Raw genomic sequence first — 142,592 nt, forward strand, 5'->3', positions numbered from 1 at the left:
AGAATCAACAAGACCAAAAGTTGGTTCTTTGAAAAGATCAACAAAAGTGACAAACCATTGGCCATAATGACAAGAAAAAACAGGAGAGGAAGGAAATAACCCAAGTAAGAAATGAGATGGATGTTACAACAGACCCAAATGAAATTAAAAGGATCATAATAGAATACTATGAAAAATTGTTGTACTCCATATAATTTGAGAACCTAGAAGAAATGAACTAATTTCTAGAAACACACTACCTATCTAAACTAACACAAGCTGAGATAGAAAATCTGAACAGACAGATAACAAGAGAAGAAATTGAAGAGGTAATTTAAAAAATTCCCAATAACAACAAAAAGCCCTGGCCTGGATGGCTTCAATGGAGAATTCAACCAAACATTCAGAGAAGAGCTCACACCAGCACTATTCAAACTATTTCAGAGGATAGAAAAGGAAGGAATACTCCCGAATTCATTCCATGAAGCCAGCAGACCCTGATACCAAAGACAGGCAAAGTAACCACAAAAAAGAAAATTACATACGAATATCTCTGATGAACAGATGAAAAATCCTCAACAAAATCTGGCCAACAGAATTCAGCAGCATTTAAAAAAAATAATATACCACGGCCAAGTGGGGTTCATACCAGGTATGCAATGAGAGTTCAATATTAGAAAATCTATCAACATAATCCATCACATAAATAGAACAAAAGAAACGAATTACACAATCATTTCAATCAACACAGAAAATGCATTTGATAAAGTCCAACACCCATTCCTGATAAAAACTCTCAATAAAATAGGAATAGAAGGGAACATAATAAAGGGCATCTATACAACATTAGTAAAGGGCATCTATACGAAACCAACAGCCAACATCATTCTCAATGGAGAGAAGGTGAAAGCATTCCCCCTGAAAACAGGAACAAGGCAAGGATGCCCATTCTCATCACTCCGATTTAACACTTTGCCACAAGTCCTAGCTAGAGCAATAAGGCAAGAAAAAGAAATAAAGGGCATCCAAATTAGAAAAGAGGAAGTAAAACTATCCCTATTCGCAGATGATATGATACTATACATACAGAACCCCTTAAATTTCACAAGAAAACTACTGGAACTAATAGATTCAGCAGAGTAGCAGGATATAAGATCAACATAAGAAAATCAGTTGGGTTCCTACATAAAAACAAAGAGAACTTTGAAAAGGAAAGCAGGAAAATACCATTTATAATAGCCCCTGAAAAGACAGAATACTTAGGAATAAATCCAACCAGAGGTAATAACGGACCTATACAAAGAAAACTAAAATACACTATTGAAAGAAACCAAAAGAGACCTGCGTAAATGGAAAAACATACCACGCTCATGGATAGTAAGAATTAACACTGTGAAAATGTCAATCCTACCCAAAGTGATCTACAGATATGATACAATCCCAATCCAAATAACAGCATTCTTTAGTGAGATGGAAAAACTAATCACCAACTTTATATGGAAAGGAAGGAGGCCCAGGATAAGTGAAGCATTACTGATGAAAAAGAACAAAGTAAGAGGCCTCACACTACCTGATCTCAGAACCTACTATACAGCCATGGTAGTCAAAACCCCGCATGTCTGTCAGTGTGTCATACTGTGGGGGGCTTGAGTGTTTCTGTGATGCTGGAAGCTATGCCACCAGCATCAGGTAACAGCAGGGTCACCCGTGGAGGACAGGTTTCAGCTGAGCTTCCAGACTAAGACAGACTAGGAAGAAGGACCTGGCAGTCTACTTCTGAAAAACATTAGCCAGTGAAAACCTTATGAATAGCAGCAGAACATTGTCTGATATAGTGCTGGAAGATGAGCCCCCCAGGTTGGAAGGCACTCAAAAGATGAATGGGGAAGAGCTGCCTCCTCAAAGTAGAGTCAACCTTAGTGACATGAATGGAGTAAAGCTTTCGGGGCCTTTATTTGCTGATGTGGCACGACTCAAAATGAGAAGAAACAGCTGCAAACATCCATTAATAATCGGAACCTGGAATGTCCGAAGTATGAATCTAGGAAAATTAGTAATCGTCAAAAATAAAATGGAACTAATAAACATCGATATCCTAGGCATTAGTGAACTGAAATGGACTGGTATTAGCCCATTTGAATCAGACAATCATAGTCTACTATGCTGGGAATGACAACTTGAAGAGGAATGGTGTTGCATTCATCATTAAAAAGAACGTTTCAAGATCTATCCTGAAGTACAATGCTGTCGGTGATAGGATGATATCCACATGCCTACAAGGAAGACCAGTTAATACGACTATTATTCAAATATACGCACCAACCACGAGGGCCAAAGATGAAGAAATAGAAGACTTTTACCAGCTGCTGCAGTCTGAAATTGATCGAACGTGCAATCTAGATGCATTGATAATTACTGGTGATTTTAATGCAAAAGTTGGAAACAAAGAAGAAGGATCAGTAGTTGGAAAATATGGCCTTAGTGATAGAAACAATGCTGGAGATCGAATGATAGAATTTTGCAAGACCAACGACTTCTTCATTGCAAATACCTTCTTTCACCAACATAAACAGCAACTATACACATGGACCTTGCCAGATGGAACAAACAGAAATCAAATTGACTACATCTGTTGAAAGAGACGATGGAAAAGCTCAATATCATCAGTCAGAACAAGGCTAGGGGCCGACTGTGGAACAGACCATCAATTGCTCATATGCTAGTTCAAGCTGAAACTGAAGAAAATGAGAGCAAGTCCACGAGAGCCAAAATACGACCTTGAGTATATCCCACCTGAATTTAGAGACCATCTGAAGAACAGATTTGACGCATTGGATACTGGCGACCGAAGACTTGACAAGTTGTGGAATGACATCAAGGACATCATCCATAAGAAAGCAAGAGGTCCGTGAAAAGACAGGAAAGAAAAGACCAAGATGGATGTCGGAGAAGACTCTGAAACTTGCTCTCGAACATCGAGCAGCTAAAGGAAAAGGAAAAACTGACGAAGTAAAAGAACTGAACAGAAGATTTCAAAGGGCCTCTTGAGGAAACAAAGTAAAGCATTATAATGACATGTGCAAAGAGCTGGAGATGGAAAACCAAAAGGGAAGAACATGCTCAGTGTTTCTCAAGCTGAAAGAAGTGAAGAAAAAATTCAAGCCTCGAGTTGCAATAGTGAAACATTCTATGGGGAAAATATTAATGATGCAGGAAGCATCAAAAGAAAATGGAAGGAATACACAGAGTCATTATACCAAAAAGAACTAGTTGATGTTCAAGCATTTCAAGAGGTGGCATATGATCAGGAACCGATGGTACTGAAGGAAGAAGTCCAAGCTGCTCTGAAGAAACTGGCGAAAAACAAGGCTCCAGGAATTGATGGAATATCAACTGATGTGTTTCAGCAAACAGATGCAGTGCTGGAGGTGCTCACTCATCTATGCCAAGAGATATGGAAGACAGCTTCCTGGCCAACTGACTGGAAGAGATCCATATTTATGCCTATTCCCAAGAAAGGTGATCCAACAGAATGTGGAAATTACAGAACAATATCATTAATATCACACGCAAGCAAAATTTTGCTGAAGATCATTCAAAAACAGCTGCAGCAGTATATCGACAGGGAACTGCCAGAAATTCAGGCCGGTTTCAGAAGAGAACGTGGAACCAGGGATATCATTGCTGGTGTCAGATGGATCCTGGCTGAAAGCAGAGAATGCCAGAAGGATGTTTACCTGTGCTTTATTGACTACGCAAAGGCATTCGACCGTGTGGATCATAACAAATTATGGATAACATTGCGAAGAATGGGAATTCCAGAACACTTAATTGTGCTCATGAGGAACCTTTACATAGATCAAGAGACAGTTGTTCGGACAGAACAAAGGGATACTGATTGCTTTAAAGTCAGGAAAGGTGTGCGCCAGGGTTGTATTCTTTCACCATACCTATTTGATCTGTATGCTCAGCAAGTAATACGAGAAGCTGAACTATATGAAGAAGAACGGGGCATCAGGATTGGAGGGAGACTCATTAACAACCTGCGTTATGCAGATGACACAACCTTGCTTGCTGAAAGTGAAGAGGACTTGAAGCACTTACTAATGAAGGTCAAAGACCACAGCCTTCTGTATGGATTGCACCTCAACATAAAGAAAACAAAAATCCTCACAACTGGACCAATGAGCAACATCATGGTAAACAGAGAAAAGACTGCAGTTGTCAAGGATTTCATTTTACTTGGATCCACAATCAACAGCCATGGAAGCAGCAGTCAAGAAATCAAATGATGCATTGCATTGGGTAAATGTGCTGCAAGGGACCTCTTTAAAGTATTGAAGAGCAAAGATGTCACCTTGAAGACTAAGGGGCGCCTGACCCAAGCCATGGTATTTTCAATCGCATCATACTCATGTGAAAGCTGGACAATGAATAAGGAAGACCAAAGAAGAATTGATGCCTTTGAATTGTGGTGTTGGCGAAGAATATTGAATATACCACGGACTGCCAGAAGAATGAATAAATCTGTCTTACAAGAAGTACAACCAGAATGCTCCTTAGAGGAAAGGATGGCAAGACTACATCTTACAGACTTTGGAAATGTTGTCAGAAGCGATCAGTCTCTGAAGGACATCATGCTTGGTAAAGTACAGGGTCAGCGGAAAAGAGAAGGACCCTCAACGAGGTGGACTGACACAGTGGTTGCAACAATGGCTTCAAGCATAACAATGATTGTAAGGATGGCGCAGGACCAGGCAGTGTTTCATTCTGTTGTGCATAGGGTTGCTATGAGTCGGAGCCTACTCGACAGCACCTAACAACAACAGTCAAAAGAGCCTGGTACTGGTATAACGACAGACACATAGACCAACGGAAAAGAATTGGGACCTCATATGTAAATCCATCCACCTATGGTCAGCTGATCTTTGATAAAGGACCAAAGTCTATTAAATGTGGAAAAGATGGTCTTTTTTTTTTTTTTTTTAACATAAACTCATTTAATCTTCATACAAATTCCATGAAGTATTTCCTATGTCATGGATTGAATTATGCCCCCCAAAAAATGTGTGTATCAAGTTGGTTAGGCCATGGTTCCCAGTATTCTGGAGTTGTCCTCTATTTTGTGATTGTAATTTTATGTTAAAGAGGATTAGGGTGGGATTGTAACACCCTTACCAGGTCACATCCCTGATCCAATGTAAAGGGAGTTTCCCTGGGGTGGGGCCTGTACCGCCTTTTATCTCTCAAGAGATAAAAGGGGAGCTATCACAGAGTAGGAACCTTATGCCACCAAGAAAGCAGTGCTGGCAGCAGAGCATGTCCTTTGGACATGAGGTTCCTGTGCTAAGAAGCTCCCAGACCATGGGAAGACTGATGACGAGGACCTTCCTCCAGAGCGGACAGAGAAAGAAAGGCTTCCACTGGAGCCGGCACATGAATGTGGACTTTTGGCCTACTTTACTGTGAGAGAATAAATTTCTCTTTGTTAAAGCCATCCACTTGTGCAATTTCTGTTATAGCAGCACTAGATGCCTAAGACGCTCTACTATTATCCCATTGTAACAAGGAGTACATTGGGGTACAGACAGGCTAAATAGCTTGCTCAAGGTTCTACCTGTAAGAAAGCTGAGCTGTGTGCAAACCCAGGCAGCCTAGTGTCTGTCAGTCTGTGATTTTACAACTGCACTATATTGCCTCTTGAGGAAGCTGGGATGTGTCTTAGTTATGTAGTACTGCTATAACAGAAATACCACAAGTGGATGGCTTTAAAAACAAATTAATTCTCTCAGAGTGTAGGCAGCTCTAAGTCTGAATTCAGGATGCGAGCTCTAGAGAAGACTTTCACTCCCTGCTGGCTCTGGGGGCCCAGCGTTCCCTGGAGATCTCTATGTGGGAAAAGATGGTCTTTTTAACAAACGGTGCTGGGAACACTGGATATTCATCTGTAAAAAATGAAACAGGACTGATACTTCATACCATACACAAAAACTAACTCAAAATGGATCAAAGGCATAAATATAAAACCTAAAACAATAAAGGTCATGGAAGAAAAAATAGGGACAATACCAGGGGCTCTAATACGTGGCACAAAGAGAATAGAAACCATAACAAACAACGCACAAACACCAGAAGATAAACTAGGTAACTGGGAGCTCCTAAAAATTAAACATTATGCTCATCAAAAGACTTCGCCAAAAAAGCAAAAGGAGAACCTACAGACTAGGAAAAGAATCTTGGCTATGACATATCTGAAAAGGGTCTAATCTATAAAATCTATAGAACAACAAAAAGACAAATAACCCAACTAAAAAATGGGCAAAGGATACAAACACACTTTTTTTTTCATCTCACCGTTTTTTACTATTATAAATAACCCTGCAACAAACATCCTTAGCTACATCTTTGTGCGTATTCTAAATTATTTATTTATTTTTTTTACAAATGCATACTTTACCAAAGAAGATACCGAGGTGGCTAACAGACACATGAGGAAATGCTTGCAATCATTAGCCATTAAAGAAATGCAAATCAAAACTACAGTGAGATACCATCTCACCCTAACATTACTGGCACTAATCAAAAAAACAGAAAATAACAAATGTTGGGGAGGTTGCAGGGAGACTGGAACTCTTATGCACTGCTGGTGGGAATGTAAAATGGTCCAACTACTATGGAGAATGATATGGTGTCTCCTTAAAAAGCCAGGAATAGAAACACCGTATGATCCAGCAATCCCACTCCTAGGAATATATCCTAGAGAAATGAGAGCCATCGCATGCATAGACACACGCGCAGCCATGCTCACTGCAGCACTGTTCACAATAGCAAAAAGATGGAAACAACCTAACTGTCCACCAATAGATGAATGGATAAACAAACGATGGTACGTACACATAATGGAATACTACGCAACAATAAAGAACAATGATAAATCCAAGAAACAGCTCACAACATCGATTAATGTGGAGGGCATTATGTTGACTGAAATAAGTCATTCACAAACAACAAATATTATATGAGACCACTGTTATAAAAACCCAAGAAAAGGTTTACACACAGAAAAAAACAATCTTTGATGGTTACAAGGGAGGAGAAGGGTAGGGAGGGGAAATCGCTAACTAGATAGTAGGACAAGTGTTAAGTCTGGTGAAGGGAAAGACAAACACAATATAGGGGAAGTCAGCACAACTTGACAAATAAGTCATAAAAGCTTTCTAAACACATCAAAACACCTTGAGTGACTAAGTTACTGAGGTTGAGGGCTGGCGACCATGTTCTCAGGGCAACATCTAGGTCAACTGTCATAAAACAGTTGATAATGAAAATGTCGTATCCTACTTTGATGAGCAGCGTCTGTGGTTTTAAAGCTTGCGAGATAAGTCTATCGGTCCCATCGCGTTCAGAGCAAAGGAAAATATTAGCCGAGAGGACTGATGGACCAGATGAACCACAACCTCCACCAGCCCGAGCCCAGAAGAACTAAATGGTGCCCAGCTAGCACCACCGACAGGTATCACAATAGAGAGTTTCGGACAGAGCAGAAGAAAAATGTAGAACAAAATTCAAATTCACAAAAAAAGACCAGACTGGTCTGACAGAGGCTGAAGGAACTCACAAGGCTATGGCCCCCTGACACCCTGCTAACTCTGAGCTGAAGACACTCCTGGAGTCCACCTTTCAGCCAAAGAGTAAAGCCCATAAAACAAACAGTAACACACACAAGGAACATGGTTCTTAGTTCAATCAAGTGTTAGAGACCAAATGGGCAACAACTGCCCAAAAACAAAGACAAGAAGGTAAGAAGACACAGGAAAACTGGATGAATGAACACGGAGAACCAAGGATGGAAAGGGAAAGGGGGAGAGGGCTAACACATTGCAGGGATTGCAACCAATGTCACAAAACAATTTGTGTATAAATTTTTGAATGAGAAACGAACTTGCACTGTAAACTTTCACCTGAAACAATAAAATTAAAAAAAGAAAAAAGCAGAAATTAATGAATTTGAAAACAGAAGGAAAGTGTAATGAACAAATTAATCCAAGAGCTGGTTTTTCAAAAATACTAGCAAATATAATCCATTAAAGTAATAATTCAACAGGGCTAAAATCAATCTTTAATAGAAATAGACGACTATTTTTTCACACGATAAAATATACACATTACAGAACAGCAATCAGCACCACGACTCTACAGAAAAATTCCCATTCAAGTGAGGACTAAGGGTCTCAATGAGTTCCACTATTATTAAATATGTTTCTGGAAGAAATAACCATTGCAATTAGACAAGAGGCAAGACACAAATTTCAGGATAAATATCTGGAAAGCAATGAAGAAAAATTGTCATTTGCAGATTATATATCCAGAAATCACAAGTGAATCAAATATACACAAGTCAGTAGGCTAACCCTGAGAGTATGGCCCCCAAGCACCCTTTTAGCTCAGTAATGAGGTCACTCCTGAGGTTCACCCTTCAGCCAGAGATTAGAGAGACCCATAAAACAAAACGAGACTAATGGGGCACACCAACGCAGGGACAAGGATGAGAAAACAGGAGAGTACAGGAAAGCTGGTAATAGGAAACCCAAGGTCGAGAAGGGGGAGTGTTGACATGTTGTGGTGTTGTTAACCAATGTCATAGACCAATGTGTAATAACTGTTTAATGAGAAGCTAGTTTGTTCTGTAAACCATCTAAAGTACAATAAAAAAAAGTCAACAGGCTAAATGCAAAATAAAACAAAACAGCCAGTTAGACCCATATAATTCATGTAAAGAGCCCATTCACAAAGCAAAAGATAGAAAACCATTTGCGAAAACGGGAATAGTCCGTAAGATCTGTCGCGTTGTACTTCTCACAAATGCCACTGCGAAAATGAAAAAGCTGTGAAGTCAAAACGAGACCTACCTTGTTCTTGGATGGGATGAAAAAAAAACAACAGTGTAAAGGTGTCTACAACTTCGATGCCCTTCCAAAGTAACGATGAAGTTCGTCTTGCAGAACAACCCTGTGATCATCTTCAAAACTCTGAAAACGAAGTCAGAAGAACCTTTACCACCGACAGTCACCCCCGTCCTGCAACCGCTCTTTCCTGGTCTGCGCCGCGGGGTGCAGCGCGCCGGCCGGCCGCTGGGGGGCAGTGACGGGCTGACGCAGGTTTTCCTGGTCGTCGCGGGTTGTGCCGGAGCGTCGGGGCTTGTCGGGCGGGGGCCGTCGTGGGTTGTCCCGCGGCGTCGCAGGTTGTCGGAGGCCGTCCCGAGTTTTCCGGGGCGCCCCGGGTTGTCCCGGAGCGTGTTCCCCGCCCGCCGCCCGCGCTCCCGGTTCGCTGAGGCCCCGCCCACACTCGAGGGCAGGCTGCGGCCTCTCCGCGGGCCCCGATGCCCATGGCAGCGGGGCGAGGACCACAAGAGCCGGCTTCAGGCCTTCGAAAGGCGGCCGGCCCCTTGGAGCACCGCGGACAACACCTGAAGGCCCCGCACCTGCCGCTGCTGGCCTTTCCGGCCCACCCCTGGCCCTCGCCGGCCCCGCCCACTCGCTGTGGTCCCGCCCACCCGCTGTGGCCTCTCCCCGCTGGCTGTGGCCCCGCCCCGCCGGCTGTGGCTCCGCCCACCCACGGTGCCTCCGCCCACTCGCTTTGGCCCCTCCCCGCTCGCTGTGGCTCCGCCCCACTCGCTATGGCCCCGCCCCTCCTCGAGGCATCACGGCCCCTCTGCGCCTGGCCCCAGGCACTACGCCTTCACCTCCGCGCCTTCTCTGGTATGCCCCCCAAAGCCATTCTTCGATTAAAAAAAAAAATACCTTCCCTTTATTGTCCCGCCCTTTCCGTGGCCTCGGCCCCGGCTCAGGTACGGCTGCTCAAGTCTCCCCTTGTTGCGTGGCTCCTCCATCCGGGACCTTCCGGCAGCACGAGCGCGGAGAGGGCACGGGATGGGGCAGGAGGCCCTGGTGCTGAGCGCGGCGGGCGGCTTCGGGCGGGCCCGGCGCCCGCTGGCCGCCGTCTCGTGGGGCTGGCGCTGAGCTCAGAGCCGCTGCTTACAGCGCGACCAGCGCAGCACTGCCGGCCGGACCCCGCGCTGCTGCCTCCAGCGCTGCGCTCCTAGGACCGGCCTGCGCTGCTCCGGACGAGTGTGCTGCGCGTCGGGCCCGCGCGCCCCTGGAGCCCCTGCCTGCTGCTGAGCTACCCGGAGCCCGGCGCCCTGAACCCAGGAGGGGCCCTCGCGCCCAACGGCACGCGGCCCAGCACGCGCGGCTGGGAGCACGCGCTGCCCATCGCAGGTCTGCTGCGCAGCCCAGTCACCCAGGTGCGCTTGCCGCCGCTGAGAGGAGCGGGGGTGGGAGGGCAATGGCGAGGACATAGGTCGGGCTCGGGGCGGGCGCCTCCTGCCGCCCTCACTCCTCTCTCTGCCTTTGCTCTAGTGGGGCTCTAACTTTTGGGGAGTCGCCCGTTCTAGGCGTCTTGGACCCTCTCGTTAACTTTAACATGTGCCCAAGTGTCCGGGGAAGGAGAAGGCTTTCCAGCCCTGTGAACCACAGTCCCGGACTCCCAGTTGGAACTCAGAGAGGCTCAAGAGTTTTGAGGCAGCGGCCTGGGTGACAGGCCTATGGCAGAGCCAAAATAAAGGGCTACTGCAGGGTAGGCCCGTTCTGGGAGCAGGTGGGCGCAGGTCAGGCAGCAGGGCCTGGAATTCGCTTGCACACCACAAACATCGTGAGCAGTGCCTGTGGCTTTGGGCTGCAAGTGTGGGTGTCTGGACTCCATTCCCAAGACATGAGACACTGAACCAAGGGAACTAGAGGTCAGTTCAAGGTAGACAAAGGTAGACCCTGCATCTTTCTTTGGGGGCTGGATGGGAGGCAGTGGAGCCATGGGGGGTAGTTCAGTTGTTCTGGAGAGAATTTTTGAGGGAGGGGGCAGCTGTGGCCCTCAGGCCCCTTTCCTTTCTTGCTTACCTGGTGGCTAAGACCTGCCCATCCTGCCTGATCACTTTGACAGCCCCCACCTCCACCCCAGGAGGATTGGTCCTTAGTGTGGAAACGGGAACAGGTTGCCACATATTGTGCAGGTGCCTGCCAGGAGCCCTGAAACCTGCCGGGTGTCTCCCCTGGCCCTGTCCCTCTTTGCCACCTTAACCCCATCTCCTGCCTGGTATATTGACTGACGGATGCCCCACCAGCTTTCAGAAATGATCTCAATTTAAAACAAAAACTCTGGCATGGTATGTCCAAATACAGTACATTACTTTGGTGAGAAGAGACAGAAACTCAAAAAAGGGGAGGTGGAAGGATTAAAAAGGTCAAGGGCCCTTGCCTGGGAAAAGCACTTGAGCACACCCTCAAGTCCATTCAGGGAGTTCCTCTTGAAACCGACAGAGCCAGGGCGGAGGAACTAAGGAAGTGTTGGGCAGGCAGGCAGGTGGTTGGAGGCCAGGGCTCATTTCTAATAACCTGTCTTGGCGCTGAATCCCCTGGGAGGTGGGGGCATGTGTGTCCTGTGTATAAAACCAGTGTGTCCCTGGGTTCCCTTACTCAGTAGGTGGGAGTTAAACAAGGTTGTAGACAAGGATCAGCCATGGGGTGGGGGGAGATGGCTAGAGGGAGGCTGAGATGAGACCCCTACCTAGAGACCCTACCCACACACCCCTGACTGCTCCTGGGACTGCATATGCATCTCCTGGGGACCCCAGGTCATGACCACCTGGGGACCTTAGACCACCAGAGTCAGGAGACCTCACTGAGTAACCTTGACCAAGTCTCTCCCCTGCCCCCTGACTGAGTTTCCCTTTGTCTCCAGGGAGGGGTTGGAGCAGGACACCTGGGACCCCTTCCAGCCTGACATTCTAGGCCTCCTTGCATCTTTCCATCCCCAGCACAGGGGGAGGGAAGAGTCCCAGTCCTCAGAAGGGCCTGGCTGGCTAGCAGGTGACAGGTGGCCTGTGTTCCCTTCAGTGGGACCTTGTGGGCGAGAATGGCTGGAAGGTGCCTCTAGAGCAGACAGGCCACCTGCAGGGCTGGCTGCTGGGCTCTATCCTCCTGGGCATGGGCTGTGACCAGTAAGCCACTGTCCCTCCCCTCAGGGTGGTAGCTGTTGGGGTCCAGCTCAACCCTGCACCAGAGGAAAGGCAGACCTCTGGGCTGCCCTGACCACATCCACCTGTGTCCCCACTGCCCCAGGTTTGGCCACCGGGCTGTGTTTGTAGGCTCACCGGTGCTGGCCACAGTCCTGGGTGCCAGCAAGGCCCTGGCCACCAGCTTCCCTGTCCTCCTAGCCCTGCGGCTGCTGCATGAAGGAGCCCTGGTGGGGGCCTTCCTGGCACTCTGTGTAGCCCGTAAGTATGGGAAGGGGCTCAGGGGGAAGGCCCTTCCCAAGGAGAAGGCCAGGCATGGGCATAGTGCCCTGTGGGCCTAACGCTTGCTGACCCAGGTTGCTAGTTGGCCCTTGGCCTGGCATGCGACTCCTGGAGGGAGGGGACAGCCTTCTAGAACCTCAGTCCTGTACAGAGCCCTCCCCAGGGGCTTGGTCTCAGCCATCGGTCTGCCCCAGGGCTGGAGCTATGTGACCCCCCACACCGCCTGGTATTCTCCGTGGGCGCTGGCCTCTTCTCAGTGGTAGGCACCCTGCTGCTGCCCAGCCTAGCTGTGCTAGCTCAGGACTGGCGCCTTCTGCAGGGGCTGAGCATCCTGGTGACCGGCATCTTGCTGCTCCTTTAGGGGTAAGTGTAGTAGGAGCCAGACCAGCGGCCAGTGCAGGAGCCAAGTGTCCATCCCTCTGCTCCTCCGTTCCACACTGGGTGTGTGGCCATGGGACAGGGTCACAGAAAGCCTCTGCTGAGGTCCCACACCTCTGGGCCCAGGAGGGGGCACTAGCCTCGGCCACCCCTATGGGAAGAAGTCAAGAGAAGGAGGAGGGAGCAGCTTGGGGACCATGGCCACTCCCTCCTCCCACTGCAGGTTCCCAGCCCTGTTCCGGAGTCTCCCTGCTGGCTGCTGGCTGCAGGGCAGCCTGCCCAAGCCAGGAAGATCCTTTGGCACTTTGCGGAGGTCAGTGGCGTGGCCCCTGAGGATAGCTCCCCAGAAGAGGACTCCCTGGCTACAGGTAAGGAACCTGCCAGAGGGAGGGAAGCCTGGTGCCTGAGGCTGTAGGAGAGGACTTGGCACCCCCAGGACAGGGCCCACCCTAATACCTGCCCCCTCCCTGTGTCCCACGGCACAGAGCTGGACCTGCTGTCTGCGGGGAGCTACCAGCCCCAGTACTACTCGGTCCTCGAGCTCCTGCACAACCAGGTCACCTGGAGAAACTGCCTCATCCTGGGCTTCAGTTCATGAGGAGGGGTCAGGGCAAGGGGTCGTGGAGATGTGGTCCCCAAAGCCGCTGGTGTCTGGCTGGGCCCATAGCTTCATCCTCCCCACCGGGCTGATAAGTGGGGGCATCTGTGCCAGCTTCCTCCATGGCCTGGTCCCCCAGGAGCCATCCTTCTACTTGTCCTACTTCCTGGCTGCTGGCATGGATGCGGCAGCTGTTGTTATCTTGCTCCTGACTGTAGATCGCTGGGGTTGCCACCCTGTCCTGTTGCTGGGCACCCTGGCCACCAGCCTGGCATCCCTCCTGCTCCTCTCTGGGGCCCAGTGTGAGTTCTGGGCTAGGCAGGAAGTGTGGGGTCCTCATGTTGGTGCACAGGCTGCCCTTGCTGGGTGGAGCTGAATGCCAGGATACACAGGGGCAGCTGCCCCCACCTGGGACACTAGGCAGGGACACCAGGTGGCAGGGGAGGCTGCACAGAGCAGACAGTGCAGGGTGATAGTGTCGGACAGGCAGCTGTTGTTCTTTCTGCCCCGTCCACCTCCTGCACATGGGCTCAGGAAAACTGAGCCCTAAACATGGGGGCCAAGAGGATCTTATTTGGGGGCCTAAATGCAGGGGCCCTATGTGGCACCTGTCTGCAGCACAAGGCACAGCAGGAACCTTGGCAGCAGGTGTGAGTGGTCAGGGCTCAGGTCGAGTGGTCATGACAAGTGAGCACTGCCGTGTCCCATTGCTGGGACTGGATTACAGGGTGTAGGGGGAGGGTCCTGTAGGACATGCCAGGCCAGCCCTGATCAATGGGTCTCCTGAGACACAGGTGGGGGCTAGGGAGCCTTGAGGGGTCCACAAGCTGTTGGAAATGGGGCCAGGAGGTTCAGTAATGTGTGGTGAGTCAACAGGAAGGGACAGACCTGAGGGTTAGGCTGGAGCACACCCAGCCCAGTGCACAAGGAAGCATAGCCCCGTGTTCAGAAACACTCAGTATTTTGGGATGGTGACACCAGAGCATTAGCCAAGTGTGGGCCCTCCCAGGTGCAGGGCCCTATGGGGGCCCAAGTCACACACTGTGAGGCCAGCACTGGGTGATACCAGCCCCAGGTGGACACTGCTGAGGTACAGCCTAAAGCTTGGAATCAGAAAAACTTCCTTAGAACCCAAGCCACAGTGGAGTCCCAGGCCGGGTCCCTCAAAGGGAGGAGATAGGCCTGGGAAGGCCATCGCAGGCAGTGTGGGAGCCCTCTGCTTCTCTCCAGACCTGCCCTGCTGGACCACGCTGTTGCTCTCTGTCCTGGGACTCCTGGCCTCCCAGGCTGTGTCCACTCTCAGCAACCTTTTTGCCACAGAGGTCTTCCCCACTGTCATCAGGTAAGCTCCAGGCCCACCCTGGCTACATGGCAGCCCGGCCCCTGACCACCCCTCCACACTACACCAGGACTCCTGTTGGCCTGCCTCCCAGTATCCCACCCTCTGCCTGAGAGTCTGCCATTCAAGTCCCAGTGCTGAGTTAAGCATTGCCCTCCTCCTGGGGCACAGGGACAGTGGTCAGAGTTGGAGCTGGACGAAGTAGCCTAGGAACTTGGAGGGGATGGGGGTCTGGATGGCAGAAATGCGAAAGCTGGAGGGAGGGTAGAATTTTGGGGATTATTTTCAACTTTTCTAACTTAATGAAAATTGTTCCAGGGTAGGGAAGAGCAGCTGTCTCCAAAAAGTAATTCTGCTGATTTTTTTCTGGAGCCGCCCAGCCTTTGGCTCTGCTAAGGGCTGGGCCCTCCCCAAGCCCTGGAACCCTCCTTGGAGCAGTCACCCACAGACGCTGGGAGTCACATGTGTCCATCTGTCCAGTGCGGGTATCAGCCTGTTGTGCACCCTCCCACCTAACTCTCTCCCACATGGTGGCTGGCCTGGGCCTGGTGCTGGGTGCTGGGTTCCTGGGCCAGGCAGCCGCACCTCTAGCCGATACGCACGCCCGGCACAGCTTCTTCCTCCAGCTCGTCGTCTTTGCCACCTTTTCGGTCCTTGCCCTGCTCTGCGTCCTGCTGCTGCCTGAGAGCCATGGCGGTAGGCTGCCCCAGACGCTGCAGGATGCAGAGGGCTTCCTCTGCAGCCCACTCTTCCAGGACTGCCACCCCTGCTGCCAGGACCACCTGCCTCTGCCACAGCCCTCCAGCCTGCACTAGGCTGACCGTGCCCCCCAGATGCCCTATTCCTGCCTGGTGGTCCCTTCGAGCCAGGAGGAGGGGGACAGCTGCCGGGGCCCTGGGCACAGCTGAGTGTCTGGATGCTGGTCTGGGAGGGTGAGCAGCTGGACAGATAGGTCCCACCTCTGAGCCCCATGTGTCTGTGCTGGAGGAACCAGAGGGACAGTGTGAAGGTATCCCTGCCAGGCCCCTCATTTTTGGGGACCCTACTTATTTTTTTACCCTGTGGGCCCTTAGTCTCCTCCCTGAGCCATACCCATCAGGTGTGCAGAATAAAGGTGACCTTGCAACTTGACGCCCTGGCCCTGGTTCTTCCCTCGGGCCCTGAGCTGGAGGAGCTTCGTCAGCTCTGAGCCCCAGAAGCACCTTCCCCCTGGCTCACTAACCTGGAGCCAGGGCCAAGGTCTCCCAACCCCCCAATTAGGGGCAGCCTGAGACAGCCTGCTGCTCCAGCCCTGGCTGCCTGCCAAAACGGAAAAGGGCCAACGCTCTGGACGGCCCTGTCTTCGGCCCTGGACTAGCCAGAACCCTATCCTGGGAGTGGGGCCACATCACCCCCTGGGAACCAGAGCAGCTCTGGTGCCAGGCCCACACTGGAGAGACTACCAAAAAAATCAAACCTGTTGCATCGAGTCGCTTCCGACTCAGCGACCCTATAGGACAGAGTAGGACTGTCCCATAGAGTTTCCAAGGAGCACCTGGTGGATTTGAACTGCTGACCTTTTGGTTAGCAGCCATAGCACTTAACCACTACACCACCAGTGTTTCCCTGGAGAGACTAATAAAACCCAGGGTTTCCCTGGAGAGACTAGCACCTTTTAATTCAGATCTGCTGTGGGGGCTGCTTTCACACAAAGACGAGAGCAGATGTGGGAATGGGGCTGTGCTGACCCCCAGTCACCGCTCTTCCCACACGGGGTGGGTGGACACTACCTTTGGCCACCGTCTCCTTGCTTCTGGTGTCCGGGGCGCCCCTGGGACAATGAAATGCAGGAGGAGGGGCCTGGGGCCCTCCAGCCACCTCCCACCTGGCAGGGATGGGGTGTCCCATCAGACGGCCCTCTGGGCACGGTGCCAGCAGGAGAAAGCACCTGAGGTGTCTGTGCTGCAGTACCGAGGCAACAAGACCCCACCCTGCTCCATCAGACACCCACATAGGGCTGCCTCACTGGTGCCCGTACATGTCTGCCAGCCGGGCGAAGCGGGGGCCCCAGTCCTGGAGGTAGTCATAGTCCTGGTCCTCGTCCCCCAGGCTGGACAGGATGGAGCTCAATGTCCCTGCCACGGAGCCGTCCCCCTCGTAGTCGTAGATGAGGGCTGTGTCATAGGGTGGCACGCTGGGGTCACCATCTGCAGCCTCCAAGCCCTGCAGAGGGGCCGTGGAGACTCAGGGCCCATGGATGGAGCCAATGGGTACCCCTCATTTCCCCAAGCTGGGAGAGATGGGGCCAGCAGACACCCCCATCTCCCCAAGCTGTGGCTACTCAGCCAACACCCAGGGCAAGGACATGGGACCCTTCTCGAGGCTGGCCCCTTTCCTGGCTGTCCTGGATGAAGAGAAGAGGAGGAGGGAGGGCAACAGAGGGCTGTAAATTTTGTTCAGTTTCCCTGAGTGCAGATGACAGCAAGATCACTGTTGTGAGCCTCTGCTCAGGATGTAGATTTGAAGGGAGGAGGATCCGTGTGGGGCTGAGACGCATTGCCCTACTCCTGTGGGCTCCTTCATGAGCTGGTCCCTTGGTCCTGCCCCCTCCCCCCACCCCCCAGATGGAAAGTGGCTGGCTATCCCCCATCAGCACCCTTGTCTTCTCAGCAAAGTGGAATCCTCTCTCCACTGAAGCCAGAAAACCAGAGGCATCTTCAACACTGCCATCAGCAAGACCCGCTGGTTCAGCCTTTTAAAGGTTTTGAAAACCCTTCTGACATCTCCACCTGCACCTGTCTCCCACACACACAACACCCTCTGTAGCCCTACACCCTCCTAACAGGGACATGGAAGACTGCCTTCCGAAGGGTGTTTCACGGAGCCAGGCCCTTCCCCGAGCCAGGCAGCCATCACCTGCGTGCACCCCTAGTGCCCTCCCCCTCCCCCGCCCCAAAAGTGATTCCTGTACTCTGGGCACTTCCCGGACAGATGATGAGAAGTCATTATCGCAGAGCCCAGAGCGGCCACGTGGTTCTGCAGACAGCGAAGACCTGGAAACTGCCTCGGGGAGGCTCGACGGCTTCCCCCTACCACCGTGGAGGACTTCGCCCCGGCGGTTTTGCGGAGAGTGGACGCGGCGGGCGGCCACTCTCGTCTAACCTGTCGAAGCTCTAAAGCAGCACTGGGTGCCGCTTCACTTCACAAGGACCGGCGGCAGCGGGGGTGGGGGGCACACGGGAGGTGCCTGCCACACCCCTATCCATGACACTGCGCGTTCGCGTTCAGGGGAGCCGTGCCATTCCACCTGGCGCCTCCCCTCCCCTCGCCGCTGACCCTGCTCAACCTGCCCTCCCTGCGTGCCCACCTCCGCCCCGCCCGACCGCAGGAAAGCTCAGGGACCGTGTGTGCCCTCCTCGCCCGCCCCAGGAGCACCTACGTTGCGGATGAAGCCAGCAATGTCGGCGGTGCTGGCAGGCAGCAGGCGGGGCAGCGGGCCAGGCAGGCGGCCGGAAGGGGCATCGCGGCGCAGCGGCGGCCGCCCCAGAGGCCCGCCCAGGGCCGCCAGCTCTGTGGGGTGGCGCAGCTGGCTGAGGTCGTAGGCGTCCTGTGCGGACCGAGAGAGTGCAGTTGAGCCCCGAACCGCAGAGGGCGTTTCCACCCGCAAATTCCTGGGAGAGCCTGGGATGGGGTGCCGGGGGAGTTGTTCCGAGACTCCTGGAAGCTTCCAGAGCCATCGGCTCCCTGGCCAACTTGAGTCCCTCCTATGGCAGCTGGGGTGCTTCCTGAGAGCCCTTCCCGAGACTCAGTGTTTCCCAAACCACCGCATTCCACATACCCCTCTCCACTTCCGGCCCTCACTTAGCCTCAGGACCTTACCTGGTCCTCCTCCCCGCCTCCCTGCTCGTCGTAGTTGAGAATGTTGTCACGGAGGTCGTCCTGGAGCCCGTGCAGCAGTCCCTTGTCCCGCGACCGCCGCCGGCATCGCGCCAGGAGGGCCACCAGCAGGATGAGCACTGGGAGCGCGGTGGGGAGATGCGGAACAGGTTGGGACCGGGGCCGCCAGGGCGGGAGGAGGACTTCCAAGGGGCGCCAGGGGCGAGGCTTCCGGGAGTCGGGGGCTATGGGGGGTCCGGGAGCATCTAGGGGCTGGCGTCTGGGGGCGGGGCGGTCTAGAAGGAGGGTCTCGGGGCTGGGGACCCGTCCCGGGAGCTGGAGTGGCCCGGGGACGTGGGGCGGGTCTGGAACAGGGGGAGAGGGACGGGTCCGGAGACGTCGGGGTTGCAGGAGCGCGGTGTGTGAGTTCCAGGGGACCGGGGAGAGTCTGGGGTCTCGGAGACCGCGGGTCAGGCGCGGTGGAGGAGGGAAGGGCGGGGAAGGGGGGTGGTCCCAGCACTCACAGAGCAGCAGGATGACGCTACCCAGCACGACGAGCAGCGCGCCCAGGCTGACACCCGCGCCCCCACCGCGCAGGGCTGCGGCCCCCGGCAGGCAAGCGCCGTCGGCGGCGCAGCGGCACACGCTCACGTTCAGCGGCTGCTCCCGTTGCTGCGGCGGCTGTCCGGAGTCGCGGAGCAGCAGGCTGAGGCGGTGCAGGCCCTCGGGCAGCCGGTGGCGCAACCGCAGACGCGCGTGGCTCACTGCGGAGGGGACAGCCGTCAGTCAGCCCCCAGGCCCTCCGGCCCGCCTCCTCCGCCCCCTCGGTCCGGACTGCACTGGCGTGGGCGGTGCCAAGAAGAGAGCCCGAGTGGAAGTCCAGGATTCTGAGCCTCAGTTTCCCCACCTATACGCTGGGGGGCGGGGGCATGCTCAGTAATCCCGCCCACCTATGCCGGGACACCGGCGGTGAGTGCCCTGCGACCCCACGGCCAGGCCTCACCGTTAACCTGGCTGATGCTCCAGTTCTGGGCCAGCTCCGGGGTTCGGGGGCTCAGCTGGAAGTGGAAGGGGGCGCCGTGCGGGGGCAGGTCCTCGTCTGTGGCCCCCAGGAGGAGGCCGGAGCCCCGTGCCGGCTCACTGCACACGCTGCCGGCCAGCGGAGCCAACACGGGCGCGTGGTCGTTCACCTCCAGGATCTCCACGGACAGGGTGCCTGTGGCCGTGCGCGGAGGCGAGGCTGCGGGGGCAGGGCTGGGTCGGCTCGGTGCCCCACCCGGCCCGCAACACGCAGGCCCGCGTGTTCAAGGCCAGGGCACAGCCCCCGCCCCGAACTAGGCAGGACTTCCCGCCAGGGTGAGAGCCAGAGCCCGGCCGGCGCTCACCGTCATCGCTGACCAGGATGATGGCTCGGTACCAGCCGTCCTTGAGGAAGGGGGAGGCGGGGCTGAGCACGCGCTGGGTCTGTATCCGGCCAGTGGCTGCGTCCACTTGAAGCCAGTCCTCAGGGTCATAGTCCTTGGAGTAGCTGTTGGCAAGGGAGGGGAGAATGTGGGAAAGGGCATGCCTGAGCCTGCACAGGGGAACCCCGGAATGTGGCCAAGCACCCCAACACACACACCAACCCAACACACACACCAACCCAACACACACACCAACTCAATACACACATTCACGCCAATACACACACTCACCCCAGACCCTCAGAACCACACAGCCCTCTGCACAGGGTGGCACCCACACACCCTCAGCACCTCTGGTGTTCCTGGCTTGGGGCACAGGGCATTGCTGGCCCCATAGCTCTGCTTCACCCAAGGGCCCCCCACCTGAGCCTCTGCAGCTGCTGGGTGTCGGGGTCTCGGGCAGAGAAGGTGGCCACAGGGGTCCCTGGGGCCGCCCCTTCGGCAAGGCTGGTTCGGAGTGGGTTCTCATGGAAGAGGGGTGCCTCATTGATATCCTGCACATGCACGTTGACCATGGCCTGGCCCCGTGTGGTCCTGGGGGCAGGTGCCTGCAGCGGGGCCTCATTTTGCACTGACACACGGAGCTGGTAGTGCTCGCGGCTCTCATGGTCCAGGGGCTGCAAGACCCAGCAGAGTTGACCTGGTACTCAGGACCGGGCACAGCCGCACAGGGGGGCTTAGGACAGGGCACCCACTGCACACAGGGGCCCAAAGTGGCCATGGACAAGGGGAGTAGCCACAGTGGCTCCTTTAGGAAGACCAGGGCTGCCACTCCCCAGTCTGCCCTCAGAGCCCCCTACTTTATTCCCTTCTTTAACTTTGAACAATAAAAACTATGCAGGAAAATAAAAAGCACAGAAAATCACATAAAGTAGTTAAGTATTGTTGGCATGCACTTATCACACTTATCACGTGTAGAAAGCACACTGTAACTCAGACACAGGCTTGTGCACCCCCACCCTGTCCTGTCAACTTGTGGTCACCCCCAATCCTGAGGCTGTGCCCCATTCCCTCCCTCTATTCTCACATAGAGTCTGAGTGGGGCCGGGGTGAGGGATGCACCTAAGTCCCTCCCTCCCTCAGTGTCTGCAACTGAGCTGGAGTGCTCACCTTTACCACAGACAGGACACCCTCGTTGGTCTTGGGGTCTGTACGGACGGTGAACTGCCCATCAGGGTCACCCTCCAGGATTGTGAACCTGGCCACCCAGTTGGGGGAGCCAGGCAGGTCCCTGTCCTGCACCTCCAGCCGACCCACATCCACGCCGCTGACTGCCTCCGTGGCCTCCAGGAAGAACTGGGGAAGGCCAGACCCCGTTACCAGCCAGGGCTGGTCTAACAGACAACTGTGGTTGGGGCTCCCTCAGGGCCCTGGGACTCAGGGCACCCTCCTAGACCTGGGCCTCTCCTGCCCACCCTCCTGTTTAAATGCTGCCCTTCCTGCAAGCCCCCCCAGGAGCCTCCCCTCTGATGTCCTCTTTAATTTGTCAGTATCGTGAGCTCCCTAGCGGCCCCAGTGAGCCCTCTATCTGTGCCCTTGGAGGGCAGGGCTGGCCACTCCCTCCCCCCAGTGAGGGCCTTGGGAGACCTGCCTCTCCCCGCCCCCAGTTTTCAAGGGCCCCAAAGGGTTCAGCAGTGCCTCCCATTAAGGGCCTAGCACCTTGCTTCCTGCAGCTGTATGTCCACACTGCCTCTGTGGGCCTCTAATGTAGATGTCATCCACCTGGACGCCCACCACACAGCCCTCCCCTGCCCCAGAGCGCCCCAGCCTGTGAGCCCTCCTTCCTCCCTGCCCAGAGCTGCAGAGAGATGGGCAGCCCTAAGCCAAGGCTGGGGGCATGGCAGCACCTGGTCCCTGGTGAACTCTGGTGCATTGTCATTGACGTCGTCCAGGGTGATGATGGCTGAGGCAGTGGCTGTGAGTCCATCTCCAGACATGTCTGCCACCTGCAGGCTCAGATTGTACACGGCAACCACCTGTAGGTGACAGTACCATGAGGAGACAAGAGCCCATGGGCCACAGATGATCAGGGCTGCTGGCCCCCTGGGATGGGGTTGGCCCCTTGCAGAGCCCTGCAGGGCCCGAGCATCACGCCCATGTGTGAGTCAGGCAGAACACTTGCTGCCAGGTGTGAGTGAAGGCGTCCGAAGGCCCTGTGGCCTTACAGGGACAAAGACATCTGGCCAACCACCGGCTCATGCCCATCTATGGGCGGGTGGGAGTAAGTGAGCTCAGCTGTATGCCAGGTAAGCATTTAAGGAACACCTAATGTGTACAGGGCAGCGGGGGCCAAGCTGCAACCATGTGGGCCCTTCCCTGGGAGCACAATTTAGTGGAAGAGAGAGAGACAAATGGACCACACGGCAGAGTGCCAGGAGGCCATTGGGAAACCAAGGAGGGCTTCCTAGAGGTGGTGACACACATGGAGGCACTGAGCCAGGTATCGGGGGCTGGAGAGGGTCTTGGCAGGAAGAGGTGCTTACAGAGGACAGACAGGTGGCAGGCTACCAAATAATTTGCTATTCCAGAGGGGACGGGCCAAGTGGGAGGGGTGTCACAAGGAGGCCCAAGAGGGGAAGCAGGCCTTCAGGAGAGTCCTCTGCTTCCTGCAAAGGGGTCTGTTTTGGGGTGACCAGTGGGCAGGGATGAAAAGACTCACTTGCCTGAGCCAGGTCCAGGTTGAGGGCTTTCACTCTCTTTTTCGATCTAACCTCGCACAACCCGTGAGGTCGGTACAGTCATTGTGCCTAGTCGCCAATGGGAAACTGAGGCCCAGAGAGACCATGAGACTGTCTATCGGAGCCGGAGCGGTTGACTCAAGCCAAGTCTGGGTTCAGAGCCCACGCCCATGAGTATTTAGCAGCACTTGGCCCCCCTCCTACAGTGGGAAGAGTTCACTGGGGTGGGCAAGGCTGGACACAGGGATTCCTGAAATGAGCTACCCAACGCAGCAGGTGAGGACAGCCTGGAGGGCTGGCCCAGTGCATGGCTGTGGAGCTCCCACAGTGCCCTGGCCTGCGGCCCTCACCTCACGGTCCAGACCCACTTGCACAGTTCGGATCTCGCCAGTGCGCTCATCGATGCTGAAGAATTCGGGGCTGCCCTGTGCGAGGATGGAGTACCGTAGGGCCGCGTTGTCTGTATCGGGGTCGTCTGCATCGGTGGCCTCTGCTCTCATCACAAAGGTGCCTGGAAGGATAGGGCGCGTGGGGCTGGTGGCCAGAGGGGGGGCACAGGGTGGTACATAGGATGTGCCATGAACAGCATCATGAAACCTTGTGCCGTGGATTGAACTGTATCCCCAACAAAGATTTGCTGAAGTCCTAACCCCTGTGGCTGTGAGAGTGACCTTGTTTGGAAAGCGAATCTTTCTCTGGAGGTGATACCAATTTAAGTTAACAACGCCATGCGGAGTAAGATGGGTCCTGATCCTATATGACTGGTGTCTCACAGAAGAGGAGAACAGACATGGGGACAGGGTCACACACAGGGAAGACAGACGCTGTGTGACAACGGAGCCAACTGCGTCAACAAGCAGCAAAGCACCCTCAGCCACTAGGAGCCAGGAGAGAGGCAAGGAATGGTTGCTCTCTCGGAGCACCTGGAAAGAATCAACATAGTGACACTTTCAATTGGATCCCAGGCTCTGGAACCATAAGAGAGTAATTCCTGTTCTTTAAAGCCACCCACTGTGGGGTTTTGTTATAGCGGCCCAAAGAAACTACAATGCCTGGCTCCTACCATTGACCCTGGTGGCCAGTTCTTCTTGTCATTGCTCACAACACTAAGGCTAACTGGAGGAACCCTGAGCCAACCCCCAACTCTAGGACGCTATTGCTGCTTACCCACAGACCATCACCCGTGCCCACGGCCCACTACCAGCCTATGTAGATGTGACATCCAAGCCTTAGCCTGACTCTCTTGTCTAAGGAGCTGGGGCAGGGGTCAGACACACAGACACAGTAGAGCTGACACTGCTGTCCTCAACCAGAACATACAGACAGCCTGGTGTGGGGCTAAGCACACTGGGGTGCCTGGAACCTGGCTCCCCACAGGCTGGAGAACCCGTCTGGCCCTGATACCCAAGGGGCGGAAGCCCCAGCCCCCAGGAAGCAGAGGGTGCCGGCCACAGGGTGACCTTGTGACACTGCTCAGCCCACCTACACTGAGGCAAGCACTCACCCACAGTGACAGTGGCCAGGGCTGGACCTGTATCAGAGGGAGGGCCCCCAGAGACAAGAGGCTCCTCAGTCTGGTCCACCCCAGGGGAGCCATGGAGGCAGGAATCCTGCCCATCCTTCATTCCTGACTCCTTGTGGGTTCTAAACCTGGCCCATCTGAGTGCATGGAACATGGGTTTTGTGGAGGGTGGGAGGAGGAAAAGAAGGGAGGGAAGAAGGAAGAAAGAAGGCAGGAAAGAGGGAAAGAAAAAAGAAGAAAAAGGGTAAAGCAAATGTGATAAACATTTAGGGCATCTCTGTGACACGTGTATGGGAATATTTTTGCAACTTTTCTGCAAGTTTGAAATTATGTCAAAAAACAAAGTTAAAAGAAAAAAATCATTTTAAGCCTTGAAAAACAAAAAAAAATGGGATGCAATAAACTAAACATCAGTAGCCAAGGAGGGCCCCAGCTTTTGCCCTTAATCCGGTGCTTTCTAACCTGTGGAAACACAGGACTTTCCTAGAATGTGAGCTGAACACCTGGGGCCAGGGTGGGAGCAGGAAGAAGTGGGTTACTGCCTGGCAGTGAAGTCTGTCCTGCCCTGGGAACAGAATCAGGCCACCAACTGCCAGTCCAGCACGCTAGGACCAGCTGGGCCCGCACAGGCTTATGAAGGACAGGGTGGTGTGTTCCATTTGCAATCAAAATGTGGACTCAAGAAGCAACTACAGGAATGACTGCTTCATGGGAATGGAGGGTTGTTTTGGGGGTGAGAGTAATGTTTAGCACCTAGAAATGGTGGTTGTACAACATTGTGAGTGTACTAGATGCCACCAAACTGTACACTTAAAAATGGCTAATTTCGTTACATGAGTTTCATTTCAATTAAGAAAAAGAAAAGAAACAAGCATGAGTTTTGCTATCTACTGCTCCTCTCTTTGTATTTTGGAAGTTTCTCGGGTTTGATATTTATGATGAAATGGGAAGTAATTTGAATGGACTTGTGGAAACTTCCTAAATCCTGAAGACTCATATGCAGACCCTTTGAAGGACCTCCAAAATTCTTGCTTATGGGAATTTCTGGACTTCTGACCCGCCCACAGCCTCTGCAGAAGCGTCCCTCCCCTAGCTGGGAGGCAGTGGGCGGCTAGGACTTCTGCCTCACCTGGGGCAGCGCCCTCCAGCACGCGGCCGTTGAACACTTCCTGCTGGAAGACGGGCCGGTTGTCATTCTGATCCACAACCACGATCTCCAGATCTGTGGGGTCCTCCAGGGTGGATCCGCCCAGGTCCAGGGCAAAGGCCCTTAGCTGGTGAAGCAGAAAGCAAGGGCTGGCACTGTGGTCCCAGTGTTGGTGGCTCTCACAGGGTCACACTTTGCCTCAGCTAAAAACCACCAACTTATATAGGTGTGAACCGGCACTGGGGCTGGGCAGGTGTTATGACACACGAGAACCTTCTCTGAAGAAGGGTCTGCTTTCTCTTATCAGCAAGGTGCCCAGCATACTTCCCCTCTTGCCTCAGCTGTCAGAGAGCTTGTAACTACATTTACTGGTAACTGAAATGACGCTCTCACTAGGGTTCCCCTCTCTCCCTTTCTCCATAGTGGTTGGCTGCTTTTGAAGTTTAATTCCCCTGTGCACATGAAATCTAACTTAAATTAGATTGCTTCCTGTCTTATTGGAAAATGAGCATGACATAAATTTCCAGATAAAAAAGATATTAATAGTTTTCTGGAGCCCTGGTGACGACGTGGTTAAGAGCTCAGGCTGCTAACTAAAAGGTCAGCAGTTTGAATCCACCAGTCGCTCTTTGGAAACCCTATGGGCAGTTCTACTCTGTCCTATAGGGTCACTATGAGTCGGAATCAAGTCAACAGAAACGAGTTTAATAGCTTTCTGTGTAAGGGAACCAAAAGCTTGCTCTTAAAAGTTTGGAGGAAGATTTAGGGTACACAGAAGGAAATTTTACTATCTGAAAAAGCAAAGGTGGGAAGCCTCCTTGTCCAGAGTCCAGGCTGGGATGGTTCATGGAGGGACCTCAGATGCAGTTCTAGGCTCCACGAGGTCTCACCTCCTTGGCTTCACATCCACTTAGAGTTCGGCTCTCAGTCCCCCGCCCCACTGCCCTTCCTCTCAGACCCTGGAACCCCAGGCCCTTCAGAGGTCAGGTTCTGTGGCCCTCCCCTGGCTGTCCCACTGTGAGAATCAAGGGAGGTGCTGCTGTAATTTGACAATGTTTAGGATTCTTCATGGCAGCTCCATACCCACCAGACTCAGCAAGGATTAATGGGGAGTTGGCTGTAGGTTAAGAGGGCTACAGCTGGGCTGATGGTGGCTTCCTGGGAAGGCTTGGGCTGCCTGGGGCACACCCTGGCACCCGAGGTGGCCTGCCCTGGTGCAATCTGCCCAGAACAGTCCTCCCTGGGGCCTCAGCTTGCTCATTTGTTCAAAGGGGACAGCAGTCTGAAACGCCTGCTTCCTTGTGTCCTAGGTCCCTGCTCCCATTAAGCAGTTTGGACCCTGGGAGGTGGCAAAGAGGTGGGACCCTAGGGCCAGAGCCCACCCTGAATCGGTCAGTCTTCTCACGGTCCAGCATGGCATTCAGGAACACCTTCCCCGTGAACTTGTCGATGGAGAAGACACCCCGGGGCTCCTTGTCCACACCGGGGCCCTGGATGCTGTAGATGACACCGCCCAGCGGCTGCTTGTCCGACTTGATCTGGGGGGACAGGTCCAGACCTCAGGGGGACGTCTGCAGCCCCCAGGCCCCTTCCCCAGCAGAGAGGAGTGAAGGTTTAAGATCCCTCCAGGGCTGGGGATGGGTGTCCCATCCTGAGACCTTTCTCCCGGGGCACCACACCTGGGGTTCCTGGGCCCTGTTCTCTAGAGACAGATTTCAGGTGTGTGCTTGAAGGTAGATGCACACACATTATAGGTTTAGCTAACATAGATCAGTATCTGGTAAACAGACAAAAATCCTGCCTGCAGAGAGCTCCCAGCCTGCTGGGGAGGGCATACGCTAGGGGTGTGCCCACCCAGGGGGATGTATCCACCCGGGGAGCATGTCAACCCAGAGGGGTGTGTCCACTTGGGGAGCATGTTAACCCAGGGGGTGTGTCCACCCAGGGAGCTCTTTAACCTGGGGGGTGTGTTCACTCGGGGAGCATGTCAACCTGGGGGGATGTGTCCACCCAGGGAGCATGTCAGCCAGGGGTGTGTCCACCTGGGGCTCGTGTCCAGTCGGAGGAGTATCCACCCAGAAAACGTGTCCTTCTGGGGAGTGTCCACCTGGGGCGCACCCACATGAAGAATGCGTACCTGGGATCACATTCCGAGAGGTAGGGGCAGGTACAACCCACCCAGGGTGTACAGCCCCAGGGGTGATGTAAGGAAGGTCTCAGCCCCCTCTTCAGCCCAGAACCAGACCAGAGCCCTGGGGGCGGGGGGCTCCTGTGGCAGGCCCCGCCCTCTGTCTCAGCTCCAGCAGGATGCAGAGGGGCCTGAGTTCTCAGACAACCATGTGGGTGTGAGGGGGGCCTCAGTGCACAGCCTTCAGGACAGCAGGGACAGCCCTGCCCGCCTGCCCTCACCTGTACCAGCCTAGCCTCTGACACAGTGGGGACAGCCCTGCCTGCCTCACCTGCACCAGGGGGAAGGGGATACGCTTGTGGTTCTCAGACACGCTGATGGGTGGGATGACCCAGGCTCTCCGCACACGGCCCAACCCTGGTGTCCGGCGCCAGGGGAACAGGATGCTGGGCCTCCATGGCCCGGGGACCCCTGTAGACAGGCCGAGGCCCTGCAACGGAAACTGACAGCAGTCACATGGCCACCACCCGGCACTCGCCTAGCCAGGCCTGCTGAGGACTCCACCCATAGGCCTAGACGAGGTAGTACAGCCAGTCTCAGGTCAGGGAGAGTCTGGGCTGGGAGGCCAGGCCCATGAGCTAATCACAGGACTGCACTGCCTCCCTGCCAAGACCAAGCAGGCCCATCCCTCAGAGCCTCTGTAGCCCACTCCTTGACAACGCTGCCCTGCATCTGTCCCTTACCCTCACCGGGAGCCACAGAGCCCGGAATCCAGCACTGAATAGTTCTCAGGCCCCTGTCTGCCTATTGAGTGACTGAATGGAGAGGGGGACACCAGATTATATGCCCCTTCTCAGCAGACCCACAGTGCCCCTCCTGAGTCCCGGGTTCCACAGGTGCCCTGGAGGGCCAAGGAAGCTCAGCTGCCAAGAAGCTGGCTGAAGGCCCCACCCAGCCTGTCCAGTCGGGTGCTGAAGTGGGTGGGGAGAAGGCTCACTGGCAGCAGAGGGCTGGAGGGAAGCTGTGGTGGGGTGGGGAAAGAGGTCAGAGTGATGGCAAATGCAGCTGCAGGGAGAAATGGCTGCGTCAGGGGACTCAATCCCTGGAGCTGCAGCAGCCCCTCCCAAAGGCCTCTGTGGCTGAAGAATGTGGGTAACAGGGAAGAGGGGTGGCATGGGCTGGGCCCCTCTCCCATGACTGGCCCTGTCTGGGGCTGGGACGGGGGCTCCTGTCCGGCCCGGGGGAACAATGGTGGAAAAGGCCAGGGCCTGAGTGGGCTGCCTTCAAGAGGTGAGATGGGGCTGCTGCGCTGTGCAGCCCAGGACCGGGGGCAGGGGTGAAGGGACAGCCTGGCATTGGCTGGACGTCGAAGCTCCCTCCACCCCGCTGTGGAATCTCCGTGTGCTTCTCACCCGATATTTCCATTCCTAGAAGCTGAGGACTGTTGGGACGTGCTCCCCTTCCCATCTTCCCACACCTGTGGGACTGGGGTGCCCTGTTTCAATGCCCCTGTGTGTCTGGGACAGGCCTGGGAAGGCAGAGAGGCAGGACAGCTGTGGGCCTCCACACCCCACTCCCTGGGGGAGACACTCACACCCCAGGCCCTGCTCCATGGTCAGGCTGAGTCATTGTCCAGGCCTACACCTGCAGCTGAAGGGAGGCGGGGAGGGCACCTCACCCTTTGCAGCACCCCGTCTTGGCTCAGAGTAGGGCCTTGACGCTGTTGGCAGAATGAGGAGAACAGCAACGGCATCCAAATACAACCGCTGCCTCTGGTGGGCCCCCGAGACCCACAGCAGCAGCTTCCAGCCAGAACCAGGGCCCTGCCAGGTCAAGTGGTGCTTCTGTCAGGCCGGTACCTGCCCACCCAGGTGGGAGCCCTTTGTCACCATCAGTAGTGACAGGGCCAGCTCTTGAGCACTTCCTGGGGCAGGCCCTTCGCTCAGCACTGTGACTGCCTCCTCTCTCTGTCTCTCTATCAACTCCCTTCTGTCTCTCTATCCCCCTCACCTGTCTGTCTATCTGTCACTCTATTCCCCTCCCCTCCCCCGCCCTCCTGTCTCTGTCTCTGTCCCTCTCAGTCCTCACAGCCCTGTTGGAAATCAGGGTGTGGGGGGCAACACCCTCACTTCACAGCTCTGGAAAGTGACGTCCAGGGAGGCCAGGCCACGTGCCCAGGCCACACACAAGAATGTCGCAGAGGCGGGTCAGTGCTAGGTCTAAGTTCCACCCCAGGGGACTGGGCCTCATTACACAGAGCAACATACTCTCCAAGAAACCTGATGACCAGCAACGCCTGGCCTTGGGTCCTCATCCTTCTGGGGCTCCCAGTGTGGCTGCCAAGACCTCAGGGCACTACCCTCTGACAGAAATTCCTACCCTCTCCCACAGCTGCACCCCTCCCCACCCTCCCCCTTCCTGCCAGCTGCTTGGCTGCTATCCAGATGCCTCCCAACTGGTACAGGGTCGGACGCAGCCAAGGCAGGGCCTGGGAACCTGGGGTCTCTTGCCTGTCTGCAGCCCAAGTTCATGAGGTCAGGGGAAGCCACAGAGCCTTGGCTGGGACCCTGCCCAGGTCAGAGGCTGAGGCCAGTGGGGGTGGGCTGGTGGGGCCATGGCAACTTCTGGCTCTCAGAGGACTTCGTGGAACTTGCTCTTTGCCCACCCCCCCACTCCCTTCAAAGGAAGGAGGCCCACCCTGACGCTGCTTCCAACCCTGGGGTTTCTCAGTGGAGTGGGGGCCTGTCATGGGGAGCAAGGGACATCTGGCACCCGGGCCAAAGTCCTATCAGCAAAACCAGCTCCCAAACACCCAGCACCCTAGATGCAGGGACAAAAGTGTCCTTGAAAACAGAGCTGAATGGACACAGAGACATGCCCTGGGGCAGCTCCCTCTGCCTCCCACCAAGCCAAGGCCAATGGAGCTTACAGGCCACTTCCTTGACACCAAATGACACCCTCAAGCCCATCCCTGGACCCTGCCCTGAACCAAGAGCACTCATCTGGCCAAGACGCACTTGCGGGGCGACGCCAGGCCATTTGCTCACACCCAGCTCTGCCCTTCTGTGGTCAGCAACCCCTGGGAGCCCCTAAAGCTACTCTCGGGACTCCAGGCTGAGGATGAAGGAGGGAAAGACAGAGGCCTTGGGCGGCAGCTCCTGGGTCCTAGCAGCACCAGGTGTCCTGGTTGCAGAGATGTATCTAAGTTATGGAAGGCATGGCACGTGCCCTGGATGCCACTTGGCAGGGGAGGCATGTGCCAGTGAAGAGTTCCTATGAAACTGGTTCGGGCCGGGGTCCTTCCCCAAGCACTGCAGACACAGAGGCGTAGGGAGGGAGGGCAGGAGGAGACACTTGCCCCTGGCTCAAGGGGGTGCCAGATGAGGCATGGAATGACATTCTGAGGTGCCACAAATATGAAAGGTGCCTGACTGAAGCAGCCAGGGGAAGCCATTTTTGCTGACACTTCACTGCTATCAACGTCCATTTATCTTGAAATTGGTAGGGGGGATGCAACTTAGAGATCACCCTGGGTGTTCCTTACCCTCACTAAGGGCCTTCAGGGGACACTTTCAGTGCTTGCCATAGGCGCTATTTTCCATAGATAACCTCTGCCTGGTCAAGTAAAAGGGGCAGGGCTATGTGGTCAGGCCAGCCGATGCAGTATCAGGGCATTGGGCTCACCCCACTCAGGTGGGCTGCGGACTTTCAGAGGAAGGAGGCCCACCCTGATGCTTCTTCCAACCCTGGAATTTCTCGGATGCTAGTTTTTTTTTAGGAGTGGGTGTGGGGCCCAGTGTTCCTGGTGGGACAGGGATGGGGTTTGCCCCGGCACAGGCCAGGGTGGTACACTGCCCCCAGGACCTGGGAGAGGCCCTGAGATGTCACTGCAGGAAGCCCCGCTGAGCTCAGCCTCTCCACAAAGTACCCCCTCCCGAATCTGGCTGGGGCCCCCAGCTTCTGGATGCCCCGGTCAGGAGAAGGCACGCCAGGAACGGGCCAGCTGTCAGCCTGGCCAGGCAAAGACCTCCAAATGCCTCGCTGTGTCCCACTCCCTCCAGCTGCTGCAGCTTCAGAGCAGAAAGGGGGTGGGGGAGGGCAGTGCCCCCTCCCACTCAGATGGGCGCCTACCGCCATCACCACCACCACCACCACCCTGCCTGGCCTCTACCACAGGGAGAAAGTGTAGACCCCAGGGCACAGCAGGGCCTATCCTGACTCCTGGAGGGAGCACTGGGCCAGGAGTCCTCTGCCCTCCACTGCCACAGTGACAGTTGGACTGCCCACTGTTCTGTCCGTCTGGCGCTGGGTGTCCACTAGGTCCTGGTCCAGACACACATGCTACAAAGTCCCAGGAGTGCCCCAAGGCCTGGGTCTCTCTTCCCACTCGCCGACTGGGACACAACTCAACTCCTCCTGGTGTGCGAGGGATCTGTTGGACTTATCTACGCCCCCTCCCCCATCCCTTCACCATTTCCTGGGTGAGGCCATGGGCTAGGGTAATGTTCCAGGTGTAGGCTGGGAGAGGAAAGTAGACAGGGGCTGGGCCCCACTGAGGTCCCCCTGGACTCATGAGCTGAGATTTGGAGGAGGAAAGAGGCCACTGAAGGTGAGCGACATGTCCGAGGCCACAGGGTGGATAATGGAGCTGCCCGGAGCCCGTCTCCCGCCTAGTGCCCAGCTGGCCTGGGCTGCCTGCCTTTGGAGCCCACAGACTTGGAGGAAGAAGGATCCAGGAGGCAGCCCAGGGGCTGGGACAAGGAAGGGCAAAAATCTGAAAGCTGAGCTGGGTGGGGGAGGGGGCCAAGGTCCTGACCAACATATTTCAGCAGGGCAGGAGAGCCCGCCTCACACCGGAGCTAATTTGAGTCACACTGGAGCAAAGGGAACTCAGGGGGCAGGCCCCCACCGGGGTCTCCATCCCTACTGACTGCCAGGAGCCTGCCTCCAGCTGTCTGGGGTGGTGGCGGGAGGCGGCGGGGAGGGTGGAGAAGGCAGTCTGTAATGGCCCTGAGATGGGGAAAGGGGTAAAGAGAGGGAGAGGGGAGGCTTGGGCTCCCAGGGAGGGGGAGAGAAAGCTAAAGGGGCTCCAGCTTCCCAGCAGAATCCACCCGGGCCTACTGAAAGGCAGATACCCCCAGACTTACAGCTGCAGGGCCTCCAGGAATATTTTAACAGTGGGGCCACTGGGCCATGGGGAACTGCTGCCCTGAGCATGGGTGGGAGTGATGCTGGAGGCCTGGGGCCTTCCAGAAGTGAGTCACTGGGTGCAGATGCAGGTGGCTGGAGCATAGGGCCAGGCAGCCTATAAGGCTGGCTGCAGAGGGGCAGCTGGCTGGGCACCTGGTTAGTAGCCAGGGCTGAAACCTGAGCACAGTCATGAGAGCGGGGCTGTCTTTGGGAATTAGAGGGGGTTGAGGAGGCCCCAATAGGTGAGCGCTGGGCAAGTGGCCAGCTCCCCTCACCAATGTCCAGCTCTGCCTGCCTGTCTCATTCATGACCATATGGTAACCAGTGACTTGTGAACCCTGGCCGAGCCCTTTCTGCTCATGAAATCTATAAATTGTGAGGGCAATCCTGCCCTCATCCTGGAGTTGTAGGTTAGGAGGCTGAGTGCCAGAGAGAAGATGCCAGAGGTCTTTGGGCCGGGAGGGAGCTGAGCTGAGCTCTGAACACACACAGCCTGGTCTCTGGCTCAGCCAGGTGCTCTGAGGGCAAGGAGCCACCAAGACCCCGTGCCTGACCCCGCACCTCCAGCTCAGCGACTGCCCAGCAGCTGACCTGGGTGCGAGGAGGTGACACGGCCCTGTCCAAGGAGTGCCCTTGGTGGGGAGGGGGGACCTGAGGCCTGGGCCCCCTCCCATCACACCTCGTCCCATGCGAGGCACCACAGTGCCATGGTCTAGAGGAAAGTTGTGGGCAGGGTCAGAGCAATTCTGAGGGCTGTGGCTCCAGGCGGGCACAAAGGCATGGCCAGCAGTCCAGGGCTGTGGGCAGGGGCTGGGGGTTGCTGAATATGCTGGGACCAGGGCTTGGTGGGCATAAGGCATTCCCTAAGCAGCAGCTTCTCTGGAATGCCAGTTCCTGGAGGGTAGGGCCTGCAGCTGCCTGAGCTGCCTGCCAACCCCCCACCCTCACCCAAGGGCACATGGGGGGTGGGGTCTCTTGGACACCACCCAAGACCAAGGAGGGTCATGTGCCAACCTGAACCACGGGAGAGAAACCGGACAGGAAATCTGGACCCAGCGTCTCCAGCCAGGGTGGGGGTTCCCCTCTGCTCCCTCCTCCCCCAGTCCGGCAGGGTTGTCTGGCCCTGCATTTCCGAAAGGAAGGGAAGGCCTGCCCCATGGCCTCCTGCCTGCTTATGGACCCTCATGCTCCCGCAGGACTCCCTAGGTCTGGAGTGGCTTCCCCAAACTTGCCTGCATCCTGGCCCCGCTTCCCTCTAGGATCCACCTGGGAGCCAGGCTGCCCCAGGAAGCCCCTCAGAGCGCCCCGGTCGGCACAGCCCCACCCCAGCAGCCCCTGGGAGGCTCCAGGGCCCGCGTCCCCCGGGGGCCAGAGGCCCACTTTAGGGCAGAACCGTCCCATGAGCCCAGGGGAAGCAGTTTCTCCCGCGAGTCGCCGAGGGCTTACCTGGGCCAGCAGCCCAAAGGCGAGGAGCAGTCCAGCGTCCATAAGGCAAGTGTCCGGGCGCCTTCTGCTCGCGACCCGAGAAGAACGGTGGCCAGGGATGAGTGACAGCGCAAGTGCGCGCCGGGCGGGGCCGGGACCTGGTGGAGAATGACTGACAGCACGTGTGCGGACGGGCGAGGCGGAGCCGGAGGAGGGGTGGCCAGGCTGGGGGTGGGGCCGAGAGACAAGTGGGCGGGTGGGGCGGGGCGAGAGGTACAAATGTGCTGACGGGGCGGAGCCGTGGGCAGGGGGCCGAGGTGGCCGGGCTGGAGGCAGGCCGTGTGACAGCACGTGTGTAGGAGGGCGGGGCCAAATGATAGCATGTGGGCGGGAGGGGCGGGGCCTGGCCGAGTGACAGCACGTGTGCGGGCGGGGCGTTTGCAGCTGCCTTGGGACTTGTGGCTTCCGGGGGTGGGGGGGAGGAGGGGACAGCCTCACCATTTCCAGTCAGAGGTGCGCTCCAGGCTTGGTGGAGTGCACTGGTGCCAGCTCAGGACTGAGTCCGAGGCCAGGAGGGGCTCAGGCTGGGTCAGACCCAGGGTCGAGCGCTTGCCCTGCTAGGCACCCCCCCAGCTTCGTCCCTCTGCACCCCAGGGCTTGTATCTCCTGTGACTGCGGATTCTCTGCGTGCCAGGGCTGCGCAGGGGGGCGGCTGCCCCTCAAGTGGGTGCGGGTCCCTAGCCTCCCCAGCTTCAGCCCCTGGAGGGTGAGGCTTAAAGTCATGTCACCCCTGTAGCGTGGTGCAAAGGGGGACAAGGGCGATCACATCTTTGCATCTTCTCAGTGCCCCGATTGGGGACAGAAGAAATCACAGTCCCCGTCCTACATAAGAGGGGTCAGGGACCAAAGCTTTCCATCTGGGACCACTGGTATAGGAAGTGGCCCAGCTGGGGTTTGACTACAGTCTAATGCTCTTTCCACTTCACCCTCCACCTAGCAGGCCCCCACTTGCCCCTACCAGGCCCTCCAAAGCCCAGAGGAACCCCATACCCCCTACTATCAGCTTAAGACCTGCCAAGCCCAGGACAGGGTGGGGCTCAGCTGGGCAGAGAGGGCCAGAGCAAAGCCTGTGTCTAAGCACCTTCACAGGTGTGTGAGTGTGTGTGTACATGTGAGTGCGTGTAAAAGTGCATGTGTGTATCAGACTGCATGTGTGTGTAAGACCATGTGCCTGTGTAAGACTGCCTGTGGGTATGCACATGCATCCATCTTGGGATGAGCTCAGGGAAGCCGCAGAGCAGACCCTCCAATCTGGGGCCTGGGCAGTGCAGCTGACTGAGCAGATGGTGGCCCAGCAGGCAGGCATCAGAGTAGCCTGAGCCTGGCACTGGCCAGTCTGTTCCTGCAGTGCTCACCTGGCTATTCTGGTTTATTTGCAAATATGGTGTCTTAGTCATCTAGTGCTGCTATAACAGAAATACCATAAGTGGACAGCTTTAACAAACAGTAAGTCATTCTCTCACAGTTTAGGAGGCTGGAAGTCTGACTTCAGGGAGCCAGTTCCAGGAGAAGCCTTTCTTTCTCTGTTGGCTCTGGGGGAAGGTCCTTGTCATTAATCTTGCCTTGGTCTAGGAGTTTCTCAGCACAAAGACCCCAGGTCCAAAGGACATGCTCCACCCTTGTCTCTTCTTTCTTGGTGGAAGGAGGTCCCTCTCCTCTCTGCTTGCTTCTCTCTTTTATATCTCAAGAGAGTGACTCGAAATACACATTAACTCTGTAGATTGTGTCCTGTCTCATTAACATAACTGCCTCTAATCCAGCCTTATTAACATAGAAGTTAGGATTTACAACACATAGGATAATCACATCAGATCACAAAATGGACAACTACCTGATGCTGGGAATCATGGCCTAGCCATGTTGACACACATTTTTGAAGGACACAATTCAGTCCGTAACACATGGCTGTGCCGTAACCAGGAGCAACAGCCGGGCTCTGCCAGGTCGTCCTGCAGGAACAAACAGCCCCCAAAGCCCTGGGTGCACAGACCCTTTCTGCTCACCTCACAGGCAGGCCGGTCCTGGCTCAGCTTCTGTCTCCTCGTCCTGGGACCAGCTGAAAGGGAAGCCGTGACCCTGAGGTGGGCCCTTGTGGGGCAACGTGGCTGATACCTGATGGCCTGATGCAGTGGCTTTTCCAGTCTGTGCACAGTTGGGGCACACATGACCCCCAGCTGACCACTGCCTGGGAAGTATTTGCCCCCAGGGCCTCACACAAACCAGGTTGTGACACGTGGCGGGGTGGGGGGGGCTCACACTCTGTCCAGGGAGAGGGGCAAGCAGTTGGGAAGGATACAACCACTTTGCTCCCAAACCAAAAGCAAGCTGGGGAGTGGCACAGAGACTGAGCTGGAGAGATACAGGGCCTGGCCAGGGGGGTGCCACAGGCCCTGAATTCCTTGGGCCCTGCCTCTTGATTCCACCAGTGCTCCTCACTGCCTCACGGCAAAGCTCAAGGTCTTGAACCCCACATCCACGATGCCCTACCCCATTTTCCGGACCTTACATACCTGACTGGACCACCTGACTCACACCCCTCACCTGGCACTTTCTACCTTTGAAGCCAGGAACACCTTCCTTTTCACTGTTGCCACAGAACTTCCACTTACCCCTCGATTCTCAGGTTCCATATCCCCCTGGAACCGACTCCCTACTCCAGCCCAAACACTCCCTCCCTCTGATCTCCTGCTCCCACACAGCCATTGGGTTACCTATCTGCTCCTGGGAGTGCACACCCCCTCCCTCAACACCAGGGCAGGCCCGGCTCACAGTACTAGTGGTGGGGCGGAGGGGCTGGAGGAAGGGTGGAGGGGTGATGTGGGAAGGAGGGCCCTGTGGACCAGTGCTGTTTTCTTTTGAGCAGGTGGGGGGTTCTGAACAGCCCTGCCACCCCCCTTCCTGAGGCATACTCTCTCCAGATGGCTGGGCGGTGGTGCGGGTACTGGCAGTATCTGTCCCTGTGGTGAGCTTGGAAGGAGGCCAGGCTGCCTGGGGAGGTGTGGGCTCCACTCACTTCCCCAGGTGCAGAGGGAGGGGGAGACACTTCCTCTCTGGGCTGAGGCCCCTGAGGCTGGGGAGTAGCCCCTGGGGGTCACTATCCCTCTCTGAGGCAGGGACCCCAAAGCTGGGGTGGAACAGCCCTCTGGCCCTTTCGCAGTGTTGGCCTCATGGCTAAGGTATAGCAAGCAGGGTCTGAAGCATCCCTCCCCACCCAGAGGGGCTCATGTCTGCAGGGTCAACCCCAGGTGCCCTGAACCGGGGCTGGGGGCTGACCACTGAGAGACCCCTTTCTCCCTCTGCCTTTTCATCCCCACTGGGGAGGAAAACTGAGGCCAAACCTCTCCTCCTGCAGGGTGTGGGGGCTTTGTGTGTGTGTGTGGTAAACTGGGCCAGCTTGTGGTGACCCTCCAAGTGCAGAGACAGGCCGCTGGAGAGGGATCCCAGGCTGTCAACCCAGACCTCGGAGGCTGATGCCCTGGTGAGAGATCCCGCTTTCACCCAGGGCAGCCTGGAGGCTGGAAGGCAGAGCCGTGGCCAAATTGGTCTCCCTTCTGGCCTCAGTTTCCACATCTGTAAAAAGGGGGGTAAATGAGCCCTGAGCACAGCCAGCTTCACCCATTTCAGGCTTCAAAGGGCTAGTTTGGAGTTTAGCTTAACAACATAACCTTCAACTCTGGAAGGGCCCACCTTTTCCTGGGGCCCCTGGGGCCCCTGACCCTCCAGAGCTCCTCAGCCTTCCCCACCCCACAACTCCAGCTCCGACCCCCCACTCTGGCCACTTCCCCTTTTTTCCTATTCTGCCGCACTGAACATTCCAGGCAACACATCTCCACTGCAGAACCCTGCATCCGCCTCCACAAAGGGCGAGCCACACCCCTCTTCCTTTCCTCCAGGAGCTGAGCAGGCTGGTGTGGAGCCATCAGGGTTTCGGAAATAAGGATTATTGTGTATAAAACTGTGTACTTCGATAGAGACTTATATACAAACGTATAGACACCTCCTCTGACAAGGGCCAGCACTCGGTCCTGGCAGTGACCCTGTCCACTGCAAGATGCAGGTGTGGCGGCTTAGCAAGGAATGGGAGGTACAGTGGCCCCCAAAGTGTCCATGACCAGCCCAGGACCTGTGGACATGAGCAAAGGGACTCTGCAGATGTGCTAAAGGTTATGATGGGACATGAGATAGGAGACCATTCGGGACACGGAAGCAGACAGATTTGGAGCATGAGAAGCCTGAGATGGAAGGGCCGCATGCAGGGACCAGGAGAGGCCTCCAGGGGCTAAGGGCAGCCCTGGGGAGCAGGGAGGCGGGGACCTCATTCCTACACAAGGACCAGGACTCCACCACGACAGGAATGACCTGGGCAAAGTCTCTCTGAGCCTCCAGGTAAGAGCCTGCCTGCTGGCCACCCTGACTTCTGCCTCTTGAGACCAGGTACAGAAGACCCAGTGCACGCTACCCCTTTCACAAGCAAGATCCATTTTAAGACTAGGACACGGGGGCAGGTAAGTTCCTCCTTTGAACTCTTGGGTGGCCAGTGGTGCGGCCAGGTGTGAAGGCAGCTCTGGGGGTTCAGGCTGCTGCAGGGGTAATGGGCAGACGTGGGGGCAGATGGAGTAGAGGGAAGAGGGCACTTTAGTTCTGGATGTGAATCTGGGCGGGGGGGCAGTTGCACACAACAACAATAATAAAGGCTAGCCTGTTCTGAGAGCTCCCGGTGCCCAGGCTCCCTGACCCTGCACTCCCAGACGATTCCCAGTTTAAGACCAGGAGGCCCAGCCTGACAGAGGTGGGGCCTGGAAGGAACCCCAGCTGTCTGGTGGTGGGGTCCACGCCCTTTCCATATTCTATATGGTCTGGGAGTCGGAGAGGCTGGGACAGAGCTGACACTCATCCATTCATTCTGCAAATGTTCTCTTACTTCCTGCATGAGGCTTCCATCTAGAGGACAGTCTGTGGCTGGGGGGCTGCCAGCCGCTTGGAGTCAAGAGAGAATAAGGCTGGCGGTCCCCCAGTGGGGTGAGGGGTGAGCATGTGGTTGGCAGCAGGAAAGCCAGCGTGATGGGTGGCCTGTGTGTGTGTGTCTGGGGGGCAGATGAGGTCGGGGGTGGGGGCAAGGCCTGGCACCATCCACGCCTGCAGCACTTTAAGCCCTGGGCCTGGCCCAGTAGCCAGGGTTGTGTGGTGGGGTCCAGCAGAGCTTCCTGTCCCTTAAATGCCTCCCGGGGACAACAAAGAAAGGGGCTGGGCATGGTGTCCAGGCCAGAGAGGCCAAGGTGGTGCTGCCTACATCTCCCCCGTGGGTGGCGGCAAGGTGACTGCGACCTGGGCTCAGGGCCTGGACAGTGCAGGGTCATGCCGTCTGCAGTCAAGTCGCTGGCGCCCTCTGGTGGCCACGGGGCGCAGTGCAGGCGAGGCCTCAGTGCCGCCCAGGACCCCAGAACAGTACCCACCTGGTTTGGGCCCTTCTCTTTATTCAGAAGCCCAGTGTGCCCAAAGGGTGCAGTCCTTTTCTAATGTTTTTTGAAAATCGTTGAGGCTGTTAAAAAATATCCATAGACAGATGTCAGTAGCAGATAAAAGAGCAGTGGCAGGGGCTGGGGCTCGGAGTACTTAAAAAACCCATTGCTGTCAAGTTGATGCTTACTCATAGCAACCCTAGAGGACAGAGTAGAACTGCCCCAAAGGGTTTCCAAGGAGTGCCTGCCGGATTTGAATTGCTTACCTTTTGGTTAGCAGCTGAACTCAGCCACTATGCTACCAGAGTTTCCCTGGGGGTATTTGCTGTCCCCCAAACACCAGCCCTCCCAGTCTGATGACTCTGGGAATGGTGGCTGGAATGCGACCTTCAGTCCTTGTCTTATAAGGACATTGGGCAGAGTGACCCCTGTGTGTGACAGGGGCTGTCCTGGCCTCCTTCCAAGGCTGCCCCTGAGACTCAGACGTCAGTCCTGCTGGTAGTGGGGAGATCCACCCTGCCCAGCTGTGGCTTCAGCCTCCTGCCCAGCAGCTCTGACCCTGGCCTTGCACTTCCCTGCCCCCCACAGGGACAGAGCACCAAGTCCTGGGAGCCCTCCATTTCTTGTGTGCCCCAAGCTGGGTCCAGCCAGGGCCGAGTCCCTCGGGTGATAACCAACCCCAGCTGGGCTTCCTGAGTGCTAGGGTGGGGGTGGGGACTCAGCCAAGGGTGTTCAGGTGCTGCTGACCTGGGCAGCCCTTCCACCTGGCAGCTCTGCTGTGGCCCACTGGCACCAGCAGGGAGCAGTGTGGCTCCAGGGAAGACAGTTGAGCAAGGAAGGAAGGCTAAGCCGGCCTCTGTCCCTCCTCCTGTTGCCTCCCCATCCTCCTGGGCTTCCCACACTAGGCTGAGCTCGGCTTGGGTGGGTGCGGGGAGCCCTTCCTGCTGCCGCCCCATCTACTCCTCCAGAAATGGGGCCCATGCCTGCTTCGTGGCTCTCCAGCACCATCACAATGGACCCCCCACCACCACATCCCTCCCAGAGCAGAGGGACCCCACCAGACATACAGCAGGGCCCCTTGGGTCTCCTTGACCTTCTTCCCTCAAAGCCACCAAGGTGGGTCAGGGTTCATTGAGAAGGGACTGCCTCAAGCCAGAAAGGGGGATTGCCAGGAGGAGGGGGCAGGTCTGCTGAGGCCATGGCCCGGGCAGGGGTGGTCCTGGATAGCCAGACCCATTCTTGTTCGCCTGGCTCGCAACCAGCCCCCACCCCCAAGGCTGACCTGTATGTGTGGGGGCCCTAGGGGTAAGGAGTCTGGGCTCACATTACGGTGTCTGCCAGGTGACTCTGCCCTCGGCCCAGCCCGGGTGCCCAGGTCCTGGCCAGCCACTATTAGGCGTAATGAGGTCCTGCGGAGCAGGATTGCCGGCATCAGGGGACACAGGTACAGGGCTGTAAGGAGGAAGGCCGCCAGGCAGGGGTGGCCACTGCGGATTCAAATGCGTATGGTTTCCAGCCTTGTTTATGCATTTTAACACCTCTCCCCCAGGCTAGGCTTTGAGGGTACTCTCCCCCATGATCACTCTTCCATGGGCAGGCTGCCATGAGACCAGGCAGCCCACTCACCTGGGACCCACACTGTGTCTGGCTGCCCACAGGGAGCTGGGTGCTGCGGGAGCAGGGTGAGCCTCAGAAGGAGCTCCAGGCTCCCTTGTAAAGGGGGCACACATGATGGGGGAACTAGGGGATTCTGGGAGGGGAGGGCTCCTTTTCGAAGGGACATTGGCTGGTGTGGAGGTGGTCTAGATGTGCCCCTGAAAGACTACGGGGCTCCCCTGTTTGGGTGCCATGGGGGCCCTGTGTCAGCCCCAGCCAGCGCAGCCCCTAGCCCTGCCCGTCCACACTGGCGCCCTTGCCTCTCAATCAACATCAAGTGGACTGGTGATGAGCTGGGAGCACGGATCCCAAACAACAATATAAATCATACTAATGACTGCTCAGATGCCATGAGTTGTTGTCACAGAACCCACAGTCGGCCAGGCCCTCCACGCCATGTTTGATCTCACCCCACAGCCCCTGGTGCTGGGGAAAGGGCCTGTCGGTCTCCTCCTGCAGCTCCATGTCTCTGCTGGTTTCTCTGATGGCTGGGGCCACACAGGGGCCTGAACCCTACAGCCCTCCCACTTGTCCCAAGGGGAGGGGATTGGCCTGCTAGGGGTGGGGGAGATACAGGGCTAATGGCCCCAGAGGCCACAGGCTACAGGACATCAGATGTGGGTATTGGTGCGACCTAGAAAATAAATGAGTGGAGCAGGCAGAGGCCCAGGTTGCACCTGGACACACCTGAACAGAAGCCACAGGTGATTCGGGGGGAGAAGAGGGCCACTCCATAAGCCATGCTGGAAAAATCAGTTATTCCATATGGGAAAAACCAGGGCTCTATTTCACCCCACACCAAAAATAAATTCCCAATGAATTAAGAACTTAAATGTGGAAAGGAAAAGCTTTATGACTTTTTAGAAGAACATATGGGAACATATATTTAAGGCCTTGGAGTAGGAATGGATTTTTAGACAAGACACCAAAAACTCAAACCATAAAAAAGTAAAGATCAATGCATTTAAGTACACTAAGATTAAAAATGTCTGTGCATCAGTAGATAGCACAAAGTAGAAAGACAAGCTCATAACCAACACATGATCTAGAAAATTACCAACAATCCAATCAAAAAGTGGGCAAAGACATGGTCAGGCAATTCACTGAGGCTCAAATGGCCAATGAACATACGGAAAATGTTCCACGAGCCAGCCATCAAGGAAAGGCAACAATGAAGTTTGTGCTGATGAGGGCACGGAGGTGCACCATGGTGTTCCTCTTTGGAAGGAACTGGGCAATATCTAGTCCACCGAAGGTACCACGCCTGCAAACCACAATTTCACTCCCGGGAGGGGAACGTGTTCTGGAGAGATTGCTTGCACATGTGCCCTGGAGGCAGCGAGCACAGAAGCTTCTGCAGCTTTGCTCAGAAGGGGAAACACAGACCACCTGGATACCCAGCAGTGGGAGGGAGAGTGTTGAACCTACTGGCAGGTGAGAAGACAACTAGAGCTTCTCCGTCCACGTTAGACATTGAAGCTGGATGTCGAAGTGTGACACGGAGCCCAAAGCTGAAGGATAACATGAACTCCGTGATGCAAATGACCTCAGTTTAAATGACACAACAATACTACCTGTCACTGATGGAAGAACACCGAATTCCTGGCTGTGGTCACCTCCCAAGGGAGGCCCCGGTGGGACTGAGGAGGGACAGAGAACCTCAACTCTGTCATGTTTACATGGGAGACACGGGGTGGGCACTCAGCCTTCCTCTGTCCTCTGAGTTAAATATGTTCTTGCAGGTATCACTGTACAGTCCACTGTTCCTGGGAGGGAGCAATGGGTGGATAACACACAGGCTGACCTGCAGGCAGGGGTTCTGGGGGCCCCATCTACCTTGTAGGAAGTGTGGGGTCCCAGGCTTGAGCTCACTGCTGGTGCCAGTGGCTACCTGGTCCTGGCACGTCCCCAGCACCTGCTGACCCTGCTCTGGCCATCCATCACTGGGGGCTGCTAAGGTGTGTGGTAGGGGGCTTTTGAGCCCTGACTGGCGTCATTTATGGGCACTTAGGTATCTTTTTTTATGTATCTATGTGTGTGCATGTGTCCATGTGTGTGCATGTGTATATGCATCCATGTGCATGTATGTGTGCACATGCGTATATGAAGGAGGCAGCCAACCCAGCTGGCGTGGGGTGTTTTCTTTTTGAACAAGTGCTCTCCCGCAGTAAGGCAGGAGCCAGCGGGAATGCTGAGGGTGCGCTGAAGATGCGCCGCTTGTTGTGGTTGTTCTAATGGCTTTTACTGCATGGTGGCAGGGACAGGGCTGGCAGGCTGTAATGAAGTGGATTGATGACTTACTGGCCCATGGCCATTACAGAGCAATTGGACGGTGTATGACCAGAATGCCAACGGGGGACGTGCTGCAGCCGACAGACGGGGCTGCCGGGGGAGGGTGCAGCTCAGGCCCTGAGAGGACCCAGCATACCTGACCCGGCACCCTCCACGGACACACGCATATCCCTCCAGGGCGCTTCATGCCCAGGGTGTACGTGCAGACCACACACATGCATGGTCCACATGTGCAGATGGATGTCCGCCCCAGGGCATTTTGCACCCTCCACTGTGGGCCCACTGTGGCCACAAAGTGTGCACAGTCATGTCTGCACGTGCTCAGGCCTCCACAAGCTCAGGTGTGTATATGCTCAGGTGCTACAGTGCTCACCACTGCACCACACTCCCCGCCACATGTACACACACTTTATACACCTCACCATGTGGAGCCCCCACGCACAGCAGCACACACACACACATGCCCACATGCCTGAGACAGGTGCGGGGGAGACTCCAGGAGAGATGAAGCCCCAGGGAGATGACAGCTGTGCAGCCTGAGGGCCTGTGTGGCCTGGGGCAGGTCAAGGTCAGGCAGAGGGCCACCTCCCAGTCCTACACTGAGGGGGGCAGCATGGCATGGAGAACCTACTGTCCCAGGGATGTGAGTGGAATGGAGCACCTTTGCCAAGCTATGACCTGAGGCGGGACCCTCACAGAAAATGTGCTCCAGGGCAAATTAACCAGTAAGCACAGTTGATTTGGTGAACCCCAGGTGAAAGTGTACTACAGGTTACTAAGTTAGCACAATTAAGCCTGTTTGTACCTTGTTTATTGGGTAATCCAGCCCTGTCTGGGATCACTAGGGAGAGCCCGAGGAGGGCCTTGAGGCCCCAAGAAGCCAGGTAATGTGTTCCAGGTGCCTGACCAGCCAGTCTGACCCACAGCCTGGGCATGCCCTTCTGCACTTGCCTCCAGTGTTGTCACCAACTCGGGACACAGAAGGGGATGGGCCCCTAGATGGGAGGTGCTGACAAGGGGACACCGAGGATGGAGGTTGGTGTGCTCCCTCCAGGGCCTTTCCATGCCTGCTGCGGGTCCCTCCCCACATGCTGTCCCCAACCCCCTCCACTGGCTGCCCCAAGAGCCAGCCAGGGCCACATCCTCCTCTCTACGGAAAGTCGCCATGAGCGTGGAGGCGCGTGCAGGGACATCAATGACCAGGGGCTGCCGAGCAGAAAGGCCTCCCGGTCATGCGCAGACTGGAGTGTCGGGGGCGGGGGGTGGGACCCTGAGACCCCACAGAGGAAGGGTGGGAGAGTGGACATGGGAGCCAGATATAGAGAGGCCACCAGACCCTCCGCCCACGGGATATGGGCTTCCAGGCATCCTCCCCTTCTCTTAACATCGTTGTCCAGTGTGGGGACACAGGAAAGAAAGGAATGTGGTTTCTTGTGGCTGCTATAACAGATGACCACAAATTGAGCAGCTTAGAACAACACAAATTTAATCTCCTCTAGCTCTGGATATTGGGTCTAGCAGGGTCTCATTGGCCTAACGTCCAGGTGTTACCGGGTTGGCTCTTTGGAACTCCAGGGAGAACCCATTCTTGGCCTTCCAGTGTTTGCAGGCTCCAAGGCTTCGAGGCCAACAGTGACAGGTTGAGTCCTCATGTCCCATCTCCCTGACCTCTGCTCTGTCCTCAAATCTCCTCTGACCCACCTGCCCCCTCATTTAAGGACACTTGGGTTCACAGTGGGTTCACCCCTATAGTCCAGGATCATCTTCCCGCTCAGATTTGCACCATAAGCATGTCCACAGAGCCCCTTTGCCATGCAAGGGAGCATCTTCATGGGCTCCGAGGACTTGGGCATCTCTGGGGCATCCTCCTGCTGACCACAGTGGGGGCAGCATCTCCCTGATGGCCAGGCTCATTGCAGCTCCAACACCCAGAGCACTGGTGACCCTCAGAACTCCAGGGATGCCTGGGCTGCCTGCATCCTGGTGACCAGCTGGCCTGGCTCGTAGCTTCCTCAATTCCCTTGGGTTCTCTCACTCCTGGAAACCGAGTGCTGATGAGCTGAGCCAGGCCCCTTGGGATGTGAGCCAGGCCATTCCAAGTGTGGCAGCCAGCCATGGCCCAGGGATCCCCTTTCTCTTGAGACAGGTGATCTGACTTAGCCCCTCACCACCCAGAGCACCATCACAGCACACAGCCCCCCCGCCTCAGGGGTCCCCCCAGGCCCTGACCGGCTTCCCTGCTCAGCTCCCTGTCCCAGTTCCCCTCTAATCCCACTGGGCTTGCTGGAGGCCCTCCCTCTCTGGCACCTGGTCACAGGCCCGCATCAAAGGCCTCTTCCCCTAGAGTTTCTCGTGGAGGAGCTCCATGGACCTGGGTGAAGACCAAGGGCCTGAACCCAAACAGAGCTGGTTCCCACCCCAGCCCTCCTGCTTCCTTGCTGTCATCTTGGACATGGCGCACCTCACGACCCTAAGTTTCCCCAGGTGGGAAGTGGGAGGTCCTGAGAAGCAGGTGTTGGCAGGCCCAGTAGTCTGTCCAGCTGCGTGAGCACTGCCATCAGTGTTTGCACACACCCTGCTCATGGGAATGGAGGACCCTCCACATTCCAGCAGTGGGAGCTGATGCAGGACGAACCCTGCCCATCTTGCAAATGGGACCCTCTCCGCGTCCTCAGGTGCAGTTCCCCTCGTGCCCCTGCAACACCAGTTCACCCACTCCCACCTGGGCCATCCATCACGCGCTCCAGCGCTCCCATCGTGCCTTATTAATGGCCATGTCAGCACCTTGCGCTGGCGGCCGGGTGTGATGGATGGGGAAGTGCCGTCACTGCCATCCATCCCGTGACCCTGTCCCTGTGTTGCTTGCTTAGGCGTCATGGGTGTGGGACGTGATAATGTGATATTGATCTATCCGGTGACAGGAATTTACTGCATCATTGAGGCTGTAACAAAGGCTACACTGACCCCTCCTACAGCCAGGAAGGGCTGCCTGGCCTCCTGCTCCACCACTGCCCGGAGGGGAGCCGGCCCAGAGAGCTCCACCCACCGAGGAGGGGAGCTGGGGGCTCAGCATTGTCTGTGAGCAGGGGTCTGCTCTGGCCCAGGAGGGTGCTAGAAGTGCCCCTCCTACAGCCATGACAGGACACACAGATCAGAGGCTGAAGGTGACCGTGCCCAAGTCCAACGCTGACTAAAGGTAGTCTCGCACATGCTGTCCTTGCCTCGCATCCCCCCGTCAGGCGCATACCCAACACCGGGTCCTGCCCCTCTGCCCACACGAGGGCAGAGCCAGTGCTGTGCCACTGCTTTTTCCTTCTTGCCAGAGGTTGGACACATGCCAGGGGCCGTGTCAGAGGTTGCAGGGGCCAGCACGAAGGGCTCCTGCTGGTCCAAGATAAGGCAGTTGGAGCATCTCAACCTCGCGTGATGATCCAGAATAACAGGAATCCCAGCTGAGCGGGAGTGACCAGGGCACGACACCTCACTGAAAATTGGCTGCTAGAAGCTCGTTGAAGAGCTCATTCCGCCTTTCCTACAGGAACAATTTCCAGGGTGAGTGTTCCTCTTCTAGAATTCCACTAATAACTGGAATGACACTAAGCCCCATCTTGGAGTCCCTAAGGAAGGAGCTGACCTGGTAGTGACTGTCCGGGGCCACACAGTGAGCACCCATCAAGAGCTGAGGGAGGTCTAGAAGGGTAGTCCGAATGAGTCCTCGCTCACAGACCTGCCTTGGTGTGTAAAGGGAGCACTGGCCCCACTGTACACTTAGTGCCTGGGATGTGGGGCAGGGGGTCCCGAGCCGTAGCAGGGGCAAGTGGACTGTCTTGGCTAAGGGGCCTGCAGGGAGATGTCCGCTTCTCCACAAGGCTGACAGCACAGCAAAGAGCTGCTCTGGATGGAATGGGGCCAGTGGGCAGATCAAGGTGCAGCGCACTAGGACCCTGACCCACACAGCATCAGCAGTGGGTGACGGAGGTGGGTGCTACATGGCACAAAGGGGTCATGCGTTCTGCGGGCCATGGGCCCTGTGGCTTTGTGGCTGCAGACGTCAGCTGCAGGGACGTGGCAACAAGGCCCTGCCGCTGTGCTCTGGGACCATTCCGCCTCCGTGCTGTCCTGGCCGCCAGAGTCTGAGCATCCTGGAGGCTGACCTTGGCTGGAGAATGCCCAGCAGCCTTGCTGAGCCACCTCAGACCGCCCTCCTCTGTGACGCAGACAAGGGGTCAGGCTGCCCATAAGGTCACTGACCATGTCCTGGGGAGGGATGGGGGGAAAGGTGCACATGTCTGCCCATTCTCATGCTTTATAGGACATGCTTTCGTGCTTTGTGTGGCTGCTTTCTGGGATGATGGCCCAGGTGAGCAGCTGCCAGAGATCCTGGGCCAGCAAAGCTCGAGGTACTGACCACCTGGCCCTTTAGGAAGAAGCTTACCGGCCCTGCTCTGGAAGGCTCTCTCTGGCTCATGGCAGGATGGGCCCTGAGGCTCACAGCAGACAGCAGGGACCAGCAGGAAGCCGTGTCATCACTGCGTGGCCCCACCATATCCTCTGGTTACCTAAACCCAAAGCACGTCCCTGAGGCCTTGTTTGGGGAATTGAGGCATGGGTACCGGGGGAATGGTGGACAAAGGGAGGATGCAGCCCAACCCCAGGATGCACAGAGGTCCTAGATGGCCAGGGAATGTGGGCTTCTGAGAGGAGTGCGGCAACACACAGCTTGGCATGGGCGTGTGTGTATACATGTGCTCGTGTGTACATGCCTGCACTGCCCCCACGCAGGCACTGGACAGCAGCAGGAACGGGCGCTCCCTTCTCCAGGGGTCTTTATTCATCTCTCTTGGGGACTGCCGCTTGGGGGAGCCCCCCCCATTGCCTCAGGGACCTGCCCTAGGCAAGTCCCGACCCTATGGGACATTGCCGAGTGTCTTCACCAGGACACTTCTCCACTGTTGACGACGAGCTCACGACGTGCCTGGCATGGTGACACAGGAAGCTGCCCCACCTTCACCACTGACCATTCCCATTCCAACCCCAGGTCTCTGTTCTATTCTTTCTGAGCTGGGTCACTGAGTTTAAGGGGGGCTGCTTAGAAGCCCTGTGGGGCGCTGGGCCGTGCTCGGTATGAGCTGGAGGAATGCTCACTGTGAGGAGGGTGCTTAGCATGGAGAGGGTGCTGGGTTTGGGGGGCACTCAGCATGAGGGGTATGCCCGGTGTGGCTGGGCACCCACTCACCCTGCCTGGCCCAATGTCCATGCGCCAGCAGGTGGCCCCGCGTCCTGCGGGTAGAACTGGCGGAGCAGCTCCTTCTTGTTGATCTTCCCCATCAGGTTCCGCGGGATCTCCTCCACCAGCAGAAGCTCTGAGGGCACAGCGTACGGGGCCAGCACCCCCCTGCAAGGACAGCACAGTCAGAACAGGAACGTGCCCATGCCGAACAGCTGCCCTCCCAGAGATATGGCTGGAACACCCCTGCCTTCCAGGGATATCGGGGGGAGGGCAATGGGGCATCATACATCTGCAGGTCCCAGGCAGCTTCCTCCCCAGTGACCCGGAGCTGTCCCTACAGAGACCCACACACTAGAGGCTCTGGCTGCTGCAATGAGCCCGGGAACCAGGCTGGAGAAGAAGACGCAGGACTATCTGTATTTGCGGAGAACGTGCCCTCTTGGTAGAAAATCTTATGGAACCAACAGAAACCTACTAGAACTGACACAGGAGCTCAGCAAGATGGGGGACAACTCAGGGCAGAGCGAGGCCGGACAGGAACCCAACAGAGCTGAGTGATCTCTGAAAGTTAAGTTTCCCTGATGGGGTGTACCGCCATAGGAAAGAGCGGGTACCCTCCCCTGACTCCGCTGAGCGGGCGGCACGGGTGTGAAGACAGCTCTTTACTTAGGAGAGGACACAGACTGTAAATGCTACCACACATTAAAAGAATTTTAAAAAGGTGGTCAAAGGATAAAAATCACTTACAAACCATTAAAAAAAAAAATCCCCCAAAGGGCAGTAAAAACATGGAAAGAAACACCACTAAGAAGCCAGCATCCAGGAACATGACAGGGGGCCACACAGCCAGGGGGCACTCCACCCTCCCCATAGACCCAGACAGGGACTTTGTCACTTCTGCCTCCTAGCCCACTGAGTGTGTGCAGCCACTGTGCCACCTGCCTGGTGCCATGCCCGGCTCTGGCAGGTGGCATCCCTGGCTCCAGTTCCTATGTTCCATGCCAGGGCCCTGCACCCTGACCACTGTGCCTCCAGCTCCCTCCTGCCCACCAGGTCCTCTAGCCCAGCCCATGCCATAACGGAGGTGGATGAGGTGGATGCCACGTGCTGAGGGCCACGTGTCCCCTGCCCAGCTGTCTCTGACGTGGTGAAGGCCAGTGTGAGTGACTTAAATGAGCATGACAGGGAGAGGGAAAAGGACCACGGGAGAAGAGGGCACCGGACTGGCACTTGGGAACAGTGAGATGAGGCCCTGGCACACCTGGCTGCCCCCCAGCACTCTGTCCACCTTCTCTTTCAACTTGGTCTCTCTCTCTCCCCAAGGAGGGAAAGGTTATCACTACAGAGGCTACTGCCAATTGGTGACAAGAAGATGAAGAGATTAGTAACACAACAATGATATATCTCGTGACCAACAAAGTGATTTTTCCAAATGCTTCCATACAACGCCTCCGCAAGCCACCTGTCTCTGCTGGGCCAGCAGTAGGCTCCCTGGCTTACAAGGGTGACAACACTGGCCCACACCGCCGAGGAGGCTGACCTGGGGAGGGAGGCTAACTTCTTAGAGCCCCCAGGCTGCCAATAAAAATCATGTCACAGAAACACATTCAGTTACATGGGAGAACTCCCAGCAGATTTCCAAAGAGCATAGAGCCCTATGAGATAGGTATGGGATGGCCTGGTGGATCTTTTCTCCCATGTCCTACTTTCCGGGATATTTTCTTGACTTTTTTCTTCCAATCTTCCTATGAAGCTTATTTTGGCTGTTACATATTTTATCTTTTTAATGGAGGTATAATTTACACACAGACTATAAGTGTACGGTTTGATAAGGGGTGTGGGTGTGTGTATCAATTTAAAAAAACAAAAAAACCCTCGTATTGAAGTGAATCCTGTCGGGTAACCAGCACCACCAAGAAACAGAACTTTACTGGGATCCTAGAGATAATCCTGGGCCCTCCCAGTCATTGCCCAAGTCCCAGCGAAACCAGGGTCTTGACTTTTAAGAACTGGATTCGCTCTGCCTGTGTGATACAAAATAGAATAGACGTGGTGGAGTGGACACCTGGCCTTTTTCCTGGTCACAGGAGGAGCAATGCAGCATTAAGTACGAGATCACCTGGTGTTTGTCTGGCTAGCTTCTTTTTACCAGATTGAGGAATTTTCCTTTTTTTTGTAATCTGCTGAGAATTTTTGTTATAAATGGGAGAATTCTGCAGATCCTTCTCTGTCTATTGAGATGATCATATGGCTTTTCTCCTCTATTTTGTAAATACATTGAATTACACTGACTGGCTTTTGAATGTTATATTAACCTTGGATTCCTGGCTTAAGCACCACTAGGCCATGATATCTTTTTCATTAACTGATTTAATTTCTAATACTTTGTTAAGGCCTTTTGTGACTATGTTCAAAAGGGATACTGGTCCACGTCCAGTATTTTGCAATATCCTTGTTAGGTTTTGGTATCGGTAATGCTGGCCTCATAGAGTAAGTTGGGAAATATCCCCTCCCCCTCTATTTATTAAAGACTTTTCTGTGGGTTTGGTTTTATTTCTTCTTTAAATGTTCGATAGGATTTACCGGGGAGGCCTTTTGGACCTGGTATTTTCTTCAGAAGAGTGCTTTTAATGTGAATTGCATAGATACAGAGCTATTCAGGTTTTCTAGTTTTTGTTAGTTTTGGTAATTTGTGTCTTTCAAGGAATTTGTCCACTGCATCTAAATTGCTGAATTTATTGGATGAAGCGGCTCATAAGAGCCCATATAATCTGCTATTGACTGTAGGATCTACTGTGATGCTGCTTCTTTCATCTCTGGCACCTGCGGTCTGTGTTTTCTCTCCTCTTTTCCTGATCGGTCCACAGGCCCATTTTCAGGCAGATATACAAGCACAGCAGCCTTGTCCTGGGAGGGGCAGAGCAGGCAGGGCTCAGGCCCTTGGGGATGAGGGCCTGGTCACTCCTCAGCAAGCAGCTTGGTTAAGCGAGGAATGACTCCACAGTGAGGGGATTTGGGATGGCTGGTGGAGAAGTGGGATGATAGGATTATTTAAGGACTGGAGATCAACTGCAGCAGTGAGGGCTAATCCTCTTCTTGTTAGTTTCCTGGAGGGGCAATTCCCCGGTGGGTGGTAGACCTGAAGGTGCTAATGGAGAGACAGCAGGTGTGTGGTGTGGTCTCCAGACCCATCAGGGCCCCCACCCTCCTAGGTGCAGGAATGCCCCTCCCTGGTGTCAGGTTATGCCATCCTGGGGGTGGCCCATGGCAGTGAGTGGCTAGGGGACACAAAGTCCTGGCCTGTTACAACCTGGGATGGTGTGGAGGGCCGCCAGCCCTGAGCCCACAGAACTGGCCCATTACAACCTGGGACAGCACGAAGCGCTACTGTAGCCCTGAGACCCACAGCGTTGTCTCAGGCCCCAGTGGTGGCTGCACTGCCAGCCAGATTCCCCTGCCCAGGACTGTTCCTCTCATCCTTACAGGTTAGCCCCTAGAGTGCCTGTTAAGTCCTCTGCTCACAGTGCTCTGTCTTGGGGTCATCTCACACCCATATCCTAAGCCAAAAGTGTGTACATACACCCTGCCAGATGAGGCCAGGCCCAGCTCTTCTCTGAGAAGCAGAGAGCAGCACCTCGAGCACTGCACTGAGAACCAGAAACTGGGTCCCTGTGGGCAATGACCTGAGGACGAGCAAGGTTCATGTGTGATGGACCTGAACACCTGGAGACCTGCTGTCTGAGGGACTCTCAAGATGAGAGCTCTCAGCACAGGATACACATCTTTCTTTAAAATAATAATAATAATAGTTGTTTAATCAAAGCAGCAACCGGCCAACTAGAATCCTCCTTGCCTTTGTTAAACTGTCGTCTTCCAACTGTGATTTTGCAAATCCGGGGGAATCTTTAATTGCCCAGCTGTGCTGCCCCTGATGAAACATGGATCCCTACTGTTTGTGAAATCATGTTGGACGAGCCAAAAATATCTCAAGAGCTAAGGAGAGGGAGGCAAACCAGGGTGGAAGGGTGGCATGGGGGGGAGGGGGAGCAAGGAGACATCCTGGGTTAAATAAAAAGAATTTGAGAGGATATTTGTTATAAGAAAAGCTAGAAGCTTCCTTGCCAAGCTCAGCACCACAGCTTTGATGCTTCCAGTGAATTCCTCTCTCCGGGACTGTTTGTCCTATCAGCATTATGACGAGGATAAGACGGTCGGGTTGGTCCTGGAGAGACCCTCAGGTACCTGGCTCAGGGAGGAGGGTGCTGTGAACCCCTCAGATGCATCAGAAACCACCTGGGCCAAGACAGGGTAGGAGGAAAGGCACTTTGGGGGAAGGCTGGGGTGACGTAAAGGAGAGCAGACAGAAGGCAGAGTGAGGATGGACAGGACAGCCTGCAGCTGGTGAGGGGAAGACAGAAAGGCCCAGCCTGGGGCCCAGCATGAGGAAGGGGCTCTTGGTTTTTCCTGGAGGAGCAATAAATTCTCCAGTCATCAATGGGGGAAAGAGGCAAGGGATGCTCAGGGGTCTTTGTGAAGCCTCACAGGAGGTGTGCGACGGGGAAGGGAGGTGGTTCTGGGGGGAGGATGCAGAAGAGAAGTTGCTGACAGGGCCCCGGGCTCTGCCTCCCCCAGTCAGGTCTTTGGAGCAGAGGGATGAACAGGCCTGCACTGACCCATCAGGTGAAGGGGAAGAGGAGGGTGTCGGGTCATGTGGGAGCCCTGCAGGTGCTCCACGGCCTGCCGGCCACTTTGGATCCACTCACAGTCACAGCCCCACCCATCTAGCAGCACCTGGCCTCACTCCTCTTCGGAATTTCTAAAACCAACAGACTCACTGGCTGACCTGAGAGGCCTGTCTGTGAACACACTTTCCTGTGACCTCAGGGTGCTGCCTTCAGATCTCACCCCAAGATTGAGCAATGGGAGGGTGAGTGACCCTCACACACGTAACTGTTTGTGCTTATACCAATTAGTGGCAGAATGGGAATGGGCTACTGGCTCTGCATTTGAGTGACCAGTGTTTCATTCAAGCCATCTGCAGGGGGCAAGGGATCGTGTCCTTCAGTGCTCCTACCTTGCCCGGCCCTTCCAGCCCCTCACCTCACATGCCTGAGAGAGTACACCCACAGCCAAGGTCAGCCCACCCCTCACCCGTCCCCACCTACAGGCAAGATCAGCCCACCCCTCACCCGTCCTCACCTACAGGCAAGGTCAGCCTACCCCTCACCCGTCCCCACCTACAGGCAAGATCAGCCCACCCCTCACCCGTCCTCACCTACAAGTAAGGACAGCCCACCCCTCACCCGTCCTCACGTACAGGCAAGATCAGCCCACCCCTCACCTATCCTCACCTACAGGCAAGGTCAGCCCACCCCTCACCTGTCCTCACCTACAGGCAAGATCAGCCCACCCCTCACCCATCCTTCACATAGAATAAGGAACCGTCCACCCCCTCACTCATCTCCCATTCCATCTACCCCTTGCCTGTCCTCAACCAGACCCAGACTGTTCAACGCTCGCCTGTCCCCTCCCCCCTCCTTACTTTGCCCACTCTCGGAGTTGCTGCTGCGATAGTGAGTGTCCGTCACGAAGGGTCACCACAGCAGTGACCCGTTGGCCCCATGTCATGTCAGGAACTCCAATCACAGCCACATCTGTGGGCAGAAGTACAGGTGAGGCCGTGGGAAGCTCCTTGGAGGACAGAAGGTGTGGGGAGCACCTTCACAATACAGGGTGCAGGGAGTGTGGACCTGGGCAGAGCCTGCAGTGGCTGACCACACCAGAGCTGCCGGCCGCCCTGCCCAGGCCTGTGGGCTCCCACTGGAGACTTCTGACAACACACAGACATGAGTGTGGCTGGAGTGGTCAAGGGCACGGGGCTGCGCAGTGGTGCTTCTGCTGGGTGCTACCTCACTCTGGCCTCTCCCTCATCTGCCATGGGGGTGAGCTGGACTCAATGCCTCCAGGGTGCTTGCAGCCTGGACTCCCAGGCAGCACCCATGGGCCTTTCCTGGCTTCCTTGGACACTGGGTAGGCTGCTCACCTGTGATGCTGGGGTGGGCCAGCAGGTGCCGCTCAATCTCCAGGGCACTGAGCTTGTAGCTACCGCTCTTGATGATGTCCACTGATGTCCGCCCTCGGATCCAGTACCTGCCATCCTTGAACACGGCCGTATCGCCTGGAGAAAGACGGACGCAGGTGACACTCCTCCATGACAACTCTAATACCACAGAGTAGATGAATAGGGAGGCTTCACTCCTGAACATCTGGCTCCCGTGGTCACCCACATGAGCCCGAGGCTGGTCTGTCCTGGGCTGTGTGGGGCCCTGACAGCCCTGAGAGGACAGGCACCAAGGGGCGCATGGCGTCTGCCCATCTCCCCAGCAGCAGCAGCTCCACTCTGGGGTCACATATGGGTGGAGGTCCTGTGGCCCTTGCCTCCCTGACCACAGTGGTCTGGTTAGCAGGGCCTGGGAGCCATCCAATGCCATGACCACTTGCTGGATGGCCTGGTGACATGGTCTGTAGTCCTCAGTGACATCTTCAGTGATGTCCTAGGCTAGAGTCCTCAGTGGCATGCTCAGTGAGTGTCCTCACCAACATCTTCAATGATGTGCTCACTGACAGTCCTCACCGATGCCTTCAGGAACGTGCTAAGTGAGCATCCTCACCAATGCCCTCAGTGAGCACCCTATGATGGTTAGTAGGGTCATGCAGCACGTGTGTGTGTGACGTTTTTACAACAGGACAATGAACATACAGTGCATGGGCTCTGAGCTCAATGCCCGGTGACCTGATACCACACACAGGGGTTCTTCCTGGGCGTGTCCCCACAAGTGAGTAGCAGTGTAAATGAAATCCTAAAAGGAAGGACAGGAAGCAGGAACCCACCCTCGGCAATGATGGGGCTCTGGGGGCCACTATGGCCAGTCTGCCCCAGTGCTGCCCCCTTCCATGCATTCACCTCAGGTCCACAGACAAGTCTCAGCCCAAATAGTGGGAAGAAGTCTACTCCTGCATAGCAGTCCACCAGCAAAGTGAACGGAATCATCAGGGTTTACAGAATCTGCAGACCCAGCTTCCTGTCTGACTGGCAAGATAAACATGGCCTAGAGCAGGGAACAGGCTGGTCATCAGTGGCACAGTTGCATGCAGACCCAACAGTCTGTAAAGATGGAGATGGTCTGGGAGGTCCTGGGCGTGCACCCTGTCCTGCGTGGCACCAGGTTGCCACGTCCAGGAATCTCAAACAAGGTGCACAAACCTAGATCTCTCCTAACGCTTCCAGGTCATTCTGACTCACAGCCAACTTCTCGCCTCTGGTCCACATGCTGTGCACTGCAGCCCTCCACGCCACCCCTCTGTGGGTACAGCCTCTCCAGACACACACTGATTCTTTCTGAAGCAGCTCTGGGGCACATTATGCCCAATAAAACATCACCAACCATGTAAACAGCGGAGTGAAAGAAGCCCACATGTCTACGGTCAACTGACTTCCAACTAGGGTTCTAGTTCACATGGTGGGGAAAGGGCAGTCTTTCAACAAATGGTACTGTGACAACTGGATCTCCACACACAAAGGAACAAAGCTGGACCCCTACCTCACACCATACATGAAAATTAAGTCAAAATGGATTAAGCACCTAAATGTAGGAACTAAAACCATAAAACTCTTAGAAGAAAACATAGGGGTAGTGCTTTGGGACCTAGTTTTAACAATGGATTCTTAGATATGACACCAAAAAGTGCAAGCGACAATAGTCAAAAGGTAGAAATAACCCAGTATCCATCACCAGATGAATGGATAAACAAAATGTGATATATACATACAGTGGAATATTACTCAGCAATAAAGAGAAATGAAGTCCTGATACATGCTACCACATGGATGAACCTTGAAAACACGATGCCAAGTGAAATAATTAGTCAGTCACAAAAGGACAAATGTTGTATGATTCCACTTCTATATTTAGAATAGGCAAATGCAGAGAGATCGAAGTTTATGGGGTGTCACTGTTTAGGAAGCACTTTGTTAATGGTGATGGAAAACTTGTCAACAGATAATGGTGATAGTGGCACAACATAATTAATGCAATAGGTGTCACTGAATCATACGTGCAAAAAACGATGAATTGGCAAATGCTGTGTTATATATATTACAACAATAAAAAGGTGGGGAGGGAGAGCAAACTATGAATATGGGACCTGCATTCCCAGTGCAGGAGGCTGGTTTATGGTGCAAGGGTGTGTGTGAGTGTGTGACCACATGTGGGCAAGTGTGCATACGAGCATGTGTGTATGTGAGCACCTGTGAGGATGTGTGCACATGTGAGTGTATGCGGCATGTGTGGGCACGTGTGGGATTGTGTGAGCATACGTGCAGGTGTGTGTGAGCAAGTGTGGGCACGTGAGTGTGAGTGTGTGGGCAGATGTGGGCTACACACCCATCCACACTTCTGAAGCAGCGTCAATGCTTCATCTGCCCGTGGTCATCCCACACTTCACGCCAGGCTATCAGCTGAAATAAATCATAAATATTTCATCGCCCATCACAGACGACTGGGGAAGGCACCATCCATCATGGCACTCCTCGGGACCAGCCACGGCCCCACGCTTTCCAGTCTGTTAAACAAGATTGATGCTAAGCGTGTGGCCTGGGAAGGCAGGAGGGGCCCTGATGCCACAGAGGGTGGGAGAGCTCTGGTTCGAGCTCCTGCTTTCTCTGGAGAGCGAGAGGACACGCAGAGACCCCCATTCGCCTCTCTAGCTAGGCCACGACAGTGGTCGAACCCTAGTGGAGGGCAAACACACACTAACATGCTGTGACTGTGGCTCAGCATGCCAGGCACCAAGAGGCCACTGCCTTAGACCAGCTGCACAGTCATCCTAAACCCCACGGGCGGTGCAGGGATGGGCCAGAGGCCCCCCTCTCAGAGCCCAGGATCCATGACCTCCTCCAATCACAGTAGAAATCAGGGTCCTGAGAGGAGTGGCCATGCACCCCCTTGATCTGGGTGGGGGGGTCTTGGTTCCACGTTTGTAAACAATTCCACAATTCAACACAGACATGTAAAATGCAAAACTATAGACTTTTAGAAGAAGACATAGGATTGCAGGAGAAAGGTCTTTGGGACCTAGGGCTAGGCAGAAAGTTCTTAGACTTGACACCAAAAGTATGAGCCATAAAAGGGAAAATGGTTAAACTAGACCTCATCAAAATTGAGAACTTTTGCTGTCTGAAAGACTCTGGGAAGAGGATGAAAAGACAAGCTACAGACTGGGAGAAATATTTGCAAACAACATCTGACAAAGGACTAGTATCTAGAATGTGTGAAGAACTCTCAAAACACAACAGTAAACACACACACATACACACACACATCCCATTAGAACATGGGCAAAGATATGAAGAGGCATTTCACTGAAGAGAATACACACGTGGCAAAAAAGCACATGAGAAGAGTTCAACATCAGTAGCCATTAGGGAAATACAAGGTAAAAAACCACAACGAAATATCACCACACACTCATCAGAGTGGTTAAAATAAAAAACAGTGGTAACACCAAATGCTGGTGAGGATGCAGAAAAACGGGACGTTTTGTACATTGCTGGTGTATAAAATGGTACAGTCATTCTGGAAGAGAGTATGGCAGTTTCTTTTTAAAAGCAAACATGCAATTATACCACCAGCAACTGCACCTCTGGGCATTTATCCCAGAGAAATGAAAACATGTTCACAGAAACCCGCACACAGACATTCACAGCAGCTTTATTGTAAATTGCCCAAACCTGAAAACAATCCACACGTCCTTCAATGCTGAGTGGACAAACTGTGGTGTGTCCATAGCACGGAACACTACTGTGCAACGAAAAGGAGAGAACTATCTCCAGGGAGTTCTGTGAGTGAAAAAAGCCAAGCCCCAAAGATGACGTACTGTATGATTCCAATTACATCACACTCTTGAGATGACGAATCACAGGGATGCAGAACGGAGGAGTGGTTGTCGGGGGCTAGCGGTGGTGTGGGAGGTGGTGGGTCTGGGTGCAAAGGAATAGCACAGGGGAGCCTTGTGGTGCTGAATAAGACTGTGGTGGTGGTCATATGGATCTACATGTGAGACAACATGGCAGAGAGCTACACACATGCACACTCACATGCACAGACACGTCCACACGTGCACACACACCACACACATACACACAAGTGTATGCAGAACTGATGGCATCTGAGCAGGCGCTGTGGACTACATGATGTCTGCTCCCTGCCGCTGACACGGCACTGTGGTGCTCTGAGACACCAACACTGGGGGACCGGCGGTGAGAGGTACACGGGACCTCCCTGTACTAGATCTGCACCTTCCTGTGACTCCGTCGTCGCTTGAAAACAGGAAGTTTTATGGAGTGCTTTCCTTTCTCAGGCTCCTGGAGCACCGGCCCTCCCCAGGTGTGGGCTTACCACACACGTAAGTCATGGCAACATCTGCAACAGATTATAATTAAGCAATAATTTTTTAAAGAAAGAATTTGTATTAACCAAATTTATGACGATGAGAAACAAACGTTGCAGACAAACGTGGAGAAATTGCACATTAGTATGCGAATCACTGCCATTCTGCTTGCACGTCCCATTGCTTGGTGCTCAGGTGTGGGTCTGTTTCATGTGCAGACACCCCTGTGCCCAGGAAGCACCTGTGCCACTGGAGACATTGGTGCGGGGGTCTCCTTCCAACCCTCGACCTGCTGTGTATGGTCACCAGTGCCGCACAGACCCCTCAAGAGGCCCTGGAGGTGGGGGTGTGCAGAGGTGGGAGTGGCCCGGGCAACTGTCTTCACCCATCCTGACTCAGCTGCTGTGGGCGGCCTCACAGGCCATGCTGGCACCTGTGCCAGCACCCAGGACTCGCCTAGACCTGTCTCCTTGCCAGGGGTGGGGCTGGCCCATCCCCACCTGCAGAGTGGTCCCCAGATTCAGCCTTGGGGAACTCATATGTCCTCTCTCTCTGTGGTTTCCTGAGCCCATAGACGGGAAGGGCCAGGTGTCCCCTGCTGGCCACTCACGTGACGTGCTCCTCCAGCAGGAAGGCCAGCAGTGGGAGGGATGCCATGAGGTTCCCGTCTCAACATCCGGTGCCTTGCCCCAGCCCGGTCCCACACTGCCTACAGAATGCCATGGAGGTCTGGAACTGGACAACTTCTGGTGGGCTCCTGCTCTTGTCTCTAGGCCTCCGGGTGGGTTTTCTCTGCCAACTCATGGAGTGTTCTGGGGGCCACACGTGCCCAGTAGAGGGTCTGTGTCTGTCTCAACAGGGGATCTGCGGTCTGCTTCTCCTGGACCCAGTCCATCACAGGGCCGAGGGCCTCAGAGCTGACTTTCAACAGCACCCCTGGTGAAGTCTCACTGAGGCACAAACAAGGGCTTCAATACTCCAGCACCACATGGCCTCGTGTCTCCAGAGAGGGTCACTTCTAAGACACAGTGCTACTCGAAAACACACATCAAGCGGTGAAGTGACTGTTACTTTGTTTACAATGCGGTGACCGAAATGCCTCGTACCGGAGCTGGAACCTCCATTACTAAGATTCTTGTTTCCTCTGATCTGCAGCGCAATCAGGGAGCTTTAGTCTGACAGATACAATGCAGCTATCGATGAAATCTCATTCCATGGAGCTTGGATACACCAATTTGAGAAAGATTCAGGCACCATGTTCAAATCCAGGGCACTTCTTTTCTCAGCTCAAATCTGTAATTGAAAACACATCACCTGCTGCTCGGACCTTCATTTCTAGAGAAGTGGTGAGAAATAGCTCCTGGGGCCCATCTTGGGAAAGCCCAAGTTCTAGAAGGGACAGTTTTCTCTCTGCACGCTGACGTGACACCCCCCCCCAGCCCTGACCAATTCTGAGAAGGGGACACACCTGTACTGGCTCTCGCCCACACACTAGAAGAGCCAGAGGCTGCAGGTACCCGTGGGTTCCACTCCGACCACCTCTGCTCTTGCCTGCCGCCACGAGAAGAGGCAGCATTCTGACGCTGCTGGCATCCTGTGCTGGCTCTGGAGACAGGTCACATGGCCCCACTTCACCCCAACGGAGTTTCTCCACCATGGCGTCTACCACAAACCCCCACAGCCCCGTGAGTTAGACACAGGACCCCCACCGAGGAGACACAGAGGTCAGATGATACGAAGTCATTCCCACTGCCCTGGATTGATGGTCACCTGTAGCCTTCACTGACACTCTACATCAGCTCCCTTACTTTCTCAGGATGATTGATCCATTGAAATAAAAGTGCTCCTTGAAAGAGAAACTTATCAGGACAGCCATGAATGAGTCGCCTGGGTGAGAAGTGAATGGAACAAACCATATGCCCATGTGTCGGCAAGTCTGCCATCTTGCAAAGTGTTATTACAAGGCCTGCTTCACACCAAAAGTGTGAACTTCAATGTAGAATTGTTTATAACAGTTAACAAAGCTTATTAACGAAAAATGAGAAGGAAGAAAAGCAAAGGAAGAGACAAAAGTCACGCAGAGCATCCCCCAGAAGCAGCAGTCAGTGTTTCTGTACTTTGCACGTATAAATCTAAACACGGACACACACCTGTGCAGCATACAAACATGGCACAAGCACACAGGACACCCACAACATGCACATACACATACACACACTCCCCAGCAGGAGTTCCCTTCATCTCATTAAATATTCTTCAAGATGTGAGTTAGATGGCTCACAATATTCCACTGTACAGGTGATTGTATTTACCATCCTGCACTGTTGAACAACCGTTGCCAGTGTCTCACTTTTATAAGTAATACCGCAATGAACATCTTTATGCCTCAATGTTGGAACACTTCTGGGTGTTTTCTTTGGCTATATTCCTAGAAAAAAAATTCTTGATACACAATTCTACCCACAGTGTAGAGACATATCTGTCTCGCTGCCATTAAGCCTCAACTTCTTAAGAATCTTTGCCAACCCGGTGAAAAGAAGTTTCCAAGTGTACCCCTTTCATCAAGGGAAGTGAAACATTTTCCATATATATACATATTTTTGTCAATTGCACTTCTCTTTTGCAAATGTTTTGCCTCTGCCTATTTATTCCATGGGGGTTTAGTGGGTTACAGACACGTTTCTTCAGTGTGTGCAAACCCAGCCCTCACTTGCTGCGTCATAAGGCTGCGAAACCACGGAAGACTTAAGTCTCCCTCCATGTGCACACTGATTCGCATGAAGGCTTCTGTTTTCTGCTGATCTGTTAGTGATTTTTAGGAAAAATAAATGTTTTTAAAGTTTCCTCTCATTAAACAGTATTATATGCTGTCTCAGGCTGGGTTCTCTAGACAAGCAAAACCAGTAATATGTATAAATATATACATAAAAAAAACTAAACCAAACCCGTTGCCATCGAGTCAATTCTGACTCATAGCGACCCTGTAGGACAGAGTAGAACTGCCCCATAGAGTTTCCAAAGAGCCCCTGGTGGATTTGAACTGCTGACCTTTTGGTTAGCAGCCGTAGCACTTAACTGCCACCAGGGTTTCCGTTAATATATACATAGAAAGAGATTTATATTAAGAAAATGGCTCATGTGGTTGTAGAGGCTGGAACATCCCAAGACCGTGGGTCAGGCTGGAGGCTTCTCTTGATTCACGTAGCCACAGTGGCTGACGAATCCAAGATCAGCAGGTCAGACAGCAGGGCTCCTGCTCACAGGCTGTGAAGACTGATGAATCCCAGGATCGGCAGGTAAGAGGGCAGGTAAGCTCTTAGCTCAAGTCCCAAGAACCAGAGGTCAGATGAACAGGAACCGACTGTAGGATCCAGAGCAAGCAAAACCCTGCAAGCCTTGCCAGAAAGTCCACCTATATTGGATACAGCCACACCCTCAAGAAACCTCCCTTTCAACTGATTGGCTACTTACAGCAGATTCCCATCATGGAGGTGATCATATTATATCAAATCTCATCACGGAAGTGATCACATCATCATATGACTGCCAAACTACATCATAACTGCCAAGCCACTGAGAATCATGGCTCAGCCAAGTTGACACGCAACCTTAACAATCACATATGCTAATCCATAGAAATCAGAAGGAAGAATTCCCTCCTCACAGTCCCTGTTCATATTTGGATGGTTTTTCTTAGTCTTTTTTTTTTTTTTTCTGATTATCTGAGTATGTCTTACAAATACATTTACTTCTCATTAGGTAAGTATTCTTTAAGATGCTACATAATCAATACCCCTGAGATGAGTCCGGGTGCCATGAGTTCCCAGTCAGCACTGGCCCTGGGGGACTGTAGACGTCCACAGTGGTATTGCTCTGTATGTTTGCAGCTATTCCTTCTCCCAGTCCTTCCTTGACCTCCCCACGGCCCACCCCAACCTCAGGGTGGTGCCCACTGTTTGGTACATCCTGGGAAAGGAACACATGGACATTGTGGCTCTGTGTTACAGAGGGAACTCCACTGAAGGCTCAGGACCCCATGCACCCAGCGAGGGTGCTCTCATGTGTGGTTCTGGTTCTGGTTCTGGGTCAGCTTGGGGCTGTGTGGACACAGAAGGTTTTGGCCCACAGAGCTGAAACTGCCTTTCAACAGCAGCAGGGCCATGTCAAACCAGCATGGCACCTGCAGATGGGAAATGAAGCCAATTTTCCGATTCAAGAGCTGTCAGGGAGCCCTTCTGAATGGGAGAGGGAAGCCTCAAAAACAGCAATCAGTGTGACACGAAGACCGTGGCCTGCTGTGATAGGGACACCATGCTCTTGAGCACCATACCATGTGACAGGGACACTGTATTGACCCCTCTCCACACTGGAGACGCACGCTCTGATGCTGCAGCACATTGGGTGATTCAACCAGCCTGACAACCCCCATACGTGCTTGCCCGCCCTTGGTGGAGGGGCTAATGCCTGAGAACAGCCTACTCCAGCCCCCATCAGCTGAGTCTGCATCCCCAAAGCCAGCCATGAACTAGACCTGTAGGGGGTCTAGGAAGGACCACCAGGCACCTACCTGTGGCATCTGCAGGGCTGAGGATGCCACACTCCCATGCAGGCCCCCTTTCCATGGAGGTGGGATGTCATACCTGCCCAGGGCCCTGCACAGCAGAGGTGCTTGCAGGCCAAGGGACACCAGAGGTGCTTGCAGGCTAAGGGCACAAGAGAGATGCTGGCAGGTCCTGAGGATGCTCTTGCTTTCTTGGTAATGGGGGAGGCCACAAGACTGGCATGGTCTCCTCCTCCGCCCAGTCCCCAATCCCTGCATCCCAACCCTGCCCCTGTAGTCGGGCCCCTGCATGCACCCGCAGTCCAGGCTGCCAAGGGTCCAGGTGAGGCTGCACCTGCGACCACTCTCCCTCCCGTGGATCCCTCACTCAGGTGCGACACCTTCCTGTCTCCACCTTCCTTTCCAACAATCTGAGGGCTGGTTCCTCAGGGTGCTTGGTTGCCCAGCTTCCTCACTTGCTGGGTTCTAAGAACCTCCACCCTCCCCAGTGCCAGAACTCCAGGCCCATCCACTAACCCTTCCTGACTCCCTGCCACCCTCAAACCAGTTCCCCAAGGGGCCGGTGCTACCAGAGCTTGGAACAGCAAGTTCAGTCTGAAGCCCCCAGGATGCCTGGCTTCCTAAAACCACTGCCCACCTGCCCTGGGACCTGTAGTTGAGCCCATACAATTTTTAAGTCAGTTCTCTCCAGATTTAGAGAGGCTCAGAATGGAAGTCAGAGGGACCGTGGAGATCATTTTGGCTGCTGGAACAGTTTCTGAGGGAAACCACTGACCTCATGCCCAAGCAGGCCCACGAGGCCCTGGCAGGAGCGCCCCCATGCTTCTCCTGAGGTCAGCAAATTAATGCTGGGCAGGGCTGGAGTGGAGCAGTCAGCCTCCCTGCTCTCCTCTGCACGTGGGGGACCACAGCCAGGTGGACTGGGGACTCAGCCTTATCTCTGCACGTGAGGGGGCAGTGGCTGGGTGAAGAAGGACCTGGCCCTGCTCTCTGAACACTGGGGGGTCGTGGCCCATAGCTGGGTGGACTAGGGATTTGGCCTTCTCTCTGCACGTGGTGGGAGGATGGTGGCCAGGTAAACCAGGACTTGGCCCTGCTCTTTGGATGGGGGTGGGGGGTGGAGGGTACAGCTGGGTGGACTAGAGACTCCATCCTCTCTCTGAATGTTGTGGGGGTGCTGTGGCTGGGTATACCACAGACTTGGCCCTGCTCTCTGCACACAGGGGGGGCTACAGCCAGGCAGACTGGGGATTTGGCCCTCCCCAGCTGACAGTGGCTCCCTAGCTTGTGCCAGGCCTCTGCAAGCAAAGGGTTAAGCTTGATTCCTCTGATTTCTATTTAACATCATGCTCTCCCGCAGGAGCGGCAGCTGTGTGCTGATTGTGGCTCTCATTATGCAGTCTGTGTCGCTAATGGCCTGTGACAAAGGCTCGGGCTCCCAGGCCGCACCCCCGAGAGCCAATTAGAAGCACACACTCCCTTCCTGTTTGCAGCGCATCACAATGAAATTAAACGGAATTTCAAAATCATTTTCTCCTGAAGACATCTCTTTACAATAATTAATGCATGCTATTCCTCTTGAATGGGACGCTCATCAGGCGAGGACCCAGCGATGTTAACATGACTGGCCCACTGCACCATGGCCTCCTTCAGCACCAAGCCTCGCTGGGGCCAAGCCACAGGCTAGGTCCTGTGCTGGCACAGAAACCCCTGCACCTCTATCTGAAGTGAAGAATAAATGGGCTCCCAGCAGGAGTGCAAGAGAGGCCGGGCTGGTGCAGAGCAGGGTCTTCACACTTGGACAGGAAAGATTAGGCCCTTTGACAGGATCTGCAGAGGGTTTGGTGAGGGTGGTGTTAACATGCCACAGCACCCTGCTACAGTCAGACAGAGGCTCGGGGGCACATGGTATCACCACGGCTTTCCAGCCAAACCACAGGCCTGGGGACAGGCAGTCCCACCGGCCACTAGGATCTGGCTCCACACTTACCAGTGTGTGAGTTCCCACGCACCAGCCTGCCCTCAGGGTTGATGTGACGTCCATTCTTTGAACATTGTGACTCTACACACAACCTTCTGGTCAGCCCAGGGGTCCACAGCCAGGGCTCCTGGAGACCATCATTTAGACCAGTGCCCTCAGCTAACCCAGTGACCCTCAACTGGCATGGAGAACCTCAGTGGCCAAGTGCCCTCAGCTGATCTAGAGAGGGATGACGTCCACAGCTTTGCTCTGTGGCCACCTCCTCCTATGTGGATGAGATATCCTTGACCATAGCTGTTGGCAAGTGGGGAAGCAGCAGAAAGATGTATTGCTGAGGGTAACCGAGTGAGAAATGCCATTGCAGGTGGCCCTGGCGTTGCAGGGGGGACTGGAACTGCCCTGACCAACCTGTCAGCCGTAAGTGCTGCCCCCTTGGAAGCAGGAGCCACTCAGTGTCCCCAGTCCTCAGGAGAGAACAGGCCATCTGCCCCTACCCTGGAGGCCTCCACTCTATGGGCTTTCAAACTTATGGGGTTGCTGGGTGCCAGAGCACCCCAACACTACTGGGGTCCCTGCCCACTCACCTGGTTCCCTTGCTCTGTGACCTTGGGCACAGACGGTGGCAGTTTCCAGGCGAAGGCTGGCTGAGCAATGTGGCCCGTCCCCTCTGTCTGCACTGCTCCAAGCCGATGAAACAGACAACACGCAAGGGCCTGGGGTGCTAAATGCCCCCCTGGGATGCCTGTCTCTTTCCCCAACACTCCCTGGCTTCCCTCTCAGATCTGCTTCAGGGTACAGAGGGGGAGAAGGGAAGAGGACAGGAAGAGCCCTGTGATGGAGGGCAGGAAATGGGGGTGCTGACTAGGGGCTCTCGGTTGCAGAGGAGCTGGGCAGGAGACGGGGAGGGGGAAGAAGCTCACAGAATCTACTTCCACCCACAGTTTCTGGAACCTGGAGAATCACTTCTCCATGTAGTGTTACCAGGTCACAGAACATCACGCCTGCGACAGGTGCCTCAAGGTGCAGGTGCGCAGGCCTCTCCCTCCCCTGGCACTGACGGTAGCTCTGAATGTTCTGTTGTCAAGTGAGGTGGCGGCGGGTGCTGGGGCAGGAGGATGACAGGTTGAGTGGCATGGCTTGGGGCCACCAGGGCACCGTCTGGGTGGCTGTGATGTGGCCAAGGCACCCGGAGGACAGAGGTGGCCCTCCAGGACGCACGGGCTATCCTCAAGGAGTTCAGAAAGGGGCCACTTCTGAGTCATACTGAGGTTACCGTCAGCTCTCATGACCACTGCTTAAACCAGGTGACAAGCAACACAGCTTCAGAGCATGACAGACATGAGTGCTCACCAAACACAGAAGCGCTTGAGCACGCATGTACATGTATGTGCGTTTATGTGCATAGGTGTGCACACAAGCACACATGCACAGAGCCCCAGTAATCCCTGAGCAGAGGCCTGGCACAGCCCACATCCTCTGTCCCATCGAGAAGACACAGCCCTGAACACAAAGCTGGGAGTCCAAACCAAGAGTCGGGGCAGACCCACAAGGGACAGTGGAATACTGGAAAGGGGCCTCCTGGAGCCATGGCCACTGTGGTGCTTGGGGTGTTGGCACCGGGAATCATGGCAATGCAGTGCTGACTTTGCCCCACTGCCTCTTCTGACTTTCAGGGCACAATTCTGTCCTTGCACCATTTCAGGGAGCTGTCTCTGGATACAGCAGGGATATGCTGGGGACACCTGAGGACAAGTGTCTGCACACCCTGGCTGCCACCAGAGGTGCTTCCCCTGTGGTCACTTCCGTCAACAGATGGTCTTCCCTCAAGGTGCCCACCCCCCTCACCCACAGGCCCTAGAGACACTTGGTGTGGTGACCTCAATCCCACCCCTGCTGGGGACCCCACCTGTGGGTCCCACCTGTTTTAAACCAGCCATCCGGAGTGAATGCGTTTTTCGTTTCTTCTGGCTTGTCCCAGTACTCTCGAAACACAGAGGGCCCCCTGACCAGAAGCTCCCCTTCCTTCTCCTCAAAGCCTGGGGTCACCTGTAGAAGGTGAGAGAGAATATGCATTAGAGGTGAGTGCGCACCTCTCCGTCAGGGTCCCCATGAGCCCACTGCAGGCCCCATACTCCCTATATTTGCTGCACGTTATTGGCTAGCTCCCATGTCTGCTGCATGTCATCGGCCGGCCCCCAAGTTCACTGCACGCCGTTGTCTGGCCCCCACATCTACGACACACACTCGGCTAGGCCCCAATGTCCACCACACTCCATCAGCCAGCCCCCCACGTCCACAGCACACCATCAGCTGGCCCGCATATCTACCAGCCCCCCATGTCTATTGCACACCTTTGGCCAGGCCCCCATGTCCACTGCGCCTCGTTGGCTGGCCCCCACATCCACTGCATGCTGTTAGCCAAGACCCCATATCCACTGCACGCCATCAGCAGGGCCCCCACGTCTACTGCACACCACCAGTCAGCCCCCACGTCCGCTACATGCTGTTGACTGGCCCCCATGTCTACCACTAGTGCTTCCAAGAAGTGCCTGGCTGGCAGGGGGTGGGGCTTGTCCACTCTATTGATGGGGCCGCACAGACCCCAGACCCTGCTGCCTCAGACAGTGTCCCTTCAATGTGAACCAGCCTGTCCTAGACTGACTTGCATTTAAGCTGTTGTGAGCTAGAGGGCACAGCGTCAGTCCTAGGATCAGAGCTGAAGGCAGGAGTGGCTTCATCAAGTGCCGAGCCTGAGGAGAGGGGTCTAGGTCAGGAACCAGAGGGGAACTGAGCTGCCCTCAGCTGGATGCCTCCCTCTGGGACAAGAGATCCAGCCTGATTGCCACCTGCAGTGTGACTGATTACTTTTGTGTGTGGCCTTCTAGCCATGGAAACCCTGGTGGCATAGTGGTTGAGTGCTATGGCTGCTAACCAAGAGGTCAGCAGTTCAAATCCACCAGGTGCTCCTTGGAAACTCTATGCAGCAGCTCTCCTCTGTCCTACAGGGTCACTATGAGTCAGAATCGTCTGTACAGCAGTGGGCTTGGTTTTGGTTTTTTTCTAGCCATGGTCTTGTAACTCCCACCCAGGTGATTGGGTAGGACTTTGTGATAGCGTAATTGTAGCCCACCAAGGGGATTGGTCAGTTTTGCCTTAAAAGGTAGCCAATTCCAGAGCAGAGAGGAGAACTCTACCACCACTAAGGAAGAACAGCCAGGAGCAGGGAGCGCATCCTTTGGACCAGGGATCGCTGTGCCGAGAAGCTTCTGGAAGCAGAAGACTGAAAGAGAGAGAGAGAGAGACATAGAGAAAGAGCAAGCTGTAACCCTGAAGATGGTGAGAAGCAGTGGCAGGAGAGACCTGGAAGCAGAGGCCTGGCAGCAGGAGATGGCGTGGTGGGCTTCCCAGCCCACAAAGAGAAAGCTGAGTGCCTCTGGGGAGAGGCCTGTGGCCAGGGAGAGGCGTACCTTCGAGCATGGTTGGGAAGAGGCTGTCCTGAAGGAAGAATTGTATCCTGAGTGTTCCTGAGCCTGAACTGTAACTGTTACTTCCCTAATAAACGCCATAATTGTGAGTATGGTCTGTGAGTTCTGTGTGGCCATTGCAGTGAATTATCAAAACTAGCAGAGAAGTAGAGAGTGATGTCCGAGGGACGGTTGGTGTCAGAATTAGTGAAGATGATGGAGAGAGGCTTGTCTGGCCTCCGCCTCATGTGCTGTTGATCCTGGTTCTCCTTCCCCCTTGTGGGATTAGAAGAGGTCAGACGCTGCCCCCATGCTGTTTTTACCCTGCCCGGGGTTAGTGAAGGCCTGCACCACAGGACTGAATGGGTGTGCTTAGCATCACACACGCTGCCTGTCATGGATTGAATTCTGTCCCCCAAAATTATGTGTCAACTTGGTTAGGCCATGATTCCTAGTATTGTGTGGTTGTCCTCCATTTTGTGGTTAATATAATTTTCCTACGTGTTGTAAACCCTAATCTCTGCCTGTGGTTAATGAGGCAAGATTGGGTTATGTTAAAGAGGGTTAGGGTGGGATGTAACACCCTTACTCAGGTCACATCCCTGGTCCAATGTAAAGAGAGTTTCCCTGGGGTGTGGCCTCCATCACCTTTTATCTTACAGGAGATAAAAAGAAAGAGAAGTGAATAGACAGTGGGGAACCTCATACCACCAAGATAGCAGCACCAGGAGCATCCTTTGGACCTGAGGTTCCTGCACAGAGTAGGTTCTAGACCAGGGGGAGATTGATAATAAGGACCCTCCTCCAGAGCTGACAGTGAGAGAAAGCCTTCCCCAGGAGCTGACGCCCTGAATTTGGACTTCTAGTCTACTAGACTGTGAGAGAATAAACTTCTCTTTGTTAAAGACATCCATTTGTGGTATTTCTGTTTTAGCAGCACTAGATGACTAAGACACTGCCCCTTCAGGGCCCCAGGCACAGCAGGGTCCCGCCTCTCGGATCTAGGCTGAGCTCCACGGTGGCCATGTCTCAAGCAGGACTCTGCACCAACTGCTCTGAGATGAGTGGGGAGGTGTGGCTACAGGCCATCTGGGCTGGACTCTGCTGGTGGAGTTCTGCTTGCAGTCCTTTCCTTTGTGTCCAACGAGGGCGGTTTAGTGCCGGCATCTCAAGCTACTCTAAGTGGCGAACATTAAGACAGTGCGTGGAGGGCTCTCAGACCACGTTAATCCACAGGTACCTTCCAGGATGCGGTGCAGGTGGACTGGACCTTCCTAGGCTTTCTGTCTGAACATGAGTGCAAGAGAACTGACTGGTGGAGCTGAGTGGACCGGGAGCTGAGTGACCATCCATGTCTGTCCATCATGCCTCCCCCAGGAACCCAAACCACTTCAGATAGTAGATCATGTGGGGCCACCATTAGTTTCTTTTTAGGGCAGGAAGACTTCTGCTACCTAAAAAATCACCAAGAACGCCTTTTCTCATGCCTTAGGCCAAGCTCCATGAGCTCCTGAAAGAATCTCACAGCAGAAATACTGTCCACACTGGGGTTCTGAACATGTCTACCCTACAAGGATTCTAGCAGCTTCCCCAATCCAACCAGTGCCTGGAGAGACTGCACATGGAAGCAATGGCACTGTCCTTATAAGAGACAGAAGAGCAGACAGACAGACAGACAGAGAGGGGAGGCCACCTGCCCACAAAGGCAGAGACTGGGGTGATACAGTCACAGGCCAAAGAGCTCCTGGGCCGCCAGAGCAGGATGAGGCAGGCAGGACCCCATCTGCCAAGAGTCTATTCATAAAGTCCAGTTGGAGTTCTGGGTAGACATGCATTTCTGGGGACACAATTCAACCCACTTTCCAACTATGAGCAGGTGCCGACACCAAGCCTCCTGTCTCATGTGGGGGTCAGGGGTCAAGGCTGGGGCAATGTGCTAACTCTGGGTGTTAGGGACATGGCAGCGGTCAACTGGGTGTGCAGGATTAGGGTGGCCTCAGAGGCTGGGCCTTACTTGCAGTCCCAGCCAGCACCCTATTCTCTGGTCCTCATGATCTCGGCCATACTTGGGCTGCCAGCACCACGGCCAACACTCCCCTCTGAGAGTAGCAGTGGCCAAGTGTCAGAGTGTCACCATTCCCAGAATGTGCTCATGGACACACCCCCCCCCCACCCCTGCGAGAGCGGCTGTGACCAGGTATCAGAGCGTTGCTGCTACTAGAATGTGCTCATGGAGACACCCCGCCCCCGAGAGCGCTGTGGCCAGGTGTCAGAGTGTCACTGCTCCTGGAATATGTTTGCAGCAATACTCCTCCCTGAAAGCAACTGTGGCCAGGTGTGAGAGTCACTGTCCTCAGAATGTGCTCATGGCAACACCCCCTGAGAGTGGCCATGGCTGGGTGTCAGAGTCACTGCCCCTGGAATGTGCTTGTGGCAACACCCCCCCACCCCGAGAGCAGCTGTGGCCAGGTGTCAAAGTGTCCTTGTTCCCAGAATGTGCTCGCAGCAACAAAACCCCCCAAGAGCAGCCATTGTCGGGTGTCAGGGTGTCACTGACCCCAGAACATGCTTAAGGCAGCACTTCCCTCTGAGAGAGGCTGTGGCTGGGTGTCAGAACATCACTGTCCCAGAACGCACTCACGGTGACACTCCCCCCAAGAGCAGCCATGGCTGGGTGTCAGAGTGTCACTGCCCCCAGTGGTTATGGCAACACTTCCCTCTGAGAGTGGTTGTGGCCAGGAGTCAGTGCCCCCAGAACGTGCTCGTGGTGACACCCCCTGACCCCGAGAGCGACCATGGCCGGGGGTCTTAGCGTCGCTGTCCCCGGAACATGCTTGTGGCCTGAGAGCTGCCATTGCCAAACTTACCACTCTTTTCTATGTGATGTCTGCAAAGACCTGCTGAGGAGTCCCAGAGGAACACGGTACCTCCCAAACCCCAATACATGGGCATCTCAACAACTTCAACCCAAAGCGCAACTTGGTCCCTCTGCAGGATGACACTGCTGGGAGAAGATGCTGGGGTCCAGATGGGCAGTCCATGTGCCAGGTGGAGGTGGGAGAGCATGAAGGGCTGAGAAGCACATGTGGGGGTGGGGGGAGGCAGGCAGGGAAGGCCCCCCTCAAGCCCTGTCTCTGCTTGGGTCCCTTCTTAGCCCCCCTGGGCTCCCACTGCTGCTTGGTGTCCTTCTGAATGGCTCGGGGAGGTGGGAGAGGGGACAAGGGCCCACAGGAGAAGTCTGATCCCTAGGGAACTGCCTGTGCTAGGGGCTGCAGCCTTCGAGACCCCAGCACTGTCCCCTGGCCAGACCACAGGACACTAACACATGCTTGTCACCATGCTCAGATGACACTCATGGGAGAAAAGCTGCACAACTGCTTAGATGCTGGGTCTCCCAACGTCCTTCAGAGAACACCCTGGGTGCCGGCCTGCGTGCGGCTAGACAGAGGGGCCAGAGGAGCAGCTGAAGTCCATTTGCCATTTGGGGTCAGTGCCACCCCCGATGGGCTTGTTATAGAGACTAGGGCACCCACCACGCCCCAAAAGACATGGAGCAGTAGGCTGCTGCTGGCCAGTATCTGTGGGTACAATGCTGTGGCCCCTGCCTGTGGGTCCCACGTGGCCTTGTGACAGATGGCAGTGGGGGGTCAGCAGGGGGAGGGCAGCGGAGATGCCAGTGGCTAGGGGAGGACAGGCAGCAGCAGAGCAGCCTGCCATGCAGAATGACAGCTTGCATATGGATGCACAACGAGACCATTAATTTTTTTAGAGGAAAATAAAGAGAAGCAGGCCACCGCAGCCTCCTGCTGTCAGTCCGGCCCCCCTGCGCGGCCCTTCGCCTCCTTACAAGAGGAAGCTGCTCTGTGGGACAGCCCAGTGGCAGGGTGGTGTTGCGTACAGCTGTGCAGCATTTATCTGCTGACAGAGCCCCATTATCACTGGCTGGTGTTTGGTGCTCGTGTAAGTGAGCAACTCGAAAAATAAAAAATAACCAGACAATGGCCACTGTGCTTGCACGCTTACAGGCAGGAGCCAGCTGGGGAGCTGACATGAAGTATGCATCGTGGTGGACAAGGCAAACAGTGGCACTTGGGGGGTGGGGAGACAAGGGATAGGAGGGGGAGATGAGGGGGTGGGGAGGAGATGGGGGCAGATGGGATGAAGGGGAATAAAGGGTAAAGGTGGGAGGAGATAAGGAGTCAGGGGGAGATAAGGGGTACAGGGGAGAGATGAGTGGTACAGGATAAGTGGATGAGGTGGGTGCGGGTAAGGGGACCCACTCGCCTGCTGGCAGGCAGAGCAGCGGGAGACCCCCCAAAATGCTCAGCCTGAGAGCAAGGCAGGCTGGGTGGGTGCTGAGGAGGGGAACCATCTCCCCATTAAATTCAGAACCCAGCCAGGAGTGAAGGAAGAGGTGGCCAAGTCTGCGTCATGTTCAGACATTTCAGGACTTAGGAACCATGCACAGCCAAGGAGCGGGGCATGGGGCAGGGCTGTGACAGGGAAGGGTAGCACCTCCAAGCTTCCTCCTACAGTCCCCAAGTTGGCTCCCCAGCACATGTCTGTGCACAGTCCCTGAGCCGGCGTACCTTGGTCTCCCTCTCGTTTCCCTCTGCATGCACGGCATAGGAGTGGGCATCCCTCTGTGGGCTCTCTGAGACAATACGCACCTCCACTCCTGGCAGAGGGGTCCCCACAGAACCTGCAGGAAGCGGGGACACAAGAGATGAGCTGTTAGGGTTAGAGGAGTGAAGGAGAGATGACAGGACCCATGGGCATCGTGATGTGTGGGCTCCAATGCACAGGGTGGGGAGAGGGGGTTCAAGCCACATGCAGATCAACCAGTGAGACTGACACAGGCCCATCAAGACCGGCATGGATGGTCATGGTGACCATGGCACTCACAGCTGACATGAACAAGCCCTGATTCTCCACCAGATACCCTGTAGTCTCCACACTGACTGCATGTCCTCGGAACACCAAGATGAATGCAGGACACCTGTCCACTGTGGGACGTCGGTCTGCTGTGGGACACCGAGAGCAAGTCCTGTGGCATCTCCACTTCCACTATGGCGCTCATCCCCCAGCCTCACCTGATGACCCGTGCTCTGCGAGCATCAGGCCTGGAGCACGTATGTCGTAACGGTAACAGCGTCTACGGAAGAGCATGTCTATGCTGAAGGGGGGTGGTCCCAGCTCAGGCCTGCTGGGACCCCAACTCACACCCTGAGCACAGCGTGGCTTCTCAGGAGGCTGCTTCTGTCTGGAGAAGACGTAGCCTGAGTGTTCTTAGTGGCTGCCTCCCTCGATTGTTGCGCTGGCACTCTGGCTGCTATCAGGTGCTCAGAGCATTGTAGTGTGCACTGCCCACTCAGAAGCCTGCTTGGGGACCCCAAAAATCAGCCTCGGCCTGCAGAGTGGGGCTGGGCCCAGAGGCACTGTTGTGCATGCCCATTGCGAGTATGGGCACGGTGCTCACAGGCCTGATGGTGAGGTGGCAAGTGTCTGCATCTGCTGGGGGCCTTGCTGCCTGGGGGCCAGCCCACCAACCTCTCCTCCCCTACCTCTCTGCCCACATATGTCTTATGTGAATTTTTTTAAAGAAACCTCCCCAGCTCCTGTGCATGTCTGGGCTTTGTTCAGTAGGGCCCTTTCCCCTCTCAAATGCAAGTTATAAACCATTGAAGAGATCCATGATGAAGATGCTGATGGATTCTTAACCACAGCACCACAAAGGTGATGCGAGAATGAAAGCCTCCAGGCAGAGAGGACTTCTGTTTCCAGACCTGCAGTGTGTCACAGGGAGGCCCACATGGTGACGAGGTACCGCTGAGGGTAGGGGAGCCATGGTGACCTGGGTCCCGACCCACCCACCCCTATCCTGTCCTTGGTAGGTCTGTGTTAACTAGACAGCTGCTGGCCCTCCTAGTGTCAGCGTGGACGGCAGGTCACCTCCCAGCATCAGTGGGGACAGCAAGTGGCCCCCCAGCATTGGATGAGCTCCAGGAGAGCAGTCATGTCCCCAAGGCGTGGCCTCTGCTCAGGAATCTGCACAGACTTCTGCGTCCATGCCTGTCAACGAGCCTGGAAAAAAGGTGAACCGGGGTGCTGCACGCCAGTGGGTAACAGAAACAGGAGAAAGGCTGGGAGGGGGAGAGTTCTGACGCTATTTGTGAAGTAGTATAATGTTACCTAAAGGTGCACTGTGGTAAGTTCAAGATATATACTAAATCCCTAAAGCAACTATCAAAAAAGCAAAAAGGTATAGCTAACAAGCCAGTGAAGAAGACAAGATGGAACCATAAACACCCCCTCAATTAATACAAGAAGAAGGCAGAAAAGAAGTAAATTGGAACAAAGAACAAATACCAAGATTTTGGATTTAATTCAGCCATAACAACAACCACACTAAAATTAAATGGTCTGAACACTCCAATTACAATGCAGAGATTGTCATATCAGATTTTTAAAAAAGAAAGACTCAAGTGTATACTGCCTTAAAAAAGCCATTTAAAATATAAAAACATAAATAGGCTAAAAAGTGAAAGGATAAAAAAGTACACAAGGTAAACGCTCATCGAAAGAAATCTAGAGTAGCTATATTAATATCAGACAAAGTAGATTTCAGAGCCAAGAGTAAAGAGGGTCACTTCATGATGATAAGGGAGTCAGCTCATCCGGAGGCCGTACAGCCCTAAATGTTCACACGCCTAATAGCAAATCTCCAACGTTATGAAGCAAAAAACTGACAGAACTGAAAAGAGAAACAGACAAATCCCAACTGTGTTCAGAGATTTCAATACCCCTCACTGTGAGAGAAAACACCTGGTGATTTGCTCCTCTAAAGATTTCAGCCTAGAAAACCCTGTGGGGTAGCTCTACCCTGTCCGATAGGGTTGCTATGAGTTGGAACCAACTCCATGGCACCTGAAAACAGCAGCTCCAGATAACTGATGAAACAAGTTGGCAGAAAGGCAGTCAGGATATGGAAGACTTGAGCCGCACTATCAAACAACTTGACCTAACGGATGCTTACAGAACATTTGTCCAACAATATCAGAATACACGTTCTTTAAAATACACATAGAACAATTACCAAAACAGACCATATTCTGGGTTATAAAACAAGTCTCAGTGAATTTAAAACTATTTTAAACTCATACAAAGTATGTTCTCTGCCCACAGTGGAATTCAATTAAAAATCAATAAAAGAGATCTGGAAAACCCCCAAACATCTACAAACTAAGTAGCACACTTCTAAACAGCCTACGTACGGGTCAAAGAAGATATGGCCAGGGAAATTAGAAAGTGTTTTCAATTAAATAAAAATAAAATCACAACAAAAACGTTTGAGATATAGCTAAAGCAGTGTTTAGAGGGGAATTTATAGCACTAAGTGCCCATATTAGAACAGAAAAAAGCTTCAAATCAATGACGTTGGCAGTCTGGCCAGAGGTTTAGCAGTTTTATTGATATTCTCAAAGAACCAGCTTTTAGCTTTACTTATTTTCTCAATTGTTTTTTTCTATATTCTATTTCATTTATTTCTTCTGCTTACTTCGGGGGTTTAATTTGCTTGCTGTTTTCCAGTGTTTTGGTGTGGAAGCTTTGTTGTTGTTGTTAGGTGCTGTCGAGAACCGCCTGGGTTCTATGCCATACTCACAATCATTGCTATGTTTGAGCTCACTGTTACAGTCACTGTGTCAATCCACCTCATTGAGGGTCTTCCTCTTTTTCACTGACCCTCTGTTTTACCCAGCATGATGTCCTTCTCCAGGGACTAATCTCTCCTGATAACACACCCAAAGTACATGAGATGAAGTCTTGCCATCCTTGCTTCTAAGGAACATTTTGGCTGTACTTCTTCCAAGATAGGTTTATCTGTTCTTCTGGCAGTCCATGGTATATTCAGTATCCTTTACCAACACCATAATTTAAAGGCATCGGGTCTTCTTCGGTCTTCTTTATTCATTGTCCAGCTTTTGCACACATATGAGGCAATCAAAAACACCACAGCTTGGGTCAGACACACCTTAGTGCTCAAAATGACATCTTTGCTTTTTAACACTTTAAAGAGGTCTTTTGCAGAAGATTTGCCCAATGCGTCATTTGATTTCTCGACTGCTGTTTCCATGGGCACTGATTGCGTATCCAAGTAAAATGAAATTGTTGACAACTTCAATATTTTCTCTGTTTATCATGATGTTGGTTATTGGTTCACTTGTGAGGATTTTTGTTTTCTTTATGTTGAGGTGTAATGTATACTGAAGGCTGTAGTCTTTGATCTTCATTGGTAAGTACTTGAAATTCTCTTCACTTTCAGCAAGCAAGGTTGTGTCATCTGCACTTATTAGGTTATTAATCAGTCTTCCTCCAATCCTGATGCCATGTCCTTCTTCATATAGTTCAGCTTCTTGGATTATTTGCTCAGTATGTTGTTGCTGGGTACTGTCAAGTTGGCTCTCACTCACAGCAACCCCACATGACAGAGCAGAACAGCCCCCTAGCGTTTCCTCAGCTATAATCTTTACAGAAGTAGATTACCAGGTCTTTCTCCCATGGAGATGATAAATGGGTTCAAATCACCAATCTTTTTGTTAGCAGCTGAGTAAATAACCATTGTGTCACCAGGGATCCTTAGTAATGGTGTAAGGAGAGACAAATCAATCAATAGAACAGAGACTCTAGAAACAGACTGTCTTAGTCATCAAGTGCTGCTATAACAGAAATACAACAAGCGGATGGCTTTAACAAAGAGAAGTTTATTCTCTCACAGTCCAGTAGGCTAGGTCTGAACTCAGGGCACCAGCTTCAGGGGCAGGCTTTCTCTCTGTGTCGGCTTTGGAGGATATTCCTTGTCATCAGTCTTCCCTTGGTCTGGGAGCATCTCAGTGCAGGAACCTGAGGTCTAAAGGACACGCTCTGCTCCTGGCGCTGCCTTCTTGGTGGCAGGAGATTCCCAAATCTCTGCTTAATGCCCTTTCCTTTTATTTCTGGAGAGATAAAAGGTGGTACAGGACACACCCCAGGGAAACTCCTTTTATATTGGATCAGGGATATGACCTGGTAAGGGCATTACAATCCCTCCCTAATCTCTTTAACGTAAAATTACAATCACAAAATGAGGGACAACCACAGAATATTAGGAATCACGGTCTAACCAAGTTAATACACACATTTTTGGGGAGACATAATTCAATCCATGACACAGACAGATAACATGTTAGATTAAATTTCAATAAAGGTATTAAATAAGTTGAATAGAAAAGTCTTTTAAACATGTGTTTCTAGAACAACTGAATACACATATGGAAAAAAATGAACCATGACCCCTTCCGCACTTGAAACACACACACATACACAAATGATTCAAGACAGGTCATAAAGTAACATTGAGAAACATAAAGCTTCTGGAATATAGAATCTTTTCAAAACCTCAGCAGTAGCAAAAATTTCTTAAGATACAAAAGGCATAAACCATTAAAAACTATAAAAAATTTCACTTCAACAAATAAAAAAACAAAACAAACAACAAGCCACAGACTGGGAAAAAAATGTTCATGACACATATTTCTAACAAAAGAATATATAAATAACTCCTACAAAACAAAAAGATAACAAGTAAAACAATTACAAAAGAATTGAATAAATACTTCACAAAAGAAGATATACAAAAGGCCAATTAAGGATCCACACCAAAAGACACTCAGCATCGTTAGTCATCAGGGAAATGCAGATTAAAAACCACAGTGAAATACCACTTCACATCCACGAGAGCGGCTAAAGTAAAAGCGACTGACAAGCAAACAGGCTGACGAAGTACAGAGAAAGGATACAGCCCTGACACACACTTTCCCGATTTAAAACCACTGCAGTGTCCCCTTGTTCTGTGTGAATGACTGCTTCTTAGTCTATGTATAGGTTCATCATGAGCACAATTAAGTGTTCTGGAATTCCCATTCTTCAAAATGTTATCCACAATTTGTTATGATCCACACAGTCGAATGTCTTTGCGTAGTCAATAGAACACAGGTAAACATCCTCCTGGTATTCTCTGCTTTCAGCCAGGATCCATCTGACATCAGCAACGATATCCCTGGTTCCACGTCCTCTTCTGAGTCTGGCTTGAATCTCTGGCAGTTCCCTGTGGATGTACTGCTGCAGAATTAGATTTGACGAATTCAACATCCATTCATGATAGAAAGTCTCAGCAAGCCAGGAATAGATGAGAAATTCTTCAACCTGATGAAAGGCACCTACCAAAAAATCTACAGCTAGCATCATGCTTAACGGTATGAGACCGAACGCTACCCTCGAAGGCTGGGAACAAGGCCAGGATGCTCCCCCCACATCACTATTTGGCATCACACTGGAGGTCCTTGCCAGGGCATTAAGGCAAGAAAAAGAAATAAAAGGCATACGGATTAGAAAGAAGTTATAAAATTTTCTCTATTTGAAGTTGACATGATTATCTACATAGAAAATTCCAAATAATCTATATAAAGCTGCTAGAACTAATAAGTAAGTTTAAAGGTTACCAGGTCAATATACAAAAATCAATTGTATTACTAGCAACAACCCGATACTGAACATTTTAAAGAAGCATTTACAGTAACATCCAACACTAATACTTAGATATAAATCTAACAAAATACACACAAAATCTGTATTCTAAAAATGATAAAACACAGAATAAATTTTAAAAGACCTAAATAATTTAAAAATATATTATATTAATTAATTGAAAGAGTCAATATTATTAAGATGTCAATTCTTCCCAAAGTGATTTATAATAATTCCAATCAAAACTCTAGCAAGATTTTTTAAAAACGGAAATTGACAACCGGATTCTAATGTTTATATGGGAAGGCAAAGGAAGAGAAACGCCCAAAACGATTTTGAACAAGAACAAAGCTGGAGGATTGTCTGATTTCAAGACTTACTATAGAGCTACAGCAATCAAACCAGTATGGAATTAGCAAAAGGACAGACAAAGAGATCAATGGAACAGAATATAGTCCAGACATAAACCTACATATAATACATAATTAATTGATTTTCAACAAAGAAGCAACGGAGAAACGACAGTCTTTTTAACAAATAGTGCTAGGAAAAAAAACTGGATACCTACAGGTTAAAAAAAAAAGAACCTCAATCCATACCTTGCACTATATATAAACATTAATTCAGAGTGGACCATAGATCGAGTTGGGGGTCCCCAAGACCACCCTCGGGTTCAGAATATACCAAGGGGCCTCATAGCACTCAGCACAGTCATACAGTAATAGGATATAGAGAAAATCAGCAATGGGAAAATGCAAGGGTCGGGGGAGGCACAAACTTCCAGAGTCCTCTCCCTGTAGAGTCATACAAAAGCCAAAAACAAAACCCATTGGCGTCAAGTCAGTTCCCACTCATAGTGACCCTGTAGGACAGAGGAGAACTACACCACAGGGTTTCCAAGGAGTGGCTTGTGGACTGGAACTGCTGACCTTTTGGTTAACAGCCAAGCTCTTAACCACTGTGCCATACCAGGACTCCAGTCACACAGGAGGACTTAATTCCCCCAGGAACGAGTGTGACAATTCGTCTGAAGTGTTGTCAACCAGGAAGCTCATTAGAGACTCAGTGCCAAGGGATTTTTACTGGGGGCTAGTCACATAGGCACCCTCTGGCTGGTACTACCAAAATTCCAGACTCCCAGAAGGAAGGCAGGTGTTTGTATCAAAAGTCAAGGCACAGAGAGCCACCCTTATCAATTAAGGAATGGTGGGAACCCTCCTGAAATCCAAGTTCCCAGGTGGCAGCCAAGGCCAGCCTTGTAAGTAGCCTTTCCAAGGATAACATTTAGGCCTGTTGCCTTAGTTATCTAATGCTGCTATAACAGAAATACCACAAGCAGATGGCTTTAACAAACAGAAATTTATTCTCTCATAGTCTAGGAGGCTAGAAGTCCAAATTCAGGGTGCCAGCTCCCGGGAAGGCTTTCTTTCTCTGTCGACTCTAGGGGAAGGTCCTCATCATCATTCTTCCCCTGGTCCAAGAGCTTCTCAGTGCAGGGACCCTGGGTCCAAAGGATGCACTCTGCTCCTGGCACTACTTTCTTGGTGGTATGAGATCCCCATGTCTCCCTGCTCAATTCTCTCTTTTATATCTCAAAAGAGATTGACTTAAGACACAACCTAAACTTGTAGATTGAATCCTGCCTCATTAACATCATAGAGGTAGGATTTATAACACATAGGGTGATCATATCAGATGACAAAACGGTAGACGATCACACAATAATAGGAATCACGGCCTAGCCAAGTTGACACATATTTTTGGGGGACCCAATTCAATTGATGACACCATCTATGTTAGCTTTCTTCTACACATAGATCTAAACATAAACCTAAAAGCATAAAACTTCTACAGAAAACCTGGTACAGTGAAACCTGTGAGCGCTGGAACTTGACGGAACTGCCTTGTTTCTGCCGGTCTTGGAAGTTTTCTGCCTTTAACAGGGTGCAGCCTTAACACTTTCCAATCGCTCTCTATTAGCGGAAAATATTTGAGTTTTCCCTCTCTGACAGGTTTCCACCTTAGATAGGTTCCAGCTTTGGCAGGTTTTACTGTAGTAAATCTTTGTGACCTTGGGCTAAGCAAAGATTTCTTAGATATGACACCAAAAGTATAATTCATAAAAGAACAAATTGATGAATTCAGAACTTCTTAATTAAGAATATATCTGAAAAACACATATCTGATAAAGGACTTCTATCCAGAATTAAAGCCCCCCCCCCCAAAAAAAAACTCTCAAAACTCAGTAATAAGAAAACAAAGCTCTCAGTTAAAAAGTGGGGTTAAGTCTGACTAGATACTTCACCAAAGAGGACATACAGATGTCAAGTAAGCACATGAAAAGCTGCTCAACACCAACAGTCACTATGGAAATGCACATTAAACCACATCGAGACCCCACTACACACCTGTAGGAATGGCTTAAAAAGAACACACACACAATACCAAGTGCTAGTGGCAGTTTCTTATAAAGTTAAACATCTCACAATGTTTATAACAGCATTATTCATAAGCACCCCAAACTGGGAACCCCCCAAATGTCCTTTCTGTAGTGAATGGGTGAACAACAGTGGTCCACCCACACTGAAGACTCCTACTCAGTAACAAAAAGGAGCCAATGACTACACACATGCCTGGAAGGGGCTCCCATGCATCCTGAATGAGTACAGAAGAGGCCAACAGCCAGCACCCCCGGCCTCGGGCTTGGCAGTCCCCAGTGTGTATAAACCCCGTTAAGGCCTGGGGTCAAATGGAACATTTTAGAGAAGGTTGGTCAAGCAGAGGGGACTGAAGGGCAGGAAGCCTGGGGGTGGGGAGGAGCAGGTCACTCAGCAGAGGTGGGACTTCCTGGGCTGCCAGCGGCACTGGGTACTCAGGACACTGGGACCCTGACGAAATGGGTAAGATGTGAAGTTGCTGCCAGTGGCAGGAAGCAGAAACTGATGGTCTTGGTCAGAACATGGATAGCCTGGGCCCCAGAGGGTGCTCTACACAGACTGGGGCAAGCACCTGAGGGCTGGGTTCTACTTCCTTCACTGTCTCTCCAGGTAATTCAGGCAGGGGCATGGGGGTACCAGAGGGTAGGAAGTAGCCCAGAGGGGCCAGCCTGGCTGGTGAGTGCCCAGAAAGTCTCCCCTGGTCTGACGGCCTGGTCCCACAGGTCAGCTGCCTCAGTGACCCCTCCAGTATCACCTATTCCCCCCTCCACTGTCCCTTCCAGCCCAAATGCTGCTGCCCTGAAGATGGGCCTGCATGGGGGCTCAGAGCACACCGGGGTGAGGTGGCAGAGGGAGCCCTCCTACCTGGCAGGCGGGCTGCGGTCAGGGGGTTGGACAGGGCCATGCCAATCTCTGTCATGCCGTATCTCTCCAGCAGTGTGTGGCCCGTGATGTCCCTCCACTTCTCCAGCACTGGGAGGGGCAGCGCGGCGGAGCCTGACACCATCAGCCTGTGTGACACAAGCAGAGGCGGCTCAGCTCTAGAGGAGCCTGGCTGCCTCACGGAGGACAGCTCCACCTCAGGGCCCAGAAAACACGTACCACTGTTTTCAGAGTAGCGATGAAAGCTGTAGTTTGGGCTAAAACTTAACATTACTCTTTGATTTCTGTGGGTATGTTTTAGAATGTAAGCAGGTCTTCAAAGGTAAAAGAAAAACATTTTCTTAGGGTCTTTGGTGGCACTAATTTGCACATAAATTAAGATGTTGTTGACAAACAGTCCTAAATAACAGCAATAATAATACTGAGGACTATGATAAGACTTAATTTGTGGAGAAAGCACTGCTCTGAGGAGCGGAAGGGGCAGGTGAGACATGTGGCCCAAGCTCGAACCTCCTGGCGCTGAGTGAGACACTCCTCCCTCGTGCTCGGTGGCTCCGTAACATGGGGAAATGATCACAGCAGCACGTGTACCACATTCAGGAGCCCCTGCGCTGCATTCTCACACCTCGCTCCCTTATGCATTACAGCAGAGAGGATGTTTCCACCCAGCTCGGGCTGGAGCGTGGACGCCCAGAACGGCACTGCGTTTCCTGGCCCCACTGCAGGACTCAGTAGACAGGCCCACAGCCCTGCCGTGGAGACCACCCTGACTGCTCCTTCGCTGGCCTCCTCCTCACCTTGGTTCTTTAACGTGGGTATAACTTGCCCCTCACCCCACTCAGATCTGTGCCCAGAGCATCTGACACCCACTCTACCAACGGCTGCCCACTAGGCCCAAGGGGTCAGGTGGGGTCACGGCAGGAACAAAACGTCTTGACTGGAAAGGAGCATCGGAACAGGAAATGGGGGCAATATGCAGCTCCACCAAATACTCTTCTTGGACAATCCAAAATGCACCCCCCTCCCCCGGAAACAGTTCCCCTTCCTGTGCTCACCCCAAGGACTGGGAACCAGAGGGGTGGTCTCCAGTCTCCTGGTTTACGGAAGTGCTGAGCAGGCGCCACACAGCTAACGACCAGAGGATCAGCTCATCACTGAGGAAAGAGGAGGGGGAAGGGGGAAGAAAGGGAGGGAGAGAAGGGAGGAGGAGGAGGGGAGGGAAAGGAAAGGAGAGGGAGGAGGGGAAAGTGGGGCAGGAGGAGGGGGGAGGAGCAGGCAGGTGGGTTGGCAGGAAAAGGTCAGAACATGCCAAGCCAAGGGTGGCTCAGTGACTGGCAGTCTCAGGATGGAGAGAGACAGTACTGTGGGAGCCAGAGCTGCAGCTGACATATGTCCGAGGACAGGGAAGGAAGGACGTGGCCACAACTCATGACCGTCTTTCAAACTCTACCTCAAACACATATGCATAAAAGCAGATGTTTCAAGGGGGATGGAAAACTGCTTCCTGACACTCAGCAGAGCTGATTTCCCAGGAACAGGGTCTCACCTGATTTTCTCCTTACAGACTGCACGCACATAGTCCTGGACGTGAGGCTGGGTGAAGCGCTTGTCGTAATAGTCTATCAGCTTGGAGTAGATTGTGGGCACTGCCATGAACAGGTTGACCCGCGGAGTTTCAGAACTCAAGAACTTTTCCCAAACCTAGAACGAATGAAGGAAGCAAACAGACATAAATTTCAAAACAGAGAGACATACAGACAAGCCCTGAGCACTTCCCCGTCCCAGTTATGGCGCCCTTTGGGACATGGGCCTGTCCTTATTTTAAGCATTAGAGATTCCGTAAGCACAACCCTTGTTCTGTTCCCACGGAGTCATCCTACGATGGGGCTGAATCCTGTCTGGGCCACAGAGGTGACCGTGTGGACAAAGAGCAATGGGGAAAAGAGCCCAGGGCAAGAAGGTTCTGGTCTCAGGTCTGTACTCCATAGACATTTCCGGCTGTGCAGAGAGGAGCTGACATGTTTCCAGGAAGCTGGCATGTAGCTCGAGGGGCCGTCTTGGAGGCCATTGTGTCCCTGTCAGCCAGCACCTGGCCTGGCGCTAACAGGCACCAACAGGTGTGAATGGATGAAGGCTTCTATTTCATTCAGAAACTTCCTAGGAACTTTCTGCCTTACCCCATAATAACGGCTTCTTGTTTTAACACAAAAATGTTTTGTATTTCTCATCAGTTAAATTTCTCATGTTTTACCCCCTAAATCTTTAAGAAAAACTGCTGTATCGTGTTTATTCTGCGCCCTCCCCCAGAGATTGCACTGTGGGGTCCTGAGCCCTGTATTATGAAGTTGCTCTTTCTCAGAGGATGAGACCGAGGGTCAAAGAGGCGAGGGTTTGCACTCAAGCCTGCCCACCCATAAAGCCAGTGTTTGATGCACCTCATGACATGGTATGTGGGTTGAGGCACCAGGTGGCAAAGAGAAAGGATGAGGCTTGGGAGTCCTCACTCTTGTTCTGCTGGTAAAAACAGAGAGGCGGCATTCTGGTGAGCAAGGAACACAGCAAACCAGGACCCTTGGCTTCCAGGCTCAGAGCTGCTTAGAGAGATGCTAGCCAACCGGGCTTTCACTCAGGGGTCACGGCAGAAGGTGGGATGCGGAGTACAGAGGGAAGTGTTCCCTCCATCTCAGGCTGGGAGACAAGTCTGTGTCCGCAGGGAAGTCTTTCCTCTCTGAACCTCAGTTTCCCCAGTGATGAAACCAGAAAACCAAACCAAACCCACTGCTGTCAAGTCAATACCGACTCATAGCGACCCTATAGGACAGAGTAGAACTGCTCCATATGGTTTCCAAGGAACGCCTGGTGGATTTGAACTGTGGACCTTTTGGTTAGCAGCCGTAGCTCTTAACCACTATGCCACCAGGGTTTCCTGTGGTGAAACAGGAGGAGGGAAAATTATCATTTATCAAGAACTTAATACATATGCCAGGCACTAGGCAAATTAAGTCATGTCTATTGTCTGATTAGAAGTCCTTGGGTGGCACAGTCAACGTGCTTGGCTACTAATCAAAAGGTTGGCAATTTAAACCCACCCATACGTGCTTTGGAAGGCCTCTCAATCTGCTTCTGAGAGGTCACAGCCTTGACAGCCCTTTGGAGCACAGTTCAACTCTGACACACACGGAGTTGCTATGAGGCAGAGTTGATGGCAGCTGGCTTTCTGATTTTGGTACCCTCACAGACAAGGGCTACAGGAGGGATAAAATGTCTAAAAGGGGGAAAGAGCAAAGAAAGATAAAGTAAGGTGCCTCCAGCTGCATCACTTGCTGTGAATCACTGACAGCTGGTGCGGTTGGCAGAACGATGCCCAGAGAGACCCATATCCTCATCCTAGGACCTGTGAATGTGACCTCACAGGGTAAAGGGACTGTGCAGGGGGAGGAGGAAGAGGAAGGTCTGAAGGGGTATTTTGGATCACTGTGTAACCAACCACAGGACCCTCACGTGAGCCAGGCAGAGGGGATGTGACACAGAAGAGGCAGCCATGTGGCCACAGAACAGTGAGTGGAGGATAGCCCTGAGCCAAGGATGTGGCATGTGGAGAAGCTAGAAAAGGTAAAGAACAGCCCCCCACTCCCCCTCCAGCCCAGCCTTCCAAGGTCCAGCCCACCTACACCTTGGCTTCAGGGCCTTAGCCTCTAGGATTTTTCAAAAGTGAATGTGTGTTGTGTAAGGACTGAACTGTTGTCTGTGACAGACGCCACGGGAATGTAAACAGACTGCGAAGTCCACAACCAGAGAGTGCCCACCCGGGCCTCCCCTGCCCAGAGTGCCCCACTCACCTGCTCCGCACTGAACTTGGGCAGCATCACGCAGGTTGCACCCACCCAGAGCGGGCACAGCAGCTTGTTGACCATGCCGTGGACATGGTGCAGCGGGAGTACATGCAGGATGACATCGTCCGGTGTCCATGCCCACTTGTCCACCAACCCTGTCACCTGCAGGATGACACAGGTGCTAGTGAGAGGCGCCAGGGACCAGTGTACAACCCTGCCTTGGTCAGAGATGGGAAGCTCGAAGGAAGGGGTGGCGGAGGCATGACTCCAGGGCCCCTGTGTGGGGACACATGCAGGACTCTCCTCTTAGAGACAAGAAGTGAGAAATGAGCTCTTCAGATAAAAGCGCTGGCCTCTTCTAGAAGGTAAGGTATCAGGCCAGCAGCCAGCACTAAGCTCGATACTGACTAGTGGTGGCCACATCAGCTAAGGCTCTAAACAGTCTATTTCCCACTTTCTTCTTTGTGGTCTTGAGCTTTTATTTTTATTTTATTGGTTCTATAGCATCTGGGCCTCTTACTGTACATACAAACACTTCTTCGAAGTAAGCAGAACATAGATTATAGACAAATAAACTGGCTGGGGGTTTTACAAAGCAGGTGATTAACATGAAAATAACACATATGACATGAGTGTATGTAAAAGTGGTTCCTGCTTCTGGGTTTTCCCAAATAAATATCAATTATAGGTCCTGGTCACATACCCTGAATACTACTTCATGGTTGGTCACTTTGGAGAATACCTTACAATCACCTGTGGTGGTCAGCTCTGGGCTGGTCACTCCACAGGCACCTGGGCCCCTCTGCATGACCCCCTAGTCCTGCGACTGGAGTTGGCTCCAGTAGCCAGCCTGTATTGGCCATGGAACTGTTAGCACGCTGACCAAGGACAGCTACTCCAAGTATTCAATTAGGCTCAGTGGGGTGGGGACAGCACTGAACAGCGCCCTCCAAGTCCACCTTATAGATGATGCCATGATTGGCCTCAGGGATACAGCACGCCCCGTGGCTCTCCATGGACTCACCATGGAGCTGACATTGCCATGACTGCTCAGGACGCCCTTGGGCCGGCCTGTGGTGCCACTTGTGTAAACGATCATGGCGCCCCGCTCCTTCCAGCCCCGCTCCTTCCAGTTGCGTGCTGGTGCCTCTCCTTCCACCAGGCCATCTGCTGCCCCAGTGTAGACATCGGGGAGAAGCGGCAACAGGGGGACCCCCAGCCTGCTGGCCACGGGGCCCAGGAGCTCTAGGTGCCCCGGGCCAGCCACCACCACGGAGCTCCTGGAGTCTTGGATGAAGTACTCCAGCTGGGTCGCAGGGTGCTTGCTGTGCAGTGGGACTGCAATGCCGCCGCTCATCCACGAGGCCCACTGAGCCACGACGTAGGAGGCATCATTGGAGCACATGAAGGAGACCCGCTCCTCGCCCAGGTCGCCACTGGTACATGCGCGGAGCCTGCAGATCTCCTGGGACAGGCGCAGGCTCCGCTGGTACAGGTCCCGGTACGTGTGGTGGCCATGCTGGTCCACAAGGGCTGTCCTGTCCCCAAAGGCCAGGGCTCGGGTGAACACCGGGGCACTGCTGTCAGGGCGGGCAGCCGAGGCAGTGTGCAGAAGTCTTTGTCCTCTGGGCCTCAGAGAAGCCGGCCAGCCAGAGACCCAGCCCCATGCCAGGCGCCGAAGTGGCAGCGTCATGAGGGGGTGCATTGCGCTGACAGTGCTCCTCCTCAACTTTTGGGGCTGGTGCTGAAACAAAGAAAGGGGAATGTCACCAACGGAGTCGTATGCCCTAAAAAAAGATATGCTGAAGTCCTAACCCTGAGTGCGACCTTGTTGAGGAATAGGGTCTTGGAAGGTGCTATCGGTTAGGTTAACATGAGGTCATACCAGGATAGGGTGGATCCTAATCCTATATGCCCTATAAAAGAGGAGAATAGATACAAAGATAGGCCCCAGGCACCAGACAGAAGGCCCTTACAGGCACAGGTCATGGTTCAAGTACTCCACAAGAAATGGCAAGAATACTTTCCAAAGTGCTTCAGACCAAGGGCTGTTTACAAGTGAAGTTCAACTCAACTCAAGGGTCAGGTGGCCTCTGTGAACTCGCCTCCTGGCACGGTAATAACCGGATACTCCCAGCGTTAATGTGGCTGTTGGGGTGAATGACAACCATTGGCCCCAGTCTAAAACCCCTGACCTGTCCATCCCTGCAAGAACTGCCCATCCCTGCTTTGTGGCCTTTGGAAGCAAGAACATTTCAGTTTGGATAACATTGCGAAGAATGGGAATTCCAGAACACTTAATTGTGCTCATGAGGAATCTTTACATAGATCAAGAGGCAGTTGTTCAGAGAGAACAAGGGGATACTGATTGGTTTAAAGTCAGGAAAGGTATGCATCAGGGTTGTATTCTTTCACCAGACCTATTTAATCTGTATGCTGAACAAATAATATGAGAAGCTGGACTATATGAAGAAGAACGGGGCATCAGGTTTGGAGGAAGACTTATTAACAACCTGCACTATGCAGATGACACAACCTTGCTTGCTGAAAGTGAAGAGGACTTGAAGCACTTACTAATGAAAATCAAAGACCACAGCTTTCAGCATGGGTTGCACCTCAACATAAAGAAAACAAAAATCCTCACAACTGGACCAATGAGCAACATCATGATAAACGGAGAAAAGATTGAAGTTATCAAGGATTTCATTTTACTTGGATCCACAATCAACAGCCATAGAAGCAGCAGTCAAGAAATCAAAAGATGCGTTACATTGGGTAAATCTGCTGCAAAGGACCTCTTCAAAGTGTCGAAGAGCAAAGATGTCACCCTGAAGACTAAGGTGCGCCTGACCCAAGCCATGGTATTTTCAATCCCATCATATGCATGTGAAAGGTGGACAATGAATAAGGAAGACCGAAGAAGAGTTGATGCCTTTGAATTATGGTGTTGGCGAAGAATATTGAATATACCATGGACTGCCAAAAGAATGAACGAATCTGTCTTGGAAGAAGTGCAGCCAGAATGCTCCTTAGAGGCATGGATGGCGAGACTGCGTCTTACATACTTTGGACATGTTGTCAGGAAGGATCAGTCCCTGGAGAAGGACATCATGCTTGGCAGAGTACAGGGTCAGTGGAAAAGAGGAAGACCCTCAGCGAGGCGGATTGACACAGTGGCTGCAACAATGAACTCAAGCATAACAACGATTGTAAGGATGGTGCAGGACCGGGCACTGTTTCGTTCTGTTGTGCATGGGGTTGCTATGAGTCGGAACTGACTTGACGGCACCTAACAACAACAGCTCCCCTGGGGAGAGCCCTCTGGCCTCTGTGCTCCTGGACAGAGGGAGCTTCCGAGAGGCAGAGGCCACCAAAGTGCCTGCCAAGGGCATCTGTACCGAAGCTCTGAGCCTAAAACACCCACTCCCTCCGTCCCTACATACCCCACATGGCAGATTCACAACATAAAAGCTGTAAATCCCATCCCCTGCTCTGACAGGCCCAGGGACTCTGCAGGAATCACCTGGCAAGGGTCTCAGCTGTGCCAAGTCGGGGAGAGGGCAGGGGAGCCGTAGTCCCATAGGCCCCGCCTCTTGCCTGTGCCGGGCACCTGCCTCTCTCACTTTCTCACCCGTCTCACACCCCTCCATGTCGCAAGCCACAGTGCACATGTGGGCTCTCTGACAAATTCTCACTTTTCCCTCTTTCATTAACTTGCTGCAAGGGAAAACTAACGTGTTATTGTTTGTCACATGTACTAAACAGTTTCGTTCTCTAATCTCCATTTAAAAAACAGATTATACACAACACTTCATAATTACCTAACAAAACAAACAAACTCCACACAATAAAAATTGCCAGAATTGAATTACGTTTGACTTGAAGTCCTCGAGGGTATTGGAGTTTGGGCTGGCAGGACTGGACTCCAGGGGGAACACTTCCTGCCCCGGCCAGCAGAGGGAGCATTCCTGCCTCCCTGCCAAGGTGAGAGGAACATGGACCCTCAGAGACCCCCGTCTCTGGCCCACCAGAGCCTCCATCTCTTTTATACGTGGATATTCCTTAACTGCTCACCAGGCTCTGCCAGATGGCCAGCTCTCAAATACACATGGCCCCACTGGAAGGCTGCACTATTTCTGGGTCTGAGAAGCAGTCTACCAGCAAAAGTGTGTGGCACAGCTTCTCTACGCCCCGCCCCCTGTAAGGAGCTCAGAGAGGGGTCCTCACCCTGTCTGCAATGCCCTTGGTCTCTGCTACTATAAAGAATTGTAAGAAAGCAGCTGGGTCCGACCAGAGGAAACAAGAAATGTGATAAACACGTGAGATACCAGTATGCCAGTTTCAGGAAGAAAGTAAACCAGTGAGAAGCCAACCAGGGCAGCTTTATCATGATTCCTTTTCTCACTTCTAACAAATTCTTCACAATTTGCTTTGCAGGCATGGGGTAAATGAAAACAAGAGAATCTGCAAGTAGAAACCCTCCCGCACAGTATTTCTGGGCTCTCGCCCCAAGGCCAGATCCTTGCTGCTGAGAGAACCAGAGATGTTCCAGGGTGTTGATTGGAGGTGACAGTTTACAAGGTACTAAGGAGCATAGCACACGTGGCAGGAAGGGGCTGCTGCCTGCATCCCCATGAGGCCACAGGGTGGGTGAGAGATGCAAAACCCAAACCGCAGCCACCAAAGTGGCTGATTCACCTTCCCTCAGTGCCCCTTTCCAACAACACTAACTGGAGCCCAGTGCCTTCAGGGATCTCAGAGAGGAGGCTGGCTGCCTTTGAAACAGGGAGAGCTGGCATTGGGACTTGTCATGGAAAATGGAAGCCAAGGCTACTCATACCTGCCCTCCCTTCCGGGGCTTCCATTTCTGAGCTACAGACGGTGGAGGGTGGTGTATGGCTGAGGTGCCTCCCATAGCCCCTGGCTCCTCAAGCCCCACCTCCCTCATGGACATGGGGCATATTCTAATACAGAACCTCCCTCACATCTCTTAACCAAACGGTGAGCATATCATCACACACCATAAATCCACCATGGGCTGGGGGTGGGAAGGTGAGCAGGCAGTCCCAGCAACAACTCCCAATGCAACCTGAGAAGTAACGTGACTGCCCAAGGCCACATTCACAAGAAGAGGAGCAAAAGAGACGGAGCCAACATGGCACTACAGACAGAAGAACCATGCCGTTCCTCTGCAACAAAGACTTGAAAAACTAAGTAAAACAGATACAAACATCAGTCCTGGAATCCTAAGCATCAAATAAAGGAATAAACTCAATCGAGTACTGAATGGCATTAGAAACTGACAGAAAACAGAGAACAAGCAGAGCTATGGAGTGGAGGTACCCTACCAGCTAATGGGGCACAGATTCGCCATCTTGGACTATAGCCACCAAGATACACAGAGAGTACAGGAAGGCAACTTCACGGAGGTTTCAACAGGAGACAGAGTACCTGGTAACCAGGGATACACGCTTTCCCACCTCCCACCCTTCTTCCCTGAATGTAGCCTCTGCCACTTTCCAGCAGGCCACAGTCACTCAGCTGGAGAGACAGCAGCTCACTGCCACCTGGGTTCACCCTGTCCCCACTGGCCAGCCCCTTCAGCGCCATTTTTTGTTTGTTGTGGTTTTTTTGTTTGTTATTGTGTTTTTGGCTTTTTTGTTGCTTCTCTCTCTCTCCTTTTTTTCCTTTCCTTTCTCCAGTCTTCCTAGCCCTGTGAGCTGCCCCTTCTCAATGGGCAGTGTTGCACCACTTGGCTAGAAAGTCACTGGTGCGCGGCCTCCCAGGGTCCGGGCTACACCCAACGGCCAGCTTTGTGGGCACTATATTTTTTTCTTCATTGTTGTTTTTTTTCTCTTTGTTTCCCTTCTCTCTCTATCCCTTTCTTCCTTTCCTTTCTCCTGTTCACGATGCCATATATTTTTATTTGCTTGCTTTGTTCTTTTTTTTTTCTGTTTCTTCTCTCTCTTTTCCTTCCTTTCCTTTCTCCCGCACCACATTGCCCCTTCTTGTGCCCCTGCCTCCCTGGATCTGCGCCACCATCAACCGGCTCCCCGAACACCACTTTATTTATTTATTGTTGTTGTTTCTTCTCTCTCTCTTCTTTCCTTCCTTTCCTTTCTCCTACCTACATAGCCTCATGTGCCCTCCCTCTTCGGGGCGGGCTGTGCTGTGCCGCTTGGCTGGAAGCCTCTGGCATATGGCCTCCCCAAGTCTATACTGCCCCCACAGGTCGGCTCCCTCAGCACCATATATATATATTTTTTTTAATCTTCCTCCTCCCTTTTCCTTTTCCCTCCCACCTAGGCCCTATGCTGCCTCTGCCCCTTTCTGACAGGTTGTGCTGTGCCGCCCAGTGAGAGAGGCATCAGCTCGCTGCCACCCCAATTCTGCCCTGCCACCAACAGCCATCTCCCCCCCCCGACCATATTCATTTTTGTTGTTTTTATTTATTTTTTTATTTATTCGGTTCTTCTCTCTCTTCCCCCCCTTTCTCCCATCCACCTAGCCCTGTGCTCCACCCACGTCCCTTCTTGACAGACCAAGCTGCACCACTTGGCTAGAGAGTCACTGGCATATTGCCTCACCCGGTCTGCCTTGCCTCCACCTACCAAATTCTACCATGCTGCCATTTTATTTACATTTTTTCTTTTTTAGCTTTTTTTATTCTTGTTTCTCTCCTTTCTCTTCTTTCACTCACCCTTAGCTCCACACATCACATCCTCTCCCTTCCCTCCTGCCTAGTTGCACTGTGTGCCGAGCACTGTGCCCCTGAGCAACATCGACGTGGTCCCCCAGACTCCACCCTGTACTACTCCCCAGCCCTGCCCCACTGGCCCCAGTTAGTGCCACAAACTACCCATCCCCACCCTCTACCCGACTGGACCCACCCTGCTGCACCATAGCTGAGTGACCAGCCCTACCCACACGGGCATGGTGGCAAGAAGTATCATGTCCATAGGCAAGCAAGCAACTAAACATGCCCAGCCCGTCTGCCCAGGCATAGCCAAATAAAACAAAAAAGCAGGATGAAACAAACAAACCTACAATCAATAAATGAAGAAAAGAATTCCTGAATGTCCTAGAGACAGCAGACAACATCAAAACATTAAAAAACAAAACAGCACAGGATGTCTCTAGAAAGCAACAAAAATAAAACGCCAGATGACCTTTCAGTAAAAGAAAGGCGCTGGAACTACCTGAAAGGAAATACAAAACTTTAAAATTCAGGGTTCCCCAACAGATAAAGGAAAATGCAGACAAAAATAAGGAAAAAATAGACAAAATCATGGAAAATACGATGAAATCAGGGAAAACACAGACAAAGCAATGGAAGAATTCAGGAAAATAATACAGGAACAAAATGTCAAAATAAACAAAAGTAGAAATTATACGAAAATAGTAATTAGAAATTGAAAAGATAAGCAACAAGATTTCAGAAATGGACAGTGCCATGAAGGTTTTAGAGTGTAAATGTGAAACACCGGAAGACAGGATCAGTGAAATTGAAGACAAATCCTTGAATACCACTTTGAGGAACAGAGAAAAGAATGAAGAAAAAGGAAGAAATCTTGAGATTGACACGGGATACAATCAAAAGCAAAAGTCTGCATGTGATTGGAGTTCCAGAATGGGGGTGGGGGGGTGGAGAAAACAGAAAACACAGAGAGGATCACTGAAGATTTGTTGACAGAAAACTTCCCTCATATCATGAAAGATAAAAAGTCAACCATCCAAGAAGCTCAATGAACCCCATATAGACCCCAAAAGAAAATCATGAAGACGTATCATAATCACTCTCGCTAAAATCAAAGACAAAGAATCCTGAGAGAAGCTTGAGAAAAGTGAAAAGTCACTTACAAAGGGAAAACAATAAGACTAAGCTCTGATTAGTTGGCAGAAATCATGCAGGCAAGAAGGCAATAGGATGACATATACAAAACCTTGAAAGGAAAAAAAAAAAGAAGAAACTGTCAATAAAGAATAATATATCCTGCAAAAACTCTTGCTCAAATATGATGGCAAAATTAGAACACTTCCAGATAAACAGAAATTAAGGGAGCATGTAAAAACCAAACCAAACATACAAGAATTATTAAAGGGAGCCCTTTGCTAGAGAATCAACATCAGACAACAACCTGAATTTACAACACAAGACTGCATCAGCCAGATATCGACTTAGGTAATGACCTCTCAAGGATAAAACAAAACTAAAGATTTACGACAGGGAACCCGAGAGGTCAATCTGTAAATGACAACAATGTCAGAAAAATAAAAGAGGAAATAAACAGTGTAGGTATAGAACTTTCAAATGGAGAGGAAGTCAAGGCCGTATCAAGTAATAAAATATTGGTCTAAACTTAGGAAGATAGGGATAAAACTCAAGGTAGCCACAAAGAAAGTTCACAAACCTAGTCATCAAAATAAAGAAGAAAGGGAGCAGAAGAGCAGTGGGATGCAGACCCCAAATTCTCATAAGACCAGACTTAATGGTCTGACTGAGACTAGAAGGACCCCGGTGGTCATGGCCCCCAGACCTTCTGTTGGCCCAGGACAGGAACCATTCCTGAAGCCAACTCTTCAGACATGGATTGGACTAGACAATGGGTTGGAGAGGGATGCTGGTGAGGAGTGAGTTTCTTGGATCAGGTGGACACTTGAGACTATGTTGGCATCGCCTGCCTGGAGGGGAGATGAGAGGGTGGAGGGGGTTAGAAGCTGGCGAAATGGACACGAAAAGAGAGAGTGGAGGGAGAGAGCAGCTGTCTCATTAGGGGGAGAGTAACTGGGAGTGTGTAGCAAGCTGTATATGGGTTTTTGTGTGAGAGACTGACTTGATTTGTAAACTTTCACTTAAAGCACAATAAAAATTATTTCAAAAAAAGAAGAAAAACAAAGTCTCGGTAAACACAAAATCTATAAAAATGAAAGAAACAGAAAAAAAAACATAAACAAAAGAAATTCAGCACAGATGAGCAAGAAGAACAAAGAAAACGTCAGCACCACAAAAAAAAAGCACTACAAAATGACAGCAGTAAACACATCCATCAATAATTACACTGTATGTAAATAGCTTAAATGCACCCATAAAGAGATAGACAGTGACAGAATGGATAAAAAAAACAGGACCCATTAACATGCTGTCTGTAAGAGGCAACCTTAGAAAGGAAGACATAAATATATTAAAAATCAAAGGATGGAAAAAAATATATCAAGCAAAGAGCAACCAAAAAAGAGCAGGAGTGGCAATACTAATCTCAGATAAAATAGACTTTAAAACAAAATCCACCATAAAAGACAAGGAATGACGTTATATAATGATTAAAGGAACAATCCACCACAAACACATAACCATGATAAATATCTATGTACACAATGACAGGGCTCCAAAATACATAAAAAAAACTCTAACAGCACTGAAAAGAGAAATTGACTGCTCCACAATAATCGTAGGAGAATTCAACATACCACTCTTGGTAAATGACAAAACATCTAGAAAGAAACTCAACAAAGATACAGAAGATCTAAAGGCCAACCAACTTGATCTCATAGACATATGTAGAACACTCTACCCAAAAGCAGCAAAGTACACATTCTTTTCTAATGCACATGAAACATTCTCCAGAATAGACCACATTTTGGGCCACAAAGAAACTCTCAATTAAACCCAAAACACTGAGATAATACAAAGCATCTTCTCTGATAACATGCACCATGAAAGTAGAAATTAGTTACAGGAAAACAAGGGAAAAATATCAAATACATGGAAACCAAGTAACACTTTGCTTAAAAACCACTGGGTAATAGAAGAAATCAAAGGTAGAATCAAATAATTCGTAGGATCAAATGAGAATGAAATACATCATATCAAAACTTTTGGGACACAGCAAAGGTAGTGCTAAGAAGTCAATTTATAGAAATAGATGCACACATCAAAAAAGAAGAAAGGGACAAAATCAAAACATTAGCTATATAACTCAAATAGAAGAAGAACAACAAAAGAAGCCGACAGCCACCAGAAGAAAGGAAATAATAAAGATAAGAGCAGGAATAAATGACATAGAGAACAGAAAAAACAACAGAAAGAATCAACAAGGCCAAAAGTTGTTTCTCTGAAAAAATCAACAAACTGTTCGCCAAACTGACAAAAGCAAAACAGGAGAGGATGCAAATAACCCACATAAGAAATGAAATGGGGGACAGTAGAATGACACAACTGAAATAAAAAGGATCATAACAGAGTACTATGAAAAACTGTACTCCAACAAATTTGAAAACCTACAGGAAATGGATAAATTTCTAGAAACACACTATTTACCTAAACTAACACAAACTGAGGTTGAAAATCTAAACAGACCTATAATGAGAGAAGAGGTTGAGAAGGTAATTTTAAAAAAACTCCCAACAAAAAAAACCCCTTGCCCAGATGCCTTCATTGGAGAATTCTTTCAAACATTCAAAAAAGACCTTGCACCAGTACTACTCAAACTATTTCGGAACATTGAAAAGGTAGGGGTAATTCCAAATTCATTCTATGAAGCCAGCATAACCCTGACACCAAAACCAGGCAGACACCACAAAAAAAGAAAATTACAGACTAATATCTCTTATGAATATACATGCGAAAATTCTCAACAAAACTCTACCCAATAGAATTCAGCATCATATCAAAAAAATAACAGATGACAACCAAGTGGGATTCATACCAGGTATGCAAGGATGGTTCAACATTAGAAAATCAACCAGTGTAATCCACCACATAAAACAAACAAACAAAAAAAGAATCACATGATCATCTCAATCGACACAGAAAAGGGATTTGATAAAGTCCAACACCCATTCATTACAAAAACTCAATAAAATAGAAATAGAAGGAAAATTCGTCAACATGATAAAGGGCAATAGCCAACATCATTCTTAATGGAAAGAGGCTGAAAACATTCCCCCTGAGAACAGGAAGAAGACAAGGATGCCCTTTATCACCATTTAGCACTGTGCTTGAAGTCCTAGCTAGTGCAATAAGGAAAGAAAAAGAAATAAAGGGCATCCAAATTTGTAAGGAAGGAGTAAAACTATCCCTATTTGCAGATGATATGATACTATACATAGAGAAACCAGAGGACTCCACAAGAAAACTACTGGAAATAACAGAAAGATCCAGAAGAGTAGCAGGATACAAGATAAACATAGAAAAATCAGTTGGATACCTATACACCAATAAAGAGCTATGAAAAAGAAATCAGGAAAGCAATGCCGTTTATAATAGCCCCTAAAAGAATAAAATACGTAAGAATAAATCTAACCAGGGACGTAAAAGGCCTATATCAAGAAAACTACAAAACACAACTGCAAGAAACCAAATGAGATCAACATAAATGGAAAAACATACCATGCTCTTGAATGGGTAGACTCAACACTGTGAAAATGTCAATGCTACCCAAAGCAATCTACAAATACAAAGCAATTCCGTCTCAAATACCAACAGCGCTCTTTAACGAGATAGAAAAACTAATCATTAACTTTATATGGAAAGGACAGAGGGCCCGGATAAGTAAAGCACTATTGATGAAAAAGAACAAAGTAGGAGGACTCACACTACCTGACCTCAGAACCCACTATACAGCTATGGTAATCAAACAGCCCGGTACTGGTACAAGGACAGACACGTTGACCAATGGAACAGAATGGAGAACCCAGATGTAAATCCATCCACCTACGGTCACCTGCTCTTCAATGAAGGCCCAAAGTCCATTGAATGGGGAAAAGACAGTCTTTTTAACAAATGGTTCTGGCAAAACTGGATGCTCATCTGTAAAAAGATGAAACAGGGCCCATACCTCACACCATACACAAAAACTAATTCAAAATGGATCAAAGACCTAAATATAAAACCAAAAACTATAAATATAATAGAAGAAAAATTACAGTCAATGCTAGAGGCCCTAATACACAGCATAAATAGGATGCAACCCATAACTAACAATACACAAACACCAGAAGATAAGCTAGATAACTGGTATCTTCTAAAGTTAAACACGCTCATCAAAAGCCTTCACCAAAAGAGTAAAAAGAGAGCCCACAGACTAGGAAAAAAATCTGGGCTAGACAAATCTGACAAAGGTTTAATCTCTAAAATCTATAGGAAAATCCAACACCTCTACAACAAAAAGACAATAATCCAACTAAAAAATGGGCAAAGGATATGAACAGATGTTTCACCAAAGAAGACATTTCAGGTGGCCAACATGCACATGAGAAATGTTTGCCATCACTAGCCATTAAACATATGCAAATCAAAACTACAATGTGATACAACCTCACCCAATATTACTGGCACATATCAAAAAAACAGAAAATGACAAATGTGGAAGAGGCTGTGGAACTTGGAACTCTTATGCATTGCAGGTGGGAATGTAAAATGGTAAAACCATTTTGGAAAATGATATGGCACTTCCTTAAAAAGCTAGAAATAGAAATACCATATGATCCAGCGTCCCACTCCAAGGAACATATCCTAGAGAAATAACAGCCATCACACAAACAGACATATGCACACCCACGTTCACTGCAGCATTGTTCACAATAGCAAAAAGATGGAAACAACTTAAGTACCCATCAACAGATGAACAGATAAACTATGGTACACACACACACAATGGAATACTATGCAACAGTAAAGAACAATGATAGATCTGCAAAACATCTCACAACAGGGATGAATCTGGAAGATACTATGCTGAGTGAAATAAGTCAATCACAAAAGGACGAATACTGTATGAGACCGCTATTACAAAAACTCATGAAATAGTTTACACACAGAAAGAAACAATCTTTGAAGGTTACGAGGGAGGGTCGGAGTGGGGAGGGAAAAACACTAACTAAATAGGTAAGTGGTAACTTTGGTGAAGGGTAAAACAGTACACAGTATTGGGAAAGTCAGCACAACTTGACCAAGGCAAGGTCAGGGAAGCTTCATAGACACATTCAAACTCCCTGAGGGACCGAATAACTAGGCTAAGGGCTGGGGACCATGGTCTCAGAAGGACATCTAGCTCAACTGGCATAACATAGTTTATAAAGAAAATGTTCTACATCCTACTTTGGTGAGTAGCATCTGGGGCCTTAAAAGCTTGCGAGCAGCCATCTAAGATACTTCATCAGTCTCATCCCATCTGGAGCAAGGGAGAATGAAGAAAACCAAAGACACAAGGGAAGGATTAGTTCAAAGGGCTAATGGACCACAACTACCACAGCCTCCACCAGACTGAGTCCAGCACAACTAGATGGTGCCGGGCTACTACCACCGACTGCTCTGATGGGGATCACAATAGAGGGTCCTGGGCAGAGCTGGAGAAAAGTGTAGAACAAAATTCTAACTCTAAAAAAAAGACCAGATTTACTGGTCTGACAGATGGGAGAAACCCTGAGAGTATGGCCCCTGGACACGCTTTTAACTCAGTACTGAAGTCACTCTTGAGGTTTACCCTTCACCCAAAGGTTAGACCAGCCCACAAAACAAAACGAGACTAAATGGGCACACCAGCTCATGGGCAACGCCAAGAAGGCAGGAGAGGACAGGAAAGCTGGTAATGGGGAACCCAAGGTCAAAAAGGGGAGAGTGTTGACACATCATGGGGTTGGCAACCAACGTCACAAAACAATATGTGTATTAATTGTTTAATAAGAAACTATTTTGCTCTGTAAACCTTCATCTAAAGAATAGTAAAAAAAAAAAAAAAAAAGGAGTGGAGGCCCTTGGTGACCCAGCCGGTCCCACACTCAGACACTCTCTGCCATACTACAAGTGAATGGCATTCGTGAAGGTCCATTGCATGGTGAGGAACCGCCCAGAGATGACATCACACGTGAATTAAACTTTACTGCACACAAAGCAACTGAAGAGCTATCCCAGACACGGGACAGTCGCCTCTCATCCTCATGAAGCTAGGGCATCAAGTGCGCAATCTGGAAAGGTCACTCCACAGCTACGTCAAAACTGGAATATGCAGTGAAAACCCTGAAAACAGGAAATGCAACCCCTTTGTTTCCATGGTTGTATGTTTAAGGTGTCCTAAGGTGTATCCTACAGAGATGTACACCAAAGTGTACATACAGGATGCTCATACCAACGTCATAGTAACCCCAATGGTCAGAAAGGGGTCTGAGGAAGGTGAGGCACACGTGGAGTGGGTGTCAAGGAGCCGCTTGGCCTGACTGCACGGAGCGGAGACTGACAGGAAAGGCTCTTTGTAGTATTGCCATGGGAGCAAAGTATAGCCATAGTTGTAAAAACAACCTGAAGGGCAAACACTGGCAGATCACACTTTTTATGCCTTAACCAGGGCTCTAGTCAAAAGCACGCGTTCCAGAGTCCACGCAAACCTCTATTTGAATACCCACTCCTCTCTTACTAGTTCTCTTCACCTCTGTCCAAGCCTCCACTCCTGCCTCACAGAGGAACGTGAGAATGAACATGGACTGACACGGAGTAGCCACACCATCCTCCCACAGTGGCTTGTCCAATGGGAGCTCACCACGACCACACGGCAAGTTTACTCCATAAGAACGATACTTGCATTCAAATGAAGGTGACTGATTTCTAAATTACCAAAAAGGCACCTGATCTATTCACACCACACCCAACCCCCCCCCAACCTCCCTCCCAGTCTCCCATTTAAGTGGACCTCAGCATGTTTGATGAGAGTGAGAGGCGGGATGTGGATGGTCCTGTTCCTGCAGTGGAAGGCAGCCATTTCAATATGATGCCTGTGGTTTGGGGGCTTGTTTCAAAAATGATCTTTAAGTGACAGACATTCACATTACACTCATGAGGACTGCATTCAAAAAAAAAAAAAAAAGGCAAAGCATAGATTTGAAACCCATATCCATGTGACATGCAAAATACCATTGTTTTTTAACTGCCATCTGGAAGACTGGAGCTTACAGCTATCTCAGGCCACAGCTGAATCAATCCACCAATTCAGTTTGCCTTGAGGGGTAGGTTGGTGGGGGGGTGAAAAAAAAGGAAAAGAAACCCTCATCTTACAACAGGCACAGTGAGGACTCGTGGAGATACGATGTTTCACCCAGCGATCGGGTTACTCTCACTCAAAACCCTTCCAGCTACCGGTAAAGCCCTGGCCATGGCCTTGGCTCCCACCACGCACATCTCTTTCCTCTCCCTAACCCCAAAACCCAGTGCCATCGAGTCGATTCCAACTCATAGCGACCCTATAGGACAGAGTAGAACTGCCCCACAGAGTTTCCAAGGAGTACCTGGCGGATTTGAACTGCAGACGGTTTGGTTAGCAGCCGTTGCACTCCCTAGACTCCCCAAACTTGCAATTCCTGCTCCCACCTCTGAACTCTCCCGTCTGTTTGTAGGAAATTCCTAATCATCGCTCAAAGCCCAGCTCAGATATCACCTCCTCTTTGAAGTCTTCCCTCCTTCCAGGTCTCTCTGCTACACTTAAATATTGAGATTGTTTGTTTAAAGATCTACCTCCCTGAAGGAGCTAGACTGGCTTCAGATCAGTACAGGCTGTGCAGAGTAGACATTGAACAAAATGGGGAGGGGTCAGGTTGATTTCTGTGGGGCACTGGTCTTACTTACTTTGAACACATCATCAGGAAAGATCAATTGCTAGAAAAGGACCTCATGGTTGGTAGAGGGTCAGTAAAACCAGGGAAACCCTCAATGAAATGGACTGATGCAGTGGCTGCAACAATGGGCTCAAATATATCAACGATTGTGAGGATGGTGCAGGACCAGGCAACTTTTCACTCTGTTACACATAAGGTTGCCTGGAGTTGGAGCCTACTGCACGGCAACAGCAACAAGAAATGGAAATAAATTTTAGACACAAGAGGAAAAAATGACCTCTAAGGATGATTGACAGAGGACCTCACTAACTTCAACGGCCTCAGTGTCATCTTCTGAACAACTGCCGTGGGTCAGTCTACGCTGCCCGCCTTCCATGCATTGACACACTTCCCCTTCAACGTCCCTGCGAGGCGGTGCTGTCCTCTCCACTGAGCCCCGTGAAGGTGAACAACCCGCCCGGGGCCGCATGCAGGTAAGCGGCAGGGCTGATTCAAACGCAGTTTGCGTGATCAGACTGTGTTCTGCCTGCTTCCCGCACAGAGCCTGGAGACCTGAGAGCAGGGAAGGGCGACGGGACGGAGGAGTCAGTGAGGGTAGTCGGTGCGGACGAGGGGCCCGCAGTGAGTCCCCTGCGGGCAGAGAGGGGAATGCTAGGCCGGAGGCAGCGCCTCCACAATGCTGCGCCCTCGTCCGGCCCCGACCCTGGCGGTCACTGTGTCCTCGGGCCGGGGCGCGCCTTCCCCGCACCGACCGCACGGCAGGCGGGAGTACCGGGGCGGTGCTGACGGCTGGGCCGGGGAGGGCGCGGGGCGCGCGCACACGGGTCTCGCGGGCTGGGGAGGCGGGCCGGCCGGGGAGGCGGCCCGGAGTCTACTTTGGTCGGTGTGCACTTGTCCACTCAAGGCCGGCGCGGCTCGGGGGACCGCCCAGGGCTGGGACGCCGGCCCGGGGAGAAAGGCTGAGGGCGGCGCAGCTCTACCTCGGCCGGGCTGCGCGAGGCCCACCTCCTCCTCTTGCACCCCCTCCGCTCCGCGGTCCACCGCACGCTTCTCCGCGGGGCTCCGCGGCCCGCCCAGGCCGAGATCGGACCGGAACCGGCGCGCGCACCCGGGTCCGGCGCCGAAGTGCGGCCCCAGGGTGGCGCGTCCGGCGCAGAACTGTGTCCCCTCTCGGGCGCGGCGCCGGGATGGCGCGTTCCGGGCGGGCTCTCGAACGCTGGGACCGTGGCGCCCGCCGGGTGTCTGAGGCCTGGGGGCTACCGCGCGGCCTTCCTGTCCCTTTCCCCCTCTCTTCCGCAGCGCTCAGGGCCGCGGCACTGTCCCGGGCCGGGCGCGGGACCGACACGAAGAGGCTGAAAAGTATCTGTAGACAGTAAACACTTGTGAAAAAACAAACCCGGACTTAGTAGGGAGAGACTTTATTGAAAAGGAATATGGGGTCGGGGGAGGGTATTACAATAGGGAGATGGTTCTGATCATAAAATCCGCAAGCGTCTGGAGGGTTCTGAGAAAAGGCTGCTTCTTTTATAGGAACCAACCACACCGTCGCAGTTGAGTCGATTTCGACTCATAGCGATCCTATAGGACAGAGTAGAGCTGCCCCATAGAGTTTCCAAGGAGCACCTGGTGGATTTGAACGGCTGACCTTTTGGTAGCACTTAGCCACTAGGCCACCAGGGTTTCCTTCATGTCCATTCCGATTCCGACTCATGGCAACCCCAAGGGTTGCAGAGTAGAACTGCTCCATAGGGTTTTCATGGCTGTGATCTTTACCGAAGCACATCGCCAAGCCCTTCTTCCACGGTGCTGCTGGATGAGTTTGAAGGGCCAGGCTATGGGTTAGTAAAAAGTCAAGCGAAAACCGTTTGCACCACCCAGACAGAAAGAAGGGGTGTGGGAAAGCGGGATGAGTGCTAGCACCATCGGATAGTCGATCAGAGAAGGTTCTACCCTGAGGCCAGCCTGTTCCTAGGAGGGGCCCTGAAGGAGGGGCTCTGTGCTGGCTCAGGCTGGGAGTGGGCACACGGGGAGGGAAAGACGTTCCATCAGTTTGGTTAAGAGGCATTTTGGTCTAATTGGTCAGTAGGCACAAGCAGTTCAGCAGATTATTTATGAGGCCAAGAACGGGAATTTGGAGGGTCTGAGGCCTGGCCTGTTGGTGTTTAGCGCTCAGCTGCTAACCGAAAGGTCACTGATTTGAACCCACCAGCTGTCCCACTCAGTCTGCTTCAGTAAAGATTTACAGCCTTGGAAACCCCATGCGGCAGTTCTGCTCTGTCCTATATGGTCACTATGAGTCGGAATCCTCTCCAAGGCAATGGGTTTTGGTTTGTTGTCATTAAATAAGGAGACCTGGTGATGCAGAGGAACCCTGGTGGCACAGTGATTAAGACCTCGGCTGCTAGCCAAAAGGTCGACAGTTTGAATTCACCAACCACTCCTTAGAAACCCTATAGGGCAGTTTTACTCTGTCCTATAGGGTCACTATGAGTTGGAATTGACTCGATGGCAACAGGTTTTTTTAACAGGTGGTGGTGGTTAGAGCCATCGACTGCTAATTGAAAAGTTGGCAGTTTAAACCCACTCCTCAGGATAGAGACGCGGCGGTTGGCTCCTTAAAGATTTCGCCCCTGGAAACCCTATGGGGCAGTTCTACTCTAAATTGACTCAATGGCAATGGGTTTGGTTTTTGGTTTGTGTCTGGGCCAGGTAAACAAGGTGGGTATCTTGAGTCTTATTTAGGTCGTACTGGAAACGGTGGTTCTTTGCAGTCAGCCATTTTCCAGAACAAAAAGGATGGGAGGATTTCTTAATCTTAGCTTTTTTCCCAACGTCAGGGGACTCAGGTAAAATTCAACCTTTTACACTATTCTGTGACAGTTGGCTGTTACTAAAGACCAGGATGTGCCTGGGCAGCTTTGTCCATCTGTCTTTCTACAACGGGGAAAGGCTCTGAGTGACGCCATTTGCCCACTCCTGGCTGCTAGACGCTTGAAAGGAGACTAGTGTGCCTGAAGAAGGAATATTTTAGTTTATTTTATAATTTTATTTATTTTTATTGTTTTTTATTTTAATTTATTATATTAATTTTATTTATTCCTTTTATTTTAGTTAATTTATTAATTTAATTTATTTTCATTTTAGTTTATGTAATTTATTTTATTTTAATTTAATTTAATATTAAATTAATTTTAGTTTATTTTAAAACTTACGTTTATTTTAATTTTTTTCAATTTTTAATTTTAATTTGGTATTATAATTAGTAGTAAATTTAAATTATGAGTATTTTATTCTTAATTTACTTCTAAATTTAAGTTACTATTAAAGTAAGTTTAGTTTAGTTTGTTTTTATTTTATTTGTAAGTTAAATTTATTTAATTTTTATTTTAGTTTAGAGCATTCATTTCATTTTCATTACGTAAAAAAAAAAAAAAAAAAATTTTTTTTTTTTTTTTTTTTTTTTAGTGGTTAAGTGCTACGGCTGCTAACGAAAGGGTCGGCAGTTTGAATCCGCCAGGCGCTCCTTGGAAACTCTATGGGGCAGTTCTACTCTGTCCTACAGGGTCGCTATGAGTCGAAATCAACTCAACGGCACTGGGTGTTTTTTTTTTTTAATTTTGATTTGGAAGCCTTGGTGGTGTAGTGGTTAAGTGCTACGGCTGCTAACCAAGATGTCGGCAGTTCAAATCTGCCAGGCGCTCCTTGGAAACTATGGTGCAGTTCTACTCTGTCCTATATGGTCACTGTGAGTCGGAATCGACTCCACGGCTGTGGGTTTGGTTTGGGTTTGGAATTTTAATTTATTTCTTTTAATTTTAATTATTTTACTTTAAATTTATTTTAATGTGCTTTTAATTCATTATTGTTCACTATTAATTATCATAATTAGTATATTTTAAATTTACTACTAATTTTTTTAATTTAGTTTCTTTATTTTGTTTTTAAATTACTTTATTTCTAAATTAAATTTATTTTAATTTTAAAATTAAGTTTATTTTATATAAATTTGATTTTTTTTAGTTTATTCATTTTAATTATTTAATTTACTTTTTTATTTTAAATTAAATTTTAGTTTTATTTTTAATTTATTTTAATGTACTTTTAATTTATTATTAGCCATTATTTGTTAATTATTATAATTAAGAGTACTTTTAAAATTTACTATTGGGTTATGATAAGCTTATTTATTTTTAATTTAATTTATTTCCAAATTAAATTAAATTTACATTTATTTATTTATTTTACTTTGGTTTATTCGTTTCATTTTAATTATTTAATTAAATTATTCTATTTTGAATTAATTTTAATGTAGTTGGACTTTGTTATTAATCAATATTATTATGATTAGCAGTAATTTTAAATTTACTATTTATTTTTAATTTACTTCCATCTATTCATTTTTATTCTATTTCTAAATTCAATTTATTTTATTTTAAAATTAAATTTACTTAATATGAGTCAGAATCGACTCTATGGCAATGGGTTTGGTTTTTTTGTAATTTCAGTTGACTTAAATTTGTCTATTTTAGTTTAATTTATTCACTTTATTGTAGTTGATTATTTCATTTAACTTTTAATTTCATTTTCTCTTTAACTTAATTTGTTTTAAAATGAAATCAAATTTATTTTAATTTAGCTTATTTTATTTAATTCAATTGATTTTATTGTATTTATTTCAGTTTAATTATTTTTAAAGTTATTTTATTTTTATTTATTTATTATTTGTAATAACCGTAACGACTGAAGTTACCTGACTGAGCAGTGCAGTTGTAGGGCATAGGCAGGGTATGCTCTTTCCAAAGGCTCTCATGGAAGATCTCTCAGCGTCTGGTGGCCCAGGGACTCCACTGGCTCATGGATGGATTGGATTAGGACCCACCCTACTCCAGTAGAACCTCATGTTAATTTATAACATCTTCAAAAACCCTGTTTCCAAACAGGTTGTTGTTAGATTTCGAGTCGATTCTGATGCACAGAGTAGAACTGTCCCCATAGGGTTTCCTAGGTTGTAATCTTTACAGGAGCAGATTGCTAGCTTTTTCTCCTTCGATGCTGCTTAATGGTTTTGAACCGCCAACCTTTCGGTTTAGCAGTTGAACTCCTAACTATTGTGCCACCAGGGTTCCTTTTCCAAACAGGTGCTAGGGATTAAAGCAAACAAGCAAAAAAGGCTCCCTGTATGAGACTCATCAATGCCCATGGAAACAGCAGTCAGAAAGTCAAAGGACGTGTTGCATTGGGCAAATCTGCTGCAAAAGATCTCTTTAAAGTGTTAAAAAGCAAAGATGTCACTTTGAAGATTAAGGTGCCCTGACCCATGGTATTTTCAATCACCTCATAGGCACCGAAGAACAATTGATGCCTTTGAATTATGGGATTGGCGAAGAATATTGAATATGCCATGGACTGCCAGAAGAACAAACAAATCTGTCTTGGAAGAAGTCCAGCAAGAATGCTCCTTAGAAGAGAGCATGGGGAGACTTCGTCTCATGTTCTTTGAGTATGTTATCAGGAGGGACCAATCCCTGGAGAAGGACATTATGCTTGGTAAAGTAGAGGGTCAGCAAAAAAGAGGAAGACCCTCAACGAGATGGATTGTCACAGTGGCTTCAACAAATGAGCTTAAGCAGCAACGATTGGAAGATGATGCAGGACTGGGCAATGTTTCAAGTTCTGTTGTACATAGGGTCACTACGACTTGGAACTAACTCAACGGCACCTAACAATAACAACAGGTAGTGCTTGGATCTGTAAGATTATTGTTGTTGTATGCTGTTGAAACAGTTCTGACTCACAGCACCTATACAATATGAACCCCTTACCTTTGAGTCAATTCCAACTCATAGCGACCCTATAGGACAGAGTAGAATTGTCCTATAGGGTTTCCAAGGCTTTATTCTTTATGGAAAAAGACTGCCACATCTTCCTCCCATGGAGCGGCTGGTGGGTTCAAATCACCGACCTTTTGGTTAACAGCCGAGCACTTAACCATTTTGCCACCAGGGCTTCTTAACCCTATACATCAGAGTAGTAAATCCATATGAGAACAGATCGCCAGGTCTTTTCTTCTTCAGAGCTGTTCGTGGGTTTGAACTGCTGATCTTTCAGTTAACAGCCAAACCACTTACCAACTGCTCCACCAAGGCTCAAAAACCTATGGAACACAGTTCTATTCTGCACACCTAGGGTTGCCATGAGTTGGAATTGACTCTATGCCAGTGTTTTTGTTTTTTTTTTTTTAATGGGGATTTAGGACTTCACCTTTTTTGGGGGAAGGGGAGGCACAGTTCAGTCCATAACAAAACTCTTCCCCCCGCCAAAAAAAAAAAAACGAGACCAATTCCTTTCATAAAGAGTGAATTATCTCCAAAAGCTACATCCTCAAAGGTGTTCAAGGCAGTGTTATGTATTATAGCCACAAAAGGGACAACCTAAATATCCTACCACCCCCCCAAAAAAACCAAACCCACTGCTGTCGAGTCGATTCCGACTCATAGCAACCCTAAGGACAGAGTAGAACTGCCCGATAGAGTTTCCAAGGAGTGCCTGGTGGATTGAACTGCCAACCTCTTGGTTAGCAGCTGTAGAACTTAACCACTACGCCACCAGGGTTTCCCTCCTACCACAGCTTTAGTAATTTAGGGGTGTGCAACATAATGAGAGATTATGTATGCATTAAAAGGGTAACCATGGAGCAATATAGAGACAAGGGAATTGCTTATCACAATCTAATGTTGAATAAAAGTAACAAAAATGATTTCTTCAGAATTAACCTTTAAAAATCAGAACAGAAAATTATTTGTGCACTAGAATTCTTGACTATGTACATGGACAAGATCTAAAGGATAGCATGAGAAATGAAAGTACTTGTCTTCCGAAGAAAAGAACTCATTCTGTGATCGCTCCCAGTTCAGCCTCATGAACTGCACATTCTCCCCACCCTATAGCATGTGTGCAGTCAGCGTGCTGTCATGGCCTTTGTGGGGCCTTCAATTTGGTGGGGAACTGCCCCTGGATGTAAAGGTATTCAAAGATGTCATGTTGGGCCATAGAAGAAATGATATTGCTGTTATGAATTGAATTTTGTCCTCCAAAAACATGTGTTGAATTCCTGGCGCCTGTACCTATAGATATGATCCTGTCTGGAAATAGGGGGTTTTCTTCTGTTAATGAGGTTATACCAATGTAGGGTGTTTCCTAAACCTAATCACTTCTGAGTTATAAGGAGACCAGAATAGACACAGAGACACACACAGAGGGAGAAGACAGAGGCCTTATGAGAGTTGATTGGAAGGAATTGAGCCAAGGAATGCCTGGGGCTACCAACAGGGAAGGAATCCACACAACTGAGACCTAGATTTGAACTTTTAGCCTCCAGAACTGTGAGAAAATAAATTTCTGTTCTTTAAATCCACCCACTTGTGGTATTTCTGTTTGGCAGCACTAGGAGACTTAGACAGATGTCTTACATCTCAGTGGCTTAGAGCCAGGCATCAGTGTCACACATGAGGTGATGACTCCACACAGCTGAGCCCTCACTGTTCCTGGGGAGCTCTCCCAGCAGGAAGACCCACCTGCTCAGACCCTGAGTTGCACTTGCCCAAATTACCTTGGAGGAGATGGGCTGGGGGCGGGAGTCTGAGGCAGGCTGTCAGCCTTATTCATGCCTCCTGCTGAGAGCTCAGTCGATTTCCCCTTGCCTATGTTTTTTTATAAGATGGGGGATTGTAGCTGCTCTGACCTCCCAGGGTTGTTGTAAGCAGTAAAGGAGTGAGTGCTTGCAGATCCGTTAATAAATACGAGCCCCTACTCCTCTTCATCACTGTTGTTGGTCTTTTTATCGGCAGTCCTCAGACAGAGACCGCAGAGCAGGTGCTCAGGAAGGGGATGTGGAATCAATGGTGATGCCTCTCCGCCCCGCCAAGCCTGCGCCTTGGCATAGGGCAGATGGTCCCCTTTCCCTGCCAGGAGACGGGCCAGCCTGCTCCTCTGGCAATTTGGGCTAGGCTGGGTTACAACCTCTGGTTCCCTCCTTGGGCTCAGACTTGCCCCAGCCCCTCAAGCCCACCGCCCCAGCAAGCAGCCTTTCCCAGGGGAACCCTCCCAGCTAGAAGCAGCCTGGAAACTGACAGAGCAGCCTGTGGGGAACCTCCACCCCCTTTCCCTCTGATTCCGTTCACACCTCCAGCTTAATGAGCCCCAACTGCTGGGGGCATCTGGGTCACACCTTCACACTCGACTAAAGCAAACACAGAGCTGAATGGCAGCAGTGCTCACAAAGAGAACTTCTGCAAACTGTGAACACATTACCTTTCCACTGCAGGTGCCACCAACTGGGGAGCAAACCTGTCATGCTAGGAAGGGGTCTGTTGATGCTGAACCAGATCTGGAAGGACTTGCAGACAATATACTAGAAAGCCAGGGCACAGGGTGGTGGGTAAGGACTCCAGTTTTAGAGTCAGACAAGAGCTGGGCTCAGATTCTGCCTGTGACTGCCAGCCTTCCAGGTGGTCCCAAGGATCCCCTCCCTCCTGTTGTCACCCCTAGCGAAGTTCCCTCCCATGGTGAGGAAGGCTGACCTGTGTGGTCAATAAGATATTGTGGAAGAGACTGTGACTTCCAAGGCAAGATCAGAGAAGGCATTGCAGCTTCCTCCCAGCTCTCTCTTGGATTGCATGCTCTGGGGAAAACCAGCTGCTGTGCAGTGAGGACGCTCAGGAAGCCCCACGGAAAGGTCCACATGGCCAGGAACAGAGACCTCTACCCAACAGTCACATGAGAAGCCATCTAGGAAGTGGCTTCTCCAGTCCTGTCGAGCCTTCAAACGAGCTTGCAGCCCCTGCTGACATTCAACTGCAACCTCCAGAGGGACCCTGAGCCAGACCACCCAGCCGAGCCACCCTAGAATTCCTGACCCTCAGCAACTGTGAGAAAGTAAATGTTGTTTTAAGCCACTAAGTTTTAAAGTAATTTCAACACTGCAATAGAGATCTAACACAATTCCTCTGTCAATTAGTAGCTGTATAATATCGAATGTCCACTGCCCATGTCTCACCCACACAGGCCCAAGAAACAGCTCGCAGTCCGCTGGCTCTCTGCAGGGGCCAAGCGGAGTTGGGAGGCCCTGGGGGTGGCTGGGACTGGAGCATCACGGGGAGGCCTGGGCCTTCTGCTCTGCCCCGTCCCTCGGTGAGTTTCTTCCCTTCACCCAGACCCCTGGGACCTCTGAGAATGTCAGACATCAGCGAAGCTCAGGAGGGGGCTCCAGCACACCCGCAACATGCCACAAAAGACTGCCCAGGGCAGCCTGTGCAGTGCTTCCTGCCATGGCTTGGCTGCCTGCCCTCACCCTTCTCAGGTGGGGCCCCCACCCCTGGTTCCATAAGAGGCATGGAGGGTCCACCCAAACACATGCAGACTCTTGTGCACTTACACATGTACAGTGCACATGCCTACTGTACACACACACCCAGACATGCACACTCATACATGCATGCACACATGTGCCCACAGTGCACACCACTTATACACACATGAGTACACAAATATACACACGTGCACACACCCGATCACAATGCTCACACATGCCCACAAACACACACACGTACATGCACATACACATACATACTCACACATGCACAATGAACATACATGTGCTCTCACACAATGCACAGTGCGCACACAGAAACACACCAATACGCACACAATACACACTTGTGCACTCACACATGTATGTACACATGCACACAGCCACACGTGCAAGTACATGTGCACACACTAACACATGCACACAAAGAGGCTGCACCCCTGCTCCCACCCATGGACCCCCGTGCTGCTGGCAGCACAAAAGGTAAAATTAGCCAGAGGCACCGGAGGCAGCAGGCTGCGGGCCAGCAGTAATGCGCTGTCAGCCGGGAGACGGAACATTTCAATCAGAAGGCACAGCATCGGTGGGAGATGCCCAGGCTGGAAGCCCGTCTTCCGCACCGCCGGGCACAGCATATCAATGAGCCCAGCGCCAAGGCGCGCGGCCTGACAGGGGCCGGGCAGGCTGTTTCAGGGAGCACAGACAGCATGCAGATCGATTGCCTTTGTTCAGGAGTCCTACTCACCCCTTCCCGACTCTGGCTGCATTTATGCTGTGAACAACCTGGGTTCGACACGCTATGGAGGGCAGATGCAGGCTCTGAAGACACAGCACCGTCCCTCTCTCTGCACCCCAGGGCCAGCTCTGGACGTGGCTGCGCTCCCTGTCCGAAGCAGCTTCCAGCTCAAGGGGACTGTTGCGTGGGCTTGTGCCTACTGCGAAGGCCATGACACCTATTCCCCACAGCACTGCTGCAGATAGAAAAAAAAAAAATATGTCCCCAATACCTCCTGTACCTGAGAAACAGAGCAAAGTGTTGTGAACATACCTGTCCCTTATGGGAAGGGTGTCTCAGGTCCTCAGGGAGCCAGAGGCTGGGGGGGGTGGGGCATGAAGTAAAAGGGTCAGAGTCACCAGTGACCTGTTTCCTCCAGCTTCAGATGTCCCAGACTCTGTACAAGGAAACAGGACGGCCACTCGGCTGCTCTCTGTCTTGGCACACCTTCGGGAGGCCAAGCTTCTGAAGCTGTGATCATCAGTCCTTTGTCAATGCATTTCTTCCTTGTTACCAAATTAATTCATGTTCATTGTAGAAAACACACCCCCCCCAAAGAGAAGAAAAGCCGTCTATAACCCCACAACACAGAAGGAATTGCTGCTAACATTTTTAACATGCCTACAAACAGCTTTATTGGGATATAATTCACAATGCACCCACTGAAAGTGTGCAGTTCAGTGGTTTGTAGCGTAGTCAGGCTGTGCTACCATCGCCACAGTTCATTTTAAAGTGCTGATAACATTTTAAGGAGTATCTATTCTGTGATTTTCTACGGCCATATATGGCTTTTATAAACATAATTTAGATCATAGGGTGTATTGTAAGTCACCCCTTTGTTTAATATATCATGGACTGTCTGGGGGTCTTTGATTATACCTTCTTCAGCCCTGTTCCTAATGACTGGTACCATGACATATGAACCAACCCTTATGAGAGGACATTTGGGTACTTCCTTTTTTTACTGTTGTAAATCGTGTTAACTGAACAGCTTGTCGATAAATCTTAGCACCCAAAGGTAATTATTTCTGTAGGATAAATAAATTCACAAAAGTAGAATTGCCAGATCAAAGCGCGTGAAAATGTTTAATGCTTTTTTATTATCGCTAAACCATCCCCCCAAAGGCGGGATCCTCTCGTATTCCTGGAGGCAGGACAAGAGGTGCGCCTGCATCGTGCTGCCTGGAGCTTAGAACATCCTCAGACTTTTCGTCTGCAGGGCATCTGTTGGATGAGCCATTCTCAACACAGAGTACCGAGGGTGCTCATGGTTATACCCAGAGCTGGGGTGGTCATGGACGTTACCTCAGCTGCCCACCCCACCCCTACTTTCTCAAGTTACTGCAACCTTTGGTCTTTATCTATTACCTATTCTAGTCATTTTGCATAAGTGAGATGATGTAATAGTCATCCTTTTGTGACTGACCTCTTTCACTCGGCATAGTTTCTTTGAGGTTCACCTGTGTTGTATTGTGAGCCAGTACTTCATTTTGCTTTAACACTTAGTAGTAGTTCATTGTACGTCATTCCCTCTACCAGCCCTCGAGGGCCCTGAGGCCAACCACCTCCGCCTACACATGTCCAGGGAGCAACCACCAGGCTGGGAGGCCTGGCCTCCCCCAGAAGTTCAGGGCACAGTGCAGGCCAACCCCTGCTTCGGAGATGGCCTTTTGCCCCGAAGGGGAAGTTGAGGCCTCGCTCCTGCCTGCAGTCCCCTCCCGCATCCCATTCACCCACCCAGCTGGTAAGGCGGCTCCTGGTCTCCCAGGAAGCCACTGCCAGATGTCTTGTGGCTCCGACTCTGCACTATTGTGCTTGTTTTCTTAGTCCAGTGAGTCTCTGGTGCTCCCTCGCACTTGGCTGTCCTCATGTTAAATATCAAACAGGCTTCCAAACATTTTACAAGATGGTCTCGTTTGAAAACAAAACAAAACACATCCACTGAAAACCAGGAGAGCAAACCCCGCGTGGGACCAGGATACACCACACACACTGGGGAGTCTCGGCCTCCTGCCCATTGGGCCCTGAAGGCCCTCAGGCACTGCGTCACCCTGCGCAGCGAGGCCCCTGTAGCACCAACCACAAACATCCCCAAGTGGGAGGGACATGCAGTGGCTAAAGGCCAGGCTCTGCGGCCAGCCTTCCAGGGCTCAAATTGCAGCTCTGCTGCTTCGCAGCCCGTGGCTTAGGCAAGTTATTTAAGCCCTCTGAGCCTCGGTTTTCCCATCTGCAAATGAGGGATAAAGATAATACCTGGAAGGTGTGGCGAGGCTTAAATTAAGTAGTAACTGTGACGATCCCAGAACAGGGCCTCTGCAGGGCAAGCACCATCACCGTTTCTCAGTTTATCATACTGTGATGGCTTGCGTATTGCTGTGATGCTGGGAGCTGTGCCACCAGTATTTCAAATACCAGCAGGGTCACCCATGGTAGACAGGTTTCAGTGGAGCTACCAGACTAAGACAGATTAGGAAGAAAAGCCTGGTGATCTACTTCTGAAAATTAGCCAATAAAAACCCTGTGGATCACAACAAAACATTGTCTGATTTGCTTTCTTTGGACATGTCATCCAGCCTCATGCTGTCTTCCATGTCTTCTGTCATTCATTCTAGAAAGACGGGACATGCATTGTCCCACCATTGATTTTTGGTTGGAGTTTGCAGCTTTGGAGCAAGAGGCTTTGACATTTCTGCCTCCAGAAGGGCAGGAGGACCAAGGCTGCCCCGCCCAGATGGTTCCTCAGCTGGAATGTGCTCTTGTCCAGGCACACATACCCAGGTCTGCCCTGACCCCAGCTCTGGGGAGGGGGCTGGAGGAACCACTAAGAACTGAGAAAGGCTTTGTGTTTACTTGAGTGTAGGGTCATGTCCTATCGCATCATGCATAGGGAAAAGACTGTCGGGACCTGACCTGTTACTAACTGATCCTGTCAGCACAAAAGAACCACCTTGAATTCTGTGTGGAGCATCTAAGAGGAAAGGATTTCTCTGTGCTGGGCCAGAAGCGTGCCTTGGCTACAAAATGCAGCCACCAATACCCTGTTAGGAGGAGCTGCGGACCAGGGTTACAAGTTCTGCTGCTGCACGGCTGGTCAGGAGTACAGCCCACTCCAGCTCAGTGAGCTGGGCAAACTTATTAGTGCACAGGCTTAGAAGCCTCTGACATCGCTCCAGTTCTAATTAATTAAGCCACGTCTTCCATGGGTGCAAAGACCCTGTCTGTATCTGTCAATCAGCCCCTCCATCCTCGCTACAACCTTCTGGAGGACGATTTGGCCATTTGTACTCAAATCCTTCACAGCGTGCCTCATTTCAGGTGAGTGCAGTTCCGCCTCCAAGACGGAAATTGTTATCGATGAGAACAGAGGTCCCCAGAGCTCAGTGTACACACATCCAACATGGTAGGACATGCTACACAGTCATTAAACACCATGTTAAACATATTTAATACCATGGAAAGATTTTGTGATATATTTACAGTTAAAAACAGGTTTTTTTTTTCTATTAAAATTATGTATGTCGTACATGGGCACCAAAAGATTAAGATGCCCATCTCTGAGTGGTGGGGTTATGGGTCTGTAAACATTTCCCCCTTTAGATTATCATGATCATCATCCAGGTTGAAATTCCAACTCCCTTGTCTGTTACCTGAAGGCAGTGGTGTTTCAGTGATAGAATTCCTACCTTCCATGTGGGAGACCCAGGTTCGATTCCAGGATAATGCCTCTCATGTGCAGCCACCACCGGTCTGTCAGTGGAGGCTTGCATATTCCTCTGATGCTAAACAGGTTTCAGTGGAGCTTCGAGACTAAGACGGACTAGGAAGAAAGTTCTGGCAGCTTTTGCAAACTCCTGGGCACTCCAACGCGAGGTCAGTAGGGCCAAAGGGCCCCCCCGAGGTGGGTCTCAGTGCAGGACTTCAGACGGTCAGGAAGACCCGGTCCCACACACCCCGCCACTCACCCTGCTCCGGTGATCTGCCCAGAGCCCCCATGCCAGGCCAGGCAGCACAGTGAGTGACCAGGCAGGCAACCTTGATCCTGTGTTCAGCTTGCAAGGCCCAGGAACTCATGCCTGCGCTTGGCTGAAGCTCTGCCTTTGCCTCTTGAGATGCTGAATAATTTTTAAACGAGGGTCCCTGTATTTTCACTTTGCACTGGATCCTGTCTCTGTGCCTGTTTCCTCCCAAAAGGGAAGTGCTAGGGATTAAACCAAGTCTCGCAAAAAGATGTGTTGAAGTCTTAACCCTGGTACCTGTGAGCATGGCCTTGTTTGGAAACAGGGTCTTTCCAGATGTTATCAGTTAACATGTTGTCATACCAGAGTAGGGGTGGTCCTAATTCTGTACAACTGGCGTCCTTATAAAAGAGGAGCAGACACAGAGAAACAGGGAGACAGAGAAAAGATGCCATGTGACACTGAAGCTGCAAGCCAAGGAATGCCTGGGGCCACCAGGTGGATACGCCTGTGAGAGACAAGAAGAGATTCTCCCTCAGAGCCTCAGAAGGAACTAACATGGCCAACACCCTGATGTTGGACTCCCAGCTCCAGAACTCTGAGACCATAAGGTTCTGTTCTTACGAGCCCCTGGTTCGTGGTATTTGTTGCGGCCGCCCTGGGACTCCAGGACAGGTGTCGACAGGAACAGCATCTACTTGTGGGGCTGTGGGGAGTTAATGAGTGCTGAATGCTGAGTGTCGGAGGCCCCAGGAAGCGTGCACAGCTCTGCGTGGCCCCTCCCATGCAGGCATGCCCATGGTGGTCTGGAACAATGACACAGGGGGCCCCCCCGTAAGGCAGGGAGCAAAGGCCCTGAGATCGGAGGGTGCCTGTTTGAGAAATAGAGAACAGACTGTTGTGGTTAGAGGAGAAACAAGTAAAAGAGAAATAGACTATACTATCAGTGTTTTATCAGTGAGGTAATAGGGGGTTGAGTGTGGAACCTAGAGACTTAGTAAGACAGAGAACAGAGGGGTCCCCAAATCTGCAAAGAAACTAACAAGAAATGGGCCAGGGCGCAGAAACAAAGCCATTCCCCGGAAAAATGGGGCAGGGTATCTAAAAATAGCCTGCAAACTTCTTTAAAGTTGCCTTTCAGAAGGAGCTGGAGAACACCAGGCCCAGGGACATGTGCAGAACATCCACCTGTGACCGCTGCGTGACCTTCCACCAGTGGCAGTGAGGGGCTGCACCCCCAGCCAGGGAATCGAACCCAGGGAGCAGAAGACTGCGCAGGCGCGACAGCCCATAGTAAGTCCTGCTACTAATCCCAGAGGCCTCCGGGACAGGAGCCATCTTGGAAAGCTGCTGCTCGCGCACCTTAGTTAACATATCCCCGCCTGTGTCTATGAATAAACATGAATCTTTTCCTGTCCAAGAACTTTTCAAAAAGCGGCTGGCCGTCTTCTGTGAAACGACGGTAAGTGTTTCTCCAGGCCCTCCTCATCTCCGCTTGCAAGCCTCTTCAATAAAGCTTTGCTTGCGTGGAAAACTATGTGCCTTACCTGATCATTCTTGACCAGTGAGAGACAAGAACCTTATTCCGGTAACACCCGGAGGAGCGCCCTGCCCAGGGACCATGCCTGGCTTGCAGGCTGCTCTTTGCTGACCTGGTGGCAGCCTGCCAAGTTGTTGCCCCGTGCCCCTGAAGGTCCAGCCACTCCAGAAAGGACACGCCTCCTCTGCTAAAGACACCACTGTCCTCCCGGCCACCTTCAGAGCACTGTCTGTGGCCCCCCGCCCCAGCACCCTGCCCAGAACCAAGAGATTTCACTTCCCGGTTCCCTGGGCGGAGACTGGGCCACATGTTCCCTGGGCGGAGACTGGGCCATGTGGCCGAGGTGGAATATTCCTACGCCCACGCACTACACACATGAGTCCTCGCAGCTGGGCCTCCCGCTGCTGTGGCCTGAGGCCATGGGGCAGGGCCGACTCATGGGCAGCACGTGGGGCAGGTCTGGGCTGCAGGGACAGGCTGTAGGGACGAACACCAGGGACAGGGAGCAGGAGGGACAGACTGCAGAGACAAGCAGCAGGGACAGATTGCAGGGCAGCATGTGCTGACTTGGGGGTGGGATGCAGCCCCCAGGCTCAGACCAGGTCCCAGGGCTGTGACTCCCTTCTGGGGCCACCAGGAGAGCAAGTGGCTCTCCAGAACACATTTTCAAGGTCATAGGGGGAGGGATACTTCTAGAAGCAGAGTGGAGTGCCCAGTGGAGGTTGAGCCATCTTAGCATGTGTCTGGTGGTCCTCAGAGGCCTTCGTTCAGGTCCTGCAGCCTCCAGGGTCTTCCTGGGATGCTGAAGATGGGTGTACAGAGGGAGCACCTCCAGCGGGGTGGGATCTGGGTCGCCACAACTGTGCTAGTGGCCATGGGTGGTTGCTTGCTCTCTCTGGGCCTTGAGGGCCCTTCCAGCCCTGGGCAGCTGAGGAAGCGGTGGTGCCATGGCCACACCTGAAGCTTGGGTCCCCAGAGGCCGGTCTAGGCAGGGAGGGAGGCAATGGCTCCAAGCCAGGCCGCTCCTCAGTGGTCTTATAGGGTCAGCGACTCCAAAGATCAACTGCCCAGGCCTCGGAGCCCTGGCTATGTCATGCGGTGGGCTATGCCGGTGCCCGGCACTGGTGGGAATGCTGGGTTTGGTCTGTATTCAGAGGGGATCCCTGAAGCATTTGGGGCTGTCTTGGGATAACAAGGCTATTACCCTGAAGCATTTTGGGGGTGTCTCAGGGTAACAGTGCTGTTACTCTGAAGCATTTGGGGAGCATCTCAGGGTAATGAGGCTGTTACCCTGAAATGTTTGGAGGTGTCTCAAGGTAACAAGGGCATTACCCTGCCTCTGCTCAAAATTGAAGGTTTATGCAGCATGGGGGTCAGACAATCAATGGAAGACAAGCAGTCAGCACTTGTGATACTTACAGTGGCCCTACCGCATTTCAGAGCCTTTGGCCTATGGCATTGCTCCCCACTGTGACCAACAGAAGAGAGATCCTTCCCATGCTCCTGAAACGGTGCTGCAAGGGGTTGGGGAAGAAACAGGGCCTTGCACGGGGGCAGCTCAGAGAGACCAGCATGTTAAAGCCTATTGTTCCCACCTGGCAGATAAGGAGACTGAGGTTCAGGGAGAACACACTGTAACCATGGAGGGGTTGGCTAGCTCTGGACTCCAGCCCTGTTAGGGGCTGACCCACCAACTGGAATCCTTGGGGACTATCACCCCAACACCAACCATTGGCTACTCCCCACCTGCCCGGCACAGCCAGCACTTCCGCAGGAAGCAGAAAGGCCTGGGGCCTTTGGGGCAGGCCAGAGCTTCCTGGCACCTGGCTGCAGGGCTCAGAGACCCTGCACTGGGGGAGCAGAGTCAGGCAGCAGAGTCTTGCATCCAGGGGCCTGTCCCTCCCCACCAGGCCCCTCGTCCTGCGCCAGACCCGGGACTGAGCTGGGGCTCTCAGGAACCTCTCTTCCCAGAAGGGTGACACGTGGCCCAGGCTGTAGCCAGCTACCCGCTGTCCCGTGGTCTAGGATGAGGTTGGGCCAGGGTGGGGGGCAGTCACGAGCTCGGCTCAATTAAAGCCAGCCCATGCTTGCTTCCGGGGTCACTGGTGGCCAATGAGGGTGTCTGTGAGGTTGGGAAACTCCCCATGACCAGGCCCTCCCCAACCCAAGTCTCCCTTCCTCTTTCCTCTGGCCCCTGTAGTTCAGATCTGGGTGTGGACCACACTAGGGTATAGCCCATACCTGGGTGTAGACCATACCTAGGCGCACGCAGACCACACCTAGGTGTAAACCACACCTGGGCACAAACTTTTATCTTCCCTCTGAGCTCCTGCTCTGGTCTTGCTCTCAGGGTCCCTGTGGATGCTCCAGACAGGCCAGGGGCCAAAGTACCCAGTGTTCTCCCTGAACCTCAGTCTCCTCATCTGCCAGGTGGGAACAATAGGCCTTAACATGCTGGTCTCTCTGTGGGATGGGGTGTCTGGTGAGGACTCTGTCAGCCATCCCTGCATCTACCTCCTCGTGGTGCACGCGCAAGGGAAGACTGAGGCCCAGAGCACAGAGGACACCCACCTCTGAACACACATCTGTGAGCAGCCCCGACAAAGACCCCAGCAGGGCCCACCCACAAGAAGCCTTCAGAGAGCCTGTCGCTGGGCCTGGGGCAGCCTTAACACACAGCATTATACAGTGTATATCCAGCGTGTACCTACAAAGCCACCCCCCACACATGGATGTCCAGGGACCACCCATACACCCCACATGCAAAGCACACATTTTATCCAGTAAACACCCATACAGCTCCACATGTACATATGTGTATCCAGAACACACTCATACAGCCCTGTGCACACACACATTTACCCAGTTGCATCGATACAGCCCCACGCACATGCACATTTACCCAGTGCATGCCCGTATAGGAAACCCTGGTGGCGTAGTGGTTAAGTGCTACAGATGATAACCAAAGGGTTGGCAGTTCGAATCCACCAGGCGCTCCTTGGAAACTCTATGGTGCAGTTCTACTCTGTCCTGTAGGGTCGCTATGAGTTGGAATCTACTCGATGGCACTGGGTTTTTTTTGTTGTTGTTGTTTATGCCCATATAGCCCCACATGCACACACATGTGTCCAGTGCAGGCCTATACAGCCCCCCACACCCATACACCCATACAGCTCCGTGTGCACACATGTGTGCCCAGTGCGTGCCCACACAGCCCCCCCACACGTGTGTGTATCCAGGGCAAGCTCATATAGCCCCATGGCACACACACATGTATCCAGGGCGTGCCCATACAGCCCTATGCACGCACACGTGTATCCAGCACAAGCCCATACAGTCCCCCCACACACGTATCCAGTGCACAATCAGAGTCCATGCACACATGCACTCACACATGTTCTGCACACACATCACACTTTCCCTCACGCACATGAGCAGGTGCACATGGTCCCCCAGGCATGCCTGTAGTGAACCCGTACACATCTGGAAGTCGGCGTGCACCAACTACATGGCCCTACGCTCTCAAGTGTCTCCACACTGCCCATTACCCCCCATGTGAAAATAATCACACTGACATGCACTGCCCACTGTGGGATGCTCAGCCTCAATCCTGAGACCCAGGACTCACGGGTCCTCACACCCCCTCTGAGGGGGGACCATCATTCTACAGCGAAGGAAACTGAGGCATGGGCATCAGGGACGCACAGGGCTGTGAGGCTCGGTGGGGGTGGGGGGCAGATGCTGCATCTGAATGAGGCTCACTGCTGTGACTTCCCTGCTCCTTCCTCCTCCCCCCCAGCTCCTCCTCTGCTCCCCTGCTCTGAGGAGGCACAGCCAGTAGCAAGGTGGCTTTCAGAGCTGAGTGCCTATGTGGGGGACAGAGGGGTAAACCAGTGCTACCTGGGAAGTGCTCCCACTCCCCCACCAAGAGCAGGTAGCAGCCAGGTGGCACTTAGCCAGGTGTGGGGGCCCACAGGTATGTGTCCTGGCTGCTGGGCAGCTGCCCACTGACCCCAGCAGGGCCCTTGACTCAGCCCATCTGTCAGGGTGATGAACAGAGGGTGGGCAGGCAGGCAGGGAGCAGGCTGACCCATACCGTGGGTCAAAATGGGTCATGAGACCATCTCAGTGCAAGCCTGGGCATCTGAAATTTTAGTGGGCCACGTTGCTAACTAGAAGGAGCCCTGGTGGCTCAATGGTTAAGCACTCAGCTGCTAACCGAAAGGTTGATGGTTCAAACGCACCCAGCGACTCCATGGGAGAAAGACCTGGAGATCTGCTCTCGTAAAGATTGCAGCTTAAGAAACCCTATGGGGTAGTTTGCTCTGTCCTACAGGGTCACTCTGAGTTAAAATCGACTCACAACTTTGCTAACCAAATCAGGGCTCTGCTAGAAGGGAAGCTGAAGATAGGCATTGAGTAGGCAGCTAGCAGCACCCCCACTGCCCTCTCCAGGTGGATGGCTTCTCTGAACTCTGAGGGTGGGCCCCAAGAGCCCTCTCCCTGTGTCCCTTGGTCCTCAGCCCTGAGGTTGGACTTAACCCTGACGTCGTTTTGGGACCTTCGGCCAGTCCAGACGGTTCAGGACGCAGGATGCTTGCTCCACCTGTACCAGCACATTCCCTGTGTGTGATCAGGTCCCCATGTGTGATCCCATACATATTGTGTCTCCTCCCCAGAGCCTCAGCTCTGGAGGGCAGGCCGCTACTGGCCTGCTCCCGCGTGTATACCCAAAGGTGTGTAGGACCAGTGTCACCCTCAACAAACACCCTCAACAGAAGGGACACTGGAGCTGGGTGCGGTCACTGTGGTGGGGCAGCCAGCCAAGAATGGTGGTGAGACGGCCAGGGCCAGGGTACAGAAGTGGGGGGGGGTGGGGATAGACGAGCTTGAGGGACCCAGCCGGCAAAATGGGTGCCCAATCAGGATGTTCCAAAAAGCAAGTGAATTTGAGTTTCCTTCTTTTTTTTTTTTTTTGGTTGTTCTGGTGGTTTACGTAAGAGTGAGATGGGAGAGGAAGGGACAGAGCCAGGGCTGGGGTTTCTATCCCTTTGCGAGACCATCCCTGCCGCCTGCCCGCCGCAGCTCGGCTTTCTTGGCTGGGTCTGCTCTCGACAGAAGGGATGTGTGTTTGTTGGGGCGGGGGGGACTTGGCATGTGTTCCTGTGTGCGCGCGCATGTGTGCGTGTGTGTGCATGCGAGAGGGGTGTGTGCATGCGTGTGAGTGTGAGAGGGTGTGTGTGCGTTTAAAATACAAACCCCCACGAGCGTGGCTACACTCAGCTGTGAGAAGCTTGCTGGGCTCCGTCTGTCCTGCCAGCACCCCTCTGAGTGGCTCTGCGGGGGCTCAAGAGGCACCGAAGAGGAGGCAGAGGTGAAGGAGGGCAGGCTGCAGAGGGAGGAAAGATGGACGTGTGCCACGGACAAGCAGCAGGCTGGGCACACCGGCGTGTAGGGCTGCATGGGGCCAACACCCCACACACAGCCCGATCCTGGCAGCCCAGTCTGGAGGCAGCGGCTAAGCTGGCGGAGTGCAGTGCGGGCCAGGATCAGAGCAGGCGGCATCCGGTGCACACAGGTAACACCTGGCGTCCATGTTGGGGTGCAAGGGCTGGGCCAGGGGATGCAGACAGGAGCCTGGGGTGCATGTAGTGTGTCAGCTGGGGGAGGGCATGTTGGGGGTCTGTGCCCCTCCTGATCTCTAGACCCTCCTGCACTGCCCTGTGGGGCACAAGATGCCCGGAGCCCCAGGGCCTGATAGTGGGGTGTACATGGCACATGTCCCCCAGGGGGCAGAAGGGGCCACCGCCACACAAGGGAACCAAGCTGGGCTAGGCGGCTTAAGTGGCGGCGTGAGGATGAGCAGACACAACCAGCCTGGGTTCAGCAAGCCGCCTGGCAATGCCCTTGGCTTGTCCTGGGGGAACCTCCATGGTGGCTCCACCTTCACCCAATGCCGTGCCAGGTTCCCAGGGGCCAGCCCCTCTGCCTTACTTTAGGAAAGGACCCAAAAATCCGTCTTTGAATGAGAATCTTGCAGCCAAGTCCGGTGTGGATTGGGAGGGGCAGGGGTATGGGTGGGGTCTTTCTGCTGTCCAAGCCATCATCTTGTGCCAGCCCAACTTGGCACTGGAGCCTGTGTGCAGACCGATGGGCCTGCAGCCAATAAATTCATCAGTGAAGGTTTCGGTGACAGTGCCAAGGAGCCCAGCTGCCCGGCGTGGGGAGGGGCCATGGGTTTCAGAGTATCCTGGCTCCAGGAACAAAGCCTTCTTCCCTGTATCTCAGGCCAGACCCACCCCGCCATGGGGCAGAGAAGAGTGGGTGCTGGGGAGGTGCAAAGAAGCAGGTGGGTGCAGTGCCAGCCTGGCTTTCTCACCCAGGAGAGATTCTAACATGGAAGGCAGGAGGGAGCAATGTGAATCCTGTCTCCATCCCCCCAGGCCTGGGCCAGTGCACCAGCCAGAGGATGCGCAAACAGAGCAGGTTGGGTGCTGGGGATGAGGGATCTAGCTGGGTACCACTGCCGCCTGGGGCTTTCCGGCTGGCCTCAGCCACAGCAAGACGCTCTAGGCAGCAGACGCATTGAAAGGGGAGGGGCAGGGAGGCCCTGTATTGGCTGTCGCCAAACAGGGGGAGCTCAGGTTATGGGAGCTGGGAGGTGTGAGGGGCCTGGAGGTCAAGGTTGGAGTCTGGGCAGCTGAGGGTGAGGGGCAGCGATGTGGCAGGAGACCCAGGTGCTGGAGGGAGACACAGGGCATCAGATCCTCAAGTTCCCAAGAAGGTCCCGGCTACACCGAGGAACTTGCCAAGGGCTCAGATCCTCACAGAGGCACACTTTGAGTCCCCGTAAGCCAGGGACCCCCGAGTGAGCTGCCCTCTCAGCAGGGGCTCTCCCCTTCTCATAGTGCTGCCACTGCCAGGCCGAGCCCTCAGACTTTTTTAGAGCCCTGTGAGAAGGAGCAGCCCCTTTATGTACCCAGGATGAGGCCATGTCTTCCAGCACCGGGAGGCTCAGGACAGATTCAGATGCAATCCCAAAGGTGAACCACTCCCTGGCCTACAGACATCAAGAGGAGGAAGTTGAGATGCCAGGGAGTCAGCAGGGCTGGGTCCTGGTTGCGGGAGCTCAGCTGGATGGAAAAGTCAGGGCAGTGAGGGTCTGTTCTGAGAGGGTCCCCAAGCCTAGCTGAGATTTCGCGGCACTTGGGAATGGGGGGCAGGGGAGGCTTAGTGGTCTCTACCACTCAACACAGGGTGGGCAGCAGACTGGAGTCGTACCGGATAGTGGCCAGCCATCTGAATGTGAGTCGGAATCTGGGTCTGCTGCTCAGCAAGCGGGAATCTGAAATGAGGGCCTAAATTCTCCATGCCTCAGTTTCTCCACCTTTGAAATGGGTAGGCCAGTAAGTCATCTTATGAGGGTCTGCTGGTGATGGCTGCTGTCTTCATTGATTGAACATGGGCCCTGCGGAGGGTGTCTCCCATCCCCCAGTGGGCAGAGCTCTTAGCATCAGGCTGACTGGCGTCTTTCAGGTTGAAGTGGGGCTGTCCTTCTGCCCCCAGCCCCAGAGATGTGAAATTCCCAGCTCTGACACCCCACTAGGGGGTCAGAAATTGCTCTGGGGCCGAGGTGAGCCTCTCCTGTGGATGGCGTGGCAGTCTGAGCCCCCAGCAGGGGCCCAGGTACCTGTGGGCTGTGGGTGGTGCTTACTGTCCACAGCACCCCAGCTGTGGGCGCAGGGCTCTGAGCTGGCCCAGGCAGACCCCCACTGGACCCCTTGATCCCGCCTCCTCCTTCAAGATCCAAAGGGGCCCTCTGTGTCTGACGGGCTATCCTAGGGACAGCCTGGGCCTATGTGCCACCTCCACGTCCCATGGCTGCCTACAAGGGCTGCCCAGCTCTGCCTCCAGTACAGCCTAACCCAGAGACTCAAACCCAGGCCCAGGACCTCTTCAATCTCCTCCTGCTCCAGTGCTCTGATGGTGATGGGCGTGGGTGGGTGGGGTCAGTCGTGCTGACAGGGACACCCACCCCACTGTGCCAGGCAAGTCTCATCCAGGAGACAGGGCGGAGTGCTAGGGAGCTGCGGCAGGTGGGGCATGGGCCTGTTGGAGCCGCCCCCCTGCCTTGGCTCCCACAAGTGCTCGGGAGGGGCCAGTGGCAGAGGCCAGCCCCTCCTCCTCCCACATCTCACAGTCGCTGCTTCCTGCACTGGCTCTGGGCTCCCTGGAGACTCCAGCCAGATGTTCCTGCGGCGGCCACTGCCTCCCTCATGAAATATTCATGCCGTCTCTCTGCCTTTTGACACGGAAGCCTCTGCAGCTTCCCAAACCATGGGAGTGAGCGGGCACCCAGCTTCCCACACATCCCAGGAGAGAGCACCCACCCTGACAACTTCCCCAGCTCCAGATTTTGCCCAGCCCTCCCCCACTCTTCCTCATCCTGCCAGCTTCATCGTCCACCCTACCCTTGCCCTCTCCCTGGAGGCTGACATCCTGAGCCCATGGGCAGCCTCCCAGTCACATCAGCCTGGTCTCCTGGGAGAGTTGACCACAGTGGGTTCCAGGCCTGAGCCACTGGACTCTGGCCAGCTCCTGCTGCCATGGACATGGAGGTGGCAGCCGGGTACCTCAATGCCTATCTGAGCTCTGGGCCCCGCTGGATGCTGCTGTGGCCAACACCCCATCCAGCAGCCTAGACCACACGCCTGCTGGCCTTGTTCTGCCTGGCCCACCATCCTGCACATACCTCCACATGCACCTGCTGGGCCACCTGCCACCTGGACTCAGGCTGACGTGCCTGAGTCTCCCCCACCTCGTCTTGAGTCTCCCACAGCTGCCGCATTCTGCTGGCCTCTGGGTCCCTAGGTGTCTCTCGTTTTCCCAAGTACCTGGCTGTGGCTCTGCTGGTAGGACAGCCCCACCCTCTTACCTAGAGTCAGCAGTTTTGCATCACCCTGGACAGGTACGCTCGGACCCAAATGAAGTTGAGGCCCTGTCAGTCTTTCATGAGAGGGATGAAAGGGTGGAGACAGGACAGAGGTCGTGGCATGCCCAGGACGTATGGAGGGCCTGTGTCCATAGAGCCAGGTGGGGAGGGGCTCTGGTCAGTTGCTGCTCTCTGCTTTGTCTTTGTGCCCCTTGGGCTGGGCCCCTTGCAGTTCTGCCTATAATCAGTGGGCTGGTGGACACTGAGTAGGCGGGGAGAAAGGAGGCGTAGGGGGCAGCTTGGGTTCTAGGAAGTGGCTTGGGGGCAGCAGGCCTGGGTTCGAGCCCAGCCACTTGCTATTTGGTCTTTGTCCAGTCCCGTGACCTTTCTAGCCTCCAGTTTCTCATCTGTAAGATGGGATGATAATCCTGACAGCACACAAGCTCATGGAACGGAGAAATTGGGTCAGTCTGGAATTCTTCCCGGAAAGTGGCAGGCTCTGTTCCCTGTTCGGAAGGAGCCCCCGGAGTCAGGGCAGAGCTGCCTAAGATGGACGGATGGGCAGATGCAGGCCTACGGCAGGCTCAGCACCCTTGGCCCTCCTAACTACCCACCACCCTGCCCCGGGGCCACCCCAATGCCTAGCTCCAGGCCTCTGGGATCAAGTCCTTTGTTGTAACTTGCTATTCTGACCCATGGTATCTGTCACTACAACAAGAAGGTTAAATAAGGACCAAGGTGCTTTTATGGAGTGCCACAGTGCTGGGGGTACCACAGCTTGGCTCGTCTAACTGTACCACTGATCTGAGGGGCAGGAGCCCACGTTGGAGGGAATAGGGGCTTGGTGAGGGCAGGTCACTTCCTAAGGCCCCGAAGCTGGACAGCAGCCGGGACCCTCCCCATCTAAGGCCCTGCCTGCACTGCCAGTGGTCTTGGGCAGAGCAAGATGCTGTGGCCGGGCCACATTCCTTCCCCATCTCCCTGGCCCACCCCCTCTCCCGCGTTGCTGGCGAAGTCATAAGCTATGCGTGAAGTGTAGAAATAAAAACACGCTCTGCAGAACAAATGGTGTTAATTTGCGGCGCACTAGCAGCCTGCATTAGCAGAGCGCCTGGAGGGAGGGCGCAGCAGCTGCACCGGAATTAACGGCGGAGCGCAACGAATTAGCAGACCCATGCATCACCGTCAGCGGACACAGCCAGCGTGGGCCAGGCACCCTGAGCCCCAACACCTGAGGGCAGAGGCGGGTCTGGCTTTCCAGGCCCCTGTCCCCTCCCAAAGGCCCCTGCCAGAGTGTCCAGGGCCCCTGCTGTCTGTCTACCCCTGGCCCTACCCAGGCCAGATGTGGATTTCCTCTTCTGGGAACCGGGGTCACCGCATGGTGCGGCAGTTTGGGTGACCTTGCCCATTGGGCCCCAAAATGTGTCCTAGAGCCAGTCCTGCATTGGACCTGGAGCTCCTACTGTCCTCTCTCCCTGGCCACCCAGCCCTAGCTCTGTGCTTACAAGACATCCACCCCCTCCATCCTCACCCAAGCTTCACACTCCAGGCCTTTTTCCAAGACACCCTCCCCCAACTCGGGGCTAATTAATCCACTTGTCTATTCCCTTCTATTTATTATGCTCTATCAAGAACTCGGAGCCGTGCAACCCTATTGATCACTGATGATGCTGGAGGCTCTGAGACACACTGCTTCTCCCAAGCCATGTGTCTTCTTCCCCCCGCCCCACCCCACCATCTTCCAACTGTCCAGTTGACAAGTGTCTGCCCTGGGTGTTAGGACAAGGCTGCCAATTGCACATCACACTCCTAATGGATGATTCCAGGAACTTCATCGTGTCTGATGAATATTTAACACTATCCATCCATCTGTGCTGCCTCCCGGCCACCAGCGGGCGCTTCTGCTTTCATTTGTTCTCTTGACCCTTCGAACCCTCCCTGGATGGACAGAAAGGCGGCAGCTGGGAGGGCAGGGCATGGAGGGAGGACAGGGTGGCCTATCTCCTGGGTCCGCACAGAAAAGCCCAGGAGCCCAGGATGAACAGAGCCCCGGTTCCGTCCCCAGTTTCCCAGTTCTTGTCCTGATTTGCTGCAGACCCCTCTGTGTAGGAGGCTCATCCTGGAATTGTATGATGTCTTCCCCCTGGGACCCTGGCTTCTCCTGCTCAGGGCATTGCTGGGCTCCCAGGGCCTTCAGTAAATACTTATGCGTTCACGGGTGAATGGATGGACAGACGGGTAGATGGACAAGCTAATTAACAGAACCCTGAACTCAGAATCACAAGACTTTGGACAAGGTAGGATCTTTGGAAAGCATCTTGTTCAATGCTCCTACCGTGCAGGTGGGGACACTAAGACTAAAAGAGAGGAAGTGACATGATCAAAGTCACACTCTGGGCTAGAGCCTGCATGCTTGTCTCCTGCCTCTTTGAGGCCCAGTCCCAAACATCTTCTTCCTGGTGGAAGCACATGGGCGTCTCCTCTCTGACCCAGGAAGAGGAAAGCCTCTGGGCTCTGGGTGATCCTGAGACCCTTGTCCTGCCTGCTGGTCCAGCAAGGGTACCGATAAGGCTTAACCATATGGTTGTCAGGCTGGATAAGCCTCATGCCTGCTTCTAACCTTCTGCCCTTCTGAGAAAGGGGAGGCTATCTGTAGTTGCCGAGACACTTCTCGGTTATCCTGATAACCGAAAACACATATTATTTGGAAGTCTTGGATTTTTATGATCTGACTCCCTCAGGCTGTGGCTAAAATTCACATGGTGAGCTCTGGTCTTAGGCAGAGGGCAGCAGGTCTCCATACTTGCTTGGATGAACCACTTCCTAGCTTTCTCTCTTGGTATTCATCCCTCACTAAAAGCGTTCCTCAAGAGGACAGGAGGAAGTATAGGGCCCTGAACTGTGTTTTAGTGTCAGAAAGACCTAGGTTCAAGCTCAGGCTCTGCCACTTATTAGCTAGGGAGCCCAGGCCTCAGTGTCTTCCTCTGTAGACTGAGGATAACAATAGCACCTATCCTAGAGGGTTGTGGAGAAGCCAATGAAATAATATGTTTAAGCAATTTTGCGTGGTGTCTGGTATAAAGTAAGTGCTCAGAAAATGACAAGGATCATAGTAATGATGATGGTGATGGTGGTTGTAATGATGATGTTGGTGATGATGATGACGGTGGTGATGGTGATGGTGAAGGTGACAGTGACAGTGATGCTTGCAATGAGGGTGGGCCTTGGATCAGTGCATGAATCCTCCCAGGGCCTCCCATACTGCTAAGCACACATTTTGGATAGGAGCCTCCTTTTCCTCTATGGCTGCAAAATAGTGTGTCCCGCAGAACCAGGGCTGCCTAATCAATCCTTTGCCAACTTCTCAATGGACAGATCTTGAGTGTGTTGAGTTCAGGGTCAGTGCCATGGGTTCTACCGAGATGCAGACACAGGCAAGTCCCTATAGGACTTAGGAACAAGTTGGAAGAATAAGCTCTCAGACTCTGGAAATACTAAATCCTGTACAAGAACAAGAGACATCACAAGGCATCACATAAGGAGTGGGACAGGGAGCAGGGGTGGGTCGGGGTGGCTGGGCTGGTGGTCAGGACTGAGGTAGAGAAGGGCATTCCAGGACAGGGTCCCATGCTGAACACGACTGAGGTGAGATGGGCCCCAGGTCTGAGGATGGTGGAGGCCATGTGGAGGAGGCTGGGCAAATGGGCTGGGATGAGTCAGGAGGGGCTGAGGCTGTCACGCAAGGAGGTCAGGCTTCACATGTAGACGAGGAAAGGGGCCAGGGTGGGGTTGCACCAGTCCTTAGCTTTTTGAGCCAGGGCCTAGCTGACCACTGTCCATCCCGGTGCCTTTGCACAGATTCCTGCTGCTCAAATTCCTACTTTGCCAAGAAACTCCATTTTGAAACAGAATTTCACCCAGAAGTGCAGGATATAAAATAACTGCATGGGCAGACACTCCAGCTGAGGTGGGGTTGGAGGTGAGAGGTCATGTACTCAACCATCCTTCTCCATTCCCCTTGGAGGCCTCTTGGTGGGACCCCAGGACTTGCTGGACACAGCTTGAAATCCACTGTCTGAGACCAGGCCCAGTGAAACTGACCACCCGCCCAGGATGGCTGCCATCACCACAGCACCCTCAGCACCGAGTTCTGAACAGGGCTCTTATCTGTCAGGGTTTGGCTGGTGGGGACCTGGAAGGTGGGAAGCAGCTAGCCCCTCACCCCATCCGGCCAGGCTGGCTGGCGGTCACTGTTGGGTTACATCTGCCGGGCACGGCAGAGCCGCTCCAGATGTGCCAGGAGGGCCACGCTCGAATTTCAATTTCATCTTCTCACAATCACTTCCAGCATCCTCTCAGCACCCCGTGAACACAGCCTGCTCGTTTGAATGCATAATTAGCCCGAGCATCCTACCTCGCTAATTTCAAGGCAGGGGAAGAGAGTGGAGAGGGGTTTAGGAATTTGCATATTAATTTAGCCGAGGGAGAGAAAAATTGTTTACCACTTCCTTCTCCCAGTTGCTCACAGAGGACTTAACTCTCTCCTGGCCGAGTCTGAGCCAGGGGGCAAGGGTGTGCAGGGGGGTGCAGCCAGTTTGAAGGCTACCCTGGCTCACCCAGTCATCCTGCTCTGTGTCCCCCAGGGCTCAGGGCTTAGCTAGCAGTCCCCTTTCTTTGCAGAACTCACCTGGGGTTCCCTCAGGTCCCATGTAATGCAGAGGCTGGCATTACCCAGGGTCTGCTGATGTCCCCAGCTCCCCTCCTCGGCTGGCCCTCTGATGGTTTCCAGGGACTGGGGATCCCTGGGTCCCCTGTAGCACCCCCTCATCTTCATCTATTTATTTAGTCTACAGCATTTTACTGTGCACCAATCCAGTCCCAGCACAGTGCTAGGTATGTGTGGGAAGACTCACCTGGTCGCCCTCCCACCACGGTGGTGGTATCTACAGAGGGATGGTCTGCAGGAGGGTAAAATGTGGCAAAGGGCCCTCCAATTTCAGGGTGGGAGGTGCGGGCTTTCTCAGGGTGGTCTGGGCAGGCTTTTTGGAGGAGGTGGTATTTGCCTGGCCTTGTACAAGCAGAGGAGGGCATTCCTCCAAGAGCTGGCACTGGTGAGAGGAAGGGTTAGGGGATAGGGGCAGGGGGCACAACAAAGACATTTGGGGATGCTCAGCCACTTGGGACTGGATTTGTGGGCTTGTGGGGTGTCAGACGCTGGACAGGCTTGTGGGGCCTGGTCATGGCAGGCCTGGGATGACGGTCCGAGGAATGTGGCCATATTCCAGAGCCACACCAAGTCTGAAAGGGGAGGGATGCTTCCTAGCCGTCCTGGGAAGCATTAATGCAGCAGCCTGGTCATGCTGGCTCCCATGGGAACCTCCTCTACCCCACACTCCTATTGCGGACAAAGTAGCAGTCCCAGCCTTCTCCCTCCTCTCTAGGGACAGCTCCCACCTGCCTCCCCTAGCTTGACCCAAGACAGACTCAGCCAGAGCCCAGGTAAAAAGGGAAGAAGCAAGTGGTAGTCAGGATCCACCTACCCATCCTACCCCATGGCATCTGGACGCTTGCCCAAGTTCACTCTGCTTTGGGCCTGGTTTCGCAATGACTGTGCTGGAGCCCAGGTTCAAAGCAGCTGATGGAGAAAAAGCCACTAGAAAGACATCAGTAGGTTCTAGTTGGTGTATTGATGCCTCCCGAGTGCAGGTACTATGTGGGGCATTGATACTCATAAGCTTCTACCATGTTCAGGTACCACACTGTCAAAATGCCACCTTATCAACACTGCCTTCCCACCCACTCATTCATCCAGCTCCAGAAACCGTCAAGAGAGTGGGGCCTGACTCATCCTCAGCCAGCCCATTGACCAGGTTCGCAGCTGGGCCCTGTTTTGGGGTCCCTCTGCCCAGAGAAGAAGTCTGGCTGATGGCATCAGCAGGGGAGGAGGGAGAGAAGAGGGAATTCAGGCAGTAACAGGTGCAGAGGCTCTCATGCTGCTATTGGTGGAGCACCTCATCCGCTCATCCACCCATCATCCACCCACTCACCAATACATCCATCCATCAATCACCCATCATTCACCTATTCACCCATCCATCCATCCAACCATCCATCCATCCATCCATCCATCCATCCATCCATCCATCCATCCATCCATCCATCCATCCATCCATCCATCCATCCATCCACCCATCATCTATTATCCATCCAGCACCCATCCACATACAAAGCCATCCACTTATCTATTCTCTGTCTATTCACCTGTCCATCTATCACTTATTGATTTCCTACTATGTGCCAGGTGCTGAGGCAAATCACCAGGTGAATAAGCCCTTGGCTATGACACAAGGGCACTTTGCTAACAAGAAAGTGAAGACACGTGCACGTATAGCTATAATAATAGACCATAGAATATGATGAACCCTAGGAAAGAAATGTAGAGTCACTGCCTAGTGGGGCTGGAGGAGAGGTGCTGACATCTGAGCTGGTCCATTAAGAATGGGTCAGCTCTGGACAGGGATAGCTGGTTGAGGAAGGCACTCAGATCGAGGCAGCAGCAGGGACCAGGGCCACTCAAGCAGTGCCTTTGGGCTGGTAACCATAACACGCAAGGCCTGACCCCATCACTAACCAGTTACAGCATCCTCCACACCCCATGGGAATTCCAGGGATTGCTGCCTTTCAACCAGCACTGAGAGGCGGACAACATGGGCCCCCCGACTAGGTATGCTCCAAGATCCCTTCCAGCTGGGGCAGTTGGGGCTGACCATGCCTCTCAGGTCACCCAGGGGCCCCTGTGCTATCAGCAGGGAAGATCATGCAGGGGAACAAAGTTCACTCCATGATCCTGAAAGAGACTGGGGCTGTGAGACCCATGAGCATCCTGCCCCACCAAATTTCCCATCTGCAGGAGTATGGCATGGCTTGGGGCTTGCACCCACAAGGCGGAGGGGGCTCGCTGCTGGAGCAAGTCTCAGCCCAACCCACTGCTCCCAAGACTCCCTCACCACACATCTTTCCTCATTTCATATCTGCATGTGATGAGGGACATGGCTCTGGGGTCGCAAAGCCCAGAATAGAAGACCTTGACTCTGCCCAAGTTCACTCTGCTTTGGGCCTAGCTTCATGACCAGGATGCAGTGTTCTCCTCTCAGGCTCCATTAAGGCCTCTGAGGACCCAGGACCACCCTCCATGGAGTAGGCACAGTGCTCAGCACAAGGCACATGCTCAACGAACGACAGCAACAAGAGCAAGCATGTTGTCATTCCAGGAGCCAAGGAACAACCAGGACGGGGACCCTGGCGACAGGAACAGTGATGTGGTCTATCTCAGAGAAGGGTGCACTAGGAATGTGGGGGCGTGAGCCACCACTGCAAAAGCACACACGTACTACAAGACCAGGCAGCGCTGGGAACACACCGTGGTGGGAAGCAACACTGCTGCAGGAATTCATGACCTGATGAGCCCAGAATGGGAGAGATGTGTGGTATAAGGGGAGGAGGAGGAAGGTGTTCAGCGCAGGGTGGCCATACACCACCCACCAGCAGAGACCAGGCAGCGGCTGCTCCAGAGACCCTCCAGAGAGTGCGGGCTGACACATACTCAGCTGGCCCACTGACCAGGTTCCCAGCCAGGCACTTTTTGTGGGTCCCTCTGCCTGGGGTGGGGGTCTGGCTGATGGCATTGGCATGGGAGGAGGGAGAGAAGAGGGAATTCAGGCAGCAGCAGGTGCAGAGGCTCTCATGCTGCTATTGGTGGAATACCTGCAGATCAGGTGCCAATGGAAACACAGTGTGGAAGACTTAGACAACCCTGGGACCTCCACAGCTGCAAACTGAGCCCCTGGGTAACCCAGCTGTCATTGAGGGGGGCCTCTTTATGGAAGTGTCCCAGCTAACACCAGAGCAGGAGTGGAGACAGGCTGTACACACTGGGCAACCCCAGGAAGCCCACGAAGCTGGTGGAGTCATAGCAGCTGCCAGTGAAACCGCCGAGTGCCACCCCCAAGCATCACCACCAGAGTGCCACCCCCAAGCGCTATACCCTCAAGTGCCTGCCTGGCCACAGGACCCCAGTGCAGGGACATGCTGCCACCATGCAATCTCAACAAAAGTAAACCACACCTGAGTCTGCCCAGGCTTCTAAATCCAATGACTAAGCTATGAGAAATACCAGGGACAGAGGGACCTGCTCCGTGACACCACGGGAGTACGGCTGGCAACACCCAACCAGTGGAATCATCTTGGGACAAACACCAATTCTTTAACAGACAAGTGACAAGAGGCAAAGGAGGTGGGAGACCCACAGGTGAAAGAGACTATGAGGAAGCACCTGCCCCTGGCATTACCACTGTCACTCCTAGAGACAGTAACCCTGCTTCCTCAACGTCACCAAACATGTGACCCACACCCCAAATGTGTTTTAAGTGCCAGAACACATAGATTTCTACGGTCTGCTGCTCTGGATGAGACCTTCTGAACTTCGGTGCACGCCAAAATCAACCAGGGGGTTCACTGTAGATCCCCAGGCCACCTTGGAAGGTCTGGGTTAGAGTATCTGAGGTGTGGGCAGCCTGGGGACCTGCACTGAACAGGCCCTCCAAGTGAAGCAGTCTGGGGGTTCCCTGAGTCACTTCGAGAAACATGGCCTTCTCCGAGTAGGTGTCTAGACACTATAGAGGAGGAACGCTTGCAAAAGGATGGATTGTGGCATGCACTGACAGGCTTGTTCCTGGCATTTTGGAGGGGCCTGGAGTGGAGCCCTAGGGATGAGGGGACCTGCCACTGCCCCAGAGAGAATGTGGGAGCACGTGAGAATTTACACTGTCAGGTAAGATGAAGGTGATGGCAGAGGCCAGCTCTGAACACCTCAGTACCGCTGTGCATGTCAGCCAGCTGTCCCTTCTGGCAGAACTCAGCAGGAGTGCTGGCCTCCCCCTCCTCTCCTTCCCTCAGGGAGCTGATGGATTGGAAACCTGAGCCTTGGCAGGGCAAGGGAGTGCCAGGAGGGACTGAGGGCATAGCAGTCAGAGCGTGGTGACTCCGAGCGGCAACAGGGCAGGAGGGTCCGTGACCAGGCCGAAGCAGAGCACAAAGGACATGCCGAGTGGGCGGCGCTGTCCCAGGCCCTGGAGGGCAGGCACAGCTCGCTCTGGTCCCTGTGTCCCCTCGCCTGGTGAGTCTGCACTGCCTTTGTTTGGCTCTGTGGGCATCGCAGGCGGGCTCAGGGGTAATCTGTCTACCTCCCGCAGTGGCTGTCATCATCATCTGCAAGCCGGTGTCAACTCACTGTCATTAAAACGCCCAGGCCTGACAGGCAGGGAAGGCCGATTGGAGACCTGCCACTGAGGGCCTCACCCAGGAGCCAGGCTGGATGCCAGTTCTTCCCATGAGTGCTCCACCTCTCAGACCAGCCCTTCCTAGACCCCTGTGGCTACACTGAAAACAGCAGCCAGGGCCAGACTCTCAGGGGTGCCATACTTTCAGGGGCGCATACTCTCGGGGGCCGTACCCTCAGAGGTGCTGGATTCTTGGAGGGGTCTGAATATTAGGAAGGGCGTACTCTTGGGAGGGGCATATTCTCAGGGGCCTGAACTCTCAGGGAGGTGTATTCCTAGGGGGCACGTACTCCCAAGGGCCGTACCCTCAGAGTGGTTGGACTCTTGGGGTTGCCGAACTCTCAGGGCATGTATTCTCAGAGGGCTTACTCTCGGAGGGGGGGTCAGGCACACTGGTCCTTGTTCCCACATGGGCCCTGCAGGGGACACTCATCCTGGGCTCTTGCACGATCCCAGCATCCAAGCCTGTGGGGCTGCCAGGTGCTCAGCTTCTGGGGGCAGGACACCCCTTTCTCAAGCAGGGTGGGCACCAGGCGTCAGGTCACAGGCCCAGGTACAGACCCACCTCCATGGGGAAGGCGACACCCGGGATGCCATTGCACAGCACCCGTCCCTGGAAGGAGCTGGGGCTGCGTGCCTGGGCAGGGGTCTGCCCAGGAAGTCCATCCCCACCACCCCAAACCTAAGGTCTCCCTCTGCCTCATGGATACACGGTCAGGTCTCAGAAACCCTGCTGGGTCTGCGGGAGCCAGGTGAGGCTGGCACCCCCAGAAGAGGCCCTTACTACCCAAGGTCAGCTCACAGCTGCCTCTCCTCAGTGTCCACACGCAGTCGGAGCTGTGATGCCCAGAGAAAGAAGGGTCTAGAGCCACCCCAGGAACATGACCTCCAGGGTGGTGAGGGCACCAGGGAAAGAGGCCCTGAGAAGCTCCACCATCCCTCCCTTGCTCTGGGTTGGGGAGGGGCCGGCACGTGGAGGGTTAAGTGCTGATTATCGCTTTGTCTCCGCATCAGTGTACATAATGGGCTCCTCATTTGCATACTGCAGCGTGCGCTCAATTAAAATGAACTTTTAATTTCTTCTAAGTAAATTACTTCTTGCCGGTACGTGACGCTCACAAATGTCAGAATAATGGGTGCGCCTTAATGAGCTGGGGGAGGGGCATGGGAGCTGCAGGGAAGATCCCCGAGTGTGCATGTCCACATGCACTCGGACACGTACAATGGAGAGGCACATGGACAGACACACAGACAGACATATGGACGGGCTCACAGACAGCACATGCCAACTACCCCAGGCAGTGCACAGACCGTGGCCCCACACTGGCCCCCTCACCCCTCCACCCAAAGGCCCAGACCTCAAGCTCTGTTCATGCACCCAGCCTGTCGTGCAAGTACCCCCTGCACACACCACACACCACATACCCCACACGGCGACACACAGACCTGTGTATTCTCATCAAGGCTCACCTCCTTTTTCTCTTGTTGTGTTGTGTGTCCAGCGTCGTCGAGCCTGAAACAAAGAAATCAGAATCCAGGGCAACCAAGCAGGAAGGGGCTGGGCAACCTGGGCTGCCTTGGGGGAGACCAGCCAGGCTAGCCATGGAGAGAGCCAGGCCTCCCTCCATGAACCTCACGCCCACCGCACTGGAGTGGGCAGCTGGGAGTGCTCCCACTAAGTGGAGGAGGGGTGGCAGCTCAGGAGGGTAAAACAGTCTGCCCAACACACAGCTTATCCTGGAGCCAGCAGAGACCTGGTCTGGCTGCCCCAAGGCCAGCTCTGTCCACCCTTTGAGGAAAATATGTCAGAAAATGTGGAGGTAACATCAGTCTCCCACTGTTCGGGCAGGTATGGGGCTGAGAAGAAGCGGGGACAAGACCCCTCCCTGCCCCCCTGCCCCCACATGGCACCTGATGCTTGACTCATGCCCCCTTGGCTCAGTGTGGCCTCATTCAGCACCTTGGAGAGAGCCCAGACACAGCCAGAACCTCAAGCAGAGGCAGTGGGTTGACGTTTGACTTCAGAGGAATCAAAAGGGAGATGGGGACAGGAATTGGTTGGAGGTCCTGAGAGGGTCTTGTGTGAGTAAGGCCACACCTCCAGCCAACATGCTTTGGGTCCACACAGACCTGGGATCAAGTTCAGGTTCTGAACCCCCAGGAGCTGAATGGCCCCGATATCAACTCACCTCCCCACTTGTTTGCTGTGCACGCTCCCACCTAGGCCTAGGGGGTGGCTCCACTTGGCCAAAGACCCCTGGCACCTGCTGGGTGCTAAGCAAATTCTCCCTTCTGTTCTTGGCCCTTCCTACCTCTAGCTCCCTGGGGGCTCTTACCTTTAGCACCCCCCAGCTTCTGAGCTCTGTCTGGGGGTCCCATGTCAGCCAGGCATGCCTGGGATGATTTAGGCACCATGACCTCTGCCCCTCTGTCTGCAGAGCATTGGCCTGGTAATGGACTCAGCTCTTTGGGGGTTGGAGACTTCAGGGTTCTTTCTGAAAGACCTTGAATCATACCACATAGCCTGGACACAGGTTTCACATCCACACCAGACCTTCCAGCCTTGCTCCTCAGCCGTAGGGCTTGGAGTGCTGACTAGCCCCAGGTTCCGCCATGACCAGACTCCCACATGGCCTGGCCTGGAAGAGTGAGGCATGAGTGGGGATCCTGGTCTGGGGCCAGGAGACCTGGACTGCTGTCCCACCTCCTTCTTTTCCTGGGGTTATTTCCCCATCTGTAAAGTTGAAGAGCGGCAGAGTGGCAGCCTCAAGCTCAGCGATGGGTGCAGACAGGGGCGGGAGAAGAGCGGCTACAGGGTCAAAGCTCTAGGGAAAGCCCAGGTGGGCTGTGGGGTGATTCTTCCAAGTGGGGAGGATGCCTTGAGGCCAGCCTGGCTGGGGGTGAGGGTGGAAGTGGTCATCGAGGAGGGCGGAGATATGGGCTTCCAGGGTGCTCCTCTCTCGTCGTCTAACACAGGCCTCAGCAAGCAAATGGAGAAACTGAGGCCAGGGGCCTCACTGTCATGGGCCTCATAGGGGCAGGATAAAGGGCACATCCTGGCCTGGCTGGCAGAGGCCCTGTGGGAATAGGGGGCACCGGAGGTCTTGTGTGCTTTCTCTCAGGACCCTGCAGTCTCGCATCTGCGAGGCTAGGAGCAATGGAACAATTGGGAGGGAAAGGAGAAGAAGCAGGAGAGATAAGGACACAAGCCAAGAATGAGAGACCAGATCAGAAAGGGCAGCATGAGGCAGGGGCTCAGAGAGAAGGGCCGGAAACAGTTGCTTTTGCATTCTCCTCCCCATTTCTGGAACTTTCAATGGCTTTGTAGGGTCATCTTGACAAGCCCTCAGCAGGAGCTGGGACTCAAGGCCCACTCAGATAGTGGCCTCAATGCCAAGTAACCTCTAAGCATGCCATTTCCTGCCTCCTGCCTGTGCCCATGCCACTGCCTCCTGACTGCTGGACAAGACCCCACCAGCCTGGCTGGATGATCACTGTGTGCCCTGCCCCCCAACAGAGTTCGTCTCTCCCCTGATCTGCCATAAATTACGTGGATGCTGCGCTGACAGCACCGGGGGCTGGGGTGGTGTGACTGTGTCGTGTATCACCTCCCCAGAGCACAGAGATCACAGAGATCACAGCTGTGCATGCAGTGGGGTGCAGGAGAAGCCCATCAACGTGAGGCCCCCTCACCCAGCTGTGCACACACCTTCTAAGTCAAGGGTCACCATCCCCTCCATTGGCTCTAGCTGTTTCTGAATCATGGCCCTGTGCCCTCACCAGCTGGGACGCCCCACCAGTTCCCTGCCCTTGGGGAAGGGGGCACTTATCCCTGCCCCCATTCTAGCACCTGTGTCTTTAAGAGGATGATGAGTCCTACACTAGCTCCTTTCTCCCTGTTTCTCATGCTAGTCTTTCTCCCCCTGGATAGGTTCTGACAATTATGGCTTCCCTGGCAGCTGGTGTGTGCTTGTGTGTGCGTGCATGCATGTGTGTGTGTGTGTGTATGTGCACGCGTGTCTATCTATGCACATGAGGTGATTGGAGCCCAGCTTTCCCCCATTGCTGAAATTTACATTGAACCACAAATTAATTTCATAATTTTTTTCCTCTCTAATTATGCCAACATCTGCTGCAAAGCCAAGCTGTGCACATGCATTTTAATATTCTCTCCCCCTCCTCTCCTCCACACAGCATTGCTGCCTGTGTCTGAGCTGAACTTTTCAATAATGATCGCCTAGAGAAGATCTCGACTTCCATTCCTCTTGCCTTTCAAGAGGGGGAGAGAGAGAATGGAGAAGAGAGGGGGTGGAAATGAAGGGGAAGAGAGAGAGAGGAAAAGTGAATTAGAGAGAGGAGAGGGAAGATCGGAGGAGAGACAAGTAATGAGTAGGTCCCGCATGAATGTCTCAAGGCAGGAGCTGTGGGGTGGGGGGTGGGGGGGGCGACTGACAGTCATTTTCTTTGTTGCTGCAGGAGCAGAGGATGGATCTGGAAGAGAAAGAAAGAAGAAATGACAAAAGAGGAGGGAGAAAGAAAAGGAAGGGGGTGAAGGGAGATAGTGAGGTAAAAGAAGGGAGGAGGGAGAAGGTAGAAGAAGGGAAAGGGCAGGAGGGAACCTGGAGGTGAGCAAGGGGGCACCTCCAAAGAACATAACCCCTGGGCCAGGGGAAGTGCTTTGTCTGCCCCCTCCCCTTAGTGACAAATGATGTGGGCCACTTGCCCACACACTGGGGAGGCCTATAGTTAAAAATAAGATTGTTTCCACTTCCTGTGAGCACCTGCCAGAGTTAGGGAGAGGAGACTCCTGCTCCCACCTCCACATCACCCATTTTCACCAACTTTCCCAAGACAGTGGGAACTCTGAGGTAGGGCAAACTTGGCCTCAGTTGCTCTCATCTTGGGATGCCCTGGCACCTTCACTGGGTGACATTCACCTTGTGTCCCTGAGAACAGTGCTGGAGTGGCCATGTGTACACAGGTGCACATACCTGTTCTCTTTCAGGTGTGCTGGGGAAGAACCTTCCTTGCTTCCCACCCTGGATCCACAGCCAGGCCCAGGCTCCCTACCTGCTGAAGTGTGGATACTACCCAGAAGGCTCTGCCAAGACTCAGGAGGGCCAGGGAAGTTCCCATCATGATTATCCTCCACTCTGGGTTCAGTGTGTGAGTGAATGTGTGTCTTGTGTGTAGTGTATGTACGCACATGTACATGTATGCACCTGTACATGTGTGCATATATATGTGTGTGCACATAAGAGTGTGTGAGTGTGCACACATGTGTGAATGTATGTAGGGTTGTGGCTCACATACTGACTTCTGGTCAGCTCTGCAGAGGCTGCGTACTGCAGAATCACTTGACTGAAGCTGGAAGGCGTGGGTTTTGGTTTCAGCTCTATCACTGTGTACTGTGTGAACTTGAGTGAGACACCTCCTCTCTATGCACCTCAGTTCCTTCGGATGTCCAATGAGAGGAAAATATCTGTCTGTTCAGAGAGAGACCAGTTGCACATAGTAGGCACTCCACAAATATGTGTCATAATGTCCAGAACACAATAAAAAATTACTAGACATGCAAACAAATGGAAAAATGTGACCCATAACCACTAAGAAAAAAAAAAAAGAGATTAATAAAACAACCCCAGAGATGGACACAGATGTTGGAATTAGAAGATAAGGATTTAAAAGAAATGAAAGACACAAGGAAACAGGTACATAATCTCAACAGAGAATGGAAACTATAGGAAAAAATATAATGGAAAATCTAGAATTGAAAAACAGTATTTGAAATGAAAAATTCACTGGATGAGCCTAATAACAGATTGGACTACAGAAGAAATGACTAGTGAACTTGAAGACAGATATTTAAAAATAATCCAAACTTAAGCACACAGAGGAAAAAAAAAGCTTAAAAAAAAAAAAAAAAAGAATGTTGGTGACCTGTGAGATGATATCAGGCAGTCTAATGTATTTAATTTAAGTCCCTGAAGGAGAGGAAAGGGATTGGAGCAGAAAAAGATATTTGAAGAAAAAATAACTGAAAAATTGCCAAATTTAATGGAAAAATCAATCTACAAATCAATTAAGCCCAGGCAGTATAAACATAAAGAAAACCATTCCTAAGAAGGCAAATTACTGAAACAAAGACAAAGAGATCACCTT

The 142,592-nt window shown here is 52.5% G+C and overlaps 3 protein-coding genes across 8 annotated transcripts; 1 reads left to right on the top strand and 2 right to left on the bottom strand.

Annotated features, from left to right (window-relative positions):
* Positions 1-9,655: 9,655 nt before the first annotated feature.
* Positions 9,656-15,563, top strand: SLC22A31 (solute carrier family 22 member 31). Its single transcript, XM_064273492.1, is given in 10 exon segments — positions 9,656-9,982; positions 10,082-10,282; positions 11,901-12,031; positions 12,153-12,307; positions 12,523-12,695; positions 12,930-13,074; positions 13,192-13,300; positions 13,392-13,606; positions 14,535-14,646; positions 15,173-15,563. Coding segments are annotated over 10 exon segments (1,854 nt in total). The 3' UTR covers positions 15,459-15,563.
* Positions 15,564-15,827: 264 nt separating this feature from the next.
* Positions 15,828-34,114, bottom strand: CDH15 (cadherin 15). The gene is made up of 14 exons (XM_064273650.1): positions 34,073-34,114; positions 27,768-27,926; positions 26,691-26,846; positions 25,291-25,435; positions 22,990-23,150; positions 21,809-21,937; positions 21,072-21,257; positions 20,325-20,578; positions 19,884-20,026; positions 19,502-19,738; positions 19,023-19,262; positions 18,502-18,638; positions 18,062-18,229; positions 15,828-16,845 (listed from the first exon to the last, which is right to left on the bottom strand). The coding sequence occupies exons 1-14, from the start codon at positions 34,112-34,114 to the stop codon at positions 16,645-16,647; spliced, it is 2,358 nt and encodes a 785-aa protein (XP_064129720.1). The 3' UTR covers positions 15,828-16,644.
* A 9,276-nt stretch (positions 34,115-43,390) lies between these two features.
* ACSF3 (acyl-CoA synthetase family member 3) lies at positions 43,391-103,627 on the bottom strand. 6 transcript variants are annotated; one of them, XM_023558053.2, is made up of 10 exons: positions 102,800-103,315; positions 87,944-88,663; positions 86,926-87,081; positions 84,633-84,787; positions 83,069-83,214; positions 73,793-73,905; positions 67,659-67,785; positions 54,792-54,926; positions 54,291-54,402; positions 43,391-48,913 (listed from the first exon to the last, which is right to left on the bottom strand). In XM_023558053.2, exons 1-10 carry the CDS (start codon positions 102,989-102,991, stop codon positions 48,751-48,753), a joined length of 2,019 nt encoding a protein of 672 aa, XP_023413821.1. In that variant the 5' UTR covers positions 102,992-103,315; the 3' UTR covers positions 43,391-48,750. The 6 variants fall into 6 exon arrangements, 5 of the variants coding, with proteins under 5 accessions (XP_023413821.1, XP_023413822.1, XP_010596098.1 ...); XM_023558054.2 differs by lacking the exon at positions 102,800-103,315 and adding an exon at positions 103,528-103,606 and having other exon boundaries at positions 43,394-48,913; XM_010597796.3 differs by lacking the exon at positions 102,800-103,315 and adding an exon at positions 103,503-103,627 and having other exon boundaries at positions 44,612-48,913.
* Positions 103,628-142,592: the final 38,965 nt, after the last annotated feature.

This window comes from Loxodonta africana, chromosome 21 (genome assembly GCF_030014295.1).
Source record: "Loxodonta africana isolate mLoxAfr1 chromosome 21, mLoxAfr1.hap2, whole genome shotgun sequence".
Taxonomy (NCBI): Eukaryota; Metazoa; Chordata; class Mammalia; order Proboscidea; family Elephantidae; genus Loxodonta; species Loxodonta africana.

Bases quoted from the DNA above. Each gene is read 5' to 3' on its own strand.
- ACSF3 (XM_023558053.2), bottom strand. From the start codon at position 102,991: ATGCGGCCCCGGGCGGGTTGTTCACCTTCACGGGGCTCAGTGGAGAGG. The intron at 84,788-86,925 runs GTGAGTGGGGCA...CATTCGTTCTAG, and splicing joins CCAAGTTCAGTGCGGAGCAG to GTTTGGGAAAAGTTCTTGAG. The intron at 54,403-54,791 runs GTGAGCAGCCTA...TTCTGCCCACAG, and splicing joins GGCCCACCCCAGCATCACAG to ATGTGGCTGTGATTGGAGTT.
- CDH15 (XM_064273650.1), bottom strand. From the start codon at position 34,114: ATGGACGCTGGACTGCTCCTCGCCTTTGGGCTGCTGGCCCAG. The intron at 21,938-22,989 runs GTGAGGGCCGCA...TGTCACCTACAG, and splicing joins AAGTGGGTCTGGACCGTGAG to GTGGTTGCCGTGTACAATCT. The intron at 18,230-18,501 runs GTAAGGTCCTGA...CGGTCCGCACAG, and splicing joins GAGGCGGGGAGGAGGACCAG to GACGCCTACGACCTCAGCCA.